The sequence below is a fragment of the Oncorhynchus gorbuscha genome, linkage group LG07 (genome assembly GCF_021184085.1).
Source record: "Oncorhynchus gorbuscha isolate QuinsamMale2020 ecotype Even-year linkage group LG07, OgorEven_v1.0, whole genome shotgun sequence".
NCBI lineage: Eukaryota > Metazoa > Chordata > Actinopteri > Salmoniformes > Salmonidae > Oncorhynchus > Oncorhynchus gorbuscha.
In genome coordinates this window covers 79,803,203-79,944,057 of record NC_060179.1, presented here as the reverse complement: position 1 = coordinate 79,944,057, position 140,855 = coordinate 79,803,203, and the positions used below count along the sequence as shown (strand labels likewise).

The following is a 140,855-nucleotide window of genomic DNA, read 5'->3' as shown; positions in this document are numbered from 1 at the left end:
ACTGTCGATAAATGTTCTGTCCTCACAGGCACCTGAGACTGTCGATAAATGTTCTGTCCTCACAGGCACCTGAGACTGTCGATAAATGTTCTGTCCTCTGAGACGATAAAGTTCTGTCCTCACACCTGAGACTGTCGATAAATGTTCTGTCCTCACAGGCACCTGAGACTGTCGATAAATGTCCTCTGCACCTGAGACTGTCGATAAATGTTCCTCACAGGCACCTGAGACTGTCGATAAATGTTCTGTCCTCACAGGCACCTGAGACTGTCGATAAATGTTCTGTCCTCACAGGCACCTGAGACTGTGTCGATAAATGTTCTGTCCTCACAGGCACCTGAGACTGTCGATAAATGTTCTGTCCTCACAGGCACCTGAGACTGTCGATAAATGTTCTGTCCTCACAGGCACCTGAGACTGTCGATAAATGTTCTGTCCTCACAGGCACCTGAGACTGTCGATAAATGTTCTGTCCTCACAGGCACCTGAGACTGTCGATAAATGTTCTGTCCTCACAGGCACCTGAGACTGTCGATAAATGTTCTGTCCTCACAGGCACCTGAGACTGTCGATAAATGTTCTGTCCTCACAGGCACCTGAGACTGTCGATAAATGTTCTGTCCTCACAGGCACCTGAGACTGTCGATAAATGTTCTGTCCTCACAGGCACCTGAGACTGTCGATAAATGTTCTGTCCTCACAGGCACCTGAGACTGTCGATAAATGTTCTGTCCTCACAGGCACCTGAGACTGTCGATAAATGTTCTGTCCTCACAGGCACCTGAGACTGTCGATAAATGTTCTGTCCTCACAGGCACCTGAGACTGTCGATAAATGTTCTGTCCTCACAGGCACCTGAGACTGTCGATAAAGGCTCCGTCCTCACAGGCACCTGAGACTGTCGATAAAGGCTCCGTCCTCACAGGCACCTGAGACTGTCGATAAATGTTCTGTCCTCACAGGCACCTGAGACTGTCGATAAATGTTCTGTCCTCACAGGCACCAGGTCGATAAATGTTCTGTCCTCACAGGCACCTGAGACTGTCGATAAATGTTCTGTCCTCACAGGCACCTGAGACTGTCGATAAATGTTCTGTCCTCACAGGCACCTGAGACTGTCGATAAATGTTCTGTCCTCACAGGCACCTGAGACTGTGTAGTGATGTGATTTGAACTGTGATGGAACGAGTGGGATGTATATACATGTATATATTTTTTTTATTCCAAAAGAAGCTCAATGTCACATTGTGAAATCATGTGATTTTCCGTAAGGTGATGTAACGTGATAAGCTTTGTCATTCTCATCTTTGATGGGCAGAGAGGATGGTGTTATGACTTCCAACGAAGTCGGTCCCTCTCCTTGTTTCGGGCGGCGTTGGTCGACGTCACTTTCTAGCCACCGCCGATCCACTTTTCATTTTCCATTTGTTTTGTCTTTGTCTTATTCACACCTGGCTTCACTCAACCAATTACTGGTTTATTATTTAACCCTCTGTTCCCCATGTTGTGTTTGTGAGTGATTGTTCTCTGTTACGTGGATGATTGTCAGGCTTTTGTTTTAGACAGTGTTTTTTTGGCACTTGTATGTGTTATGTGCTGTCGTTAGTTAACCGATATTAAAGTGCGCCTGTTTATTATACTCTGCTCTCCTGCACGTGACTTCGCCTCCCATACACACGCCTAACTTGACTTCGCCTCCCATACACACGCCTAACGTGACTTCGCCTCCCATACACACGCCTAACGTGACTTCGCCTCCCATACACACGCCTAACGTGACTTCGCCTCCCATACACACGCCTAACTTGACTTCGCCTCCCATACACACGCCTAACGTGACTTCGCCTCCCATACACACGCCTAACTTGACTTCGCCTCCCATACACACGCCTAACTTGACTTCGCCTCCCATACACACGCCTAACGTGACTTCGCCTCCCATACACACGCCTAACGTGACTTCGCCTCCCATACACACGCCTAACGTGACTTCGCCTCCCATACACACGCCTAACGTGACTTCGCCTCCCATACACACGCCTAACGTGACTTCGCCTCCCATACACACGCCTAACGTGACTTCGCCTCCCATACACACGCCTAACGTGACTTCGCCTCCCATACACACGCCTAACGTGACTTCGCCTCCCATACACACGCCTAACTTGACTTCGCCTCCCATACACACGCCTAACTTGACTTCGCCTCCCATACACACGCCTAACGTGACTTCGCCTCCCATACACACGCCTAACTTGACTTCGCCTCCCATACACACGCCTAACGTGACTTCGCCTCCCATACACACGCCTAACGTGACTTCGCCTCCCATACACACGCCTAACTTGACTTCGCCTCCCATACACACGCCTAACGTGACTTTGCCTCCCATACACACGCCTAACGTGACTTCGCCTCCCATACACATGCCTAACTTGACTTCGCCTCCCATACACACGCCTAACGTGACTTCGCCTCCCATACACACGCCTAACTTGACTTCGCCTCCCATACACACGCCTAACGTGACTTCGCCTCCCATACACACGCCTAACGTGACTTCGCCTCCCATACACACGCCTAACTTGACTTCGCCTCCCATACACACGCCTAACAGATGGACAACCGGATATTTCAAAGAGGCACCAATGTAAGGGTTATAAAAACCCATTATGTGACGTTTGTACAGAAACTTGGTTTTTAACAACAGCTGATATATCATGTAAGAGCAGGGAGGTTAAGTACAGAGATGTGGTTCTTTGTCTCAGCGCCACCCACACATGATGACTCTGTTACACAATGGATGCATCTCAAATGATTCCATATTCACTATAGAGTGGAGTGCACTACATAGGTAATAGAGTTCCATTTGGAACGCTTGTCAGTGCTCTCTTTCTGAGGCCAAGAGGAGTCTCCTACATTGTAAAGAGGAGTCTCCTACATTGTCAAGAGGAGTCTCCTACATATTGTAAAGATTAGTCTCCTACATTGTAAAGAGGAGTCTCCTACATATTGTAAAGATTAGTCTCCTACATTGTCAAGAGGAGTCTCCTACATATTGTAAAGAGGAGTCTCCTACATTGTCAAGAGGAGTCTCCTACATTGTAAAGAGGAGTCTCCTACATTGTCAAGAGGAGTCTCCTACATATTGCCAAGAGGAGTCTTCTACATATTGTAAAGAGGAGTCTTCTACATATTGTAAAGAGGAGTCTTCTACATATTATTGTCAAGAGGAGTCTCCTACATATTGCCAAGAGGAGTCTCCTACATATTGTCAAGAGGAGTTTCCTACATATTGTAAAGAGAAGTCTCCTACATATTGTAAAGAGGAGTCTCCTACATATTGTAAAGAGAAGTCTTCTACATATTGTCAAGAGGAGTCTCCTACATATTGCCAAGAGGAGTCTCCTACATATTGTCAAGAGGAGTCTCCTACATATTGCCAAGAGGAGTCTCCTACATTGTCAAGAGGATTTACGCATTTCTAGTAAAAAATCTACACTTGAGATCAGACCATAAACTCAGAGGAAGAGAGAGGGAACCTTCCGAATCAATGTGAAAAACCCTGTCTGTGAACACAAGGTCACAGGAGCCATATCGATACAGTAGTGTTCCACGTCATTCTGTGGTCAGAGTATTCAGAGAGGCATCTCTACCCTCATTTAATCTGTGTTCTATGTCCATTGAGGTGGCAGAGATGTCACACGATTGTTTGAACCTTCCCAAACAGAGCATTGTTGATTGTATTAACAACATCGTAAAGTGGCAATCAGCAGTTGAAACAATAACAAAGCCCATCTTTCCGTAAAAAGCTGAGGGATGGGGCTGGAGAAAATGTAACCACTCTAAAATTCGTAGATAAAGCTATGGATACAAGGCCTAACCGTCTATGATATTAAAATTATAGTTGTAACCTTGTTGAGGTTATATAGTGTTTGTTTACATTTACTTTGTGTACACACATTGGAGTAAAACATGCATATTTGAAGTTCTAATGGGGTACAACAGTTGAACTAAGCTCATGAGGAGATTGGAGATTCCCATCTCCCTCACTAGCTTTAAGAACCAGCTGTCAGAGCAGCTCACAGATCACTGCACCTGTTCATAGCCCATCTGTATACAGCCCATCTATCTACCTCATCCCCATACTGTATTTATTTATTTTGCTCCTTTTGCACCCCAGTATCTCTACTTGCACATCCATCTTTTGTACATCTACCATTCCAGTGTTTAATTGCCATATTGTAATTACTTCACCACCATGGCCTGTTTATTGCCTTAACTCCCTTATTTGACCTAATTTGCACTCACTGTATATAGACTTTTCGTTTTCTTTTTGTTCTACTGTGTTATTGACTGTATGTTTTGTTCATTCCATGTGTAACTCTGTGTTGTTGTATGTGTCGAACTGCTATGCTTTATCTTGGCCAGGTCGCAGTTGCAAATGAGAACTTGTTCTCAACTAGCCTACCTGGTTAAATAAAGGTGTTCTCAACTAGCCTACCTGGTTAAATAAAGGTGTTCTCAACTAGCCTACCTGGTTAAATAAAGGTGAAATAAAATAAAACAATTCAAATGAGGCATTTCTAAGTTATATTCTTCAAAAATGCATGTAGAAACTGCAGATTGCCCCTTTAAGGCTTACACCTTGAATTGCCCCTTTAAGGCTTTATCAAACACCTTGAACTGCCCCTTTAAGGCTTTGTCAAACGCCTTGAACTGCCCCTTTAAGGCTTTATCAAACACCTTGAACTGCCCCTTTAAGGCTTTATCAAACACCTTGAACTGCCCCTTTAAGGCTTTGTCAATCACCTTGAACTGCCCCTTTAAGACTTTGTCAAACACCTTGAACTGCCCCTTTAAGGCTTTGTCAAACACCTTGAACTGCCCCTTTAAGGCTTTGTCAAACACCTTGAACTGCCCCTTTAAGGCTTTATCAAACACCTTGAACTGCCCCTTTAAGGCTTTGTCAAAAACTTGAACTTGAAGGCTTTGTCAAACACCTTGAACCCCTTTAAGGCTTTGTCAAACACCTTGAACTGCCCCTTGAAGGCTTTATCAAACACCTTGAACTGCCCCTTTAAGGCTTTGTCAAACACCTTGAACTGCCCCTTGAAGGCTTTGTCAAACACCTTGAACTGCCCCTTTAAGGCTTTGTCAAACACCTTGAACTGCTTTGTCAAACACCTTGAACTGCCCCTTTAAGGCTTTGTCAAACACCTTGAATTGCCCCTTTAAGGCTTTGTCAAACACCTTGAACTGCCCCTTTAAGGCTTTGTCAAACACCTTGAATTGCCCCTTTAAGGCTTTGTCAAACACATTGATTGATAGGTGGTATGACTTTGTCTGTGTCCTGCTGACATCTGGGTCTGTGACTGTGTGTATTCTGGTCACTGAAGCCTTAGTATCGCTCGCAAGAACAGAAACAATATGCAAATGTCTGTGTTCCCGTGAAAGGTAAGGTGTCAGTATTACATCACAACTCACTGTACCACATGCAAAGGGATAAATGGCTTGCTAAACAACTTTTGTCTGTGTTAATGATATCCTCATTTGATTTCACAATCACTGGACACCATTTCGGATACCACAGTGGACACCAAATTGAACTCAGACTTTGATTGAAAACATTTGAGAAATGAGCTCAAACACTGGGACACCATATCACACACCACATTGGACACACTGGACAAAAGCAGCCGCAAAATGACTTTAAATATGGTACATTTATTTGTAGCCTAGGCCTACGTGAGAGAGGACATTAGCATTAGCCTCTGCAGAGCTTTACCTGATAAAGGATAAAGGAACATGTTCTCTCTCTGACTGACTGAGATGAGAGTAAGACAGGTACAACACACACACACACACAATCTCTGGCAGTGCAAGACTTCCTATCAAAGGCCCTCTGTCCCAGTGCAATAACAGTCCCTTCCAGGCCAGCCTCCCTTCAGCCAGCCTCAAGCCCACCTCTCGTCCACTGCCACGGGCCTAACGCCAGTGCCGAGGTCCCCTCAGCAAGCAAACTGAGAAACACCAGCAGCCAGGACAAACTCCAGCCATTAATGAGTGTGGTCACATCAGGAGCTAGCTGGCTAACACATTTCTGGAACTTTTTGGACGGACAGAGAGTCCTACCCTGCAACTTCAAACATGGGCATAATGGACTACAAAGATGGTCATAATGTACTACAAAGGTGGTCATAATGGACTACAAAGATGGTCATAATGGACTACAAACATGGGCATAATGGGCTACAAAGATGGTCATAATGGACTACAAACATGGGCATAATGGACTACAAAGATGGTCATAATGGACTACAAACATGGTCATAATGAACTACAAACATCAAATCAAATCAAATTTATTTATATAGCCCTTAGCCTCTTCAACCTTAGGAGGCTGATGAAATTCGGCTTGTCACCAAAAGCACTCACAAACTTCTACAGATGCACAATCGAGAGCATCCTGGCGGGCTGTATCATCGCCTGGTACGGCAACTGCTCCGCCCACAACCGTAAGGCTCTCCAGAGGGTAGTGAGGTCTGCACAACGCATCACCGGGGGCAAACTACCTGCCCTCCAGGACACCTACACCACCCGATGTTACAGGAAGGCCATAAAGATCATCAAGGACATCAACCACCCGAGCCACTGCCTGTTCACCCCGCTATCATCCAGAAGGCGAGGTCAGTACAGGTGCAGCAAAGCCGGGACCGAGAGACTGAAAAACAGCTTCTATCTCAAGGCCATCAGACTGTTAAACAGCCACCACTAACATTGAGTGGCTGCTGCCAACACACTGACACTGACTCAACTCCAGCCACTTTAATAATGGGAATTGATGGGAAATGATGTAAAATATATCACTAGCCACTTTAAACAATGCTACCGAATATAATGTTTACATACCCTACATTATTCATCTCATATGCATATGTATATCTTGTACTCTATATCATCTACTGCATCCTTATGTAATATATGTATCACTAGCCACTTTAACTATGCCACTTTGTTTACTTTGTCTACACACTCATCTCATATGTATATACTGTACTCGATACCATCTACTGTATCTTGCCTATGCTGCTCTGTACCATCACTCATTCATATATCTTTATGTACATATTCTTTATCCCCTTACACTGTGTATAAGACAGTAGTTTTGGAATTGTTAGTTAGATTACTTGTTGGTTATTACTGCATTGTCGGAACTAGAAGCACAAGCATTTCGCTACACTCGCATTAACATCTGCTAACCATGTGTATGTGACAAATAAAATTTGATTTGATTTGATTTCCGTTCACCTTCCCACTCCTGGGCCAGGCTACACTCAATCATATGACCCACTGAAGAGATGAGTCTTCAGTAAAGACTTAAAGGTTGAGGCCGAGTTTGCGTCTCTGACATGGGTAGGCAGACCGTTCCATAAAAATGGAGCTCTATAGGAGAAAGCCCTGCTTCCAGCTGTTTGCTTAGAAATTCTAGGGACAATTAGGAGGCCTTCGTCTTGTGACCGTAGCGTACGTGTAGGTATGTACGGCAGGACCAAATCAGAGAGATAGGTAGGAGCAAGCCCATGTAATGCTTTGTAGGTTAGCAGTAAAACCTTGAAATCAGCCCTTGTTTGACAGGAAGCCAGTGTCGGGAGGCTAGCACTGGAGTAATATGATCACATTTTTTTGGTTCTAGTCAGGATTCTAGCAGCCGTATTTAGCACTAACTGAAGTTTATTTAGTGCTTTATCCGGATAGCCGGAAAGTAGAGCACTGCAGTAGTCTAACCTAGAAGTGACAAAAGCATGGATACATTTTTCTGCATCATTTGTGGACAGAAAGTTTCTGATTTTTGCAATGTTACGTAGATGGAAAAAAGCTGTCCTTGAAATGGTCCTCAATGGTCCTCAAACATGGGCATAATGGACTACAAACATGGGCATGATGGACTACAAACATGGGCATGATGGACTACAAACATGGGCATAATGGACTACAAAGATGGTCATAATGCAGCGTCACTATGCGGTCACCGGTCAGTAGGGTTATACAGTCCATAACAGGAGAAACGTAAGCTGCTTGCCAAATGGCATCATATTCCCTACAGTATGTAGTGCACTATTATTGACCAGAGCCCATTGGCCCATGAGCTACATCATAGGGAATATGGTTTCATTTAGAATACACATTTACAGTGAGTTTTAGCCACTCTCAGTGCAAGTTACTACATCATTATGAGGATCGGTTTAGAATTCAGTTATGACCTAGAGCAGGGGTGGGCATCTCCAGTCCTCAAGGGCCTGATTGGTGTCACACTTTCCCCCCATCCCTAGCAAACACAGCTGATTAACATAATGTCATTATAAACTGAACATCATGTTTAGGTGATTATTGGAGTCAGGTGTGTTGGCTGGGGCTGGGGCAGACCTGTGGCACCAATCAGGCCCTCGAGGACTGGAATTGCCCCCCCCTCTCTCCCCCTGACCTAGAGAGAAGGTGACTCTCTCACTCAGGAATGATTAACCAGCAGTTTGCAAAAAGCTGGGGGCAGATACAACATCTCTTTTTTATTTGACCTTTATTTAACCAGGTAGGCTAGTTGAGAAACAGTTTACATTTACAACTGCGACCTGGCCAAGATAAAGCATAGCAGTGTGAACAGACAACAACACAGAGTTACACATGGAGTAAACAATAAACAAGCCAATAATACAGTAGGAAAAAAAAGAAAAAAGAAAAAGACAGTCTATATACATTGTGTGCAAAAGGCATGAGGAGGTCGGTGAATAATTACAATTTAGCAGGTTAACACTGGAGTGATAAATGATCACATGGTCATGTGCAGGTAGAGATACTGGTGTGCAAAAGAGCAGAAAAGTAAATAAATAAAAACAGTATGGGGAGGAGGTAGGTAAATTGGGTGGGCAATTTACCGATGGACTATGTACAGCTGCAGCGATCGGTTAGCTGCTCAGATAGCAGATGTTTAAAGTTGGTGAGGGAGATAAAAGTCTCCAGCTTCAGTGATTTTTGTAGTTTGTTCCAGTCATTGGCAGCAGAGAACTGGAAGGAAAGGCGGCCAAAGGGGGAGTTGGCATTGGGGGTGACCAGTGAAATATACCTGCTGGAGCACGTGGGTGTTGCTATGGTGACCAGTGAAATATACCTGCTGGAGCGCGTGGGTGTTGCTATGGTGACCAGTGAAATATACCTGCTGGAGCGTGTGGGTGTTGCTATAGTGACCAGTGAGCTGAGATAAGGCGAGGCCTTACCTAGCAATGTCTTATAGATGACCTGGAGTCAGTGGTCAAAGCAAACAGAGACCTGTTGAATAGTGCAGCGGTGTAAGGCACTGCATCTCAGTGCTTGAGGCGTCACTACAGACACCTTGGTTCGATTCCAGGCTGTATCACAACCGGACGTAATTGGGAGTCCCATAGGGCGGCGCAAAATTGGCCCAGCGTTGTCCGCGTTTGGCCGGTGTAGGCAGTCATTGTAATTAAGAATTTGTTCTTAATTGACTTGCCGAGTTAAAATAAAGGTTAAATAAATTTAATTAAATAAAATACAGTACAGACTCGCCTCACAACTACAGTCATTAATGGTCCATATCAGAGCCCTGTTGTATACTGCAAACAAATCTATACGGCTGTGTCTGTGTACATCTACATGGCATTATGTATTGTGTTGATTGTATGGTAGGGTTATGCCAAGGGCACTCCATTCACTGTATCAGTAAACATTAGCACTGTGAGGAACGGTTAATTCCCTGAGGAAACATTAGCAGCAGTCAATTCACCGAGGAAACCATAGCAACATTAGCAGCAGTTCATTCACTGAGGAAACCATAGCAACATTAGCAGCAGTTCATTCACTGAGGAAACCATGGCAACATTAGCAACAGTTAATTCACTGAGGAAACATTAGCAGCAGTCAATTCACTGAGGAAACCATAGCAACATTAGCAGCAGTTCATTCACTGAGGAAACCATGGCAACATTAGCAACAGTTAATTCACTGAGGAAACATTAGCAGCAGTTCATTCACTGAGGAAACCATAGCAACATTAGCAGCAATTCACTGAGGAAAACAACATTAGCAACAGTTAATTCACTGAGGAAACATTAGCAGCAGTCAATTCACTGAGGAAACCATAGCAACATTAGCAGCAGTTCATTCACTGAGGAAACCATGGAAACATTAGCAGCAGTCAATTCACTGAGGAAATCATAGCAACATTAGCAGCAGTCAATTCACTGAGGAACCATAGCAACATTAGCAGCAGTTCATTCACTGAGGAAACCATGGAAACATTAGTCAATCATTAGCAACATTAACAGTTAATTCACTGAGGAAAAACCATAGCAAAGTTAATTCACTGAGGAAACCATAAAAACATTAGCAACAGTTAATTCACTGAGGAAACCATAGCAACATTAGCAACTGTGATACTGATTGAGTAATTCGGTATAGATGACAGTGAAGGCAAATGTTTGACATGAGCAAAAATAGAGAGCAAAAAAACATGGTCTATTTTTCATTCATCTCTGAACCCAGAACCAAATCTCACGTGTGAGACTACTTTTTCCTAAGTGAACTCTTCAATGGCCACCTGATACGTTTCCACATAGATATACTGGGGAACAGAACACCTATCCCTGAGGGTTACTTGGCTCTATACTACCTATCCCTGAGGTTACTTGGCTCTATACACCTATCCCTGAGGGTTACTTGGCTCTATACTACCTATCCCTGAGTGTTACTTGGCTCTATACACCTATCCCTGAGTGTTACTTGGCTCTATACACCTATCCCTGAGGGTTACTTGGCTCTATACTATCTATCCCTGAGGGTTACTTGGCTCTATACACCTATCCCTGAGTGTTACTTGGCTCTATACACCTATCCCTGAGGGTTACTTGGCTCTATACTATCTATCCCTGAGGGTTACTTGGCTCTATACACCTATCCCTGAGGGTTACTTGGCTCTATACTACCTATCCCTGAGGGTTACTTGGCTCTATACTACCTATCCCTGAGGGTTACTTGGCTCTATACTACCTATCCCTGAGGGTTACTTGGCTCTATACTACCTATCCCTGAGTGTTACTTGGCTCTATACTACCTATCCCTGAGGGTTACTTGTCTCTATACTACCTATCCCTGAGGGTTACTTGGCTGTCTACTATCTATCTCTGAGGGTTACTTGGCTCTCTACCACTTAGGGTTGTCTCTCTACTCATGTGTTTAATTGGAGTGTTCTGATGACTCCCTTCTTTGTTTACCTCATCTGCTCTGGGCCCTACCTCCCTGTGGAGAAGGGCATTGTTGTTTCAGGTCATCACCGCACAGTCATTATCATGACAGACAACAGCTTCACACTACTGATATACAACTGTGGGATGATAACCACAGAGTTATACCATATCAACATATCTATGGTCTTGAGGCACGAGAAGAATATAGTCGAAAAATCCAAATAATAATAATAATAATATATGCCATTTAGCAGACGCTTTTATCCAAAGCGACTTACAGTCATGTGTGCATGAAATGGCCGTGATAGATGCAAAAAAATATGTCTTTGATGCACTTATATGAATAAATACGTCCAACTACAATAGGAACAGACATGTTGAGAAAGAACCTCTCGGAACAGGTCTCTGTCCTCCTCTTCCACTAATTCTGTATACCCTCCCTCTGCGTTCTCTTCACACTGTGGCCTGTGGCCATCCGGATTCCTGTCAGGTGAGGAGTCTGGGGTGTCACTAAGATGTCATTTTGGATCCGTAGCGGTGGCTGCTGGACTGCCAGAGGAGATGAACAGTCTGGTCTTTGTGTGTTTAGGACAGAGCTGGTCCTGTGAGAGAGGAGAGTCAGAGGAAGGCAGGGCCAGCAAAGATATTCTACTGTCTGCAGGACCACAACAGCCCCCTGTCCTGAGGACAACCACAGTGTCATCCCCTGAACAGATAATCTCGTAACCCAAAACCTTAGATGTTCAGCTTGTAGGCTACATCCTTTCAAAGCATTGACCAATGCCAATAGAAAAAGTCAGGTGAACTGAAAAGTCAGGTGAACTGAAGAGTCAGGTGATCTGAAGAGTCAGGTGACCTGAAGGTTCAAGTGATCTGAAGAGTCAGGTGATCTGAAGAGTCAGGTGAACTGAAGAGTCAGGTGAACTGAAGAGTCAGGTGATCTGAAGAGTCAGGTGAACTGAAGAGTCAGGTGAACTGAAGAGTCAGGTGAACTGAAGAGTCAGGTGAACTGAAGAGTCAGGTGACCTGAAGGTTCAAGTGATCTGAAGAGTCAGATGAACTGAAGAGTCAGGTGAACTGAAGAGTCAGGTGATCTGAAGAGTCAGGTGAACTGAAGAGTCAGGTGACCTGAAGGTTCAAGTGATCTGAAGAGTCAGATGAACTGAAGAGTCAAGTGAACTGAAGAGTCAGGTGAACTGAAGAGTCAGGTGAACTGAAGAGTCAGGTGATCTGAAGAGTCAAGTGAAGAACACATTTAGAGACATATGGAAAACTCCTTGACAACTACCTTCGAATCACTCATTGTGGTCGTAGCTGTCAAGTTGTTAAAACGTAGGAGTAGGTGGTATGAGTAGGAGTAGGAGTGAGTGGGTAGGTAGGATTGAGTGTGTAGGAGTGGGTGAGTGGATAGGAGTGGGTGGGTAGGAGTGGGTGGGTAGGAGTGGGTGGGTAGGAGTGAGTGGGTAGGATTGAGTGAGAAGGAGTGGGTGGGTAGGAGTGGGTGGGTAGGTATGGGTAGGTAGGTATGGGTATGTGGGTGGGTAGAAGTGAGTGGTTAGGAGTGGGTGGATAGAAGTGAGTGGTAAGGAGTGGGTGGGTAGGAGTGGGTGGGTAGGAGTGGGTGGGTAGGAGTGTTTGGGTAGGTATGGGTATGTGGATGGGTAGGAGTGAGTGGGTAGGAGTGAGTGGGTAGGAGTGGGTGGGTAGGAGGATGGGTAGGAGTGGGTGGGTAGGAGTGGGTGGGTAGGAGTGGTGGGTAGGAGTGGAGTGGGTAGGAGTGAGTGGGTAGGAGTGGGTGGGTAGGAGTGGGTAGGGTGGGTAGGAGTGGGTGGGTAGGAGTAGGGTGGGAGGGTGGGTAGGAGTGAGTGGGAGTGGTGGGTAGGAGGAGTGGGTAGGGTAGGTGGGTGGGTGGGTAGGAGTGGGTGGGTGGGAGTGGGTAGGAGTGGGTGGGTAGGAGTGAGTGGGTAGGTGGGTAGGGAGTGGGTGGGTAGGAGTGAGTGGGTGGGAGTAGGGTGGGTAGGAGTGAGTGGGTAGGAGTGGGTGGGTAGGAGTGAGTGGGTAGGAGTGGGTGGGTAGGAGTGGGTGGGTAGGAGTGGGTGGGTAGGAGTAGGTGGGTAGGAGTGAGTGGGTAGGAGTGGGTGGGTAGGAGTGGGTGGGTAGGAGTAGTGGGTAGGAGGGTGGGTAGGAGTGGGTGGGTAGGAGTGGGTGGGTAGGAGTGGGGGAGTGGGTGGGTAGGAGGAGTAGGAGTGGGTGGGTAGGAGTGAGTGGGTAGGAGTGGGTGGGTAGGAGTGAGTGGGTAGGAGTGGGTGGGTAGGAGTGGGTGGGTAGGAGTGGGTGGGTAGGAGTGAGTGGGTAGGAGTGGGTGGGTAGGTAGGAGTGGGTGGGTGGGGAGTGAGTGGGTAGGAGGAGTGGGTGGGTAGGAGTAGGGGTGGGTAGGGAGTGGGTGGGTGGGTAGGAGGGGTGGGTAGGTGGGTGGGTGGGTGGGTAGGGTGGGTGGGTAGGAGTGGGTGGGTGGGTAGGAGTGGGTGGGTAGGAGTGGGTGGGTAGGAGTGAGTGGGTAGGAGTGGGTGGGTAGGAGTGGGTGGGTAGGAGTGAGTGGGTAGGAGTGGGTGGGTAGGAGTGGGTGGGTAGGAGTGGGTGGGTAGGAGTAGGTGGGTAGAAGTGGGTGGGTAGGAGTGGGTGGGTAGGAGTGCGTGCAAGGGAAATAGCTTGATGAGTCAGTAATACTGTGTTACCCAGTAATGTTTCTCTGACTATCCCCGTTTGAGAGACCAGATGAGACAGATGCAGTGGGCTACCCTCTTCCTTCAGGCACTACACTGTCAGACTGTCATGGGAAGGCTACATCAGAGTAGGTAGAACTACAACTAATGCCATGCCACGCAATTTCATAGAAGTACCACTTGAACCTCTTTTGTCAGTCATAGAGAAAAACAGCGGCTTCGCCAACTGCTGAAGGGGAGGGAAACTGAGATTTTTTCTGCCTCAGTTTAAGACCCTCTATCTTTAGTCACGGCATGCTGTATTGTCACTAGAGCGGGAATGTTTTCCCTTTTAAAGAGGGACAGGGACATTGCAGAACGGCCACCAGGCCAAAAGGAAATTGTCAGAAAGGCTGCCAGCCAGGCCCATTGTGTGACCCACAGTTAGAAGGCTTAAAACACAGGGACAGCTAAAGCTCTTTATCCTGTAACTTGTAGCCACATGTGTAACATGATGGTCATGTGTATTGTAACAGACGTATATATTCTTTATTTAGATAAAGTCCTCTTCTAAATTTTTCTACTCGTGTTACCATGCATATGTCTCGGCCAATCTGACCCACATTCTGAGCGGAGAGCCCTAAGGAAATACCTGCCTGAGGTAAACTGAAGTTCCTTGGTTTCCAAGGGAACAGGTGTGGAGAGAAACTCTATTCAGCTGGGTGGAGGAGGGGGGCTGACTGCCTCAGAGACAAACGCTATGGCAGTGTGAGAGAACGAGTACCCTTCTCCTCCCCCTTTTACTAGAGACATATGTGGCATACTTACAGGGTTTCTCTCTCTCTCTCTCTCTCTCTCTCTCTCTCTCTCTCTCTCTCTCTCTCTCTCTCTCTCTCTCTCTCTCTGGAGTAACTCTCTGGACAGCACTTCACTGGCGTATGTCTGCTCACTTGAAAGTTATGGCTCTTTAAACACAGATATGTCATGGGTTACTCTGTCCCAGAACCTGATCCTTTGTATCCAAATATAAATACTTTCATTACTAAGTTGACAGATTGTGGAAGATGTAGCAATCAAAAGGAAATGTCTACCCCATCTCTGTTGTTGTGCAACAGGTGGAGAGTTGTGGAACGCAGAAGTATTACCTTTCAGGTTGACCAGCCCATGATAAGTAACCTATCCTCACTGTCCAGCCCATGATAAGTAACCTATCCTCACTGTCCAGCCCACGATAAAAAAAACTACATGAGGCGCCACCTCTAACTGATAAACCTAAATGACAGGACCCCACCTGACAACAGATATCTGTCCATACATTCCAGAGTCATTGTGACTGTTCTACACTACTACCAATAACACTAAAGGGTCAGTCCGCAGTCCACTTGTTATCTCCCACAGTCTGACAATTGACTCCATCATGTGTTGACATTGACACTGTTACCATCCCATGATACATTTGAATACCTTTAAACCTGTGGAATGAATCAGGATAGAACATGTGAATCACAGACAGCCTCTCCCTAGATGAGTGGCTCCATCCCATGATACATTTGAATACCTTTAAACCTGTGGAATGAATCAGGATAGAACATGTGAATCACAGACAGCCTCTCCCTAGATGAGTGGCTCCATCCCATGATACATTTTCTTTAAACCTGTGGAATGAATTAGAACCCAGACAGTAGATGAGTGACATTTGAATACCTTTAAACCTGTGGAATGAATCAGGATAGAACATGTGAATCACAGACAGCCTCTCCCTAGATGAGTGGCTCCATCATGTTTCAAAACCTTTCCCAGGTAGGTGACACACCTGTAGGTGACACACCTGTAGGTGTAAGTGACACACCTGTAGGTGACACACCAGTAGGTCACCTGGTATCTCAGTGTTTCCATGCGACAGAGTCTCCATGGAAGTGGCTTGCAAACATTAAGGCCCATAGGGATCCCCCACCCCCCCCACCCCACACACACACACAACACTACTAACATACTTCGTCATGCATCGTCGAAGTGGTCAAGTAGAGTAAGAAAGCATGGGCTGTGGCCACAGGACGGCCTACTCTCACAGAGAATACTCTCACAGAGAATAATCTCACAGAGAATACACTCACAGAGAATAAACACATCAAAGAAACAGATTATCACACATGAACATAATGAAGCCATTTATTAGCGACCAAATCTGAACCAGTAACACTCTAATGCTCTTAATAAAATATATAAGATTAGCCAGTCAGCAAACTCCTCTCAGGGAGTTAAAAAAGAATGACTGACCTTTTTGTGTGTGTGTGAGTGAATGTATATGGTGTGTGTGTGTGTGTGTGTGTGTGTGTGTGTGTGTGTGTGTGTGTGTGTGTGTGTGTGTGTGTGTGTGTGTGTGTGTGTGTGTGTGTGTGTGTGTGTGTGTGTGTGTGTGTGTGTGTGTGTGTGTGTGTGTGTGTGTGTGTGTGTGTGTGTGTGTGTGTGCGTGTGTGTGTTTGAGTGAGAGAAAGTGAGAGAGTTTTAACATCAGTTAAATGTGAGCCTTCAGTCCCATGCAATGGATATGCAGGGTCAGAGGCTTCAATAAGTTTCACGTGACAACATGCCCCGAAATCATGACAAACTCCCCCTGCCCATAGCCGGGGGAAGTAGTTTGGGAGTGTGTGATTTTTTTTCTCCAACAGGGGGCTGGACAAATGTCTTTGTCCACAATGGCCATTAATACAGGACTAGTAAAGGCCCTGTTCACTACTTTTGTGAAAGAAAAAAAAATCACCATTTTTACATTTATTGAATATAAACAATTTTTTTAATCTGATTTTTCAGGGGGTGCTTCAGCACCATCAGGACCCCCTACTTCCTGCGGCAAGGTCACATAATGCAATACTCTTGACCTGGGCCCATTAAGAAAATAGTATTGCATTTGGGATACAACCTATGAGTAGTGAAGAGTCTTGAGATTATGTCAGCAAGCATAGAAGGCTACAGACACTATGAAGACATAACAGACATATCACTTTTGTGCAGAGACCCTGAAAATATTTACTTCAGTCATGTCACACAGAGGTAATACCGGTCTACAGAACCCTTGGCGAAACGAACTGCAACAATCACTGAGGCTGGAGACTCATAATTCCCTCACTAGCTTTAAGCACCAGCTGTCAGAGCAGCTCACAGATCACTGCACCTGTACATAGCCCATCTGTATATAGCCCATCCAACTACCTCATCCCCATACTGTATTTATTTATTTATCTTGCTCCTTTGCACCCCAGTATCTCTACCTGCACATTCATCTTCTGCACATCTACCATTCCAGTGTTTAATTGCTATATTGTAATTACTTCGCCACTATGGCCTATTTATTGCCTTACCTCCCTTATCCTACCTCATTTGCACATGCTGTATATAGAATTTTTCTACTGTATTATTGACTGTATGTTTGTTTATTCCATGTGTAACTCTATTGTTGTATGTGTCGCACTGCTTTGCGTTATCTTGACCATGTCGCATTTGTAAATGAGAACTTGTTCTCAACTAGCCTACCTGGTTAAATAAAGGTGTTCTCTACTAGCCTACCTGGTTAAATAAAGGTGTTCTCAACTAGCCTACCTGGTTAAATAAAGGTGTTCTCTACTAGCCTACCTGGTTAAATAAAGGTGTAGCCTACCTGGTTAAATAAAGGTGTTCTCAACTAGCCTACCTGGTTAAATAAAGGTGTTCTCAACTAGCCTACCTGGTTAAATAAAGGTGTTCTCAACTAGCCTACCTGGTTAAATAAAGGTGTTCTCTACTAGCCTACCTGGTTAAATAAAGGTGTTCTCTACTAGCCTACCTGGTTAAATAAAGGTGTTCTCAACTAGCCTACCTGGTTAAATAAAGGTGTTCTCAACTAGCCTACCTGGTTAAATAAAGGTGTTCTCAACTAGCCTACCTGGTTAAATAAAGGTGTTCTCTACTAGCCTACCTGGTTAAATAAATGTGTTCTCTACTAGCCTACCTGGTTAAATAAAGGTGTTCTCCACTAGCCTACCTGGTTAAATAAAGGTGTTCTCCACTAGCCTACCTGGTTAAATAAAGGTGTTCTCCACTAGCCTACCTGGTTAAATAAAGGTGTTCTCCACTAGCCTACCTGGTTAAATAAAGGTGTTCTCCACTAGCCTACCTGGTTAAATAAAGGTGTTCTCAACTAGCCTACCTGGTTAAATAAAGGTGTTCTCAACTAGCCTACCTGGTTAAATAAAGGTGTTCTCTACTAGCCTACCTGGTTAAATAAAGGTGTTCTCTACTAGCCTACCTGGTTAAATAAAGGTGTTCTCCACTAGCCTACCTGGTTAAATAAAGGTGTTCTCAACTAGCCTACCTGGTTAAATAAAGGTGTTCTCCACTAGCCTACCTGGTTAAATAAAGGTGTTCTCTACTAGCCTACCTGGTTAAATAAAGGTGTTCTCTACTAGCCTACCTGGTTAAATAAAGGTGTTCTCCACTAGCCTACCTGGTTAAATAAAGGTGTTCTCAACTAGCCTACCTGGTTAAATAAAGGTGTTCTCTACTAGCCTACCTGGTTAAATAAAGGTGTTCTCTACTAGCCTACCTGGTTAAATAAAGGTGTTCTCAACTGGCCTACCTGGTTAAATAAAGGTGTTCTCTACTAGCCTACCTGGTTAAATAAAGGTGTTCTCAACTAGCCTACCTGGTTAAATAAAGGTGTTCTCTACTAGCCTACCTGGTTAAATAAAGGTGTTCTCAACTGGCCTACCTGGTTAAATAAAGGTGTTCTCTACTAGCCTACCTGGTTAAATAAAGGTGTAATAAAACTAATAATAATTCAGGTTGTTACTACATACTGTAGTAGGTTAGGCTGTGTGGAGAAATACCTGAACTCATTGTAGTCTTTAGACTGGCTATACAGCCAGAGAGAATCCTGTTGGTGTAATATTGACTTCCATGATTCACGGTCACACACAGAGGTAGGCTAGTACTCTAATGCCAACAGACCTTTGGACAAGATGTACAATTGTGCTGCATGTGTTTGCCAACCATTGTAACGCAGTCAAAGGAAAACATTTTCTTTTGGAGGTGTGAGCAATTGCAAAGGAAGTGAATCAGTGAAGGGCTGGCATCAGGATATTAGTTTGTTGGCATACTTTGGAACAGAGGAGACATGTTGGTTTGCTGCTACAAAATGTAATACTCGAATAACAACATCCTAGTGAGCACGAGACAGAAACATATGCATTTTACTCAGAAATACATATTTTCAATGGCTTTTGCTCAAAGGGATAGCCCTCTACATAAAGCATTATATATGACTCGAACTGAAACTATTTGTTAACAAAGCTGAACCATAGAGCTCCCCTATAATATGATGTTCTAACTATTTTATTCTAACACTCAAAAGTGTAATCAAATGATGTCATGTGTTAAGACTCTTTTCTCGTGCTCTAATGAGAGAATCCTGACAGAGCAGTTGCATAGCTCTTCAACTCTCTAAGCAGGTAGTCCTTGGCAACAAGACGTCCATTGGGTAATACTCACACCCTCCATCCATCCTCAGCTTGATGTAGTAATGATGAAGCAAGAGTCTCTCTTTGTTGGAAATACATATGTATTGATGTAGCCTACAGCAAGCAGGGCATATCATTTTTTTTTTTTTTTAATCTAACATCTTCATTACAAATCTGTTGAAATATCCGTTGTTTATAAATGGACCATTATGTACATTCGTTTGCTCCGTTTTTCTTGACAAATCAGACACTTGAGGGATGTTTTAACTGAAGGCCAAATTCATAGATAATTCTTTAATGACATCTGCTGGACACAAGTTGACAATGCACTCATGGACATCAGCCCGCACTGTGTTTCCTTTCAGCCAATCAGCAACGTTGCTTACAGCCACTGACGGTCAAAGTTCATTCCAACATGGCGGAATTTCACGGCTGGCCTGCGAGCTAGTTAGCCCAGTAGCTGAAACACTTGGGTGTAGGGAAATAGATTTGTGGATTGTACTCTACGTAGGAAATTATGTCTTCAGATATGTAGAAACGTATACGTCAGAAAGATGTTTCGTTTGAGAGGAAATATCATGGGATCATCGTTGTCTTTACAGAAGGTTGGTTATCCACGGTCCCTTGGTCATGACTCTCGGTACCATTACACATGAGTCTGTATGGGGAGTGTTGTTCATTAAGAGCCGCGACGCGCGGTCTGAACAGTAAAACGCATCGCTTGCTGTACGGGGTTGGAACCACGAGGACCCTATCTTTCATATCAGCGAGAAATGATCATAATAAATAACTGTTTAAATTGATACAAACCGTTAACCGGGTTAGTGTTCCCATACGGTCTTATCCCCATGTTACACATCGCTTATTTACGAAAAACCGATGACTACTTTCCCAATCACTCATCTGTATCTATTAACACCTGTACACGGAATAGGTGTTGCTACTGAAAAATACTGCTAAAACGGTTGGAAAAGGTGTAGAGTAAGTGTGCATTTTGTATTTATTTTTGATTTGATATGAAAGTAGAGGACTTGTGTTTTCTAGAACCGTGGCGGAATTGCGAATCTATTCACGTTTAGATGGAGTATTTGGGGGGGAGGGGGGGGGTTGTCCAATGTTGGACTAAAGGTACATAACATTACTCCTTATAGTCCACGGATATTGGCTACGTGTTCTGTTTACGGGCGAATTGGCTCTGGAAGCCAAAACCGCAAAATACTCCATCTAAACGCATGTTGATTCTCCATTGCGATACGGTTCTAGAAACATAAATCCTCTACTTTCATGTCACGTCAAAATAAGAGGCACATGAGCATAACTCCCGAAGGGGGAAGTGGAGTCCCTAGATAAAGCAAGTACACTGTGGGTGTCGGGGATGGAGCGGCAGTATAATCATTAGGAGACATGTACATGGGGAAGCAGAGAAGGAACGGAGGGAAGAAGAGGGTGAGTTTGAGTCGGATAAAAATGGTGGGGAAAAGTGAGACGGTTTGTCAAAGAAGAATGGTAGAAAGTGTACGCAGGGGGAGCTGGATGGGGAGAAATGGAAGTGAATGAGGGAGGAGTATCGGAGGTGGTAGGTGTAGTAAAGTTATCGGAGACCGAAGTATGCACCGAGGATCAGGATAAAGAAGAGTCTGTGACAGTAGGAGCGACGTTTATGGGAAAAGTGGACTCTTGCCATTTGGCCGATCCATTTGTGGTTTCGCTGTGGGTGAAAACAAGAGTTGGGTCATGTGGAATCAGGGAGGGTGGCTAAAAGTGGTCTAGTGATAATTGTTTGCTTCTGTTTGGCAGAGGAATAATGTCCTCGGAATAAAACGAATGGGGGGGGGGGGGGGCAAGTAAAGTGAATTGTTTCGTTCTCAAGAAAAGGGCACCAATGAAAGGAGTGATCACTGGGGAATCAGTAGATCTAAACGTTGACCAAAGATTCCCGGTCTATGTGATGCTCGTCGTTTCATGTGACACAGACAGTGGGGAAACAGAAGAGTCATTCGTTGTCTGTTCTTTTGAGTTGTGAAGTTGTCTTTGGCGGACAAAGTGAATTTAGGATATACACGTTATCCTGTACGAGCATATGTACCGATTACATTAAGATGTTATCAGGGTCAAGCTTATGGGCAGTGTGTCAGCAGTGTGTAGGAGGGAGGGTCCAATGTGTCAGCAGTGTGTAGGAGGGAGGGTCCAATGTGTCAGCAGTGTGTAGGAGGGAGGGTCCAATGTGTCATCAGTGTGTAGGAGGGAGGGTCCAATGTGTCAGCAGTGTGTAGGAGGGAGGGTCCAGTGTGTCAGCAGTGTGTAGGAGGGAGGGTCCAATGTGTCAGCAGTGTGTAGGAGGGAGGGTCCAATGTGTCAGCAGTGTGTAGGAGGGAGGGTCCAATGTGTCAGCAGTGTGTAGGAGGGAGGGTCCAGTGTGTCAGCAGTGTGTAGGAGGGAGGGTCCAATGTGTCAGCAGTGTGTAGGAGGGAGGGTCCAGTGTGTCAGCAGTGTGTAGGAGGGAGGTAGGAGGGAGGGTCCAATGTGTCAGCAGTGTGTAGGAGGGAGGGTCCAGTGTGTCAGCAGTGTGTAGGAGGGAGGGTCCAATGTGTCAGCAGTGTGTAGGAGGGAGGGTCCAGTGTGTCAGCAGTGTGTAGGAGGGAGGGTCCAGTGTGTCAGCAGTGTGTAGGAGGGAGGGTCCAGTGTGTCAGCAGTGTGTAGGAGGGAGGGTCCAGTGTGTCAGCAGTGTGTAGGAGGGAGGGTCCAATGTGTCAGCAGTGTGTAGGAGGGAGGGTCCAATGTGTCAGCAGTGTGTAGGAGGGAGGGTCCAATGTGTCAGCAGTGTGTAGGAGGGAGGGTCCAATGTGTCAGCAGTGTGTAGGAGGGAGGGTCCAATGTGTCAGCAGTGTGTAGGAGGGAGGGTCCAGTGTGTCAGCAGTGTGTAGGAGGGAGGGTCCAATGTGTCAGCAGTGTGTAGGAGGGAGGGTCCAATGTGTCAGCAGTGTGTAGGAGGGAGGGTCCAGTGTGTCAGCAGTGTGTAGGAGGGAGGGTCCAATGTGTCAGCAGTGTGTAGGAGGGAGGGTCCAGTGTGTCAGCAGTGTGTAGGAGGGAGGGTCCAATGTGTCAGCAGTGTGTAGGAGGGAGGGTCCAGTGTGTCAGCAGTGTGTAGGAGGGAGGGTCCAATGTGTCAGCAGTGTGTAGGAGGGAGGGTCCAATGTGTCAGCAGTGTGTAGGAGGGAGGGTCCAGTGTGTCAGCAGTGTGTAGGAGGGAGGGTCCAGTGTGTCAGCAGTGTGTAGGAGGGAGGGTCCAATGTGTCAGCAGTGTGTAGGAGGGAGGGTCCAATGTGTCATCAGTGTGTACGAGGGAGGGTCCAATGTGTCAGCAGTGTGTAGGAGGGAGGGTCCAATGTGTCAGCAGTGTGTAGGAGGGAGGGTCCAATGTGTCAGCAGTGTGTAGGAGGGAGGGTCCAATGTGTCAGCAGTGTGTAGGAGGGAGGGTCCAATGTGTCAGCAGTGTGTAGGAGGGAGGGTCCAATGTGTGAGAAGTGTGCAGAAGGGCATGAGACAAAGGAATGTGTAGTATTGGGGAAAGTAGTGGAATGTGTTAATTGTAGGGGTGCCCATGTAGCTGGGGATCAGAAATGTCACTAGTGAAAGAGAAAGGTTGAGGTTTAGCACAAATAGTCAACTGTCTTCTGTCAGTTTTCCATGAACTCACTGTAACATGGAGGAATGGCCATCTGGCAACACTAACCCCATAAAGGTCTGTATCAATTTAACATTTCACTTTTTTGTACATTTATTTCTTGCTGATATGAAAGATAAGTTCCTTTTGCTTCCAAAACCGTGATGGATGTTTGTTCAGACTGAGTGTCGGGGCTCATAAGAAAACTCCCCCATACAGAAGAGGCCTTCATCCAATGACTCTTATGTGTAATATAAAGGAACTGAGAGTCATGATCAAGGGATAGCTAGCTACTAGCTCTCATTCCCCAAGCCTACACTCCTTAACAGTACATTTTTTAAAACTAGCTAGCTAGCTACCTACCACACCATACTGTTTCTCTCTCACCCTTCTCTTTCATTATCATGATGATGATGATGATGAAATTAGGCAATATGTTTTGTATCTCTAACAGCTGTGTGTCCTGTACCTGGGAGGACGGATCTCTCAACAGTTTCAACTACCGTGGTCAAAACCTTACCTCAGACTAGGAACTGTCCGTAGAGTCACAGCTGGAGTTGGATCAACCACCCCAAGTCCTCCTCCTCTGAATAGCTCAGACAGTAGCCTTGAGTGTAGCTCTGACCCCCCTCCTGCCAAGGCCGTTGGCCCTCCACTCGCCCCCACCCACTGTTGTATGAGCGGTTGCCATAACTGTGTGTGGATCGAACACGCAGAGCAGCTCCTAGCCTACTACCGTGATGGAGGGTTTGGGAAAGAGAGTGCCCTGGCTGCTATTGAGGAGAACGTAGCGGATGAGAACCTGAAAGCCTTCTTGAAGATGGAGATCAGGATGATGGAGAAGAAATAGACTTTTTTTTTTCTCTTTTTTTTGTGTGTCTTTGTGTGGCAGAGAGGGAATGGGGACATTGAGGGTCTTTTGACACTGTATGCACTTTAAAACCACTCCCTCGTATTTGAATACTGGAATGCATTTTATCCTACGTGTCTATCAAACTGTCATTTCACTTAGTCATGGACATTTCAACTAGTTTTTGTCATCGCATAATCTTGCATGTTCTAACCTAATCTATAGTTTTTTCCATGAGTGCGTACATGTATAATTTCTCATTTCATTCATGCATAGATATAGCCTAGTGCCATTCAAACATTCTTTGTTGAGGCATTCAATACGGTATAGGCCTAATGATTCCAATGTTCACATAATCTCAATACATTTGATGTTTAATGTATTTATGCCGTCTGACAGTGTTAGTTTCTGCTATGCTGTGACAAATGAACCGGAAAAATACATTTCCCTCACACTTGAAATAGAATACGCACAATTGTGTTTGGATTTTAAAAAATAAAAAAAGGTTTATGGATTGATTTTATTTTTATATCAGTTGGTGGTGGATGAGTTCTTATTTATTATTTAAATATAAATTGTAAGTGTAGGTTGACGGACAACATTTGTTTTGAAATAAATCTTGTACTTGTATGACTGAATGAACTCTCATTTTCTTTGACCATTATGACTATGATATTGACCACTATAGGGTGGTCTAGTTCAATAGTACAGAGTTATCATCTGTTATGACTATGATATTGACCACTATAGGGTGGTCTAGTTCAATAGTACAGAGTTATCATCTGTTATGACTATGATATTGACCACTATAGGGTGGTCTAGTTCAATAGAACAGAGTTATCATCTGTTATGACTATGATATTGACCACTATAGGGTGGTCTAGTTCAATAGAACAGAGTTATCATCTGTTGAATAACAAATACCTTTTGACACTTCTGACATTAAGTTTTGTTTCCGTGTGAGAATAAATGCACAGGAAAGGGACATTATGACATGTAGCATTGTGACATGGGCACTTAGCAGTAAGGGCATTATGACATGTAGCATTGTGACATGGGCACTTAGCAGTAAGGGGCATTATGACATGTAGCATTGTGACATGGGTACTTAGCAGTAAGGGGCATTATGACATGGGCACTTGGCAGTAAGGGGCATTATGACATGTAGCATTGTGACATGGGCACTTAGCAGTAAGGGCATTATGACATGTAGCATTGTGACATGGGCACTTAGCAGTAAGGGCATTATGACATGTAGCATTGTGACATAGGCACTTAGCAGTAAGGGGCATTATGACATGTAGCATTGTGACATGGGCACTTAGCAGTAAGGGCATTATGACATGTAGCATTGTGACATGGGCACTTAGCAGTAAGGGACATTATGACATGTAGCATTGTGACATGGGCACTTAGCAGTAAGGGGCATTATGACATGTAGCATTGTGACATGGGCACTTGGCAGTAAGGGGCATTGGGGACATGTAGCATTGTGACATGGGCACTTAGCAGTAAGGGCATTATGACATGTAGCATTGTGACATGGGCACTTAGCAGTAAGGGACATTATGACATGTAGCATTGTGACATGGGCACTTAGCAGTAAGGGACATTATGACATGTAGCATTGTGACATGGGCACTTAGCAGTAAGGGGCATTATGACATGTAGCATTGTGACATGGGCACTTAGCAGTAAGGGACATTATGACATGTAGCATTGTGACATGGGCACTTGGCAGTAAGGGACATTATGACATGTAGCATTATGACATGGGCACTTAGCAGTAAGGTACATTATGACATGTAGCATTGTGACATGGGCACTTAGCAGTAAGGGACATTATGACATGTAGCATTGTGACATGGACACTTGGCAGTAAGGGGCATTGGGGACATGTAGCATTGTGACATGGGCACTTAGCAGTAAGGGCATTATGACATGTAGCATTGTGACATGGGCACTTAGCAGTAAGGGACATTATGACATGTAGCATTGTGACATGGGCACTTAGCAGTAAATGACTTAAATGTAAATGTAAGGGACATTATGACATGTAGCATTGTGACATGGGCACTTAGCAGTAAGGGACATTATGACATGTAGCATTGTGACATGGGCACTTAGCAATAAGGGACATTATGACATGTAGCATTGTGACATGGGCACTTAGCAGTAAGGGACATTATGACATGTAGCATTGTGACATGGGCACCTAGCAGTAAGGGACATTGTGACATGTAGCATTGTGACATGGGCACTTAGCAGTAAGGGACATTATGACATGTAGCATTGTGACATGGGCACTTGGCAGTAAGGGGCATTATGACATATAGCATTGTGACATGGGCACTTAGCAGTAAGGGACATTGTGACATGGGCACTTAGCAGTAAGGGACATTATGACATGTAGCATTATGACATGGGCACTTAGGAGTAAGGGACATTATGACATGTAGCATTGTGACATGGGCACTTAGCAGTAAGGGACATTGTGACATGGGCACCTAGCAGTAAGGGACATTACAACCAGCATAATCTTTCATTGTTTCCCATGACATCATAGCCATCTGGCTTGATCACCCTAAAGAATATCGTATAATGTATAATCCCCCCAAATAACCCAGATCAAACAATAACCTTTATCAGAAAAAGCTTTAGAAAGATGCCAGTGTTTCCAACTTGGATGACTGTTCAAAACTATTTCTCTCAGTCGGAGCTCGTTTTTGTTAGTTTCCAGTTTTCTTGATCACACTGAAGTTGGAAACCAGAGATTTCTGATTTTACAGTTGTGAACGTGGCAGCACTCTACACTGCTGGACAACTGCTGATTGACTACAGCTCAGATGAATGAAGTCAATTCAGGATCCTAGTAAAATGCAGGATACCTGGGAGTTTACAAAGGCTATACACTCTGAAATCATGTATCCTTTCCATGTCACATGTCACTTAACCTATGCAAACATAATGTTTAGTCACCTGATGTAATATTCATCTAGTCTATTGTATTTATTTTACAGTAATGGTATTTGCTTCAAAAATAGGATTGTAGTACAATACATGGAATGTGCTATGGACAACATGAAACAACATATCTCAGGTCAGAAAGAACAATAGTCAATGCCATAGGCCTACTATTTTTGGGCTCTGATGAATATCACACGCTGACAAGGTTGTGATGCAGAGGAGACGGTTTTGATGCAGAGGAGACAGTATTGATGCAGAGCCACATGCTATCTATTTGATCTGTCATTCATTTCAAATCTAATGCATGTGAATGATGAGCATAATTGAAAACCGATTGGCCAATAACTACTGAGGTGAAATAATCCCGACCTCACTGTGGGTTTACCCAATGTAATTAATTAACTAGAGAACAGAAGCCAGCCACTATAATCCCCAACTCCAGTCAGAGTAATTGTTTTCTGTTTTTCAGAGTGAGGGAGGGGGGGGGGTTGCAGCCAGTCAACCATCTGAGAGCATGTGGAGTGTCTTTAGAGTGAGTCATCTGGTGAGTAGCCTACCATGAAGACACTCACCGTAGAGGAGTAGCCTACCATGAAGACACTCACCGTAGAGGATTAGCCTACCATGAAGACACTCACCGTAGAGGATTAGCCTACCATGAAGACACTCACCGTAGAGGATTAGCCTACCATGAAGACACTCACCGTAGAGAAGTAGCCTACCATGAAGACACTCACCGTAGAGGATTAGCCTACCATGAAGACACTCACCGTAGAGGAGTAGCCTACCATGAAGACACTCACCGTAGAGGATTAGCCTACCATGAAGACACTCACCGTAGAGGACTAGCCTACCATGAAGACACTCACCGTAGAGGATTAGCCTACCATGAAGACACTCACCGTAGAGGATTAGCCTACGTGGTGCGTTGAGTAATAGATCAGTCAATCTGAGATACTCCTGAGGGATGGGCATTGAGGCTTTGGTGACACCCCTTGGCCAGGACAGCCCAGAGAACCTGGCCCAGCAGATGGATTTATTTTATTTCACCTTTATTTAACCAGGTAGGCTAGTAGAGAACACCTTTATTTAACCAGGTAGGCTAGTTGAGAACACCTTTATTTAACCAGGTAGGCTAGTTGAGAACACCTTTATTTAACCAGGTAGGCTAGTTGAGAACACCTTTATTTAACCAGGTAGGCAAGTTGAGAACACCTTTATTTAACCAGGTAGGCTAGTTGAGAACACCTTTATTTAACCAGGTAGGCTAGTTGAGAACACCTTTATTTAACCAGGTAGGCTAGTTGAGAACACCTTTATTTAACCAGGTAGGCAAGTTGAGAACACCTTTATTTAACCAGGTAGGCTAGTTGAGAACACCTTTATTTAACCAGGTAGGTTAGTTGAGAACACCTTTATTTAACCAGGTAGGTTAGTTGAGAACACCTTTATTTAACCAGGTAGGCTAGTTGAGAACACCTTTATTTAACCAGGTAGGCTAGTTGAGAACACCTTTATTTAACCAGGTAGGCTAGTTGAGAACACCTTTATTTAACCAGGTAGGCAAGTTGAGAACACCTTTATTTAACCAGGTAGGCTAGTTGAGAACACCTTTATTTAACCAGGTAGGCTAGTTGAGAACACCTTTATTTAACCAGGTAGGCAAGTTGAGAACACCTTTATTTAACCAGGTAGGCTAGTTGAGAACACCTTTATTTAACCAGGTAGGCTAGTAGAGAACACCTTTATTTAACCAGGTAGGCAAGTTGAGAACACCTTTATTTAACCAGGTAGGCTAGTTGAGAACACCTTTATTTAACCAGGTAGGCTAGTTGAGAACACCTTTATTTAACCAGGTAGGCAAGTTGAGAACACCTTTATTTAACCAGGTAGGCTAGTTGAGAACACCTTTATTTAACCAGGTAGGCTAGTTGAGAACACCTTTATTTAACCAGGTAGGCTAGTTGAGAACACCTTTATTTAACCAGGTAGGCAAGTTGAGAACACCTTTATTTAACCAGGTAGGCTAGTTGAGAACACCTTTATTTAACCAGGTAGGCTAGTTGAGAACACCTTTATTTAACCAGGTAGGCTAGTTGAGAACACCTTTATTTAACCAGGTAGGCTAGAACACCTTTATTTAACCAGGAGTTGAGAACACCTTTATTTAACCAGGTAGGCTAGTAGAGAACACCTTTATTTAACCAGGTAGGCTAGTTGAGAACACCTTTATTTAACCAGGTAGGCTAGTAGAGAACACCTTTATTTAACCAGGTAGGCTAGTTGAGAACACCTTTATTTAACCAGGTAGGCTAGTAGAGAACACCTTTATTTAACCAGGTAGGCTAGTAGAGAACACCTTTATTTAACCAGGTAGGCTAGTAGAGAACACCTTTATTTAACCAGGTAGGCTAGTAGAGAACACCTTTATTTAACCAGGTAGGCTAGTAGAGAACACCTTTATTTAACCAGGTAGGCTAGTTGAGAACACCTTTATTTAACCAGGTAGGCTAGTAGAGAACACCTTTATTTAACCAGGTAGGCTAGTAGAGAACACCTTTATTTAACCAGGTAGGCTAGTAGAGAACACCTTTATTTAACCAGGTAGGCCAGTAGAGAACACCTTTATTTAACCAGGTAGGCTAGTTGAGAACACCTTTATTTAACCAGGTAGGCCAGTTGAGAACACCTTTATTTAACCAGGTAGGCTAGTAGAGAACACCTTTATTTAACCAGGTAGGCTAGTAGAGAACACCTTTATTTAACCAGGTAGGCTAGTAGAGAACACCTTTATTTAACCAGGTAGGCTAGTTGAGAACACCTTTATTTAACCAGGTAGGCTAGTTGAGAACACCTTTATTTAACCAGGTAGGCTAGTTGAGAACACCTTTATTTAACCAGGTAGGCTAGTAGAGAACACCTTTATTTAACCAGGTAGGCTAGTTGAGAACACCTTTATTTAACCAGGTAGGCTAGTTGAGAACACCTTTATTTAACCAGGTAGGCCAGTTGAGAACACCTTTATTTAACCAGGTAGGCTAGTTGAGAACACCTTTATTTAACCAGGTAGGCTAGTAGAGAACACCTTTATTTAACCAGGTAGGCTTTATTTAACCAGGTTGAGAACACCTTTATTTAACCAGGTAGGCTAGTTGAGAACACCTTTATTTAACCAGGTAGGCTAGTTGAGAACACCTTTATTTAACCAGGTAGGCTAGTAGAGAACACCTTTATTTAACCAGGTAGGCTAGGCTTTATTTAACCAGGTAGTAGAGAACACCTTTATTTAACCAGGTAGGCTAGGTAGAGAACACCTTTATTTAACCAGGAGAACACCTTTATTTAACCAGGTAGGCTAGTAGAGAACACCTTTATTTAACCAGGTAGGCCAGTTGAGAACACCTTTATTTAACCAGGTAGGCTAGTAGAGAACACCTTTATTTAACCAGGTAGGCTAGTAGAGAACACCTTTATTTAACCAGGTAGGCTAGTAGAGAACACCTTTATTTAACCAGGTAGGCCAGTAGAGAACACCTTTATTTAACCAGGTAGGCTAGTTGAGAACACCTTTATTTAACCAGGTAGGCCAGTTGAGAACACCTTTATTTAACCAGGTAGGCTAGTAGAGAACACCTTTATTTAACCAGGTAGGCTAGTAGAGAACACCTTTATTTAACCAGGTAGGCTAGTTAGAGAACACCTTTATTTAACCAGGTAGGCTAGTTGAGAACACCTTTATTTAACCAGGTAGGCTAGTTGAGAACACCTTTATTTAACCAGGTAGGCTAGTAGAGAACACCTTTATTTAACCAGGTAGGCTAGTTGAGAACACCTTTATTTAACCAGGTAGGCTAGTTGAGAACACCTTTATTTAACCAGGTAGGCTAGTTGAGAACACCTTTATTTAACCAGGTAGGCCAGTTGAGAACACCTTTATTTAACCAGGTAGGCTAGTAGAGAACACCTTTATTTAACCAGGTAGGCTAGTAGAGAACACCTTTATTTAACCAGGTAGGCCAGTTGAGAACACCTTTATTTAACCAGGTAGGCTAGTAGAGAACACCTTTATTTAACCAGGTAGGCTAGTAGAGAACACCTTTATTTAACCAGGTAGGCTAGTAGAGAACACCTTTATTTAACCAGGTAGGCCAGTAGAGAACACCTTTATTTAACCAGGTAGGCTAGTTGAGAACACCTTTATTTAACCAGGTAGGCCAGTTGAGAACACCTTTATTTAACCAGGTAGGCTAGTAGAGAACACCTTTATTTAACCAGGTAGGCTAGTAGAGAACACCTTTATTTAACCAGGTAGGCTAGTTGAGAACACCTTTATTTAACCAGGTAGGCTAGTTGAGAACACCTTTATTTAACCAGGTAGGCCAGTTGAGAACACCTTTATTTAACCAGGTAGGCTAGTAGAGAACACCTTTATTTAACCAGGTAGGCTAGTAGAGAACACCTTTATTTAACCAGGTAGGCTAGTTGAGAACACCTTTATTTAACCAGGTAGGCTAGTTGAGAACACCTTTATTTAACCAGGTAGGCCAGTTGAGAACACCTTTATTTAACCAGGTAGGCCAGTTGAGAACACCTTTATTTAACCAGGTAGGCTAGTAGAGAACACCTTTATTTAACCAGGTAGGCTAGTAGAGAACACCTTTATTTAACCAGGTAGGCTAGTTGAGAACACCTTTATTTAACCAGGTAGGCTAGTTGAGAACACCTTTATTTAACCAGGTAGGCTAGTTGAGAACACCTTTATTTAACCAGGTAGGCCAGTTGAGAACACCTTTATTTAACCAGGTAGGCTAGTTGAGAACACCTTTATTTAACCAGGTAGGCTAACCAGGTAGAGAACACCTTTATTTAACCAGGTAGGCTAGTTGAGAACACCTTTATTTAACCAGGTAGGCTAGTAGAGAACACCTTTATTTAACCAGGTAGGCTAGTTGAGAACACCTTTATTTAACCAGGTAGGCTAGTAGAGAACACCTTTATTTAACCAGGTAGGCTAGTAGAGAACACCTTTATTTAACCAGGTAGGCTAGTAGAGAACACCTTTATTTAACCAGGTAGGCTAGTAGAGAACACCTTTATTTAACCAGGTAGGCTAGTTGAGAACACCTTTATTTAACCAGGTAGGCCAGTTGAGAACACCTTTATTTAACCAGGTAGGCTAGTAGAGAACACCTTTATTTAACCAGGTAGGCTAGTAGAGAACACCTTTATTTAACCAGGTAGGCTAGTAGAGAACACCTTTATTTAACCAGGTAGGCTAGTTGAGAACACCTTTATTTAACCAGGTAGGCTAGTTGAGAACACCTTTATTTAACCAGGTAGCCAGTTGAGAACACCTTTATTTAACCAGGTAGGCTAGTAGAGAACACCTTTATTTAACCAGGTAGGCTAGTAGAGAACACCTTTATTTAACCAGGTAGGCTAGGTAGAGAACACCTTTATTTAACCAGGTAGGCTAGTTGAGAACACCTTTATTTAACCAGGTAGGCCTAGTTGAGAACACCTTTATTTAACCAGGTAGGCTAGTAGAGAACACCTTTATTTAACCAGGTAGGCTAGTAGAGAACACCTTTATTTAACCAGGTAGGCTAGTTGAGAACACCTTTATTTAACCAGGTAGGCTAGTTGAGAACACCTTTATTTAACCAGGTAGGCTAGTTGAGAACACCTTTATTTAACCAGGTAGGCTAGTAGAGAACACCTTTATTTAACCAGGTAGGCTAGTAGAGAACACCTTTATTTAACCAGGTAGGCTAGTAGAGAACACCTTTATTTAACCAGGTAGGCTAGTAGAGAACACCTTTATTTTAGAGAACACCTTTATTTAACCAGGTAGGCTAGTAGAGAACACCTTTATTTAACCAGGTAGGCTAGTAGAGAACACCTTTATTTAACCAGGTAGGCTAGTAGAGAACACCTTTATTTAACCAGGTAGGCCAGTAGAGAACACCTTTATTTAACCAGGTAGGCTAGTTGAGAACACCTTTATTTAACCAGGTAGGCCAGTTGAGAACACCTTTATTTAACCAGGTAGGCTAGTAGAGAACACCTTTATTTAACCAGGTAGGCTAGTAGAGAACACCTTTATTTAACCAGGTAGGCTAGTAGAGAACACCTTTATTTAACCAGGTAGGCTAGTTGAGAACACCTTTATTTAACCAGGTAGGCCAGTTGAGAACACCTTTATTTAACCAGGTAGGCTAGTAGAGAACACCTTTATTTAACCAGGTAGGCTAGTAGAGAACACCTTTATTTAACCAGGTAGGCTAGTTGAGAACACCTTTATTTAACCAGGTAGGCTAGTTGAGAACACCTTTATTTAACCAGGTAGGCCAGTTGAGAACACCTTTATTTAACCAGGTAGGCTAGTTGAGAACACCTTTATTTAACCAGGTAGGCAAGTTGAGAACACCTTTATTTAACCAGGTAGGCTAGTAGAGAACACCTTTATTTAACCAGGTAGGCTAGTTGAGAACACCTTTATTTAACCAGGTAGGCTAGTTGAGAACACCTTTATTTAACCAGGTAGGCAAGTTGAGAACACCTTTATTTAACCAGGTAGGCTAGTTGAGAACACCTTTATTTAACCAGGTAGGCAAGTTGAGAACACCTTTATTTAACCAGGTAGGCAAGTTGAGAAGAACACCTTTATTTAACCAGGTAGGCTAGTTGAGAACACCTTTATTTAACCAGGTAGGCCAGTTGAGAACACCTTTATTTAACCAGGTAGGCTAGTTGAGAACACCTTTATTTAACCAGGTAGGCCAGTTGAGAACACCTTTATTTAACCAGGTAGGCTAGTTGAGAACACCTTTATTTAACCAGGTAGGCTAGTTGAGAACACCTTTATTTAACCAGGTAGGCTAGTTGAGAACACCTTTATTTAACCAGGTAGGCTAGTTGAGAACACCTTTATTTAACCAGGTAGGCTAGTTGAGAACACCTTTATTTAACCAGGTAGGCTAGTTGAGAACACCTTTATTTAACCAGGTAGGCTAGTTGAGAACACCTTTATTTAACCAGGTAGGCTAGTTGAGAACACCTTTATTTAACCAGGTAGGCTAGTTGAGAACACCTTTATTTAACCAGGTAGGCCAGTTGAGAACACCTTTATTTAACCAGGTAGGCTAGTTGAGAACACCTTTATTTAACCAGGTAGGCAAATTGAGAACACCTTTATTTAACCAGGTAGGCTAGTTGAGAACACCTTTATTTAACCAGGTAGGCTAGTAGAGAACACCTTTATTTAACCAGGTAGGCTAGTTGAGAACACCTTTATTTAACCAGGTAGGCAAGTTGAGAACACCTTTATTTAACCAGGTAGGCAAGTTGAGAACACCTTTATTTAACCAGGTAGGCTAGTTGAGAACACCTTTATTTAACCAGGTAGGCCAGTTGAGAACACCTTTATTTAACCAGGTAGGCTAGTTGAGAACACCTTTATTTAACCAGGTAGGCCAGTTGAGAACACCTTTATTTAACCAGGTAGGCTAGTTGAGAACACCTTTATTTAACCAGGTAGGCTAGTTGAGAACACCTTTATTTAACCAGGTAGGCCAGTTGAGAACACCTTTATTTAACCAGGTAGGCTAGTTGAGAACACCTTTATTTAACCAGGTAGGCTAGTTGAGAACACCTTTATTTAACCAGGTAGGCTAGTTGAGAACACCTTTATTTAACCAGGTAGGCTAGTTGAGAACACCTTTATTTAACCAGGTAGGCTAGTTGAGAACACCTTTATTTAACCAGGTAGGCCAGTTGAGAACACCTTTATTTAACCAGGTAGGCTAGTTGAGAACACCTTTATTTAACCAGGTAGGCAAGTTGAGAACACCTTTATTTAACCAGGTAGGCTAGTTGAGAACACCTTTATTTAACCAGGTAGGCTAGTAGAGAACACCTTTATTTAACCAGGTAGGCTAGTAGAGAACACCTTTATTTAACCAGGTAGGCTAGTTGAGAACACCTTTATTTAACCAGGTAGGCTAGTTGAGAACACCTTTATTTAACCAGGTAGGCTAGTAGAGAACACCTTTATTTAACCAGGTAGGCTAGTTGAGAACACCTTTATTTAACCAGGTAGGCTAGTTGAGAACACCTTTATTTAACCAGGTAGGCCAGTTGAGAACACCTTTATTTAACCAGGTAGGCTAGTTTATTTAACCAGGTAGGCTAGTAGAGAACACCTTTATTTAACCAGGTAGGCTAGTTAGAGAACACCTTTATTTAACCAGGTAGGCTAGTTGAGAACACCTTTATTTAACCAGGTAGGCCAGTTGAGAACACCTTTATTTAACCAGGTAGGCTAGTAGAGAACACCTTTATTTAACCAGGTAGGCTAGTTGAGAACACCTTTATTTAACCAGGTAGGCCAGTTGAGAACACCTTTATTTAACCAGGTAGGCTAGTAGAGAACACCTTTATTTAACCAGGTAGGCTAGTTGAGAACACCTTTATTTAACCAGGTAGGCTAGTAGAGAACACCTTTATTTAACCAGGTAGGCTAGTAGAGAACACCTTTATTTAACCAGGTAGGCTAGTAGAGAACATCTTTATTTAACCAGGTAGGCTAGTTGAGAACACCTTTATTTAACCAGGTAGGCTAGTTGAGAACACCTTTATTTAACCAGGTAGGCTAGTTGAGAACACCTTTATTTAACCAGGTAGGCTAGTTGAGAACACCTTTATTTAACCAGGTAGGCTAGTTGAGAACAAGTTCTCATTTACAACTGCGACCTGGCCAAGATAAAGCAAAGCAGTGTGACAGATACAACGACACAGAGTTACACATGGAATAAACAAACATACAGTCATTAATACAGTATAAACAAGTCTATATACAATGTGAGCAAATTAGGTGAGAAGGGAGGTAAAGGCAAAAAAGGCCATGGTGGCAGAGTAAATACAATATAGCAAGTAAAACACTGGAATGGTAGTTTTGCAATGGAAGAATGTGCAAAGTAGAAATAAAAATAATGGGGTGCAAAGGAGCTAAATAAAGAAATAAATAAAATACAGTTGGGAAAGAGGTAGTTGTTTGGGCTAAATTATAGGTGGGCTATGTACAGGTGCAGTAATCTGTAAGATGCTCTGACAGTTGGTGCTTAAAGCTAGTGAGGGAGATAAGTGTTTCCAGTTTCAGAGATTTTTGTAGTTCGTTCCAGTCATTGGCAGCAGAGAGGATGGATGGAGAGAGGGTTACGTAACAGGTGGGAGGGCTGGACAGTAAGGCTAGGACTGGAAGGTTCTGGTCAGTAGGGCTAGGACTGGAAGGTTCTGGTCAGTTGGTATAGGACTGGAAGGTTCTGGCCAGTAGGGCTAGGACTGGAAGGTTCTGGCCAGTAGGGCTAGGACTGGAAGGTTCTGGCCAGTAGGTATAGGACTGGAAGGTTCTGGCCAGTAGGTATAAGACTGGAAGGTTCTGGACATATGGAGAATCTTCCTTACCATTCAAGTCAATAATGTATTATTAGCTACATAATTCCTAATCTCTCGTGACAGTTTTCTCATTTGGTTCTGGGTGCCACGAGGACGTCATTCACCCAGTTGATTAATCCACACCTCCATGCAATGTTGTATCCCGTATTATTTCTCCATTTAGTTTGAAGGATTTTGAAGACTGTAGATAAAAGACCATTGAAGGTGTCATCTTGGATTTTATGTATGGAAAACATGCTAGAATACAAGCATCACTACATGCATTCAAGTTATTGCTGCCTTAGCGCTCTAATTAACTTCCATCCATCTCCCTTCACCCCTCTTCTGCTCCCCACCCCTTCACAAGGGTCCCCCTGACTCCCACCCCTGACCCTCACCCCTGACTCTCACCCCCTGACTCCCACCCCTTGACCCTCACCCCCTGACTCCCACCCCCTGACCCTCACCCCCTGACTCCCACCCGCTGACCCTCACCCCCTGACCCCACCCCCTGACTCCCACCCCCTGACCCCCACCCCCTGACCCTCACCCCCTGACTCCCACCCCCTGACCCTCACCCGCTGAACCCCACCTCAGGCCTGAGCCGCGATAACAAGGAGTCAGTGATGGGAGGCGGGACATTCCTAATCTGCAGAGGGGCCATGAGGAATATAAGAAGTCCGGTCAGCCCAGCCTGGCCCTCAGAGCCAACCTAGCATAGAGACCCACACATCTGCTAGAGAGAGCTGCGCTCAGCGCCCACGCCCACTCTTCTGGCTAGCCTTCACCCAAGCAGCAGGTGAGTACACCCACCATCCATTCAGATACATAGCCCGTAATGACAGAGACGTGATGGATTTTGTAACTGTACTGTTGAACCTCGTAGAAAAGAGAGGAGGGGAGAGAAGTTTTTCAAGTAGTAAGAAAATATACTACTTCCTGAATAGTTGGCACTTGAAGAGGGAATGTGTGTGGTTGAAGAAGGAATGTGTGAAGGGAGAACGTTTTGAGCAGTTATATTGATATTGGGAGGTTCTTGAATGGATTTAGAGAGATTTTTCAGTTCGAGATCTGTTTAATGTTTGAAATGTTCCTGATACACGTAGCAGTTTAAATTAGACAGACCCAAAACGATCACATTTCTGAACATTCTTGTATTTTGTACTGTACATCAGTCAATGAGAATGGAAATATGGCTGATTTTCATGTTTCATTTTCTCAACTGCTGCTCAATGCATCATTGTGCATTGAAAATGACCTCCTGTCGATGTAAACATAATGTACAGTTGATCCCAGTAAGAAACATTCTAGAGCCTTGTTTAGCTTTTAGAACACCATTGTATGAGGGGTAGATAATAGGATTGGTTCTTAGAACCTTTCTGCCTGCTCAACATATTCTCTGTGTTGTCCTTGTACTAATAAGATTAGCCCAAGTGTAGATGACTGGCCACTGTCTTGAAATGAGGAAGGAGGATGTGGTTGGGGGTGGGGGGGGGGGGGTGCTTATTTATGTGAACTGGGGATTACATGATGAATAGTTATTCGAGCTAGACATTCATCGGACATTACATGACGAGGGCGATACGATCAGTAAGGGGATTAGGATGAGGTCTACATGTCAGACAAATTTAAGGGCCAGGTACTTGTCTTTTAATTATATTTTATTGTTACGGTGAAATGCTTACTTACGAGCCCTTTCCCAACAATGCAATTAAAAAGTAAAATAATTAACAAATAGATCAAAATACAATAGTAACACAATAGAATAACAATAAGTAGACAGGCTATAAACAAGGAGTACCGGTACTGAGTCAGTGTACTGGGGTATGAAGTAGTTGGGGTGATTGATTGAAGTACTCTGTACATGTAGGTAGGTTTGTGAGAAGCAGAACGTTCAGGTAGCCATTTAATTAACTGTTTAGCTTCTTATTGCTTGGAGGTAGAAACTGTTCAGGAGCCTTTTTGTCCCAGACTTAGAGCTTCGGTACTGTTTGCCGTGCGGTAGCAGAGAAAACAGACTGTGACTTGGGTGGCTGGAGTCTTTGACAATTTTTAAGGCTTTCCCCTGACACCTCCTGGGATAGAGGTCCTGGATGTCAGGGAGATCGGCCCCGGTGATGTACTGGGCCGTACGCACTACCCTCTGTAGCACCTCGTGCTCGGATGACGTACAGTTGAGATACCAAGAGGTGATGCAGCCAGTCAATACTCCAAACGGTCAATACTGAATTGATAAAACACCAAGCTATGACAATGTGAGTTCTATCATGAAGAGTGGGTGTAATACGATCTGTTTCTCTCTCATTTCCCCATTTCCCCAGAAGAGGACTTCAGAGAGGGATTGAACACATAAGCAGCTGCACACATCAACCAGCTAACTAATAACCATGAATCTCGAGGTCCCCAAGTTGGAGATCAAGTCTGCCACCCGTGTCACTGGAGGCCCTGCAACACCACGCAAAGGACCCCCTAAATTCAAGCAGAGGCAGACTCGCCAGTTCAAGAGCAAGCCCCCCAAGAAGGGAATCCAGGGGTAAGGGCCACTTTCATTGGGTTTCTTAGTCTCAAACAGGCATTCGACAAGTGCATAATCACATTTTCATGAGGTCTAATTGTAATAAATGATCTCTGTCTCCTTTACAGCTTTGGCGATGACATCCCTGGAATGGAGGGCTTAGGCACTGGTACGTTTATTATTACAGTTCATCTACTCTACCTGCGCCTTCCCTAAAAAACTGTAGAAAACAATATTGTATAGTTTGCTTGGCCTTCTGACTTTTACTGAACGTAACATGTGTTTCCTCTGCAGACATCACAGTAATCTGCCCCTGGGAGGCCTTCAACCACCTGGAGCTTAGTGAGCTGGCCAAATATGGTATCATCTAAGTCATCCAGACCTTCACCATCCATCCCACAGTCCTCTGCATCCACCTCCATCTACTTCAAGCCATGCATGTGCCTCGAGCACTCTCACTGGGTTTGACTAGAACTTTCAAACATAAACCAAAGAATAAATAAAGAAAGAAAGAAAACGTTACAAAAAAGAACCGTCTAAACTCTTATCTAGAACCTAAAAGGGTTCTACTGCTGTTTCCGTTGTAGAACGCTTTGTAGACCCCTTTTTTGCTACTAGGTAAAAACCCTTTTAGTTCCAGGTAGAAAGAACCCTTTTGGGTTTCATGTAGAACCCTTTCCATAGAGTATTCTACATGGAACCCAAAAGGGTTCTATTTCTACCTGGAACCAAAAAAGTTTCTCTTTGGCTAAAAAACCCTTTTGGAACCCTTTTTTTCTAAGAGTGTATCCATCTTTCACTGGTTTTGTTTCTGCTGCCAACGTTCACATCATACAAAATGTCTGCTCATGATTAGGACTCTGTTCTGGTATCGCTGTCTATTGCAGCAACCGGCAGCCATTTTGCCCTTCTCTCCTCCACCATCTCCACTCGCTTCTCTTCTTCTATCCTCTCCTTTACACGGAACACAACAAACAACACTTACGAAAACAAAGCAGCCTCAACCTTGAGTAAACAAACAAGTGACGTACTCGTGAGATGGGTGGGTTCTCATTTCATGTGCCTCGGCACCTCTGCTGTCATCATAGACGCCTGCCCATCTATGCGGAATATTACACATATAAAACATGACTCCTGTAGAGATGAGACAGCTGCTGGTCATTGCTGAGCTGTAATCTGTAATCTGTCCCTGGAACAATGCGGATGAAGCTACATCATCCTCATCCTCATCCCACTCCCCTTTTCCCCTCCCTCACCTATCCATTAGTGGTACACACACACACACACACACACACACACACACACACACACACACACACACACACACACACACACACACACACACACACACACACACACACACACACACACACACACACACACACACACACACACACACACACACACTCAGACTGGACCCACACACACACACACACACTCAGACTGGACACACACACACACATACACTCAGACTGGACACACACACACACACACACACTCAGACTGGACCCACACACACACACACACACTCAGACTGGACACACACACACACACGCACGCACACACTCAGACTCAGACTGGACCCACACACACACTCAGACTGGACACACACACACACACACACAATTTTAACAGAAGCAGGACTATAACATTCCATCCTGTTTAACAGAAGCAGGACTATAACATTCCATCCTGTTTAACACAGAAGCAGGGCTATAACATTCCATCCTGTTTAACAGAAGCAGGACTATAACATTCCATCCTGTTTAACAGAAGCAGGACTATAACATTCCATCCTGTTTAACAGAAGCAGGACTATAACATTCCATCCTGTTTAACAGAAGCAGGACTATAACATTCCATCCTGTTTAACAGAAGCAGGACTATAACATTCCATCCTGTTTAACAGAAGCAGGACTATAACATTCCATCCTGTTTAACAGAAGCAGGACTATAACATTCCATCCTGTTTAACAGAAGCAGGACTATAACATTCCATCCTGTTTAACAGAAGCAGGACTATAACATTCCATCCTGTTTAACAGAAGCAGGACTATAACATTCCACCCTGTTTAACAGAAGCAGGACTATAACATTCCATCCTGTTTAACAGAAGCAGGACTATAACATTCCATCCTGTTTAACAGAAGCAGGACTATAACATTCCATCCTGTTTAACAGAAGCAGGACTATAACATTCCATCCTGTTTAACAGAAGCAGGACTAAAACATTCCATCCTGTTTAACAGAAGCAGGACTATAACATTCCATCCTGTTTAACACAGAAGCAGGGCTATAACATTCCATCCTGTTTAACAGAAGCAGGACTATAACATTCCATCCTGTTTAACAGAAGCAGGACTATAACATTCCATCCTGTTTAACAGAAGCAGGACTATAACATTCCATCCTGTTTAACAGAAGCAGGACTATAACATTCCATCCTGTTTAACAGAAGCAGGACTATAACATTCCATCCTGTTTAACAGAAGCAGGACTATAACATTCCATCCTGTTTAACAGAAGCAGGACTATAACATTCCATCCTGTTTAACAGAAGCAGGACTATAACATTCCATCCTGTTTAACAGAAGCAGGACTATAACATTCCATCCTGTTTAACAGAAGCAGGACTATAACATTCCATCCTGTTTAACAGAAGCAGGACTATAACATTCCATCCTGTTTAACAGAAGCAGGACTATAACATTCCATCCTGTTTAACAGAAGCAGGACTATAACATTTCATTCCATCCACTGGCACACTCTTTACTTCTCCTTTTCTTATACTGATTTTCTATATATAATTGTTATAATAAATGATTTATGACTATCTTTATTATATATCATATACAGTACCAGTCAAAATGTTTGGACACACTTACTCATTCCAGGGTTTTTCTTTATTTTTTAAAAACTATTTTCTACATTGTAGAATAATAGTGAAGACATCAAAACTAAGAAATAACAAGAGAGTGCAAAGCTGTCATCAAGGCAAAGGGTTGTTATTTTGAAGAATCTGAAATATAAAATACATTTTGATTTCAAATCAAATCAAATCAAATCAAATCAAATCAAATCAAATTTTATTTGTCACATACACATGGTTAGCAGATGTTAATGCGAGTGTAGCGAAATGCTTGTGCTTCTAGTTCCGACAATGCAGTGATAACCAACAAGTAATCTAACTAACAATTCCAAAACTACTGTCTTATACACAGTGTAAGGGGATAAGGAACATGTACATAAGGATATATGAATGAGTGATGGTACAGAGCAGCATACAGTAGATGGTATCGAGTACAGTATATACATATGAGATGAGTATGTAGACAAAGTAAACAAAGTGGCATAGTTAAAGTGGCTAGTGATACATGTGTTACATAAGGATGCAGTCGATGTTGTAGAGTACAGTATATACATATGTATATGAGATGAATAATGTAGGGTAAGTAACATTATATAAGGTAGCATTGTTTAAAGTGGCTAGTGATATATTTACATCATTTCCCATCAATTCCCATTATTAAATGGCTGGAGTTGGGTCAGTGTCAATGACAGTGTGTTGGCAGCAGCCACTCAATGTTAGTGGTGGCTATTTAACAGTCTGATGGCCTTGAGATAGAAGCTGTTTTTCAGTCTCTCGGTCCCAGCTTTGATGCACCTGTACTGACAGGTGCATCAAAGCTTTTTGACCTTTTGTGATTACTTCATGATTCCATATGTGCTATTTCATAGTTTTGATGTCTTCACTATTATTATATAGAAAATAGAAAAAAATAAAGAAAAACCCATAAATGAGTAGGTGTGTCCAAACTTTTGACTGGTACTATATATTCTAACTCAGTATTCTCCGGGATAGAAGCTTGTTTAATGGCTTGGAAAAAACACCTTGTCATTTGGAATTTTGACTTCTGCTGCCTTTAGTTTTATCCCAAGCAGCATGATATACATGGGACAGTGGAGGCTGGTGGGATGAGCTGTAGGAGGACAGGCTCATTGTCATGCCTGGAATGGAATAAATGAAACAGAGTCGAAACATGTGGTTTCCATATGTTTGATGAGGTTGATACCGTTCCATTCATTTACAATGAGCCCATCTTCCTATAGCTCCTCCCGCCAGTCTCCACTGACACGGGTTGGAGATTAATGCAACATTACTACAATGGATGTAGATGGCACTGACAGCCACTGCACAGATTACCCACAAATCTCAGATGTCAAACTCGATTCCAAATGTGATTGTCACCTGATAATCTACCATGCTGTGATTGGGCAGTAGTAGTTGGTGATGTCTCGTGTTGTTGTTGTGCTTCTTTTGTGTAGGTTTTTAATATTCCCCAATGCTCATGTCTCTTTGACATATTATATAGTTGGGCGTGTGATCTCTATTTCATTCATCTCAATCTTTTCATTATCATGCTTACCATCATTTTGTTTTCTTTCGGTTCATTGTAGTTTCATATCAATTTCAATTGTATATTTCATTGAATCATATTTCCAGAGATCAATGTACCCGTATGGCCAGTTCCATTTTAATAGCATATATCATTCATAGATGTAGGTATTATATGATTGCATGTTCTCTGTCTTATACTTTGTCCACCGCATGTTGGCATTTTGTCCTGTGTGTATTGTGTTTATGCTGCATGCTCGTCTTTTCATTATGTTCACTGCAGTTTGTAGTTGTGTACTCATGTAGAAGACAATCTTTCCTCTTCATTATCTCTGCATCATGTCATAATATAAATCATTCGTAGTGGGGAAAAAGGCCAAAAAGATAATCAAGGACAAATCAAATGTATTTATAAAGCCCTTCTTACATCAGCTGATATCTCAAAGTGCTGTACAGAAACCCAGCCTAAAACCCCAAACAGCAAGCAATGCAGGTGTAGAAGTATGGTGCCTAGGAAAAACTCCCTAGAAAGGTCAGAACCTAGGAAGAAACCTAGAGAGGAACCAGACTATGAGGGGTGGCCAGTCCTCTTCTGACAACAACCACCCGAGCCACTGTCTGTTCACCCTGCTATCATCGCACTGCATCTTAGTGCAAGAGGCGTCACTGCAGTACCTGGTTCGAATCCAAGCTGCATCACATCCGGACGTGATTGGGAGTCCCACAGGGCGGCACACTATTGGCCCAGCGTCGTCCGGGTTTGGCCAGGGTAGTCCGTCATTGTAAATAAGAATTTATTAAATAAACATGATCCAGAAAGTGAGGTCAATACAAGTGCATCAAAGCTGGGACAGAGAGACTGAAAAAAAAGCTTTTATTTCAAGGCCATCAAACTGTTAAGTAGTCATCACTAGCACCCTATATACAGTGGGGCAAAAAAGTATTTAGTCAGCCACCAATTGTGCAAGTTCTCCCAATTAAAAAGATCAAATCAAATCAAATGTATTTATATAGCCCTTCGTACATCAGCTGATATCTCAAAGTGCTGTACAGAAACCCAGCCTAAAACCCCAAACAGCAAGCAATGCAGGTGTAGAAGCACGGTGGCTAGGAAAAACTCCCTAGAAAGGCCAAAAACTAGGAAGAAACCTAGAGAGGAACCAGGCCTGTAATTTTCATCATAGGTACACTTCAACTATGACAGACAAAATGAGAAAAAATATCCAGAAAATCACATTGTAGGATTTTTAATGAATTTATTTGCAAATTATGGTGGAAAATAAGTATTTGGTCAATAACAAAAGTTTATCTCAATACTTTGTTATATACCCTTTGTTGGCAATGACAGAGGTCAAATGTTTTCTGTAAGTCTTCACAAGGTTTTCACACTCTGTTGCTGGTATTTTGGCAGATTCCTCCATGCAGAACTCCTCTAGAGCAGTGATGTTTTGGGGCTGTTGCTGGGCAACACGGACTTTCAACTCCCTCCAAAGATTTTCTATGGGGTTGAGATCTGGAGACTGGCTAGGCCACTCCAGGACCTTGAAATACTTCTTACGAAGCCACTCCTTCGTTGCCCGGGCAGTGTGTTTGGGATCATTGTCATGCTGAAAGTCCCAGCCACGTTTCATCTTCAATGCCCTTGCTGATGGTAGGCTTTGTTACTTTGGTCCCAGCTCTCTGCAGGTCATTCACTAGGTCCCCCCGTGTGGTTCTGGGATTTTTGCTCACCGTTCTTGTGATCATTTTGACCCCACGGGGTGAGATCTTGCGTGGAGCCCCAGATCGAGGGAGATTATCAGTGGTCTTGTATGTCTTCCATTTCCTAGTAATTGCTCCCACAGTTGATTTCTTCAAACCATGCTGCTTACCTATTGCAGATTCAGTCTTCCCAGCCTGGTGCAGGTCTACAATTTTGTTTCTGGTGTCCTTTGACAGCTCTTTGGTCTTGGCCATAGTGGAGTTTGGAGTGTGACTGTTTGAGGTTGTGGACAGGTGTCTTTTATACTGATAACAAGTTCAAGTACAGGTAACGAGTGGAGGACAGAGGGGCCTCTTAAAGAAGAAGTTACAGGTCTGTCAGAGCCAGAAATCTTGCTTGTTTGTAGGTGACCAAATACTTATTTTCCACCATAATTTGCAAATAAATTCTTAAAAAATCCTACAATGTGATTTTCTGGATATTTTTTCTAATTTTGTCTGTCATAGTTGAAGTGTACCTATGATGAAAATTACAGTAAAGCAGGCCGAAATGGCTCCTACAAAAAGTTTAGGGCTTGTCAATTTGAACAACAGCCAACAAATTACTGGTATTTTTGTTGTTGTTATCCCTTCATTTCAATTAAATGTGGTTACTTTATCGAGGGCGTAATAACCTGGAAATCTTGCTAAAAAATAAAGCTGCGGAATTATTTTATATTGATTGTTTCACTCGGGCGATTGATGAGGAGGGACACTAGGGTACGGACTTGTTAGCGTGTAACGCCCGGTGTTTGAATTGTGGGATGGAGTTTTGTTGACTCTTGTCCAGTCAGTCAATTTTTTAATCTCTGACATCGGTCTATTTTTGTTAAACAACGAAATACATCGGGAGCACAAAACCCGAACATCAATGGCAGAAAACATGGTGAGTGTGACAACACATTGCAGTTATTGATAAAACATTGTGTATTGTTAGCCGGCTTTAGGTAGCTAACTTCGCTAGCTAACGTTACCGTAGTCTGGTTGTCGGAGTGATGAGGCAGCAGAATTAGCCACTTGCTAGCATCAGTACTAGAATGACAAGGCCTAGATAACTGCTAACTCACTGTTAGCAAGTTTAACTGGTCAGAAATGTTTTGAATTCAAATGTGCCCGTATGTACTGCTGTTTTTTTAGTTAACACTATCTTATTTAATTAACAAGGTCGTAGTATATTAACTTAATAACGTTATCTTTGTAACGTTGTTGGATTTTTAAAAAAAAATGCGTGGACGTTCACTTTGAGAAAGGGCACATTGTTGACTTTGTTAACTAGCTAGTTAGCTACATACAGTACTTGTGGTTAGCAAGCTAACTGGTTTTATCAACATAACCCTGGCCTCCTACTTTTTTTGTTGCAAGAAAGAAGCAACAGTTAGCTACATTTTGAGAAATAAAAGCTAGTCAGTGTTCATAGCTTGTATTCAACTTGTGGCAGAAAAAAATGACTAGCAAACATTAACTTAGTTAGCCACAATATCGGCTAGCTAACTTTAGCTAGTGTTGTTATCTTTAATCATTCGAGGTAAAACAACCACACTAAATTAGCGTAGGACCTGAAAACCAGTCACTGGTATTTTAGCCGGCCCATGGCATGATATAAGCTGCTCATGTCATTTAAAAGTCCCAACTAACTAAACTAGCTACTGTTCATTTAATATCACAACCACGTTATTGCTTGTGAATTATGACCCCGTGTGTCATGATAAAGATGAACGACAATGGTGTCAACGACCCTCCACCCATATTTATGCACTGTCATGGTCCACACACTGAAAGAGACTAGCTGAACAATCTTAACTAGCTACAGCAGTGTCATGTTTTCAGTGGGTTGCCGGTAACCAGCTCATGGTTAATCAAATGAGCTAATGAGTCATGACCAATATGGTTTCCCCAATGGATGTATTTGGTTTGGCAAAGCAATCTAAATTCAAGGAAACAACAATATGATGTGGAGAATGTAATGTTTTTCCTAATTTGCAGATCATCAGGGTTCAGTCCCCGAACGGGATGAAGAAGATCCCTGCCACCAAGAAGGAGACAGCAGCCGCGTTCCTCAATAAGGTATTTAAGTATGGATGCATGATATGAAGACAAACATTGGCTCTCAGTGGTACTCTAGGCTATATGGTTGGGCCGTGTACAACAAACAGCACTTCCCACAAACACATGGGAATCTTGTGGTTCTTTCTGTCATTCTGTTGTCATATTCATAGCACATTCTTTCCAACTGTGCTATTGACCAGCTAGCATCAGAAGATGGACATTTATGTCTATCACCCTGTGCCTAGCCTGTGCTCAACCTCTGTTAATTTATATATGAAGCAGGCAGCTCTGCAGGAAAGCGAAGATTTTTCAGTGTTTACCCCCCCCTTGCTTGTGCAGTTAATGGCATCCACGGTTGATGGATCTGATGCATGGCTCAGCAGAGATCTGTGTCTGTGTAGGGAAAGCTGTGAGTTATGTGGAGAGAGAATGGTGTGCAATGCAATGTTTTTAAACAGCATGCTATCAATAGATTCACCACAGCAGCTGCTTGCTATCCTGCCAGGATAAAACCCCTTGGGAGTACCTAGCTACCTTCCAGTAAGGGTTTTCCATTCCAAATCCACTTCATCTAGCCAGATTGTGTTTGGATGAAATGGATATGAATGTCTAACTGTGGCTTAGCAGCATTTAGATAATGACAGTGAAATATGGGCAACGCCTTGGGCACAAATGGACCTCAGTGACTGCGAGACAGTATTGGGTAGGAAATCTTAAGTGGGAGTCAAATTTCCACATCAAATGGTTGAATCAGGAGTGGCCGGCTGTTAGGTCACCGTGGAGAAGGGTTGCCTGCTGCAGTGCCTTATTAAAAATGCATGTCTTTGAGTTTAAAAAAGAAATGTGTGGCAGATCAGTGAGGGTATTTTTTTTTATTCCCTGGTCTCAGATGTACAGTCACTCAGTCAGTGATGGGGGAGAGATGGAAATGGAGAGTTTCATGAAGAGCTCAGAGAGGCATTAATTAACCCATAAGAGTCTTAAGCTGGGTGGGAAGGGTGTGAGTCTAGGAAGCTATATGGAATTGTGTGAGAAGGTTATACCAAGGATCATTTTGCTATTTGATTTAGAATTTTTAAGACCACTCGAGGTATCTTTTTGTTTGGTATTTTTCTGAACAATTTTTTTTTGGGGGGGGGGCTTTCTGCTATTATTGTGTTGAAAAACATATTCACAGCATGGAACAATAGATGGCCCCCGCCCCCCCCCCGAAGTGTCTGTCCTCTATATCTGAGAGATGTATATGAAAGCTCAGGAAATACACACACAACCGGTCAAAAGTTTTAGAACACCTACTCATTAAAGGGGTTTTATTTATTTTTACTATTTTCTACATTGTATAATGATAGTGAAGACATCAAAACTATGAATTAAAACATATGGAATCATGTATTAACCAAAAAAAGGGTTAAAAAAATCGAAATATATTTGTGATTCTTCAAAGTAGCCACCCTTTGCCTTGACAGATATGTACTCGCTTGACATTCTCTTAACCAGCTTCATGAGGTAGTCACCTGGAATGCATTTGAATTAACCGGTGTGCCTTAAAAGTTCATTTGTGGAATTGCCATAAACTGTTGCCACAAAGTTGGAAGCACAGAATTGTCTAGAATGTTGTAGCATTAAGATTTCCCTTCGCTAGAACTAAGGGGCCTAGCCTGAACCATGAAAAACAGCCCCAAACCAGGATTCCTCCTCCATCAATTCACTGAGCACTTCTCTAAGGCCATTCTACTGCCAATGTTTGTCTATAGCGATGTGTGGGGCTGAAATAACTGAACCACTCATTTTGAAGGGGTGTCCACATACTTTTGTGTGTGCACACTTTGCTCAAATGAAGTTGTTTGAAACCTGCCTTAGTGACACCTTTGCTTTAACCTTCCAGTTTGACAACATGGACATCCTCAGTCATTAATGTTTTTCCTGCTGATCTCTTGGAATTGTGACTTGTCCTTTTGTTGGTGAGATGTGACCAACAGTACAACAGAGTTGACTCTCTTTGCACCACTATAGCATTATGAATTTGATTAAATGCAAGAAAGCCCACTTAGGCTCAGCGGAAGTACTCAGAAGACTTGGATAGATCTTGGATGTCTCTGCGATAATGACCGTAGATCAGGCAACTCTGACAGTCTTACTTTCTCCTCTGTCAGCCTATTGTTTGGTAATCCACTTTGACAGTTTAATGGGTAGTGAAATTAAGTGGAGTGAACACTCTTTGTTAAACACACAGTTGATAGAAGGATTAGCGAGACATGAGCGATCTTCACAACCAGATTTCTTACAATCTTTGTTTTCCCTTTTTTATTTGTTATTTTATGGGCTTTTAATATACAATTAGACACTTTACTTTATACTACACTCATGATGTGCCATGCTCCAGGAGACAAGTGGCCCTACTTTTACCCTCAACAAAAGCTCATCGCTATCTAGTCTCTTCCCACAGCCGTGCCACGAGTCTGGCAAGCGAAACAGGACTAATCGTCATTACTCTGTTTCTACTGTCAGGTGGGCAAAGAGTTTGGATTCCCCTCCAACGGCTTCACCATCTTCCTGAACCGTAACAAGACTGACGAGATCCAGTCCCAGAATAAGACCCTCAGCCTGCTGAAGATCAAGTGAGTTAGGAGCAACATTGAGTTGTTACTATTAGACCTATTACATGCATCACTAGTTGTTAGACTGCTCCATTTAGCTATCTACACATGTTGTCATCAATATCGTCACTTCAGCATTTTATCTTGGATTGTCATTATGCTCATTTGTGTGGGTGAATTTAATGTGTCTAATTCTTCCCTCCCTCTAGACATGGAGACATGCTCTACCTATACCCCTCGGGCTCCCCGGGACCGGCAGGAGAGACCATGGACCTGGCCACGCCTCACTCGTCATCACTACCCTCTACCTCCCATTCGTCCTCTTCTTCATCGTCCATGATGTCACGCTCCCACTCGGCGCCCCAAATCTCTGAGGACGAGATCGATCAGTACCTGGCCAAGCAGGAGGGAAAGATCTACAGGAATAAAGATCCACAGCTGTAAGAGCTTTATATACTTCCTGTATGTTGTATTTAAGCAAAGATCTAGTGGAACAGTGATCCACAGCTGTACGATTTATATACAATACCAGTCACAAGTTTGGACACACCTACTCATTCCAGGGTTTTAAATATTTTCTACATTGTAGAATTATAGTGAAGACTTCACAACTATGAAATAACGCATATGGAATCATGTAGTAACCAAAAAGTGTTAAACAAATCCAAATATATTTGAGATTCTTCAAAGTAGCCACCCTTTGCCTTGATGACAGCTTTGGATAACCAGCTTCATGAGGTAGTCACCTGGAATGCATTTCAATTAACAGGTGTTCCTTGTTCATTTGTGGAATTTCTTTCCTTCCTAATGCGTTATGAGCCAATCAGTTGTGTTGTGACAAGGTAGGGGTGGTATACAGAAGATGGCCCTATTTGGTAAAAGACCAAGTCCATATTATTGCAAGAACAGTCCATCATTACTTTAAAACATGAAGGTCAGTCAATCCGAAAGACGTCAAGAACTTTCAAAGTTTCTTCGAGTGCAGTTTCTTCGAGTGCAGTTTCTTCGAGTGCAGTTTCTTCGAGTGCAGTTTCTTCGAGTGCAGTTTCTTCGAGTGCAGTTTCTTCGAGTGCAGTTTCTTCGAGTGCAGTTTCTTCGAGTGCAGTTTCTTCGAGTGCAGTTTCTTCGAGTGCAGTTGCAAAAACCATCAAGCGTTATGATGACACTCCCCCTCCGTAAGGATTGCCCAGAGTTAACTCTGCTGCAAAGGATACGTTCATTAGAGTTACCAGCCTCAGAAATTGAATGCCAAATAAATGCTTCAGAGTTCAAGTAACAGACACACCTCAACATCTACTGTTCAGAGGAGACTGTGTGAATCAGGCCTTCATGGTCGAATTGCTGCAAAGAAAGCACTAAAGGACACCAATAAGAAGAAGAGACTTGCTTGGGCCAAGAAACTTGAGCAATGGACAATAGACCGGTGGAAATCTGTCCTTTGGTCTGATGAGTCCAAATTAGACATATTTGTTTCTACCGCTGTGACTTTGTGAGACGTAGAGCAGGTGAATGGATGATCTCTGCATCTGTGGTTCCCACTGTGAAGCATGGAGGAGGAGGCCTGATTGTGTGGGGGGGGCTTTGCTTTTATTTTGAATTCAAGGTCACACTTAACCAGCATGGATACCACAGCATTCTGCAGCGATACGTCATCCCATCTGGTTTGCGCTTAGTGGGACTATCATTTGTTTTTTCAACAGGACAATGGCCCAACACACCTCCAGGCTGAGTAATGGCTATTTGACAAGAGAGTGATTGAGTGCTGTATCAGATGACCTGTCCTCCACAATCATCCGACCTCACCCCAATTGAAATGGTTTGGGATGAGTTTGACCGCATAGTGAAGGAAATGCAGCCAACAAGTGCTCAGCATATGTGGGAACTACTTCAAGACTTTTGGAAAAGCATTCCAGGTGAAGTTGGTTAAGAGAATGCCAAGAGTGTGCAATGCTGTCAAAGCCAAGGGTGGCTACTTTGAAGAATCTCAAATATAAAATATAGCAGGTGCTATTTTACGCAACCGGGATTTTAATCCAGGATAGCGGTCTCTGCTCTAACCAAGAAGATCTTGATCTTGACATCTAGCCACTTATCATGAGTTGTATATAATTTAGGTATACGTATAGTTAAAAGCAGAGGCTGTCGGTATTTCAAAATGCCCCGGTATAAGCGGTATGTCGCCCAAGCCTTCCACAGTCATATATAGTAGCATTAGGCATCTGGAATCTGCTTTGGGAGAGTGACATTTTTGACCCGAAGACTACTGTTAATTGACATTGGACTCGAGTGTTAATTGTGTACTGCGGTTTAGGGACTCAAAACAAACAAAAAAAAGATACCTAGCCATGTGATCAGTTATTGTCCTTTTCCCTCCGTTAAGTGTCGCTCACTCATCTTCAATCTGACACTCTTTCTACACACATCCAAGCTCTGCTCCTGCCTAGAGAAATGACTGATGGGATACAACTAACATAATCTGTAGAAGAGCTACATTCCTTGCCAAATAAAGTCCGCTTGATCACACATTCAAAATGGACTGGTTGATTTAAAAGTAGGGAAGTGTGTGTTCCAACCACAAGCTGTCGTTTTGGAGTAATAGATTATTTTTTTTTGCGAACTGCTACAGTGTAGCAGGATAGGTTACACTGCCCCAGGTTCCAGACTGAAATATGCAACAATAACATTGTTATTGTTAGAAGGCAAGTTGCTTATTCATTAGCCAAGGGGCCTAGTTTGGGTTCTTGTTTTAACAAAAGCCTGCCCATCTAGTTTTAAGCTCACTAATCAAACAGGGAAGCAGAAAACGCACCAAATCCGGGATTTTAGGCCTACTGGTTAAAAGGGGAGGCATTTGAGTGTTCTAATGCTGTTAACTGGAGGCACAGCTAGAACAATGACAGATATTTCACCGGATATATAAATGTGAAGCATCCGCCTGGCGTTTCCACTCACTACCAAATATGGTGAATATGAGAAGATAAAAGCAGAGATTTTTAGCTCACATTCTGCTAAAAAAAAAATCTTAGATTTTTAAACACTTGATGTCAATATAGATCTCGCCGGTCTCAATGTCAACAGTGAAGAGGAGACTCCGGGATGCTGGCCTTCTAGGCAGAGTTTCTCTGTCCAGTGTCTGTACTTTTGCCCATCTTTTTATTGGCCAGTCTGAGATATGGCTTTTTCCTTGTAACTCTGCCCAGAAGGCCAGCATCCCGGAGTCACCTCTTCACTGTTGACATTGAGACTGGTGTTTGCAGGGTACTATTTAAAGAAGCTGCCAATTGAGGACATGTTTCTCACTAGACACTCCAATGTACTTGCACTCTTGCTCAGTTGTGCACCGGGGCCTCCCACTCTTTCTATTCTGGTTAGAGACAATTTCTAAGTTCTTTGTTTCTGGCCATTTTGAGTTTTCAGCTGTGCTAACATAATTGTAAAGGGGTTGCACAATGTGTCATTGGAACACAGGACTGATGGTTGCTGATAATGGGCCTCTGTACGACTATGTAGATATTCCATAAAACAATCAGCCGTTTCCAGCTACAGTGGTCATTTAACAATGTCTGCACTGTGTTTCTGATCAATTTGATGTTTTAATGGACCCCAAACTATGTATGTATGTATGTATATATATATGTATATATATATATATATATATATTCTTTTCAACCTAATTTACATTACATAAACTGCAATGAAAATAGGTGGTCAGCTAGCTAGAAGGTGGTCTTTAATTGCAAAACGTACCATTTATTTACGGGGTGTCTGATGTTTGGGGGAAAATTAGCTAGGCCATTGACAATGCCTGCATATCAACTGCAATAATGTCTGTAGACTGGTGTTAGTGATGACGTACATCGCGCTTTATATCCGTGGCCCAAATAATGTGAAAGATGCATCAATTAATTAATCAAATGTATTTATAAAGCTCTTGTTACACCAGCAGGTGTTACAAAGTGCTTATACGGAAACAGTCTAAAACCCCAAACAGCAAGCAATGCAGATGTCGCCTCGGTGGCTGCCCTGTAACGTTGGCACGGCCGCGGTGGCTGCCCTGTAACGTTGGCACGGCCGCGGTGGCTGCCCTGTAACGTTGGCACGGCCGCGGTGGCTGCCCTGTAACGTTGGCACGGCCGAGGTGGCTTATTTGAGGAATGGATTTAGTTTAAACTAATTTAGTTTAAACGTTCACACCCATAACAGGAGCATCGATCCTACAACTAAGATATTTATATACATAAAGATCTATAGGAACAGAGATATTTATATACATAAAGATCTATAGGAGCAGAGATATTTATATACATAAAGATCTATAGGAGCAGAGATATTTATATACATAAAGATCTATAGGAGCAGAGATATTTATATACATAAGAGAGACTGTTGCCAGCTAGATATGTAATTGTATTAAGCCATTCAATTGTATCAGTGTATTGATTCAGTTCTTGTTTCAGGTGTCGGCATGGATCGATGGGAAAGTGCGTGCACTGTGTGCCCCTCGAGGTAAGTGCTCTTTCCTCCTTCATTCGTCCAACAATTATTGACTGTGATGCTTTTAATTTGTTTTACGTGTCAACTTTGCTGTGAATAATAATTGTTTTCTATCTGCCAGCCTTTTGACGAAGAGTACCTGAGTCATCTAGAGCCACCTGTCAAACACATGTCATTCCATGCCTACATCCGCAAGCTGACAGGAGGCGCTGACAAGTGAGTGGCTCTAGCCTGTAGCCTGGTTCTAGATCTGTCTGTATTGTCTTGGCAACATGTTTGCCATGACGATATCAAAATAATATACACTCTGTATTCTCTGCTCTTCTCCAGCAGGAGGATTGGCCACATCCACAAGCTCTTTGTCTTTATTCAAATCTTATTTTCCTCCACAGAGGGAAGTTTGTGGCCCTGGAGAACATCAGCTGTAAGATCAAGTCGGGCTGCGAGGGCCACCCTCCCTGGCCAGAGGGGATCTGCACCAAGTGCCAGCCCAGCGCCATCACCCTCAATAGACAAGTACACCCTATAACTCTCTCCACTTTACTGCCAAGGGTCCATCTCAATACTCCACTTTACTGCCAAGGGCCCATCTCAATACTCCACTTTACTGCCAAGGGCCCATCTCAATACTCCACTTTACTGCCAAGGGCCCATCTCAATACTCCACTTTACTGCCAAGGGCCCATCTCAATACTCCACTTTACTGCCAAGGGCCCATCACAATACTCTACTTTACGGCCAAGGGCCCATCACAATACTCTACTTTACGGCCAAGGGCCCAGCTCAATACTCTACTTTACGGCCAAGGGCCCAGCTCAATACTCTACTTTACGGCCAAGGGCCCATCTCAATACTCTACTTTACGGCCAAGGGCCCAGCTCAATACTCTACTTTACGGCCAAGGGCCCATCTCAATACTCTACTTTACGGCCAAGGGCCCATCTCAATACTCTACTTTACTGCCAAGGGCCCATCTCAATACTCTACTTTACTGCCAAGGGCCCATCTCAATACTCTACTTTACTGCCAAGGGCCCATCTCAATACTCTACTTTACTGCCAAGGGCCCATCTCGGGAAGTCTAAAGCAGGGATTCCCAAACTCGGTCCTGGGGTCCCCCCTGGGCACTTGTTTACATTTTTTAAAATTTGTTTTGCACTAGCACTATACAGCTGATGTTAAAATAACCATTGAGCTTTGATTATTTGAATGCTCTGTGTAGTGCTAGGGTGTAAACCAAAATGTCCATCTAGAGAGGGGGGTGGGGCATGACCAAATTTGGCAAACTCTTTTCTAGAGTAGCTCCTCCTTGTTTTCTTGGCTTCATTTAGTCATTGGGTTTCACAGGATGGGTGATAACAAGGAATTATGGTGGATTGATGCTTACAAGGCTATTTGTTTTCACTCTTTCACCTGTCTACTTCTGTCACATCACTTAAGATTAGAAAAGGGCACAAGGAGAGGAATCCACTGTAACCTATTGAAATGCACCTCCAAAGAGGTTTCTCAACCTCGTCTCATTTCCTAGTGGAGATGCATGATTTAATAACCCGCCTCATCCTCCCCGCCAACAGAAATACAGACATATAGACAACATCATGTTTGAGAACCACACCATCGCAGACCGTTTCCTGGACTTCTGGAGGAAGACGGGCAGCCAGAGGATGGGCTACCTGTACGGCAGGTATACGGAGCACAAAGACATCCCTCTGGCCATCAGAGCAGAGGTCGCTGCCATCTACGAACCCCCGCAGGTGAGTGTTCAGAGCTCTGGACTCAGTCCAATGGTTTGTTAGTGATTTGTAGATGTAGTAAGATTAATTCGCCACAGGGTGGCAGTAGGTTCACTTTCAATGGGTAATGGGTATTGACCAAGTGCTGCTGTTGCAGGAGCAGTATTTATCACAGACTTAAGTATAATCAGATCATTGTATCAAAAATACAAGCGCAACATGTAAACTGTTGGTTTCATGAGCTGAAATAAAAGATTCCAGAAATGTTACACACACACACACCACACACACACACAGCTTCATCGTCTCAAATGTTGTGCACAGGTGTGAGCATTTCTCCTTGGCCAAGATCATCCATCCACCTGACAGGTGTGGCATATCAAGATTAAACAGCATTATCATTACACAGGTGCACCTTCTACTTGGGTACAATAAAAGGCCACTAGAATGTGCAGTTTTGTCACACGACACAATGCCACAGTTGTCTGAAGGTTTAGGAGAGTGTGCAATTGGCATGATTACTGCAGGAATGTCCACGAGAACTGTTGCCAGATAATTGAATGACAATGGCAGTTCTTCCAACCGGCCTCACAACCGCTGACCACGTGTATGGCGGTTAAAGTTGTGAACAGTGTGCCCCTATGGTGGGGTTACGGCGGAGTTGCAATGAAAAAGCCATATATCAGACTGGCCAATCAAAAAATAAAAGATTAAGATGGGCAAAAGAAAAGACACTGGACAGAGGAACTCTGCCTAGAAGGCCAGCATCCCGGAGTCTCCTCTTCGCTGTTGACGTTGAGACTGGTGTTTTACGGGTACTATTTAATGAAGCTGCCAGTTGAGGACTTGAGGCGTCTGATTCTCAAACTAGACACTCTAATGTACTTGTCCTCTTGCTCAGTTGTGCACCGGGGCCTCCCACTCCTCTTTTTATTCTGGTTAGAGCCAGTTTGCGCAGTGAAGGGAGTAGGTCACAGCATTGTACGAGATCTTCAGTTCCTTGGCAATTTCTCGCATGGAATAGCCTTAATTTCTCAGAACAAGAATAGACTGAGTTTAAGAAGAAAGGTCTTTTCTTCTGCCTGTAATTGAACCCACATGCTGACGCTCCAGATACTTAACTAGTCTAAAGATGGCCAGTTTGATTGCTTCTTTAATCAGGACAACAGTTTTCAGTTGTGCTAACATAATTGCAAAAGGGTTTTCTAATGATCAGTTAGCTAATCCAAGTTTATTATTTTAAAAGTCAAACACAACGTGCCATTGGAACACAGGAGTGATGGTTGCTGATAATGGGCCTCTGTACGCCTATGTAGATATTTCCTAAAAACTTTTCCAGCTACAATAGTCATTTACAACATTAACAATGTCTACATTGTATTGGTGATCAATTTGATGTTATTTTAAATGGACAAAAACTGTCCTTGTTTTTGAAAATAAAGCACATTTCTAATTGACCCCACACTTTTGAATGTCATATATATATATATATATTCTTAGGCTATTGGAAACTACTTTAAGCTTGTGTATTTTTGTTTTTAAAGAAATGTTTATCCCAGATGTGTTTGATTTAGTTGGTTGAATTTGAGCTCTTGTGAATTCCTCTGTCCATCAGATTGCCACCCAGAACAGTCTTGAGCTGGTAGAAGACCCTAAAGCTGCAGCCGTGGAGGAGATCGCAGCCAAGCTGGGCCTGCGCAAGGTTAGACGACACCACAAGCTAAAAATATGGACTTTATTTTTTTCCCCATATCCTTTCCCTGATCCAGATTTTGAAACTGCCTATTACCCTCATATCTCTAAACTATTGTGCTCTTCAATATGTGTCCAGCTGACTTAGTGCCATATTAGTATTTTGATGTCACAATGTATCACAGCATTGGAGGGGTAGTATCCTCCTTCATCTGGGTCGTACCCCCTTCACTCACAGGGAACAGGTATAGAAGAACATATGGGTCGTACCCCGTCTCTCAGGGGGAACGGGTGCAGGAGAACAGCTGGGTTGTAATTCCCCTCTCAGAACAGGGGAACGGGTGCAGGAGAACAGCTGGGTTGTAATTCACCATCACTCAGGGGGAACGGGTGTAGGAGAACAGCTGGGTTGTAATTCCCCATCACTCAGGGGGAATGGGTGCAGGAGAACAGCTGGGTTGTAATTCCCCATCACTCAGGGGGAATGGGTGCAGGAGAACAGCTGGGTTGTAATTCCCCATCACTCAGGGGGAACGGGTGCAGGAGAACAGCTGGGTTGTAATTCCCTGTCACTCAGGGGGAACGGGTGTAGGAGAACAGCTGGGTTGTAATTCCCCATCACTCAGGGGGAAACTGGGTGTAATTCCCCATCACTCAGGGGGAACGGGTGGGTTGTAATTCCCGTCCTCCAACGGGTGCAGGAGAACAGCTGGGTTGTAATTCCCTGTCACTCAGGGGGAACGGGTGTAGGAGAACAGCTGGGTTGTAATTCCCTGTCACTCAGGGGAACGGGTGCAGGAGAACAGCTTCTATCTCAAGGCCATCCGACTGCTAAACAGCAATCACCAACTCGGAGGCTGCTGCCTACAAGGAGACCTAATCACTGGCCACTTTAACAAATGGATCACTAGTCACTTTAAACAATGCCACTTTAATCATTTGTACATATCTTACATTACTCATATCATATTTATTTACTGTATTTTATACCATCTATTGCACCATACCTATGCCGCTCGGCCATCGCTCATCCATATATTTATATGTACATATTCTCATTCACCCCCTTTAGATTTGTGTGTATTAGGTAGTTGTTGGGAAATTGTTAGATTACTTGTTAGATATTACTGCACTGTCGTAACCAGAAGCACAAGCATTTCACTACACTGGCATTAACATCTGCTAACCATGTCTGTGACAAATGAAATTTGATTTAAGGACAGCTACTGTCCAGTCTGACTGGCCCATCATTATAGACCCCTGGGGTCATGAGGCACTCATCAATATGGGGCGTTCCCTAGATTCCTCAGTGTTTACAGGATAGGGGCTTTAAACAGCTTCCATATGCCCTCAGGACATAGTGTATGTAATGTGGAGAAAGTTTTTACGCATCCGTCATGGATTTTTAGAAAGATGCCCAATCAGTGCATTCGAGAAGTATTCAGACCCTTTTCCCATGTTTTGTTATTTTTTTATATATATATGTGTGTATGTGTTATTCAAAAAGGGATAAAAAAAATTGATTCCCTCATCAATCTACACACAATACCCCATAATGACAAAGCGAAAATAGGTTTCTAGAAATGTTTGCTGATTTATTAAATGCGTGATACCTTATTTACATAAGTATTCCGACTCTATGAGAGTCAAAATTGAGTTCTGGTGCATTTTAATTATCCTTGATGTTTCAAACAACTTGATTGGTTACCCCTCTGTGGTAAATTAAATTGATTGGACACGATTTGGAAAGGCACACACCTGTCGATATAATGTCCCGCAGTTGACAATCCAAGCCATGAGGTCTTAGGAGTTGTCCGTAGAGCTCTGACACAGGATTTGTGTCGAGACACAGATTTGGGGAAGGGTACCATAACATTTCTGCAGCATTGAAGTTCCGCAATAACACACCTGCCTGGCCAAACTGGGCAATCGTGAGAGAAGGACCTTGGTCAGGGAGGTGACCAAGAACCCGATGGTCACTCTGACAGAACTCCGGAGTTTATCTGTAGAGATGGGAGAACCGTCCAGAACGGCAACCATCTCTGCAGCACTCCACCAATCAGGCCTCTGGTAGTGGCCAGACAGTGGAAGGAAACCTGGCACCATCCCTACGGCGAAGCGTGGTGGTGGCAGCATCATGCTGTGGGCATGTTTTTCAGGGACTGAGAGACTAGTCAGGATCGAGGAAATTATGAACAGAGCAAAGTATAGAGATCCTTGATGAAAACCTGCTCCAGTGCAGGACCTCAGACTGGGGCGAAGGTTCACCTTCCAACAGGACAACAACCCTAAGCACACAGACAAGACAACACAGCAGTGGCTTCGGGACAAGTCTCTGAATGTCCTTGAGTGGTCCAGCCAGAGCCCGGACTTCAACCCGATCGAACATCTCTGTAGAGACGCTGGCAGCGCCTGGCAGCGCTTGAGAGGATCTTCAAAGAATGGGAGAAACTCCCCAAATATAGGTGTGACAAGCTTTTAGTGTCATACCCAAGAAGACTCGAGGCTGTACTTACCAAAGGTGTTTCAACAAAGTACTGAGTAAAGGGGTCTGAATACTTATGTAAATTTGATATTTCTGTTATGTGTTTTATAAATGGGTATAAATTAATAATAAAAAACTTTTGCTTTGTCGTGATGGAGTATTGTCTGTAGATTGAGGGGGGGACAATAAAAATGGGGGTCTAAATGCTTCCTGAATGCAGTGTATGTTACTATAGCTGTCCACACTAACCAACCTTACTCGACAAAAGTATAATATATATTCTTAGTCCAACAATGTGGAGTTTGATGAGCTTGACTTTGCTTACCATAGTTTTCCTATGTGGTCTTTAATGAAGGTGGGGTGGATCTTCACTGACCTTCTCTCTGAGGACACCAGGATAGGCACGGTCAAATACACCAGGAACAAGGACTCGTACTTCCTAAGTGCGGAGGAGTGCATCACGGCTGGACACTTCCAGAACCAACAGTGTAACCCCTGCAGACTCTCACCCGACGGACACTTTGGGTCCAAGTTTATCACTGTGGTGGCCACAGGTACACGGACCTAACAAGGCCATCTTTTATTTGATTTTACCTTTATTTAACCAGGCAAGTCAGTTAAGAACACATTCTTATTTTCAATGACTGCCTAGGAACAGTGGGTTAACTGCCTGTTCAGGGGCAGAACGACCTTGTCAGCTCGGGGATTTGAACTTGCAACCTTCCGGTTACTAGTCCAACACTCTACCCACGAGGCTACCCTGCCGCCCCAAATGACTTCCACAACAGAATCCTACCAGACCAGAAGCAGGTGTAGATGTGTCCTAGTTGTCTGACTCGCTCTAAGCAGTAGGTACAGTTGAAGTCAGAAGTTTAAACACTTAGGTCATTAAAACTCGTTTTTCAACCACGCCAAAAATATAGTTTGTTAACAAGAAATTTGTGGAAAGTGGGTTAGGACATCTACTTTGTGGATAGCACAAGTTATTTTTCCAACGATTGTTTATAGACCGATTTATTTCACTTATAATTCACTGTATCGCAATTCCAGTGGGTCAGAAGTTTACATACACAAAGTTGACTGTGCCTTTAAACAGCTTGGAAAATTCCAGAAAATTATCTCATGGCTTTAGAAGCTTCTGACAGGCTAATTGACATAATTTGAGTCAATTGGAGGTGTACCTGTGGATGTATTTCAAGGCCTACCTTCAAACTCAGTGCCTCTTTGCTTGACATCATGGGAAAATAAAAAAAATGTCAGCCAAGACCTCAGGAAAAAATTTGTAGTCCTCCACAAGTCTGATTCATCCTTGGGAGCAATTTCCAAACGCCTGAAGTTACCACTTTCATCTGTACAAACAATAGTACGCAAGTATGAACACCATGGGACCACGCAGCCATCATACCGCTCAGGAAGGAGATGCGTTCTGTCTCTTAGAGATGAACTTTAGGGCGAAAAGTGCAAATCAATCCCAGAACAACAGCAAAGGACCTTGTGAAGATGCTGGAGGAAATGGGTACAAAAGTATCTATATCCACAGTGAAACGATTCCTATATTGCCATAACCTGAAAGGCCGCTCAGCAAGGAAGAAGCCACTATCCAAATCGCCATTAAAAAAAGCCAGGCTACCGTTTGCAACTGCACATGGGGACAAAGATCATACTTTTTGGTGAAACAAAAATAGAACTGTTTGGCCATAATAACCATTGTTATGTTTGGAGGAAAAAGGGGGAGGCTTGCAAGCTGAAGAACATCATACCAACCATGAAGCACGGGGGTGGCAGCATCATGTTGTGGGCCTGCAGGAGGGACTGGTGCACTTCACAAAATAGATGGCATCATGAGGTAGGAAAATGATATGGATATATTGAAGCAACATCTCAAGACATCAGTCAGGAAGTTAAAGCTTGGTCGCAAATGGGTCTTCCAAATGAACAATAACCCCAAGCATACTTCCAAAGTTGTGGCAGAATGCCTTAAGGACAACAAAGTCAAGGTTTTGGAGTGGCCATCACAAAGCCCTGACCTCAATCCTATAGAAAATGTGTGGGCAGAACTGAAAAAGCGTTTCTGAGCAAGGAGGCCTACAAACCTGACTCAGTTACACCAGCTCTGGAGGAATGGACCAAAATTCATCCATGTTGTAGGAAGCTTGTGGAAGGCTACCTGAAACATTTGACCCAAGTTAAACAATTTAAAGGCAATGCTACCACATACTAATTGAGTGTAATGTAAACTTCTGACCCACTGGGAATGTGATGAAATAAATAAATCATTCTCCTATTATTCTGACATTTCACATTCTTAAAATAAAGTGGTGATTCTAACGGACCTAAGATGGGAAAATTTTACTAGGATTAACTGTCAGGAATTGTGAAACGGAGTTTAAATGTATTTGGGTAAGGTGTAGGGAAACTTCTGACTTCAACTGTACATGGTGGACTTTGCTTTGAGGATAGTAAAACAGCACGTTGTTACAATACTTTACATTTTTCAAAATCTTTTTGTATTTATCTAAGCAAGTCAGTTAAGAACAAATGATTATTCTACAGTGACGGCCTACCCCGCCAACCCTAACCCGGACGACGCTGGGCCAATTGTGCGCCGCCCTATGGGACTTGAACCTGGGTGTTTTAATGACGAGTGTTTGCACCGGCCGACTCATTTCGTTAATGTGTAATAAGAACAAACCTCTAGCCCGCATTCTCCTAACGGCTCACTTCAAGTTTGGGATGTGAATGAAATGTTGTCCCATGGATTAATGAGATGTGGATATTTCACAATGGCCATGATTCTCTGAATATAATGTGGCTATCCCGGGTCTGCACTATTGTATAACGGATCAATCATGCTTGATGATGATGATGATGACTGCCTGTCTTGTGATTTTTCCAGGTGTTCTGTGAGGGTGACTTTGTGCCTCACTTCCTCTCCCTGCAGGTGGTCCTGATAACCAGGTGCACTTTGAGGGTTACCAGGTGTCTAACCAGTGCATGGCCCTGGTCAGAGATGAGTGTCTACTGCCCTGCCGAGACGCCCCTGAGCTGGGCTACGCTAAAGAGTCCAGCACAGAGCAGTACGTACCGGACGTCTTCTACAAGGTACAGTTACAAGGAGACGGTCACTAAAATCTCTCACCACTTCACTAATTTTACTGCTCCTAATGTTTTATTTTTTTGGGGCTAAAATGGCAGGAACAAAATGTTGATTTTAAACAAACAAAAACAAACAAAATGTCTCCCAGTAGATTGAGTTAGCCGAAAGGGAACTCTGTGTGAATAAATGGTGCTAGCTTGGACCTGAGGTAAACCGAATGGATTACTGCTTTATAGAACTAACAAAACATTTTCATCACATCTTTCCAAGAATGTGAGAATGACAGAATGAATGCAACCCAAAGATCTTAATCTCTCTGTTTAGAGCATTTATTTTTTAATTTGACCTTTTCTTTAACTAGGCAAGCCAGTTAATAACATTCTTATTTTCAATTAAGGCCTAGGAACAGTGGGTTAACTGCCTTGTTCAGGGGCAGAACGACAGATTTGTACCTTGTCAGCTTGGGGATTTGAACTTGCAACTTTTTGGTTACTAGACCAACGGAACCAAAATTTTGTGCACAACATTTGCGCGAAATAAGCTTTTGGTGCGTATGGAACATCTTGGTCCCTTTTTTATTTCAGCTCAGGAAACAAACACTTAACATGTTGCTTTCATATTTTTGTTCAGTATATATTCAGAGCCAAATCCCTCAAATGCTTAGAGAAGATCTTTTGTCAAGTGTTATTGAAGTGTTGTGGTTGCAGGTTCACTTGGCACATCTAAATTTAATTATGAGGTGTTACTATAGGCCAAGTGCTAACAGTCAGTATCTAAATAATGTGTGAAATGCTTGATAGTGTATGTGATCTAAACAGAGAGGTATACTTTCTTGGGAACCAGAGAATATTGATTAATCAAACTGTCTGCTCAAGAGGAAGAAGATTCTTTTGTACCTAGTAGATGCAGTGATCTATCTAGGAGAGCCAATGTTCCAAAAGCTGGGCCTAGAATACAAAAGATTCTGCTATGACTCTTGTGTGTGATGTGATTCAATACAAAAGATTCTGCTATGACTCTTGTGTTTGGGGCGGCAGGGTAGCCTAGTGGTTAGAGAGTTGGACTAGGAACCGGAAGGTTGCAAGTTCAAACCCCCGAGCTGACCTACTGCAAATTGAGAAATTATGACTAAACTCAACAAAAATAACTATTATGAAGCCAAGATGAATGATGGGGGAAAAAATCTTAGGAGTACTTTTTAAAATCATGGGCATAAAAACAAATGAATCTTTCATTGATTCATCTATTCCTCACACAACCATTTGGTGTTATTTTGATTCCTTCATTTTGATTCCTTCAATGATTATGATTCCTTCATTGGCGAAGGTGACAAACTTAGGCAGGAAATGCCAACAACTAACAGTGAGCGATCGTATTCATGCATCAAAAAAGAGAAAAGCATTGTAAGTTTTGAATTTTGTTAAGTTAGTGTGGGAGAGGTGAGAATTATTATTGATCAATACTTTTATACCTGGCATTGACGGCTTGGAAAGCTACTGAGGATGGTAGGAGTGGCCATAAAGTCAGCTATCTGTCATATCTTTAATCTGAGTCTAGAGGAAGGTGTTAGTTATCTGGCCTGGAGGGAAGCCAAAGTCATTCCGCTACCCAAGAGTGGCAAAGTGGGTTTTTACCAGTTCTAACAGCAGACCAATCAGCTTGCTGCCAGCAGCCCAGAACAGAGCGGCACATCTTGCTCTTCATTGTAATCAGAAGGCTAATTGAAATAATATCATTTCCAGTCTCTCTTGGTTAAGTGTTGAGAGACTGACTCACTTGTTTTTATGAGAAACAATGTTGTGAAATTCCAAATGGTTTGGGTAGTCTACTTACACACACAGCTCTGACACGTACACACACAGCTCTGACACGTGCACACACACACACAGCTCTGACACGTGCACACACACACACAGCTCTGACACGTGCACACACACACTCAGCTCTGACACGTGCACACACACACTCAGCTCTGACACGTGCACACACACACTCAGCTCTGACACGTGCACACACACACTCAGCTCTGACACGCGCACACACACACTCAGCTCTGACACGCGCACACACACACTCAGCTCTGACACGCGCACACACACACTCAGCTCTGACTCAGCTCTGCACACACACACTCAGCTCTGACACACACACACTCAGCTCTGACGCGCGCACACACACACTCAGCTCTGACGCGCGCACACACACACTCAGCTCTGACACGCGCGCACACACACACTCAGCTCTGACACGCGCGCACACACACACTCAGCTCTGACACGCGCACACACACACTCAGCTCTGACACGCGCACACACACACTCAGCTCTGACACGCGCACACACACACTCAGCTCTGACACGCGCACACACACACTCAGCTCTGACACGCGCACACACACACTCAGCTCTGACACGCACACACACACTCAGCTCTGACACACACACACTCAGCTCTGACACGCGCACACACACACACTCAGCTCTGCACACACACACTCAGCTCTGACACACACACACACTCAGCTCTGACACGCGCACACACACACACTCAGCTCTGACACGCGCACACACACACACTCAGCTCTGACACGCGCACACACACACTCAGCTCTGACACGCGCACACACACACACTCAGCTCTGACACGCGCACACACACACACTCAGCTCTGACACGCGCACACACACACACTCAGCTCTGACACGCGCACACACACACTCAGCTCTGACACGCGCACACACACACTCAGCTCTGACACGCGCACACTTACCCCACCAGACATGCCACCAGGGGTCTTTTCACTGTCCTCATTCAAAACAAATTCAAGGACCCAGTAGGTATTATATAGAGCCATGGAACTCTCTTCTGTCTCCTATTGCTCAAATGAACAGCAAACGTCTCTCCCCTATTTGACCTAGATATTTTGTGTATGTATTGATGTGCCATTGTATGTAGTTCTGTCCTTGTCTATTAATGTTGTGGGTGGTCCTTCTGTAGCTCAGTTGGTAGAGCATGGCGCTTGTAACGGCAGGGTAGTGGGTTCGATCCCCGGGACCACCCATACGTAGAATGTATGCACACATGACTGTAAGTCGCTTTTGATAAAAGCGTCTGCTAAATGGCATATATTATTATATATAATGTTCTGTATTATGTCATGCTTCATGTACGGTGTGGACCACAGAAACGGCTAATGGGCATCCTAATAAAATACCAAAATAACTATTGGAACAGTTACAGCTGTCGTATTTCTCTCCATTGATTGTCATTTTTCTTCATCCCCCTCAACAGGACAAAGATAAATTTGGCAATGACATCACATATTTAGCCCGGCCCCTTCCTGTGGAGTACCTTATCATAGATGTAAGTATGAAAGAATGTGGGTGTGTACATTTGCCATTTTTATGCAGGTTTAAAGAAGGGAATCAACCAATGACATGAGGAGTGGTAGGACAGGTTTTAGAGTTTAGGATACATAGCAGGGCAAGTCAACTTGAGTCAACGCTTCTGACCGTTTTAATATGAGTTCATTAACATTCTCCATCTGACTAGCAAGTGTTTCACATTTCTAGTTGCTGTGTGTGTTTTGCGAACAACTAAATTGTTCAACTGAAGGTTTGCCCGACGCTGTAACGATGTCTTTCTCCTTCCACAATAATGTTGTAAAATATTGGCAGCTCCACGCCATACAGAAATATCCAAATCACCAGAACTCTAACAACCTATCATGAGGTTGTTCTGTCCAATGATGAGCCCAAGAAAATAAACTAGATGGACTCGCCAAATATTTACTGGCACCAGCTGAGAGCATTTAGTTACTTCTCTTGTATTCCTCTGTGTGTCGTCTCGTGTTCCGCTCGTGGTCCTCTGTGTTGTCGTCTCGTGGTCCTCTGTGTTGTCGTCTCGTGGTCCTCTGTGTTGTCGTCTCGTGGTCCTCTGTGTTGTCGTCTCGTGTTCCGCTGTGTTGTCGTCTCGTGTTCCGCTGTGTTGTCGTCTCGTGTTCCGCTGTGTTGTCGTCTCGTGTTCCGCTGTGTTGTCGTCTCGTGTTCCGCTGTGTTGTCGTCTCGTGGTCCTCTGTGTTGTCGTCTCGTGGTCCTCTGTGTTGTCGTCTCGTGGTCCTCTGTGTTGTCGTCTCGTGGTCCTCTGTGTTGTCGTCTCGTGGTCCGCTGTGTTGTCGTCTCGTGGTCCGCTGTGTTGTCGTCTCGTGGTCCGCTGTGTTGTCGTCTCGTGGTCCTCTGTTTTCATATTCAACTGACATCTGTTGTCTTGGCTCTACATCTCATTGATGTCAAAGGGACTCTCCAAGGTGGAACTGTCCTTCCAGTCTGTTAACTCTTCTCTAACTAGCAGACTGCGCTATGGGATTCATTTAAGATATTCTTTGAGTTATGGTTTCGGAAAATGAGCAGAGGGACTCGGCTGTCCTATCTTCAGGGGGAAGCTGGTTCCACCATTGTTGTGCCAGGACAGACGTTTTAACTTGGCTCAGCGGGAGAGGTGGGGAGGGCCAAGAGACGAGAGGTTCCAGTCAGTTAACTTTGTTTGTCTATCCATCTCTATCCAGATAACCACCACCTTCCCCAAGGACCCCCAGTACACCTTCAGCTCCACACCACGCTTTCCCATAGAGAACAGAGACATCCTGGGAGAAACACAGGTACACATTGACACACACACACACACACACACAACAGCTAAATTGGTTGTTCTGATGTGAGGTTTGGTATTTTTGTTTTCTTTCTGTGGTTAAAGAATGACCTACATACAGAAGGCTCCGAAAAGTGTTTTTCTGACTTTTTTTTTACCTACTTTGGCAATAGCCATTATTTCTCTGTTTCGAACTGAACTGATCACATGATTGTCTGCCAATTCATCCTAAGAGTCCCTGGGCTATGGGGATCATAGGAAGTTATCATATTCCATGTTTCCCCTTTCCTGTGTGTGTATGTGACAGGATTTCCACAGTTTAGCTACGTACCTGTCCCAGTGCACCTCGACTGTATTCCTGGACATGGTGTCTGACTTCCACCTGCTCCTCTTCCTGGTCACCAACGAGGTCATGCCTCTCAGAGTAAGTTCTGCACAGACACACTCACATCGTACCCCACACACCCATACTGTCACTCACTCACATACAGACTTGTACACTAGGGTTGGGCGAATTTACAATTGCATTTTATCGACGAGAGAGAACAAAACAATTGCTAAATATACTAATGGAATAGGGAGTTTAAACAAATCATCATTTTATAACACTTAGAAAAAATGAACAATGTTAAACTAATAGGCCTATTAGGATATGCCTTTTACCTATCAAACTGTACAAATCCTAAATATAGACCTACAAGTTACAACATTTTAAGAAATGAGTGTGAACCAGGTAGATAAATAACCTAGAGTTGCGAGTGGAGGGGGGAAGAACACGTTGAAAATAAGTCATGGTTTGACAGAATATTTTAGCCTATCCTATGTATTTGGCCAATTTTTTTATTTTGATTTTACCTTTTTATTTAACTAGGCAAGTCAGTTAAGAACAAATTATTATTTTCAATGACTGCCTTGCCGATGAAGCTTGAACATATGAAGTGTTACTCAGTGATGTTTTGGGGGATTTTTTTCCAAACATTATGTTTTGTATTCAGGACATAAATGTAATTTCTTTGGCACATTTTACTTTATTGCAAACAGGATGCATGTTTTTTGAATATTTATTTTCTGTACAGGCTTCCTTTTCACTTTCATTTAAGTTCGTATTGTTTAGCAACTACAATGTTGATCCATCCTCAGTTTTCTCCAATCACAGCCATTAAACTGTGAATTTTAAAGTCACCATTGGCCTCATGGTGAAACCCCAGAACTGTTTCCTTCCCCTCTGGCAAATGAGTTAGGAAGGACGCCTGTGTCTTTGTAGTGACTTGGTTTATTCATACAGCACCCAAAGTAATAATGTCACCATCCCCAAAGGGATAGCCAATGTGTTTTTGTTTTTACCCATCTACCAATAGGTGCCCTTAACTTGTGATGCATTGGAAAACCTCCCTGGTATTTTTGTGGTGGAATCTTTGTTTTGAAATTCACTGCTCGACTGAGGGACCTTGAAATTGTCTGTATGTGTGGAGTACAGAGATGAGGTAGTCATTCAAAAATGTCACTCACTTACATAGTGAGTCCATGCAATTTGTGACACATTTTTACTCCTGAACTTATTTAGGCTTGCCATAACAAAGGAGTTGAATACTTATTGACTCAATACCCCATAATGTCAAAGTGGAATTAAAAATATAAAATCTTAAAATGTTTTGTGTGTAGGCCAGTGACGCAATCTCAATTTAATCCAAGCTGTAAAACAACAATGTCTCAGGGTGTGAATACTTTCTGAAAACACTGTATGTTCAGGTCATTATCTCCTGAAAAAATGTAATGTAGTTGCTAGTAGAATGTTAAAATATAAATGTCACCTGTAAAATAGTTTGTCGTTTTGCAACTAAACCTCCATTGCACTGCTTTGTAACACATTTTTGCATAGTTGTCGTTATCTGCTCTTAAGTTCATAGTTCACTTCTGGAGCCAGTTTTGTCAACAAGCTTTGGGGCTTGGAGATATGGTGTTTCTGTTAGAAGCCATGCTGTGGGCATGTTCTCCTCTCGCTTGCTTCTCATAAGTGGCTTGCACTGTCAGCTGCATGGGCGCAAGTAGCCTGGCTAGCTATCTACTGCTCCTTTTGAAGATTGAGAGGAGCAAGTCTGTCTAGTAATATGCCAATCTGTATATGACGTGAGACACATTTTGATACCGAAGTGACAAAAATGTGTTCTAGTATTAAAAAAACGACCACAGTTTCAGTATACCGCGAACAACTGTTTTTACAGGAAGATGGGACAATATTTCCTTCCAGACATCGTCCAACCGTATTGCGAGCACACACACCCACACACATCCACACGCCCTCACACACTCTCAAACCAAAAACATTCAAGCACTGTTTTGTTTTGTTGTCACGCTACAAAAGGTTCAGATTATCACCACACGTTTGTTCAATGTGGAAATGATTGTGTATTTGTCAACAGTACTCCTCCCCCCCTTTATCTCTTTGTTAATGGCAACTTGGCTCTAAATCCTTGATTGATGTCATCTATCGTTAACATTCGTTAAACATCTATCGTTAAAAATCACAATGTTTCCCTGCATTTCATTGGGGTTATCTTGGCGTGGCCAGAAAAGAGTTACGTAATGTTTTTTTTTTTTATACCCAAATATGTTCTCATTATTTGTTCCCAGGACAGCATTGGTCTGCTGTTGGACGCTGTGAAGACGAAAGACGAGGAGCTGGCTCAGACCTGGAAGAAGTCTGAGCAGTGGGCCACTATCGAGCAGTTGTGCAGTAAGTACCTGTAGCTCAGTTGGTAGAGCATGGCGCTTGTAACGCCAGGGTAGTGGGTTCGATCCCCGGGACCACCCATACGTAGAATGTATGCACACATGACTGTAAGTCGCTTTGGATAAAAGCGTCTGCTAAATGGCATATATTATTATTATTATATTACCTCTGGCCATCCAGGCAGGGCACTGACATGCCTTCGTTGAAATGATTACATTTCTGTCACTGTTGAAGAGTAATTATTATTATTTTTTTTCTTAATTCCATTATTTTACTTTTAGTTTTGTTTGTATTGTTGTGAATTGTTAGATACTACTGCGCTGTTGGAGTTAGGAACACAAGCATTTCATTACACCCACAATAACATCTGCTAAATATGTGTATGCAACCAATAAAACTTGATTTTGGGTCTGATTTTAAAGTGATTGAGTTAAACTTGTCTTTCATTCAATTCAGTAGAACTTTATTGACCACAAAGATACATTTGGTTGGAGCTCCTTTCATGTATCATCCCTACATATAAAAAGGAAATCTGAAAAGTCCTTCCTGGTAAGAGTCCCTGACCCCTCTCTCCCTCCTCTCCTCAGGCACGGTGGGTGGGCAGTCATCGGGCCCTCAGGAGTACGGGGCCATGGGCGGGGGCCCCTCTACCCCAGCATCCTCCTCGGCGATGTGGTCTTGTCTCCACTGCACCTTTATGAACCAACCAGGCACAGAGCTCTGTGAGATGTGCAGCCTGCCGAGGGGTTAATAAAACCCCTGCCCTGGCCCCCATGGTTCCTGAACACCTCTACCCACCCGCTTCCCTTATCCACCAACTACTTCGCACCGGGATTGGATACTGCAAACAGCTGCGTGATTGGATGTCTCCTCTTGCCCCCCCCCCCTTGTCCATTCAATCTCAGACTGCTGTGGGGTAGACAAGCGCAAAACGATGGCATTTGTTTACACCAAATCAAATGATTTAACAAATAATGACTGTGCTCATCTCTCTCACGCGCTCTCTGCCGTGGCCCCTGACTGAGACTGGCTGGGACATGTTTAGCTGAAAGCACTTAGGCAACAAGGCTTCTTCCCTCTTCCTCCCCATGGTTCCTCACGTTCCTCCATGACCTGGCGCCAATAAATGTTGCTGTGCTTCAGGGACAACAGCAAAGGAAAGACTCAATCATTTTAAGTTATATGTCACTCACACCGACCGGTGCACCCTCTCGCTCTCGCGACTTATTCTGGAAAGTCTGTGTAAATAATATACATTCCTTGAGGAAGGATTGATTGCTGTTTTATTTAATTGCACATGAAGCGTTTTGTTTTCCTGATTGTAGCTACAGTAGATATCGGGTGTGTTTTTCTCATTTCTCCCAAGAGTTATCAGACACCGACGGTCCATCCAGAAGATCTCTTGATTGGCCCAAACCTCTTCACAGAGTTATACAATTAACCTATCAGGCACTGTCATAAACCTAGCTGTTTTACTTGAGTGTTTTGTATTGCAGTAGTGATGTGTTCTCGGTTGCTCAGGCACTTCCCCCCTAAGTTGATGCCCTGCCCTCAGGAGTGAGTTTGGAGTGATGGTCCTAGCATTTAATGAAACCATTCAATTTTGGGTTATTTGGTAAGTTTGATAAAGTTTTGAAGCTTTATAGTACGCCATGTTTGTTTTGTTGACAGCTTTGAGATGCTTGCTTACTGGGTTAGCTACCAACACGGCATCCCTCTCTTTCTCTCCTTCCCTGTCTTGCATCGGTTCTCCTCTTTCGACTGGCGCCCGTCTAGGAGGGGCCAGAGAGGTATGGAATGCTTTTTATTCCTCCGACGTTCCCTATGGATCTCTATCACTCTGCTTTCAAAGACACTATAGGTCACAGGTCAACATAGCGGAGAGAGAAAGATGCCTTAATGGTCCCATGCCTCTTAGCAGGCCAATGTGCTGTGCACCTGGGATGGAGAGAGGAAGAAAGATGGCAAGGGAAGCAGGGGGAGGGGGAAAAAAGAGGGATTGTGTGAAAGAACTGGGAAAGGTGGTGGCCAGGCAGGGCTAAAGAGCTCATGGTGTGTTTGCTTCTGTTACGGAGAACCAATATTTTCTCTCCACACTAAAAAGCTGTAAAACTGAACTCATTCCAACAGTAATTATTTGACGTCAAATGACTTATGTCCACAGCACAATCATTTCAGTAGGGAATGTTTTCTCTTCTCATGTCCCCTTTTTAGATCTAGGTACACCATTAATGTCTGAGAATATGAATGGGTTAGTGGTTAGCATGAACAAGTACCTATTCCACAGTGTCTCTTGGTCAGCACAGGGGAGGTGTCTGTGTTATTTCACACAGAACGCTGATTGAATTAATTCAGCTTTATATTCTCATAAAGTGGCCAAACCTTGACCCTGCTATTTTGATGGCATTCAATGAAGTCTTCGGTTTGAATTTTTTTATTTTTTTTTGTTAGATATTTACTCCCTAATTTGACACTGTAGCAGTCAGATTTAGTCTTACAGATACCTCAACTTTTTCCAGCCTTCAGGTATTTCCTGGACAGGGATATATGTAGCGAGCACATGTCCAAGCGGTTGATCCTGTCGTCACTTGAGGTTTTCCTCCATTTTGGAGCTGATATCAGTAAATGATCCTTATCAGTTGAATGGAGAAGAGGGGTCATGGGTTTCAAATTATACTTTCTTTTATCCCAGATTAGTTTTTTTTTTGTGTAAGTGCTCTGGAGTCATTTCCATTGAAAAAGTTGAGTTTTTTTATTTTGTTTTTATTTGAGAATGGTTTAAGGTTATTTTGCCCATTTTATATCCACTTCCCCCTGTGTGAGTTGTTGAGAACGATTATCTTAAAATGCATAAAATAAGTCCCCGATCTGATCCAGGGAGTTGCGTGTGGGGCTTGTTGATGCTGAGTTTCAGCCATACGCAACGCCTTGGACCAGAGCTACATAAATCCTAACTTCCCACTCTGAGCTGAAGAACTGGACCCTGAAAGAAAGTTGTATGATGCTGTAGACCTGGATTTTAATTTAATATCAGAAATACCAGTAAAACAATAAACAATTCCTATCAATGAAGCACCGTGTTTGTTTTGTACTTTTAGGCTGATTTTTGTCTTCTTAAAACCTGTTAAGGCTAGGGGTTCCGCCTCGACAACATCCGCTGACATGGCAGAGCGCGAAATACATTTTTTGTTGTTGTTTGAAATATTTAACTTTCATACATTGGCAAGTGCAATACACCAAATTAAAGCTTCACTTCTTGTTAATCTACCCATCGTGTTCGATTTCAAAAAGGCTTTACAGCAAAAGCACACCATACGACTGTTAGGTCCGCACCTAGTCACAGAAAAACATACAGCCATTTTCCAGCCGAAGAGGAGTCACAAAAAGCAGGAATAGAGAGATAATATTAACCACTAACCTTTGATCTTCTTCAGATGGCACTCATAGGACTTCATGTTACATGTATTGTGTATGTTTTGTTTGATAAAGGTCATAATTATATCCAAAAATCTCAGTTTACTTTGGCGCGTTATGTTCAGTAATGTTGTGCCTCAAACATCTGGCGAATTTGCAGAGAGCCCCATCAATTTACAGAAATACTCATCATAAACTTTGATAAAAGATACAAGTGTTATGCACAGAATTAAATATATAATTCTCCTTAATGCAACCGCTGTGTCAGATTTCAAAAAAGATTTACGGAAAAAGCACACCATGCAATCTGAGTACAGCGCTCAGACACAAAAACAAGCCATACAGATACCCGCCATGTTGTGGAGTCAGTAAAAGTCAGAAATAGCGTTATAAATATTCACTTACCTTTGATCCTCATCAGAATGCACTCCCAGGAATCCCAGTTCCACAAATGTTCGCTAAAGTTCATCTTTATGTCCAAATACCTCCTTTTTGTTAGTGCAATTTGTTCACCAATTGAAATTCACAAGGCATGGGCAAGTCCAGACGAAAGGTCAAAACAGTTCTATTACAGTTAATAGAAACATGTCAAACAATGTAAAGAATCAATCTAAAGGATGTTTTTATCATAAATCTTCAATAATGTTTCAACCGGACAATTCCTTTGTCTTTAGAAATGAAAAGGAACGCAGCTACCTCTCACGGCCACGCGCATGATTTAGCTCATGGCTTTCTGCCAGACCTCTTAGTCAAGCAGCTCTCATTCGCTCCCCCTTCATAGTAGAAGCCTGAAACAAGGTTCTAAAGACTGTTGACATCTAGTGGAAGCCGTAGGAAGTGCAATATGACCCCATTTACACTGTATATTAGGAAGGCAATGAGTTGAAAAACTACAAACCTCAGATTTCTCACTTCCTGGTTGGATTTTTTCTCAGGTTTCCACCTGCCATATGAGTTCTGTTATACTCACAGACATCATTCAAAACGTTTTAGAAACTTAACTTAACTTGCGTCGAGCCATCCGGGATCGTGAATACAGCCTCAAGCTCATTACCATAACGCAACGTTAACTATTCATGAAAATCGCAAATGAAATGAAATGAATCTATTTGCTCTCAAGCTTAGCCTTTTGTTAACAACACTGCATCTCAGATTTTCAAAATATGCTTCTCAACCATTGCAAAACAAGCATTTGTGTAACAGTATTGGTAGCCTAGCATAGGATTATGCCTCTTATTTCAGCATGCAACATTTTCCACAAAAACCAGAAAAGAATTCAAAGAAAATCATTTACCTTTGAAGAACTTCAGATGTTTTCAATGAGTAGACTCTGTTAGAAAGCAAATGTTCCGTTTTTACAAAAAAATATTATTTGTGTCGACTAATCGCTCCGTTTTGTTAATCACGTTTGGGTAAGGAGAAAAAGAAAAGAAATATTAAGACATTAAAACGCAAACTTTTTTCCAAATTAACTCCATAATATCGACAGAAACATGGCAAACCGATGTTTAGAATCAATCCTCAAGGTGTTTTTCACATATCTATTGACGATAAAATCCATTGTGGCAGTTGACTTTCTCTTCTGAAGAAATGGAACGCGCATGGACCTACAGATTACGCAATAATTTCGATACAGGACACCGGGCGGGACACCAGGTAAATGTAGTCTCTTATGGTCAATCTTCCAATGATATGCCTACAAACACGTCACAATGCTGCAGACACCTTGGGGAATAGACAGAAAGCGCAGGCTCATTCCTGGCGCATTCACAGCCATATATAAGGAGACATTGGAACACAGCGCCTTCAGAATCTGGGGCATTTCCTGTATGAAACTTCATCTTGGTTTCGCCTGTAGCATTAGTTCTGGGGCACTCACAGATAATATCTTTGCAGTTTTGGAAACGTCAGAGTTTTGTCTTGCCAAGGCTGTCAATTCCATGCATAGTCGAGCATCTTTTCGTGACAAAATATCTTGTTTAAAACGGGAACGTTTTTTATCCAAAAATTAAAAGAGCGCCCCCTATCTCGAAGAGGTTTGAGTGTTTTCTATCCAAATATACTATTAATATGCATATATTAGCATCTGGGTCTGAGTAGCAGGCAGTTTACTCTGGGTGCGCTTTTCATCCGAATGTGAAAATACTGCCCCCTATCCCAAACAGGTTAACGGAGTAGTTAGTCTGGCCTCTAACCGCGGGCAGGTAGCCTAGCGGTTAGGAGTGTTGGCGCAGTAACTGAAAGGTTGCTTGTTCAAATCCCCAAGCTGACTAGGTGAAATATGTCTGTGCCCTTGAGCGAGGCACTTAACCCTAATTGTTCCTGTAAGTCACTCTGGATAAGCGCATCTGCTAAATAACTCAAATTGCATGTGTACTCTGAATTTTCAACCACTGGGTCCTTTTTGAAGCAACACCAACACAAAGTATTTCCCTTCATTTAGTTTTGAAGCTCTTTTACAGATTATCTGAGTCATTTTTCTTTTCTCTCCATGCGCTTGACCAGACCCAGTATTACGTGTTTTAACTTTGATGCTAGCATATCTGATTAGTTATCACTATTTTGAACACTTATTAAAATGTCAATTTACAGTGCCTAGAGAAAGTATTCATACCACATTTTGTTGTTACAGCCTGAATTCAAAACATATTAAATGGTCTCTCTCACCCATCTACACATGAAACCCCATAATGACAAAGTGAAAACATGTTTTGAAATTTTGATTTTGGGCCAATCAATGTATTCAAAATAAAATACAGATCTAATTTACCTAAGTATTTACACCCGAGTCAATACTTTGTAGAAGTACCTTTGGCAGTGATTTGCCAAATTGTCCTTTGCAGATTTTCTCAAGCTCTTAAATTAGAAGGGGAGCAGCAGTCAACAGCAATTTTCAAGTCTGGGCTTTGGCTAAGCTAGTCAAGGACTTTCACATTCTTGTTATGAAACAATTACAGAGTAGCTTTGGCTAAGCTACTCAAGGACTTTCACATTCTTGTTATGAAACAATTACAGAGTAGCTTTGGCTAAGCTACTCAAGGACTTTCACATTCTTGTTATGAAACAATTACAGAGTAGCTTTGGCTAAGCTACTCAAGGACTTTCACATTCTTGTTATGGAACAATTACAGAGTAGCTTTGGCTAAGCTACTCAAGGACTTTCACATTCTAGTTATGAAACAATTACAGAGTAGCTTTGGCTAAGCTACTCAAGGACTTCTACATTCTTGTTATGAAACAATTACAGAGTAGCTTTGGCTAAGTACTCAAGGACTTTCACATTCTTGTTATGAAACAATTACAGAGTAGCTTTGGCTAAGCTACTCAAGGACTTTCACATTCTTGTTATGAAACAATTTTTGGCTGCATGCTTGGGGTCATTGTCCTGTTGGAACGTAAGTATTTGTCCCCCAGTTTAAGGTCATTTGCACTCTGAAGGTCATCTGAAGCAGGTTATTATAAAGGATTTGTTTGTGTTTAGCTCCAGTCATTGTTACCTGTTCCTGCCGCACGGTGTTAGACTGGTGATGAGCTGTGCCTGCTTTTCTCCAGACTTGGCACTTTTTTAAAGCCCTTTTTTTCTCCCCAATTTTGTTGTATCCAATTGGTAGTTAGTCTTGTCTCATCGCTGCAACTCCTGCATGGACTTGGGAAGAGGCGAAGGTCAAGAGCAGCGAGTCCACCGAAACACAACCCAACCAAGCTGCACTGCTTCTTGACACAAAGCCCACTTAACCCGGAAACCAGCCGCACCAATGTGTCAGAGGGAACACTGTGCACCTGGCAACCATGTCAGCGTGCACTGCGCCCGGCAACCATGTCAGCGTACACTGCGCCCGGCAACCATGTCAGCGTACACTGCGCCCGGCAACCATGTCAGCGTACACTGCGCCTGGCAACCGTGTCAGCGTACACTGCGCCTGGCGACCGTGTCAGCGTACACTGCGCCTGGCGACCGTGTCAGCGTACACTGCGCCTGGCGACCGTGTCAGCGTGCACTGCGCCCGGCCCACCACAGGAGTTGCTAGAGCACCATGGGACAAGGACTTCCTGCCGGCTAAACCCTGACCCGGACGACGCTGGGCTAAACCCTCCCCTCACCCGGACGACGCTGGGCTAAACCCTCCCCTCACCCGGACGACGCTGGGCCACAGCCTGAGCTCAAACCCGTGACACGAACCTACCAGACGAGCTAAATTAATTAACTTCTATGCTTGCTCCGAGGCAAGTAACACTAAAACATGCATGAGAGCACCAGCTATTCCGGACGACTGTGTGATCACGCTCTACGTAGCCGATGTAAGACCTTTAAGCAGGTCAACATTCACAAGGCCGCAGGGCCAGACGGATTACCAGGACGTGTACAACGAGCATGTGCTGACCAACTAGCAAGTGTCTTCACTGACATTTTCAACCAGTCCCTGACTGAGTCTTTAATACCAACATATGTGTCCCTGTACTCCCTGTGCCCAAGAACACAAAGGTACACTAAGGTAACCTGCCTAAATGACTACCGACCCGTAGCACTCACGTCTGTAGCCATGAAGTGCTTTGAAAGGCTAGTCATGGCTCACATCAACACCATTATCCCAGAAACCCTAGACCCACTCCAATTTGCATCCCGCCCCAACAGATCCACAGACGATGCAAGGGTGGGGGGGGGGTCGGCAAGGGTAGGGAACAACACATCTGCCATGCAGATCCTCAACACGGGGGCCCCTCAGGTGTGCTTGCTCAGCCCCCTCCTGTACTCCCTGTTCACTCATGACTGCATGGCCAGGCACGACTCCAATGCCATCATCAAGTTTGCCGAGGACACAACAGTGGTAGGCCTGATCACCGACAACGATGAGACAGCCTGTAGGGAGGTCAGAGACCTGGCCATGTGGTGCCGGGACAATTACCTCTCCCTCAATGGGATCAAGACAAAGGAGATGATTGTGGACTACAGAAAAAGGAGGACCGAGCAGGAGCAGGTTGAGAGCTTCAAGTTCCTTGCTGTCCACATCACCAACAAACTAACATGGTCCAAGCACACCAAGAGTTGTGAAGAAGGCATAACAAAACCTATTCCCCTACAGGAGACTGAAAAGATATGGCATTGGTCCTCAGATCCTCAAAAGGTTCTTCAACTGCACCATCGAGAGCATCCTGACTGGTTGCATCACTGCCTGATATGGCAACTCCTCGGCCTCCAACCGCAAGGTACTACAGAGGGTATTGCGTACGGCCCAGTACATCACTGGGGCCAAGCTTCCTGCCATCCAGGACCTCTATACCAGGCGGTGTCAGAGGAAAATTGTCATACTCCAACCACCGTAGCCATAGACTGTTCTCTCTGCTACTCCATGGCAAGCGGTACCGGAGCGCGAAGTCCAGGTCCAAGAGGCTTCTAAACAGCTTCTACCTCCAAGACATAACACTCCTGAACATCTAATCAAATGACCCAGACACCTTTTTTACGCTGCTGCTACTCTCAGTTTATAATCTATGTCACTTTAACTCTACCTAAATGAACAGTATTACCCCAAATACCTTGACTAACCGGTACCCCCTCACATTGACTCTGTACCGGTACCCCCGCACATTGACTCTGTACCGGTACCCCCGCACATTGACTCTGTAACGGTACCCCCGCACATTGACTCTGTACCGGTACCCCCGCACATTGACTCTGTACCGGTACCCCCGCACATTGACTCTGTACCGGTACCCCCGCACATTGACTCTGTACCGGTTCCCCGCACATTGACTTTGACCCCTGCACATTGACTCTGGTATTGACTCCCCTCTGTACATTGACTCTGTACCGGACATTGACTCTGTACCGGTACTCTTTACCCGCACATTGACTCTGTACCGGTACTCCCCCGCACATTGACTCTGTACCGGTACCCCCGCACATTGACTCTGTGACTCTGTACCCCTCACATTGACTCTGTACCGGTACCCCCTCACATTGACTCTGTACCGGTACCCCCGCACATTGACTCTGTACCGGTACCCCCTCACATTGACTCTGTACCGGTACCCCCGCACATTGACTCTGTACCGGTACCCCCTCACATTGACTCTGTACCGGTACCCCCTCACATTGACTCTGTACCGGTACCCCCTCACATTGACTCTGTACCGGTACCCCCTCACATTGACTCTGTACCGGTACCCCTCACATTGACTCATTGACTCTGTACCGGTACCCCCTCACATTGACTCTGTACCGGTACCCCCTCACATTGACTCTGTACCGGTACCCCCTCACATTGACTCTGTACCGGTACCCCCTCACATTGACTCTGTACCGTTACCCCACTTGTTATTTTACTGCGGCTATTTAATTATTTACTTTTCTTTTTTACTTAACACTTTATATATATATAATGTTTTACTTCTTAAAGCATTGTTGGAAAAAAGCAGACTTGTAAGTAAGCATTTCACTGTAAGGTCTATCTATACCTGTTGTTTTTGGCACATTTATCAAATCAAATTTGATTTGTAAAAGCCCAGACTGGTGAAGTGCTGTAAAGACTGTTGTCCTTCTGGCAGGTTCTCCCAACTCAGCCATGGAACTCTAGTTTGTCATTGGGTTCTTGGTTATCTCTCTGACCAAGGTCCTTCTTGCCCGGTTGATCAGTTTGGTGGCCAGCTCTAGGCTGTCTGGGTATTTTTATTTTGTTACCATTTCCCAATGACGGAGACCACTGTGCTCTAGGAAGTGTTTGCATACCCTTCCCAGATGCCTCATCACAGTTCTATCTCTGAGATCTACAGACACTTCCTTGGACTTCAAGGTATAATTTATTCTCTGTCAACTGTTGTACCTTTTTAATTGAAAGGTGTGTTTATTTCTAAAATCATGTCCAAACAATTGAGTTGGCCACATGTTGTCTTCAATCAAGTTGCAGTGACGTCTCAAGGATGATCAAAAGATGCACCTGAGCTCCATTTGGAGAGTCATAGCAAAGGGGTGTGAATACTTACGTCAATTCGAGATTTTCTATTTCATTTTCAATACATTTGTAAAAATGTCACAAACTAAAAAAAAAGTGTGTTCATTTAGTCATTATGGGGGTATTGTGTCTAGAGAGATGTCTGAGAATGTTATTATATCAATTTTGAATTCAGGCTATGAATAAGTGGAATAAGTTAAGGGGTATGAATACTTTCTGAATGCACTAGCAGCTGTTTCTACTATGCATGGAACCCAACCTGGAGCACATTATGGTTACGTGCTTTGCCTAAGGACAGATTGTTTTACCTTGTTGGCTTGGGTATTTGAACCAACAACGGGTTACTAGCCAAACGCTCCTAACCAGTAGGCTACCTGCTGCCCTATTATGAGCAATGGACAATGAAAAATAACGTGGGTGGCCCTGTGCAAGTTGTTTATCTTAGTGGGTGGAGACATGGAGGACACACCCTTCTCAGTGTGATGTCATAGTGACTGTGTGTCGGGACACTCTACACCGTTGCACTACGGTGGGATTATCAAACACACTGAGGAACTGTACAGGATCTTTTGAGTGCGAGCAGGTACGTATGCCTACTTAAGTTTACCACCACATGTATTCTCAGCAAACACAGCGAAAAAGTCATTGGTGAACAACACTGAGAAAAGAATCAGGTTATTAGACATTCCTTATAATAGAATGGATGTCTGCAGAGCAAATCAAACTGCTATGATTATATCATGTGACTTCAGGTATAATGTTTAGTATAAATTGCGTGGCTCCAGCCCTGAATGCTGATTGGCTGACAGCCACGGGTATGACAAAACATTTATTTTTACTGCTCTAATTACTTTAGTAACCAGTTTATAATATCAATAAGACACAAGGGGGCGTGGTATATAGCCAATATACCACGGCTAAGGGCTGTATCCAGGCACTCTGCGATGCGTCGTGCCTAAGCTAAGCCCTTAGCCATGGTATATTGGCCATATACCACACCCCCTTGTGCCTTATTGCTTAAGTATAACATATTTGTTCTGACTTCAGGATGATGACTGCGGTGGCTCTGCTGTGCCTGGCTGCTCTGTGTGCAGTGCGGAAGAGGAAGAGAACAGAACTCAGAATGGGACTACAGAAGGGAGGGTGAGTAGCTGCCCTGGGCTGTTTTCATTTCAGAATTACATTTATCACAAAGTACATTTTCATGTAGGTAAACTCTGATTGCGGTTCACGGTGAATAAAGTAATGCTCCTTGTTCAACATTTTTAAAAAGGTGCAAAAACTGCGTTGTGCGTGTGTGTGTGCGCGTGTGTGTGAGCGTGTGTGTGAGCGTGGCTTAGTTGGTAGAGCATGGCACTTGCAAAGCCAGGGTTGTGGGTTGATTCCCACAGGGCAGCAGTACAAACTAATATGAAAATGTATCAAATCACTACTCTAAGTCGCTCTGGGGAAGATTGTCTTCTAAAATGTAAAACTTTTTTTTTTAAATGGGCTTGTTTACCCTCCATGACATCACTGGGAATCATCTTCAGTCAGGATGTGCTCTTGCATTCCTGAGGTGTTCTTTAGACTTGAACAAGGTTGACAGAAATCAGCATAGGGCTGGTGCTGGAAAGAGAAGTACAGCTTGTGATGCCAAACACGATCCATGCAACTTTGACTAAATGACCCCCCCCCCATGACTGTAAGTTTCTTTGGATTCTAAATGGCATATATTGACTAAATGAACCCCCTCTTCTGTTCATGGCTCTGCAGCAGAGAAGGTGAACACTAGAGGCTGCGTCAACCTCACCCTGGTGTTGGACAACCTAGAGGTTTTACTATCATGAACCAAGTCAAAGACCTGCTCCTCAATGACCACAGCTCTGTGCTGTCTGACTACGGGAGGTGGGTAGATCCTGTTCAGATGGTAGTGTATGATTGGATACATAGAAAAAGCAGATATTTCACTGTGTTACACTATTATACCTTTAGTTTTAGTTAGTTCCCAAGAAGACTTTATTATAACGTAGCTTGTTGTTGCACTGTAATGGACTGTACTTGTCTCCTCCACCAGGATCCCTCCTCCACCAGGATCCCTCCTCCACCAGGATCCCTCCTCCACCAGGATCCCTCCTCCACCAGGATCCCTCCTCCATCAGGATCCCTCCTCCACCAGGATCCCTCCTCCATCAGGATCCCTCCTCTATCAGGATCCCTCCTCTATCAGGATCCCTCCTCTACCAGGATCCCTCCTCCACCAGGATCCCTCCTCCACCAGGATCCCTCCTCCACCAGGATCCCTCCTCCACCAGGATCCCTCCTCTATCAGGATCCCTCCTCCATCAGGATCCCTCCTCCACCAGGATCCCTCCTCTATCAGTATCCCTCCTCTATCAGGATCCCTCCTCTATCAGGATCCCTCCTCTATCAGGATCCCTCCTCTACCAGGATCCCTCCTCCACCAGGATCTCTATAAGGAGTTTAATGCTCTGAAGGAGCGTCTGGGGGAGCTGACCACCATGTTTGAGGGCGTCGAGAGCTCTGTGGATGACATGAGGGCAGGAAGAAGCCCCTCCCAGAGCAGAGCCCCGCCCACACACACCAGAGGAAGAGAACCAGAACACCACACACACTGACCGGAACCGGAGAGGGAACCAGTACCAGACCACAGGGACGCAGGAACCGGGTGGTGGTCCGGAGAGTCAAGATACCTGCTAATGGTGCCCAGGTCTAAGAGGTTGGACTGTGTCCACAACCGTCCATACTGTCTCTATCTAAAACTCAGTGGTGACAATGACAATATCATTCCCTCTAAGCACTCAAGACTAGAAGTACATTGCAGGTCCTTCAATTAGTTGTAAAAGCAACATACAGTAGACATGTATGGCTTTGCCCTTTCCTTCAATGGACTCGAATCACATTTTATTTCAAAACACATATTGTGGAAGACTAGTTGTAAATATTGTTTCGCTATTCCAAATGTTTTACACAATGTTTTATGAGCGTGTGAACCTGTGGAAGAATCTGATAACCTCGTTGTCAATAGGTGGCGCCACATGTTTGTGGGTTGCTCCTTTAGTTCCCTGTGAGGATTTGATTGAGTATTTGAAATTTTACAATGTAATTTTTGTCATTTGTCATGTGATGTTTATCTAATTATCGGCATCACAGTTATTACAACACATGAACAATACCCCCCCCCCCTACCCCACAATACTTTTATTTAGAAAAACGAGTCAGCAGATTCATTGAGGGATTTTTATTTTGAAAAGGCCTCTGTTGGAACATGAGTCACTTCCCCTGATAACTGACTGCTTCGTTCTCACGTTGTTGTCACCAATGATGTATATAAACCCTGGATTGTTGATGCTATGTAGCAGGCCTTTGCCGCCACCGGTCGGCCATATTGGTACTCCCCAGGAGAAGCAGTCCTCCATAGGAATGAATGGAATTCTACAGTATTTCAATTAAATGTTTCAAGGAAAAATTACATATTATATTAGGATTATATATTATTAGATTATTATATAAGATTATTATATATTATTAGATTATTATATAAGGATTTTGTTGTGGTGAGGCAAGTAACATTAGTAATCTAAGAAAATTATATTTTAAGGAAAATATTTGTATATATTTTTTCAGTTTTTGTGTTAAACTCACATTTATATCAGGAGTATAATAGAATAAATTGTGGCATTTAATATACCGGTATATATTGTTTTTACATTAATACATTCATCTATTGCCTAAAAAATATTTTGGGAAACCCAAGTGGGTCCCGGTTCAAAATTCTGACTTGTCTCAGATCTGATATACAGTTGAAGTCAGAAGTTTACATACACTTAAGTTGGAGTCATTAAAAAAAAACATTCAACCACTCCACAAATTTCTTGTTAACAAACTATGGTTTGGCAAGTCGGTTAGGACATCTACTTTGTGCATGACACAAGTCATTTTTCCAACAATTGTTTACCAACAGATTATTTCACTTATAATTCACTGTATCACAATTCCAATGAGTCGGAAGTTTACATACACTAAGTTGACTGTGCCTTTAAACAGCTTGGAAGATTCCAGAAAATTATGTAATGGCTTTAGAAGCTTCTGATAGGCTAATTGACATAATTTGAGTCAATTGGAAGTGTACCTGTGGATGTATTTCAAGGCCTACCTTCAAGCTCAGTGCCTCTTTGCTTGACATCATGTGAAAATAAAAGAAACTCCACAAGTCTGGTTCTTCTTTGGGAGCAATTTCCAAATGTCTGAAGGTACCACGTTCATCTGTAAAGGACCTTGTGAAGATGCTGGAGAAAACAGGTACAAAAGTATCTATATCCACAGTAAAACAAGTCCTATATCGACATAACCTGAAAGGCCGCTCAGCAAGGAAGTAGCCTCTGCTCCAAAACTGCCATAAAAATGCCAAAGTACGGTTTGCAAATGCACACGGGGACAAAGATCATACTTTTTGGTGAAACGTCCTCTGTTCTGATGAAACAAAAATAGAACTGTTTAACCATAATGACCATTGTTATGTTTGGAGGAATAATGGAGAGGCTTGTAAGCTGAAGAACACCATCCCAACCTTGAAGCACGGGGGTGGAAGCATCATGTTGTGGGGCTGCAGGAGGGACTGGTGCACTTCACAAAATAGAGGGCATCTTGAGGAAAGAAAAGTATGTAAATATATTGAAGCAACATCTCAAGACATCAGTCAGGAAGTTAAAGCTTGGTCGCAAATGGGTCTTCCAAATGGACAATGACCCCAAGCCATACTTCCAAAGTTGTGGCAAAATGGGTTAAGGACAACAAAGTCAAGGTATTTGAGTGGCCATCACAAAGCCCTGACCTCAATCCCATTGAAAATTTGTGGGCAGAACTGAAAAAACGTGTGCGAGCAAGGAGGACTACAAACCTGACTCAGTTACACCATTTCACACATTAAAACAAGGTGGTGATCCTAACTGACCTAAGACAGGGAATTTTTTACTAGGATTGATTGTCAGGAATTGTGAAAAACTGAGTTGAAATGTATTTGGCTAAAGGTGTATGTAAACCTCTGACTTCAACTGTAACTGCCACAGGTCTCAGGGATGTTTAGTTAAACTGTATTCACCAACTTTACCTGTCCTCTGTTAATTTAGTATTTGTGTGATGAGACCCACGCAAGCTTGCTATCACCGTGTAAGCCAAATGAAATTCATTGAAACATATATAGTTTATATCTAGCTGAAGCTGGTTCTGGCTGCTCACCTCAAGTGCTCCTGCTTCTGACGAGAGAGAGAATAGTATAAACCGCCTTAAATTGAATTGAGAGCGTTAGCTGTACAGTTCTGGACCAAGGCTACTGTTGAGTGCAAAGGCTACTGTTGAGTGCAAAGGTTACTGTTGAGTGCAAAGGTTACTGTTGAGTGCAAAGGCTACTGTTGAGTGCAAAGGCTACTGTTGAGTGCAAAGGTTACTGTTGAGTGCAAAGGTTACTGTTGAGTGCAAAGGTTACTGTTGAGTGCAAAGGTTACTCTTGAGTGCAAAGGCTACTGTTGAGTGCCAAGGCTACTGTTGAGTGCCAAAGGCTACTGTTGAGTGCCAAAGGCTACTGTTGAGTGCCAAAGGCTACTGTTGAGTGCAAAGGCTACTGTTGAGTGCAAAGGCTACTGTTGAGTGCAAAGGCTACTGTTGAGTGCAAAGGCTACTGTTGAGTGGCAAAGGTGGAGTCCTTTTTAATTGATGTAAAACTCAAGTTAGAAGAGAGTAAAAGAAGCTGACAAAGGAATGTCCTCAGGGACGTTTTAACATCGTAGTGGACCAAGGTGAGAAGAGCGTTGGTGGCCACATGGACTGTGTGCACCTCCCTATCCAGGTTTGACGCCATTTTCTACCTTTCATTTATTTATTTTTGTATTTAAAAAAAATCATTTGTTTAGTCATTAGGCCTATTTAATAATCTAAACCAGCTATTTAAATAGCATATGAAGTGTTTTTAATTTTGTGGAGACAACTTAATTTAGCCAATGAAAATTAAATGTATTTAATTTTGTGCTCTGTGTTTAGTTGAAGGTTTAAATGTAGGCCTGTTGTGAAAATACATTTCCTAGCATTAGCCTATTGCTGTCATTTGTTGGGAAGGGCTATAAGGTTGGCAATCGCCTCTGTTGGTAATTCATTTAACGCCGCAATATCATAACCTGTTCATATTTTACCTGTAAACATGGACTTGACCATGATTGATATTACATTAATAGAGTGAAGCAACTTTTGTGAAGGTTTGGTATGGTAGGGATTTTATTAGGTTTAGCTACAGTACAAAGCAGAACTTGAGGTGAGGAAGAATGTTTTAGGCCCATCAGAGTTACGAGTTACGAGTTTTAATATAACAATATAATGCGTATCTTTATAAAATATATTCTGATTACAAAAAATAACGATTGACTCTCATGGTACTCTCTGCATTGTCTTTGGAAAATGTATTCTGATTGACTCTCTGTATAGCAGTAGGTGAAGAAATCCCTGTTGGTAACATGGTACTCTCTGCATTGTCTTTGGAAAATGTATTCTGCTTGACTCTCATTGTACTCTCTGCATTGTCTTTGGAAAATGTATTCTGATTGACTCTCATGGTACTCTCTGCATTGTCTTTGGAAAATGTATTCTGAGTGACTCTCATGGTACTCTCTGCATTGTCTTTGGAAAATGTATGATTGAAAATTGTCTTTGGAAAATGTATGATTGACTCTCTGTATTTTCCCTGTTGGTAACATGGTACTCTCTGCATTGTCTTTGGAAAATGTATTCAGACACCTTGAATTTCTCCACATTTTGTTACCTTAGCCTTATTATAAAATGTATTATATAGTTTTTCCCCCTCATCAATCTGCCTCTCATAATGACAAAGTAATTATTTTTTTTTTGCTAATTTACACAAAAAATTAAGCTAAAATATTACATTTACATTTTACTAAGTACTTTGTTGAAGCACCTTTGGCAGGGAATACAGCATTGATTATTCTTGGGTATGACGCTACAAGCTTGGCACACCTGTATTTGGGGATTTTCTCCCATTCTTCTATGCAGATCCTCTCAAGCTCTGTCAGGTTGGATGGGGAGCATCGACAACACAGCTATTTTCAGGTCTCTCCAGAGATGTTTGAGTGGGTTCAAGTACGGGCTCTGGCTGGGGCACTCAAGGACATTCAAAAACTTGTTCTGAAGCCACTGTGTTGTCTTGGCTCTGTGCTTATTGTCGTTGTCCTGTTGGAAGATGAACCTTCGCCCCAGTCTGAGGACCTGACCACTCTGGAGCAGGTTTTTATCAAGGATCTCTCTCTACTTTGCTCAGTTCAGCTTTGTCTCGATCCTGACTGGTCACCCAGTCCCTGTCACTGAAAAACATCCCCACAGCATGATGCTGCCGCCACCATGCTTCACCGTGGCGATGGTGCCAGGTTTCCTCCAGATGTGACGCTTGGCATTCAGGCCCCAGAGTTTAATCTTGGTTTCATCAGACTAGAGAATGTTGTTTCTCATGGTCTGAGAGTCTCTAGATGCCTTTTGGCAAACTCCAAGCGGGCTGTCATGTGCCTTTGACTGAGGAGTGGCATTTCTAAAAAGCTTTATATACTTTGTCATTATGAGGTATTGTGTGTAGATAGATGAGGGGAAAAAACAATGTAATACATTTTAGAATAAGGCTGTAACGTAACAATATGTGGAAAAAGTCAAAGGGTCTGATACTCTCCGAATGCACTGTAGGTTTTACATGATGTCATGATCTTTTTGTAATGAGTATAGAGGAGAGGAGGCTCTCAGTACCTCATTCCTTTAATTCAACCGGTTTAGCAGGTTTAACTTCTAAAGCCATTTAGAAGGAAACAGTGGGAAAATAACGCAGTTAAAATATCAGACAAAACATTTGAGGTTATATTGTTAAATTTACTGCATGGAAAGTGTTTGATCATTTCCTATTGTAACTTTTTTTTAAAGGGAGTATACATAAAACTATTAAAATGAGATGTGTCGACAACCCAATTGTTATTCTGAAAATATCTATCACAGTAGGCCGAGTGCTACTTGATTTCCAGAGTTACCTTAAAGGGATACGTCGGGATTTTGGCAATAAGGTCCTTTATCTACTTTCCCCAGAGTCAGATGAACTCACTTTTTATTATTTTCTGTGTCCAATATGAAGGAAGTTAGAGGTAGCTTTGAGAGACAATGCTAACGTGCTTTAACGCAATGACTGGCAGCCTTCCAGTCATTGCGTTAGCGCTAGTTGGCTAGCGCTAACGTTAACCAGTCATTGCGTTAGCGCTACTAGCTAGCGCTAGTGGCTAACTAGGGCTAGCTATAGCGCTAGTTAGCCACTAGTAAGCCACAAAATGGTATACACGAGTTAAACTGACTCTGGGGTAATACATTAAAGGCCTCATTGCCAAAATCCCGACGTATCCCTTTAAGGCCTATATTTTGGTCAGAGTTTATTCAATCTGATATTTTCAGATTCAATGTGTTGTTTTTAAAACAACAGCACGCAGTGAATGTGTTGACCCCAGTATGTACTCCTCTATCTGTTATCACCTCTCTCAGGGCAGCTCTGCAGCAGCATGCAGTGAATGCGTTGACCCCCCAGTATGTACTCCTCTATCTGTTATCACCTCTCTCAGGGCAGCTCTGCAGCAGCATGCAGAGATCAGGGCGTGGCGGATGTAACTCCTTCTTCCTAGAAGTGGTGTCCCTCTTCTGCCTGTCTGACGGGGAGAGTCCCAGAGAGGTAGTGTCCCTCTTCTGCCTGTCTGACGAGGAGAGCCCCAGAGAAATAGTGTCCCTCTTCTGCCTGTCTGACGAGGAGAGCCCCAGAGAGGTAGTGTACCTCTTCTGCCTGTCTGACAGGGAGAGCCCCAGAGAGGTAGTGTCCCTCTTCTGCCTGCCTGACAGGGAGAGCCCCAGAGAGGTAGTGTCCCTCTTCTGCCTGTCTGTCAGGGAGAGCCCCAGAGAGGTAGTGTCCCTCTTCTGCCTGTCTGTCAGGGAGAGCCCCAGAGAAGTAGTGTAGAGCTGCTCTTCTCCCTACACATCTCTGCACAGGGTGAGCCCCAGAGAGGGCATCGTAGAGCTGCTCTTCTCCCAACACATCTCTGCACAGGGTGAGCCCCAGAGAGGGCATCGTAGAGCTGCTCTTCTCCCAACACATCTCTGCACAGGGTGAGCCCCAGAGAGGGCATCGTAGAGCTGCTCTTCTCCCAACACATCTCTGCACAGGGTGAGCCCCAGAGAGGGCATCGTAGAGCTGCTCTTCTCCCAACACATCTCTGCACAGGGTGAGCCCCAGAGAGGGCATCGTAGAGCTGCTCTTCTCCCAACACATCTCTGCACAGGGTGAGTGCACTGGAGGAGATGGGAGGCCATTTTGAGTGGTACCGTGGCCACAATGTAGCAGCTGGAGCCAATTGACATATTAAAGCACACATTAAATCTACATGTTGTCATTTTGTAGCCTGCAAGTTTCAGAGTTATTGAAGAGAATGTGTACAGGACCAGAGAGCTCACTCCCTGACTGACGACAGTCCTGACGTCCGCTCTGTGCTACCTAAACTCCTGCTGCAATCGATGCATAGGCACTTTACAGTGTACATACTACACACACATGTACAGTATACATACTACACACACATGTACAGTAGACATACAACACACACATGTACAGTATACATACTACACACACATGTACAGTAGACATACTACACACACATGTACAGTAGACATACTACACACACATTTACAGTATACATACTCCACACACACACACATCTCTCACTTTGTCTTTCAAAGAGCTGGTCTTAGTCTAATTATATACGGTGCCTTCGGGAAAGTATTCAGACCCCTTGACTTTTTCCACATTTTGTTACATTACAGCCTTGTTCTACAATGGATGAAGTTGTCCCCCCCCATAAATCTACACGCAATACCCCATAATGACAAGCAAAAACAGTTAAAAAAAAAAATGTTATCAAAAACAATTATGAAATATCACATTTACCTAAGTATTCAGACTCTTTACTCAATACTTTGTTGAAGCTGCTTTGGCAGCTTAGGGTCTTTAGGGTCTGAATACTTATGTAAATAAGGTATTTCTGTTTTTTAAAATGTATATTACATTTCTAAAAGCCTGTTTTTGTTTTGTCCTTATGGGGTATTGTGTGTAGATTGATGAGGAATTTGTTATTTTTAATCCATTTTAGAATAAGGCCGTAACGTAACAACATTTGTAAATGTCAAGGGGTCTGAATACTTTTCCGAATGCTCTGTATTTTTACGTCCCCGGCCTTACGTGTAAATACTAGGTTTCTGATCGCTTAATAAAAGCGCTGATGTTGTTCCACTTGTCTGAACAATCCCACAAGGGTGTGCATCACCATGTCGTAGACTAGGAGTGGGATGCTATTCACCAAAAGTGTTTCTCAATATTTTTCGCATCATTTATTACACCAACAACAAAAAAGGATCCACCTGTCACATGTCTTTTGTGTTTACAGTTCACAGACTAAATGGTGTTTACTTCACACCCGGTGGGATTTCTGTTTCGCTGTTGCATAACAAATGGTTGGATGGATACCTGGATGGTGACAATCTATCAACATGGCATTAAATCCTCTCCTCTCCGGGTGACTTCTGTCACATTCAGAAGCTGTGATTAGAGGTAACGCTGAAGCTGTGATTAGAGGTAACGCTGAAGCTGTGATTAGAGGTAACGCTGAAGCTGTGATTAGAGGTAAGCGCTGAAGCTGTGATTAGAGGTAACGCTGAAGCTGTGATTAGAGGTAACGCTGAAGCGCTGAAGCTGTGATTAGGTAACGCTGAAGCTGTGAACGCTGAAGCTGTGATTAGAGGTAACTGAAGCTGTGATTAGAGGTGAAGCTGTGATTAGAGGTGAAGCTGTGATTAGAGGTGAAGCTGTGATTAGAGGTGAAGCTGTGATTAGAGGTGAAGCTGTGATTAGAAGTGAAGCTGTGATTAGAGGTGAAGCTGTGATTAGAGGTGAAGCTGTGATTAGAGGTGAAGCTGTGATTAGAGGTAACGCTGAAGCTGTGATTAGAGGTAACGCTGAAGCTGTGATTAGAGTTAACGCTGAAGCTGTGATTAGAGGTAACGCTGAAGCTGTGATTAGAGGTAACGCTGAAGCTGTGATTAGAGGTAACGCTGTGATTGAAGCTGTGATTGATTAGCTGTGATTAGGTAACGCTGAAGCTGTGAAGCTGTGATTAGAGGTAACGCTGAAGCTGTGATTAGAGGTAACGCTGAAGCTGTGATTAGAGCTGAAGCTGTGATTAGAGGTAACGCTGAAGCTGTGATTAGAGGTGAAGCTGTGATTAGAGGTAACGCTGAAGCTGTGATTAGAGGTAACGCTGAAGCTGTGATTAGAGGTAACGCTGAAGCTGTGATTAGAGGTAACGCTGAAGCTGTGATTAGAGGTAACGCTGAAGCTGTGATTAGAGGTAACGCTGAAGCTGTGATTAGAGGTAACGCTGAAGCTGTGATTAGAGGTCACGCTGAAGCTGTGATTAGAGGTAACGCTGAAGCTGTGATTAGAGGTAACGCTGAAGCTGTGATTAGAGGTAACGCTGAAGCTGTGATTGAAGCTGTGATTTAGCTGAAGCTGTGATTAGAGGTAACGCTGAAGCTGTGATTAGAGGTAACGCTGAAGCTGTGATTAGAGGTAACGCTGAAGCTGTGATTAGAGGTAACGCTGAGTAAATACCTCAACGTCAAGTCAGATTCGCATTCAGTCCCTGAACAAATGATAGGAAACCGGTAGGTCTGCATACCAACGAAACAAAATATGTTCTCATGCTTTGAATTGTTCTACCTGCGTTGCTTAATTTATTTATTTTGATTTATTTTTGCAACAGTATAATACATATGTAATATTTGTTTTGTGGAGAAATGACCAGGCAGGAGAAAGGGGGGTACAGTTAGTTTTCGTTTAGTCAAAAACCCCTTGTGCTCTACAGTTCCCGGCACCCCAGTGCACATGTGCATTTCCTATTAGGTGTCGTAACGTAACACTGCCTTTAATGCCTTACTGCTTCGCAACAGTAACTAATATAAACAGATGTAGGTCCCAGATTCCTTGGAGGGCCAAGTGTCTGCAGGTTTCAGTTTTTATTGTTCAACTAAGCCATAGACAACCAGGTGTGGGGAGTTCCTTACTGATTAGTGGACCTTAATTCATCAATCAAGTACAAGGAAGGAGCAAAAACTGGCAGCAACTCGGCCCTCCGTTGTCTGTGTTTGACACCTGTGGCCTATAGAGTCCATAACCTGAATCACTAGACACCCAAGAGACTATTGCATGTACACATAGTGTGATCGTTTGGGGATGCTTTTCTGCCTCAGGACCTGGACGACTGGCCTTAATAGAAGGAACCATGAATTCTGCTCTGTATCAGAGAATTGTACAGGAGAATGTCAGTGAGCTGAAGCGCAGCTGAGTCATGAAGCAAGACAATGATCCAAAACACACAAGACTACATGAAAATGGCTCAAAAGCAACAAATGTGAAGTTTTGGAATGACCTCGTCGAAGTCCAGACCCTAATTCCAATTCAGATGTTGTGGCAGGACTTTAAACAAGCAGTTCATTCTTGAAAACCCACAAATGTTGCTGGAAGAGTGGCCTAAAATTCCTCCACAGCGACGTGAGAGACTGATCAACAACTACAGGAAGTGTTTGGTTTAAGTCATTGCAGCTAAAAAAGTGTTTGACACCCCTCCTATACGAGATTTAAATTATGGTACCGTTGTCGTGGGAACAAGTGGTGCTACACGCAACCTTGTTGTTATCCCACACAGTCTCTCAGAGGTTCATAATGAATGTCCCTTCTGCCTATTTTTAAATAATGAAATACCAAGAAAATAATATATATATATTTGTCAGATTCCTTAAATGTACTGAGAATGTTCCAAAGCCAAGCAACTATCCTGCACTGTACCTATAACGTTGTGGGAAGGTTGTATGCGAAATAACCACAGGACACCCACGTTCTCGCCAAGCTCTAAGAAACAAATAGTTCTCAGAACATTAGGTGCTTGCTGGGACGACATTATGAACTTTATCCAGTACCAGGACATTTTAGACAAAAACCTGGTTGACTCTGCCATGAGGCTGAATCTTGGCCGCAAGTGGATCTTTCAGCAAGACAATAACCCCAAGCACACATCAAAATACACAATATACAATTGTTAATGGCCACAAAATATACATTTTGCAATGGCTCTCAGTCTCCAGACTTGAAACTGTCAGGACCCAGTTACGAACCCGGGTCTCCGGAGTGAGAAACAGTCACTTAACCAACTGAGCCACGAATAGTCGGCAGAACTCAGAAGATGAGGCAGACACAGCAGTACTTGAGACGGTGTATTTAATGAAGTAAAAAGTGAAGTTCTTCAGGAAAACATGTAACTCCACAACCTCAAAAGGAATTCCACAAGAACAAAGGTAATCCTACAAGACAAAAAGGTAAATCCACAAGGTGGAAGGAATAGCACAAAAAACCTCAAAAGATACTCAAAAAGCTATCAAGCATTTAAACATTCGCCATGCTAGCTAACTAGCCTATGTGTACCCAGTGTAACCACGGGGAAATGGTTGGCTAGTTCGCAATGCTAGCTAACTAGCCTATGTGTACCCAGTGTAACCACGGGGAAATGGCTGGCTAGTTCGCGATGCTAGCTAACTAGAATTTGTGTACCCAGTGTAACCACTGGGAAATGGTTGGCTAGTTCGCGGTGCAAGCTAGTAGTGTTTCAATCGGTAACATCACTCGATCTGAGACATTTTGAATTCGTTGTTTCCCTTCCCACTTTTGTGGAGAGATGGGTAATGATGATCCGTGGGTGACTGTTGTCGATGTGTTCAGCGGGTGCCAGGTTTGAGCCCAGGCTGGAACAAGGAAGCAATGCTGTTACATATGTAGCTTGATAGCTACGGATACATCACTGTCTAATTAATTTGTTTGGGCCAGGGCTGTTCAATGTCGATCATGTAGGGTCAAAACCCTTCTGGTTTTCCATTTAATCAGGGACTCAAACCTGGGACACCGTTTGAGTGCAACTAACTGAACAGCTCTGGTTTATGCTATACACAACTCTGTTCATATGACCACAAGAGACAATTACTTTCCACTTCTCCATTTACTCCAATAAATTATCTCCTGGTGCCGGTGATGTCAAACCCGGCAAAAACATCCGTCTCGAAGACAATTACTTGAATCATTCAATGGATATTTTGGGGACAAAAATGATAACGAAAGTCTCTTAGTTGGAATTTTAAAATTTGACTTCTCTCCATCTATGAGAATTGTCTTTCTGGGCCAGACTTTAGATAAACTGTAATACTAAAGCTGTCCTCTCCAGTCGAAAGCACACTTCCAGACCGGAACCCTGGGGCCTTGCCTGGTAGAGGTGTAGAATGATTGGGAGTGAATGCGGGGCTTTGCTGCTTAGACTTCCCCTCCTGAATCATGCTAGGTACTCAGCATTTTGCTTTGCTGCTTAGACTTCCCCTCCTGAATCATGCTAGGTACTCAGCATTTTGCTTTGCTGCTTAGACTTCCCCTCCTGAATCATGCTAGGTACTCAGCATTTTCCCGTGTGAGGTAAGGTGAAACTTCACATTTAAGACTTGTGTTTATAAGCAGTGCACAAATTCTTGTGTCAATGCACATCCTGATCGTATAACCCGGGTATTAAAGACGAGCATGTTTTAATGTGGTGAGTCCAGAACATACAGTCACATTCACACAGACGTCATCGATCATCAGTCAGTTATCCAGGGTAGCTGTATTTCTGGTTCGGTGAGGTATTGCATGTCAAGGTGATGTCCTAGGTTGATCGTTATCAAGATGCATAACAAGCGTCTGTAGGTTCTGAGCACACAGTCACTTCAATTAGATGGAACTTTTAAAGTACATCTTTTTTTAACAAAACGTGTGCATTGAAACTATGCTTTCAGTAAATCTAAACTTACCAGTTGTTATGTGTGTGCTGAGAGATCAATTCGACAAAAAACAAACAATGGGTGTATGACTTGTGAAATTGAATTGAAACTAGGCTTTAATTTGATCTTTACATTCCATTAAATACTCTTTGGATATTATTTGTTTTTATTTTGTGAATTAAACATTTAAACATGTTCCCCTAAAACAAGACAACGTTCAAACCTAGTTAATGACGAGGTGTTTGGAATTGTACATAACTATTGTTTTTCAGCTTGCTGTTGCCCTTATTAAGTCTACCTATGTCTTTTGCATGCTGGCTACTGTGTGAAGCGTTCTCTTGTCTCTATCACCCGTGGATGGCTATTGTGAGTTTAGGGCTTTAAATTAAGCTGTATTTAGAAGGGGAAAAATGCATTTGTTAAAGGTGCAATGCAAATACAATTTGATATATTTTTATATTAGTTGCTAGACGATTAATCAGGTGTGCGTGATTTCAATGTATCCTTATAGAGACAACGTCTTTTTACGGTTGTTTTATTTCTTTACTTTACACACACACACACACACACACACACACACACACACACACACACACACACACACACACACACACACACACACACACACACACACACACACACACACACACACACACACACACTCACACACACACACACACTCTCCCATGTTTTTCTCACACTATTGGTTAGAGCCTGTAAGTAAGCATTTGACTGTATTTGGCGCACGTGACAAATACACTTTGATTTGACAACGTTGGAGCTTTACTGTACATTTTCTTTTGATAGCTAAATCTTAAAAATGCTCCAGGGAGGAGGGGGGGGGGGGTGTTAAGTTACTAGCAAGGTAGGCTACAGCCTCATGATGAGCCAATCTTCTGGTTTCATTTCTCAGGGGAATTTAACCTATGTATACATCAGCATTGGTCACGCATCATGTACCGCCCAATCCATTGTTCTTTCTTTTGTCAATGCTGTCATCCAAGAAGATCAAGATTCTTAACACGAACAAAACAATGTATTGTTTGTCATCGTAGCTACATTTCCACCTTATCTACCTGGCTGTAGTAATGTACATACGGTTTCAGAGATGATTTGTGATGTGCATAGGATACAGATAGTGTAAAACCTTAGCTCTATCCCTTCCATGTAGTACAGTGCCAGTACCATAGATACCATGTGCAGGGAGACTGGAGTGCCTGAACCGTATGTACAGTTGAAGTCGGAAGTTTACATACACCTTAGCCAAATACATTTAAACTCAGTTTTCACAATCTGTCACATGTAATCCAAGTAAAAACTCCCTTTCTTAGGTCAGTTATGATCACCACTTTATTTTAATGTGAAATGTCAGAATAATAGTAGTGAGAATGATCTATTTCAGCTTTTATTTCTTTCATCACATTCCCAGTGGGTCAGAAGTTTACATACACTCAATTAGTATTTAGCAGCATTGCCTTTAAATGGTTTAACTTGGGTAAAACGTTTAGGGTAGCCTTCCACAAGCTTCCCACAATAAGTTGGGTGAATTTTGGCCCGTTCCTCCTTACAGAGCTAGTGTAACTGAGTCAGGTTTGTAGGCCTCCTTGCTCACACATGCTTCTTCAGTTCTGCCCACAAATTTTCAAAAAGATTGAGGTCAGGGCTTTGTAATGGCCACTCCAATACCATGACTTTGTTGTCCTTAAGCCATTTTGCCACAACTTTGGAAGTATGCTTGGGGTCATTGTCCATTTGGAAGACCCATTTGCGACCAAGCTTTAACTTCCTGACTGATGTCTTGAGATGTTGCTTCAATATATCCACATAATTTTCCTACCTCACGATGCCATCTATTTTGTGAAGTGCACCAGACCCTCCTGCAGCAAAGCACCCCCACAACATGATGCTGCCACCACCGTGCTTCATGGTTGGGATGGTGTTCATCTGCTTGCAAGCATCCCCCTTTTCCTCCAAACATAACGATGGGAAGGCTACCCGAAACGTTTGTCCCAAGTTAAACAATTTAAAGGCAATGCTTCCAAATACTAATTGAGTGCAATCAGAAAGAAGGAGACGACTCCTGAACAGCTAAACAATGACTGCCCACCCTCACCCACAGACTATATGCACTGTCTATCTGCATGGACTCTATGCACATTCACAGGTGTCTACCCACACATTCACAGGTGTCTTCCCACACATTCACAGGTGTCAACCCACACATTCACAGGTGTCTACCCACACATTCACAGGTGTCTACCCACACATTCACAGGTGTCATTCACAGGTGTCTACCCACACATTCACAGGTGTCTACCCACACATTCACAGGTGTCAACCCACACATTCACAGGTGTCTACCCACACATTCACAGGTGTCTTTCCCATTCACAGGTGTCAACACATTCACAGGTGTCTTCCCCCATTCACATTCACAGGTGTCTTCCCACACATTCAACCCACACATTCACAGGTGTCTACCCACACATTCACAGGTGTCTACCCACACATTCACAGGTGTCAACCCACACATTCACAGGTGTCTTCCCACACATTCACATGTGTCAACCCACACATTCACAGGTGTCAACCCACACATTCACAGGTGTCTACCCACACATTCACATGTGTCAACCCACACATTCACAGGTGTCTACCCACACATTCACACTCACCTACATAGACACTCTTAAACACACACACTTACTGACGCCAACATACAGTTGAAGTCGGAAGTTTACATACATCATACACCTCACGTTTTCACAATTCCTGACATTTAATCCTCGTAAAAATTCCCTGTCTTAGGCCAGTTAGGATAACCACTATATTTGAAATGTCAGAATAAGAGTAGAGAGAATGATTTATTTCATATTTTATTTCTTTCATCACATTCCCAGTGGGTCAGACGTTTTCATAGGGTTGGCATCCAATTGTTAAGGTCCAACCCTTTATATAGCACTCTTTTGTTATCAGTTACTAGGTAGTATTGTTTGTTTCTATATCATACACGGCTCTTGTTTTGTGTTGTTCCTGTTTCATTGTTATTAAACTCACTAACTGCACCTGCTTCCTGACTCCCTGAGTTAAAAATAATGACAAAGCAAAAACAGGTTTGACTTTTTTTGCATATGTATTTAAAAAAAATAAAAACGGAAATTTCACATAAATAAGTTGTATGGAGTACATCTAGCTGAAATGACTACATTAAAGCCTGCAAAACCACTACAATGAATACTATAGTATTTTTATAGTATGCTATAGTATTTTTTATAGTATGCTATAGTATTTTTTAAATGGTATGCTATAGTATTTTTTAAATAGTATGCTATAGTATGTTTTTAATAGTATGCTATAGTATGTTTTATAGTATGCTATAGTATTTTTTATAGTATGCTATAGTATTTTTTAAATAGTATGCTATAGTATGTTTTAAATAGTATGCTGTAGTATGTTTTATAGTATGCTATAGTATTTTTTATAGTATGCTATAGTATTTTTTATAGTATGCTATTATCTTTTTTATAGTATGCTATAGTATTTTTTATAGTATGCTATAGTATTTTTTATAGTATGCTATTATCTTTTTTATAGTATGCTATAGTATTTTATTAAAGTATGCTATAGTATTTTATTATAGTATGCTATAGTATTTTATTAAAGTATGCTATAGTATTTTATTATAGTATGCTATAGTATTTTATTAAAGTATGCTATAGTATTTTATTAAAGTATGCTATAGTATTTTATTAAAGTATGCTATAGTATTTTATTAAAGTATGCTATAGTATTTTTCATGTGGTTTGTTTGGGGAAACGTGTCTCGTTCTCGAATCAAACTAAGAAACCACTTGGTGTCTAATCTCCATCCATTAATCTCACCGTAGTCCCCATGTCGTTTTGTCCCATAAGCAGTAGACACGTAGAGTGAAATGTGGAGCTTTATAGTTATGTGATGACAACACGTTGCCAGCATACTGTTTCAGTATGACATGTTAGATAAAAGAATAAAGACAGACAACAATGTCAAGTTCAATAGCCTTGTTCAAGCATTGTACAAGTGCCTACACACGGAGTCCTGGGAACAGCCCAGCTAGTCGATTTACCTATCAACTAGACTCGGTAACACATACCTTCAAAAATAGTAAACAATTATCATTTATTTGAACAACGCCGTTTCCCATCACCATTTTTCACAAAGTTGACGAAAGAGAAATTCACCATGTCCAACAGATCAATCGTTTTTTTTGTCGAACTTTAGTACATTTCTCCGAGATCTGACATTTCCACGACATTATGTCGCATTCATTCTTAGTGACATTGCTTTTATCAAATGAACCTGGGTCAATGGGAACCTGCCTACTGACTTCTGAATGTCGTAGCTCAGCCTCTGAATGGCAAAGCGACAAATGAAAATGCATCAGGATCGAGCCTTTCTTGTTTATTTTGATGTTCATTCTTAGCCTTTTAAAGCGTAACAAATAAAATAAAAATTGTATGTCACATGCACCGAATACAACAGGTTTAAACCTTACAGTGAAATGCCTACTTTTACAAGCCCTTTAACCAACAATGATTTTTAAAGAAAAATAAGAGTTAAAAAAAATATTTACTAAATAAACTAAAGTAAACAATACAAGAGCAACAATAACATAATAATAAGGAGGCTATACAGGGGTACCGATTCAATGTGCGGGGGTACAGATTGGCAAGATTCTTAACATGAACAAACAATGAATAAAGTATATATACATGTAAAGTGGGTAAAACATTACGTAGAAATGTTTAAGTGACCGTGTTCAATGACTAGAATACAGTATACACATACTGTATATGACCAAGAACAATATAGTACAGAAAATTATATGTACTACAGCCAGGCAAATAAGGTGTAAATGTAGCTACGATGACTAAGAAGATATTGTTTAAGAATCTTGACATTCATGGATGACAACTATGACAAAAAATAATAATGATGGATTTCACTGCATTGTTGAAGACAGTTATGCAAGAAAACATTTCCCTCTGCCTTGTGCACCTGACCAATAAACTTTGATTTGCTATACACTCAACACCATATGTATTTGTATAGTGAAGCTATGATGTTTCATTTGCTTCTATACTCCAGCATTTTTTATTTGATTTAAGAACACATGTTTTATATGAAGCGACCGTAGAGAATGTAAGCTTTTCTTTTAGTGTATTTTCAATGCACCAACATTGATATTCTTATGATATTGAAAGCCACCCTTTGCCTTGATGACAGCTTTGCACACTCTTGGCATTCTCTCAACCAGCTTCGTGAGTTAGTCACCTGGAATACATTTCAATTAACAGGTGTGCCTTGTTCAAAGTTAATTTGTGGAATTTCTTTCCTTCCTAATGCGTTTTAGCCAATCAGTTGGGTTGTGACAAGGTAAGGGTGGTATACAGAAGACAGCCCTATTTGGTAAAAGATCAAGTCCATATTATGGAAAGAACAGCTCAAATAGGCAAAGAGAAATGACAGTCCATCATTACTTTAAGACATGAAGGTCAGTCAAGAACTTTGAACTTTGCAAAAACCATCAGGGGCTATAATGAAACTGCCTCTCATGAGGACCGCCACAGGAAAGAAAGACCCAGAGTTACCTCTGCTGCAAAAGACAAGTTCATTAGAGTTAACTGCATCTCAGATTTCAGCCCAAATAAATGCTTCACAGTTTCCAAGTAACAGACACATCTCAACATCAACTGTTCAGAGGTCGAATTGCTACAAAAACACAACAACAATAAGAAGAGACTTGCTTGGGCCAAGAAACAAGAGCAATGGACATTAGACTGGTGGAAATCTGTCCTTTGGTCTGATGAGTCCAAATTTGAGATTTTTGGTTCCAACTACCGTGTCTTTGTGAGACAGAGTAGGTGAACAGATAATCTCCGCATGTGTGGTTCCCACCGTGAAGCATGGAGGAGGAGGGGTGATGGTGTGGGGATGCTTTGATGGTGACACTGTCTGGGATTTATTTAGAATTTCAAGGCACACTTAGCCAGCATGTCTACCTCAGCATTCACTTAGTGGGGAAAATCATTTGTTTTTCAACAGGACAATGACCCAACACAGCTCCAGGCTGTGTAAGGGCTATTTGACCAAGAAGGAGAGTGATGGAGTACTGCATCAGATGACCTGACCTCCACAATCCCCCAACCTCAACCCATTTGAGATGGTTTGGGATGAGTTGGACTGCAGAGTGAAGCTAAAGCATCCAACAAGTGCTCAGCAATTTGTGGGAACTCCTTCAAGACTGTTGGAAAAGCATTCCAGGTGAAGCTGGTTGAGAGAATGCCAAGAGTATCAAAGCTGTCATCAAGGCAACGGTTGGCTAGTTTGAAGAATCTAAAATACTTTTTGATTTGTTTAACACCTTTTTGGTCACTACACGATTCCATATGTGTTATTTCATATGCCTTCACTATTATTCTACAATGTAGAAAATATAAAAAAATGAAGAAAAACCTTTGAGTAAGTAGGTGTGTCCAAACGTTTGACTGGTACTGTATATGAGCAAGACATTTCAAGATTTTGATTTGTTCTTCCAGTTAATCTACACTATTCTGCATTTAAAAATGCATTACATTACTGCATGTACAAAATGTTCTCACAGACCCTTAACTTAGCATACACTCTTCAGGGAAAAAAGGTGTGATCTAGAATCTAAACGTGTTCTTCAGCTGTCCCCATAGGAGAACTCTTTGAAGAATCCTTTTGGGTTCCAGGAAGAACCCTTTTGGGTTCCATGTAGAACCCTTTCTGCAGAGGACTCTACAGGTAACTAAAAAATGGTTCTATCTGGAACCAAAAAGGGTTGTACCTAGACCCCAAAAAGTGTTCTCCTATGGGGACAGTCGAAGAACCATTTTGGAACCCTTTTTTTCTAAAGAGTGTACCTAATTGCCCTGCTGATGACCCATCAACAGTGGAAAATGTATTCAAACCGGTTTGGTAGGTATTTGCTAGCAGAACATTCAGAGACTTACTGTATGCCTAATTCCAACTGACTTGATAAAGGAAAGAACCAGACAATCAGGTTAGCTATTCATGTGAGTGCACTTGTCACAACGACACTAGATGTCCTTGAGATTATTCATAGATGTCATTGATTCAGCCCCCATTGTCTACAGTATATAAGAGTATATCGCCAACCCAACAGAAATACACAGAACAAAGGGTGAATGCACAGAAACAGGTGAGCTCGTCTAACATATTTGTGAATGAAGCCGGTTTTGAAGAAGGGGATAATGATATTCGTGGGTATGACAATAATGATAATCGTGTTTGCTCCTAGATTTGAGCAGAAAAGGAGCTTCTGACAATGGAGAGTCAAAGAATGCTTTCCGCGTTGCTTCTGTTGACGATGGGTAAGTACTTTATCCACTTTGTTTGATCATGATTGTGCTACTATTTTACAAGTGAATTTCATTTGGCTGACCTTGATCCCACCCTATTGTTTCTCAAGGTATGGTGACCACTGCTCTTGCTGGTGAGTTTACATTGTGTCCAATTCCACTTGAACTCTGACCGAATTATAGAAGACTTGAAACCCTCATGTGATACTTACAGATAACAGGAAACAAGCAGAGATCAGATCACTTCGTAGTGAATGAACTAGCACAGATACATCTATTTACTTCTTTATTCTACAGAAAGATTGCATGGGAATGCACACTTAAATTAAATTAATATTGCCAAAATATCACTCAAGATTATCTGTGACTTGGAATGAAAGATTTTAAAACACAACTGTTTTCATAGTGTTTTAGTGTAATTTCTATACACACATTCCATGCATTGTTTAATTTAGTAAATTAGCTAATAATTATCTACTTAGTTGTTGGTTAAAACCACATGATGCACCTTAGATGATGTCAAGTGTTTGAATCGCTCTAGAAGTATTGTCTTCAGTAAATACAATATTTAGGTCCTGAGTAGCCATGATTGCAGACATTAGCTAGCCCTAGTCAGATGTCGTATAAACAGTGGTGGAAAAAGTACCCAAATCATCATACTTGAGTAAAAGTAAAGATACCTTAATAATAGACAATGACTAAAGTACAAGTGAAAGTGAAACCCAGTAAAATACTACTTGAGCAAAAGTCTAACAGTATTTGGTTTTAAATATACTTAAGTATCAAAAGTAAATGTAATTGCTAAAATATACTTAAGAGTCAAAAGTATCATGAATCATTGTCTGATATTATATTAAATCCTCTTAAGGATCCTCGCCTTTTTATACATTTTCGCCTAAAATTGTTATGCAGGTGAGTGAGGACCCAAAAGCGATATAACAGAAACAGAGTCTTTTAATGTCCAAACAGGGAAAACATAAATCCTCAATCTTAACAGGAGAGTCCCCCTTATAGTAGTTGAGGAGAATTGCAGGGCTAGCGGCAACAGACTGCAGGTCCCTTCGGGTAGGCGCGGGCCGTAGAGGATAGAGACACCTGCTCACACGCTGTAACTGATGAAGAGGCAGTATACAACAGGACGGAACAAAAGCAAAGCAAACAAGAATCCGACAAGGACAGAAGCAGAAACAGAGAGAGAAAAAGAGACTTAATCAGAGGGCAAAAGAGGGAACAGGTGTGAGAGAGTAAACGAGGTCGTTAGGAGAATGAGGAACAGCTGGGGGCAGGAACGGAACGATAGAGAGAGAAAGAGATAGAGAGAGAAAGTAACCTAATACGACCAGCAGGGGGAAACGAAGAGAAGAGAAAGCACAGGGACAAGACATGACAAAAATGACATCCAAATCTAACTGAAGCAGGGATATGCATTTTCTTGATACCATTTGAAAGGAAACACTTTGAAGTTTGTGGAAATGAGAACTGAATGTAGCAGAATTTAACACACAAGATCTGGTAAAAGATAATACAAAGAAAAATACAACCGTTCTTTTGTACCATCATCTTTGAAATGCAAGAGAAAGGCCGGGTGCAATTTAGATTATGGCCACTAGATGGCAGCAGTGTATGTGCAAAGTTTTAGACTCAGCCAAATAGCCATTGCATTTATGTTTAAAAATGTTGTATCAAGACTGCCCTAATGTGCCTAATTTGTTTATTAACCTCCTGGCTAGATGATGAATTTCGAGTGGACCACGAGCAGAATGGTTTTGGGGGTGCTTAGCACTTCCTCATTCAAACAACTAGCAAAAGTCTAAATGCTGAAACCCTGTTTTGTTATTATGTAGCAGTCATAGTTTCTGTCTGGTTTATAATTACTATTAAAATGTACATCTACCAGTGGTTGTAACATGGTACAACGCAACACATTACTCTTAAAATGTCACAAAATAACTTTAAAATCAACTGGTGGTTGCAACATGGTACAACGTAACAAACAAGCGTTTAAATAAAAAAGGAAATCTCACATTTTGGGGCTACAGGGCTTTACAGGAAGTGTTCGTGCTTGGTTTTCAACCTCTTTGTCTATTCCTTCCAGCAACTACTACTATTGCAGACATCACTTCAACGGTTGGCTCTTCATCAGCCACTGGTGAGTTTACATCAATCCTCTCTGCCTGACTGAATTGTAACCATCTCTCATCTTAATCATATAGTATGTTATATACACTACCATTCAGAGTTTTGGGTCAATTAGAAATGTCCTTGTTTTTGAAAGAAAAGCACATTTTTTGTCCATTAAAATAACATCAAATTGATCAGAGATACAGTGTAGACATTGTTAATGTTGTAAATTACTATTCTAGCTGGAAACGGCAGATCTTTTAAATGGAATATCTACATAGGCGTACAGAGGCCCATTATCAGCAAACAACACCCCTGTGTTCCAATGGCACGTTGTGTTCGCTAATCCAAGTTAATCATTTTAAAAGGCTATCTGATCATTAGAAAACACTTTTGCTATTATGTTAGCAGAGCTGAAATCTGTTGTTCTGGTTAAATAAGCAAAAAAACCTGTCCTTCTTTAGACTATTTGAGTATTTGGAGCATCAGAATTTGTGGGTTCAATTACAGGCTCAAAATGGCCAGAAACAAAGAACTTTCTTCTGAAACTCATCAGTCTATTTTTGTTCTGAGAAATGAAGGCTATTTATTCCATGTGAGAATTTGCGTCCCTCTGCAACTTTTCTTCGAAATCCTGACACGTCACCCCTAGGTGGTAAGGGGAGGTAACAACACATCTGCCACGCTGACCGTCAACACGGGGGCCCCTCAGGGGTGCATGCTTAGTCCCCTCATGTACTCCCAGTTCAGTGCATGGCCGCGCCCGACACCAGCACCATCATCAAGTTTGCTGATGACACGACTGTGCTAGGCCTGATCCCTGACAACGATGAGACAGCCTATAGGGAGGAGGTCAGTGACAGGGCACTGTGGTGCCATGACAACATCCTCTCCCTCAACGTCAGCCAGAGAAAGGAGCTGATCGTGGTCTACAGGTAATTAAGGGCCGAGCCCCCTGGGCTCTAGTGGAGCGGGTCGAGAGCTTCAAGTTCCTCGGTGTCCCCGTCACTAAGGATTTAACATGGTCCAGACACACCAAGACAGTCATGAAGAGGGCGCGACAACAACTTTTCCTCTCCAGGAGACTGAAAATATTTGGCATGTGTCCCCCCCAGATCCTCAAAAATTTCCACAGCTGCACCATTGAGAGCATCTTGACCGGTTGCATCACCGCCTGGTATGGCTAATGCTTGGCATCTGACCGTAAGGCCCTACAGAGGATAGTGCATACGGCTCAGCACATCACTGGGGCCAAGCTTCCTGCCATCCAGGACCTAAATACTAGGCGTGTCCGAGGAAGGCCCTAAAACATTGGCAAAGACTCCAGCCACCCAAGTCATAGACCGTTCTCTCTGCTACCGCACGGCAAGCGATACAGGAGTGCCAAGTCATAGACCGTTCTCTCTGCTACCGCACGGCAAGCGGTACAGGAGTGCCAAGTCATAGACCGTTCTCACTGCTACCGCACGGCAAGCGGTACAGGAGTGCCAAGTCATAGACCGTTCTCTCTGCTACCGCACGGCAAGCGATACAGGAGTGCCAAGTCATAGACCGTTCTCTCTGCTACTGCACGGCAAGCGATACAGGAGTGCCAAGTCATCGACCGTTCTCTCTGCTACCGCACGGCAAGCGGTACAGGAGTGCCAAGTCATAGACCGTTCTCTCTGCTACCGCACGGCAAGCGGTACAGGAGTGCCAAGTCATAGACCGTTCTCTCTGCTACCGCACGGCAAGCGATACAGGAGTGCCAAGTCATAGACCGTTCTCTCTGCTACCGCACGGCAAGCGGTACAGGAGTGCCAAGTCATAGACCGTTCTCTCTGCTACCTCACGGCAAGCGGTACAGGAGTGCCAAGTCATAGACCGTTCTCTCTGCTACCGCACGGCAAGCGATACAGGAGTGCCAAGTCATAGACCGTTCTCTCTGCTACCGCACGGCAAGCGATACAGGAGTGCCAAGTCATAGACCGTTCTCTCTGCTACCGCACGGCAAGCGGTACAGGAGTGCCAAGTCATAGACCGTTCTCTCTGCTACCGCACGGCAAGCGGTACAGGAGTGCCAAGTCATAGACCGTTCTCTCTGCTACCTCACGGCAAGCGGTACAGGAGTGCCAAGTCATAGACCGTTCTCTCTGCTACCGCACGGCAAGCGATACAGGAGTGCCAAGTCATAGACCGTTCTCTCTGCTACAGCACGGCAAGCGATACAGGAGTGCCAAGTCATAGACCGTTCTCTCTGCTACAGCACGGCAAGCGATACAGGAGTGCCAAGTCCAGGTCCAAAAGGTTCCTTAACAGCTTCTACCCCCTTGATAAAAGACTCCTGAACAATTAATGAAATGGGCACCTGGACTATTTACATTTTACACTGCTGCTACTCGCTGTTTATTATCTATACATAGTCACTTTATACCTACCTACATGTACAAATTACCTTTATTCTGACCTTGAGTTGCGTTCCCATGCAAAACTAGACAGATAGCTAACAACTAAGTCTTCAATAAAACTCCCAAGGCGTGACTTTTCTTGAATGAATATATTGAAAACATTTATGTTGTGAAACTGCAAAATACAGAAAAGAATATACTTTAGCGTTCAATTCACACCGACATACTGTAGATGTACATTAAACATTTGAAGTTGCATAAATACAAAGCACGCGCTAAGGTACCATGCATCTGGCATGATGCCAAACCATATAGCTAATTGTTAACCATATGGTAATTGCTCCTTTCATTACTCTAATAATGTATAACCATCTATGTAGAATAACAAAGCATATTACACTAAAAACAGTAACAAAACTACAGTATTGTATATTTTACAATTCGTTTGCATGACACATGAGCAAAGTAATACAGCTAACAACATACACAAAAGGCATTAAATTTGTGAGTAAATGCAACCAACATTGATATGTAAGAAACTCTATCAATAACAAGATTATCATCATTAGCTAAATGCTTGAATCGAACTTACAAACAAATATTTTTCCAAGGCTGAAGTGTGACAAGAAATAACTACATTGAAAGACTTGCACCGTAGCGTTGTTTGTAGCTGCTTCTATGCGTGCAAAACAAATTCTGAACTTCCCGTTTGCGTTGACTTTCTAAGTACCAGAAAGCGCCACTAGGGGGCAAATAACACCATTGAACACAATGAAAATCCAATTTAACCATTGTAATAAAATAATCTGTTACCTTCTAACAGGATGGCAGCACAACCTTGGCTAACCTGTACCCAGTACAGTGACTCGGTACCGGTACCCCCTGTATATTGTCTCGTTATTGTTCATTTAATGTGTTATTTTTGTATTTTTTAATTTTTTATTTTAAACTTTAGTTTATTTAGAAATATTTTCTTAACTCTATTTAGTGAATGGCATTGTTGGTTAAAGGCCTTGTAAGTAAGCAGGTAGCCTAGTGGTTAGAGCGTTGGGTCAGTAACCGAAAGGTTGCTGGATTGAATCCCTGAGCTGACAAGGTAAAAATCTGTCGTTCTGCCCCTGAACAAGGCAGTTAACCCACTGTTCCCTGGTAGGCCGTCATGGTAAATAAGAATTTGTTCTTCACTGACTTGCTGGTTAAATAAATGCTGAAACCCTGTTTTGTTATTATGTAGCAGTCATAGTTTCTGTCTGGTTTATAATTACTATCAAAATGTCCCAAGATAATATACATCTACCAGTGGTTGTAGCATGGTACAACGCAACACATTACTCTTAAAATGTCACAAAATAACTTTAAAAATCAACTGGTGGTTGCAACATGGTACAACGTAACAAACAAGCGTTTAAATAAAAAAGGAAATCTCACATTTTGGGGCTACAGGGCTTTACAGGAAGTGTTCGTGCTTGGTTTTCAACCTCTTTGTCTATTCCTTCCAGCAACTACTACTATTGCAGACATCACTTCAACGGTTGGCTCTTCATCAGCCACTGGTGAGTTTACATCAATCCTCTCTGCCTGACTGAATTGTAACCATCTCTCATCTTAATCATATAGTATGTTATATACACTACCATTCAGAGTTTTGGGTCAATTAGAAATGTCCTTGTTTTTGAAAGAAAAGCACATTTTTTGTCCATTAAAATAACATCAAATTGATCAGAGATACAGTGTAGACATTGTTAATGTTGTAAATTACTATTCTAGCTGGAAACGGCAGATTTTTTAAATGGAATATCTACATAGGCGTACAGAGGCCCATTATCAGCAAACAACACCCCTGTGTTCCAATGGCACGTTGTGTTCGCTAATCCAAGTTAATCATTTTAAAAGGTTATCTGATCATTAGAAAACACTTTTGCTATTATGTTAGCAGAGCTGAAAACTGTTGTTCTGGTTAAAGAAGCAAAACATCTGTCCTTCTTTAGACTATTTGAGTATTTGGAGCATCAGAATTTGTGGGTTCAATTACAGGCTCAAAATGGCCAGAAACAAAGAACTTTCTTCTGAAACTCATCAGTCTATTTTTGTTCTGAGAAATGAAGGCTATTCCATGTGAGAATTTGCGTCCCTCTGCAACTGGATCTTCGACATCCTGACACGTCACCCCTAGGTGGTAAGGGTAGGTAACAACACATCTGCCACGCTGACCGTCAACACGGGGGCCCCTCAGGGGTGCATGCTTAGTCCCCTCATCTACTCCCAGTTCACTGCATGGCCGCGCCCGACACCAGCACCATCATCAAGTTTGCTGATGACACGACTGTGCTAGGCCTGATCCCTGACAACGATGAGACAGCCTATAGGGAGGAGGTCAGTGACAGGGCACTGTGGTGCCATGACAACATCCTCTCCCTCAACGTCAGCCAGAGAAAGGAGCTGATCGTGGTCTACAGGTAATTAAGGGCCGAGCCCCCTGGGCTCTAGTTGAGCGGGTCGAGAGCTTCAAGTTCCTCGGTGTCCCCGTCACTAAGGATTTAACATGGTCCAGACACACCAAGACAGTCATGAAGAGGGCACGACAACAACTTTTCCTCCCCAGGGGACTGAAAATATTTGGCATGTGTCCCCCCCAGATCCTCAATAAGTTCCACAGCTGCAGCATTGAGAGCATCTTGACCGGTTGCATCACCGCCTGGTATATGCTAATGCTCGGTATCTGACCGTAAGGCCCTACAGAGGGTAGTGCATACGGCTCAGCACATCACTGGGGCCAAGCTTCCTGCCATCCAGGACCTAAATACTAGGCGTGTCCGGGGAAGGCCCTAAAACATTGGCAAAGACTCCAGCCACCCAAGACATAGACCGTTCTCTCTGCTACTGCACGGCAAGCGATACAGGAGTGCCAAGTCCACGTCCAAAAGGTTCCTTAACAGCTTCTACCCCCTTGATAAAAGACTCCTGAACAATTAATGAAATGGGCACCCGGACTATTTACATTTTACACTGCTGCTACTCGCTGTTTATTGTCTATACATAGTCACTTTATACCTACCTACATGTACAAATGACCTCGGCTAACCTGTACCCAGCACATTGACTCGGTACCGGTACCTCTGTGTATTTTATTTTACCTTTATTTAACTAAGCAAGTCAGTTAAGAACAAATACTTATTTTCGACATCCTGACGGGATAGTCTCGTTATTGTTTTTACTCTATACATACTCTATATACCACTATCCCCAAACACCATAGTGGGTTCGGGAACATACTCTATATACCACTATCCCCAAACACCATAGTGGGTTCGGGAACATACTCTATATACCACTATCCCCAAACACCATAGTGGGTTCGGGAACATACTCTATATACCACTATCCCCAAACACCATAGTGGGTTCGGGAACATACTCTATATACCACTATCCCCAAACACCATAGTGGGTTCGGGGTTACACTATATACCACTATCCCCAAACACCATAGTGGATTCGGGAACATACTCTATATATCACTATCCCCAAACACCATAGTATCGGGAACATACTCTATATATCACTATCCCCAAAACACCATAGTGGGTTTGGGAACATACTCTATATACCACTATCCCCAAACACCATAGTGGGTTCGGGAACATACTCTATATACCACTATCCCCAAACACCATAGTGGGTTCGGGAACATACTCTATATACCACTATCCCCAAACACCATAGTGGGTTCGGGAACATACTCTATATACCACTATCCCCAAACACCATAGTCGGTTCGGGAACATACTCTATATACCACTATCCCCAAACACCATAGTGGGTTCGGGAACATACTCTATATACCACTATCCCCAAACACCATAGTGGGTTCGGAACATACTCTATATATCACTATCCCCAAACACCATAGTGGGTTCGGGAACATACTCTATATATCACTATCCCCAAACACCGTAGTGGGTTCGGAACATACTCTATATACCACTATCCCCAAACACCATAGTGGGTTCGGGAACATACTCTATATATCACTATCCCCAAACACCATAGTGGGTTCGGAACATACTCTATATACCACTATCCCCAAACACCATAGTGGGTTCGGAACATACTCTATATACCACTATCCCCAAACACCATAGTGGGTTCGGAACATACTCTATATACCACTATCCCCAAACACCATAGTGGGTTCGGAACATACTCTATATACCACTATCCTCAAACACCATAGTGGGTTGGGAACATACTCTATATACCACTATCCCCAAACACCATAGTGGGTTCGGAACATACTCTATATATCACTATCCCCAAACACCATAGTGGGTTCGGAACATACTCTATATACCACTATCCTCAAACACCCTAGTGGGTTGGGAACATACTCTATATACCACTATCCCCAAACACCATAGTGGGTTCGGAACATACTCTATATATCACTATCCCCAAACACCACAGTGGGTTCGGAACATACTCTATATACCACTATCCCCAAACACCATAGTGGGTTCGGAACATACTCTATATACCACTATCCCCAAACACCATAGTGGGTTCGGAACATACTCTATATACCACTATCCCCAAACACCATAGTGGGTTCGGAACATACTCTATATATCACTATCCCCAAACACCACAGTGGGTTCGGAACATACTCTATATACCACTATCCCCAAACACCATAGTGGGTTCGGAACATACTCTATATACCACTATCCTCAAACACCATAGTGGGTTGGGAACATACTCTATATATCACTATCCCCAAACACCACAGTGGGTTCGGAACATACTCTATATACCACTATCCCCAAACACCATAGTGGGTTCGGAACATACTCTATATACCACTATCCCCAAACACCATAGTGGGTTCGGAAAACATAAGCAGGACACCGCTTTGGTCCCTGAGTCTTGAAATGCCGTATGAAAAGCACAAAAAGTTCACCTCTGGATACTCTGATCGAATTGACAGAACACAACTACTTCTTCACCACAAATGGATCGGCCAAAAAGGCATGGATCCACGTTCTCCACGAATCATACTCACTTTTGTCAGGATCAATTTCAAATTCACTATCCGTCATCTGCTCCGGGTTTTCAGACGCGTAACATGCATTTTTCTCTCCTTTACTTGACTCAAAGGAGAAAGTATATATTTCACAGTCTGTTTGCATATTGCGCCCCACTTTCTGGCTCACCTGAGCCCCGGACAAGAATTCCATCTGTGTGTGGGAATTCGCCAAACTCAGTAATGAGCCGCCCACTGTTGACATGCTTCCACAATGACAAGCCCAGGCTGCGTGCCAGGTCGCCTCTTCCTGTGGTTTTCTGGCCTTAGGTCACATTTATAACATGTAATTGCATAACACAACAGATTAGATAAACTGGCATGACACACTCACTCACACATTCACAAAACCAGCTGTGAGCAAACCACTCCCCAAAATATTCTAATGAGCCACCGCCCCTTCAAAAGAGGAAATAATAATTTTCTGCAAAGTGCAAAGAACCTTTGAAAGGCTCAAAGGGTTCTTTGGATCAGTATGGTTCCACATAGAACCATCACCCTTCCTACAGAACCCTTGTGGAAACCCTCCAAATGATAACCATGAGTTTCTGACATTGTATTTTCATCTAAAATCAGTTTGTCTGAAATCCCGGTGCAGATACCACACTATAGATTTCCAATGTAAATTGTTGATCTTAATACCAATGGCAAATGTGGAGTATTTAATTCCAATAATCTCTATTGTTATGTTAGTGTGTGGCACCCCTCCACTCAACAACAAAATAGTGGGAGGAGAAAATGCCCCTGCAGGAAGTTGGCCCTGGCAGGCAAGTCTCCAAACGTTTGACAGACATGTTTGTGGTGGGTCCCTCATCAACAAGGTGTGGGTGATGTCTGCAGCCCACTGCTTCTCTAGGTGAGTTAGTGTGAGATACAGGGGACATAAAAGTTGTATTACGAATAAATAATTATGCCAGTTATTTGTGATGCAGCTGAGCGCAACTCTTGAAATAACTTTTCAAAAATGTAACTGTGTATTAATTCCATGTTAATCTTATATTTCATCACTTTGATCCATCTTAATTTAATTACATTTTTTGTTCCAACAAAGCTCAGACCCAAATGGTTGGAACATTAACCTTGGTCAACAGACCCTGGAGGGGATTAACCCCAACAAAGTGTCCAGAACTGTGGCTGAGATCATTATACATCCAGATTACAACGATTTAACAAACGACAACGACATCGCTCTGCTCAAACTCTCCTCACCAGTCAACTTCACAAACTACATCCGACCCGTCTGTCTGGCAGCAAGTGATAGTGTTTTCAACAATGGTACTGATAGCTGGGTGACCGGCTGGGGCAACATCAATGAAGGAGGTGAGGACACATTCATGTAGGAGATGTTGATGAGATGATGTGTTATGGGATACAGTGCCCCCCAGTGGTCACAATGCAGGTGCACATGATTTTTTTCTTCTTCTTCTTATTCTGATGAAAACTGTCATAAAGTTGTTACCTCCCATTTTTAATCTCCCATGACTTGTCTTCCTTTATTTCCTTCAGTTCCCCTCCCATCCCCCCAGGATCTGCAAGAAGTGGAGGTTTCAGTTGTGGGGAACAGACAGTGTGACTGCCTCAATGGGGCCGGCTCAATCACAGACAACATGCTCTGTGCTGGTGATCTGACAGGGGGCAAGGACTCATGTCAGGTAAAGTTCACGCGAACTCGTCTTGTTCTACGACAGTGCCCAGTTTTTCAAAAGTTATCGATTCGGATTTCGGCAAGCGGACAGGATTAAATGCATAGAAATAGAATGAATAGAACGGGCATCCCCATTCAGGTCAATGATACGCCTGTTCTACTCATTCTATTTCAATGCTTTTAATCCGATCAGATTGCAGAAATCTGATCTGATACATTTGGAAAAACTGGGCCCCGTTCCATTTAATTTCCTAGATCCTTCTTTTAATGACCTTGCTCCATCTTCTCAGGGTGACTCAGGAGGGCCAATGGTGAACCAACAGAACTCTGTCTGGGTCCAGTCTGGGATTGTTAGTTGGGGTCAAGGCTGCGCTCGGCCCAATCTCCCTGGGATCTACACCAGAGTGTCCCGTTACCAGTCCTGGATCGACTCCCATATCAGGACCGACAAGCCAGGCTTTGTCCAATTTACCTCCAGTGGGGTAGATGCTGACAGCTATTACATCTGTTCTGATGGCCCAACAACTACTGTCGACGCCTACCCTTACCCCTACCCTTACCCCTACCCTTACCCCTACCCTTACCCTTACCCCTACCCTTGCGATTCCATTTTTGATCATGGGCACAGTTTGTTCAGCTCCCTTTATTTGCTGAGCACCTTGTTCATTCTGATGTTTCTTACCATTTAAATTCTTTCCGTGATGCAGTCAAGGGCAAAGGTTTAATTGGCAGTCTGAGTGCTATTCGTTCGGGAGATGTATCTTTTAAAGTAATGGCTGGCGTGCTCTGGAAGAACGAGAGTTGGGAAGGAGATAGGATATGAGTTGGGAAGGAGATAGGATATGAGTTGGGAAGGAGATAGGATATGAGTTGGGAAGGAGATAGGATATGAGTTGGGAAGGAGATAGGATATGAGTTGGGAAGGAGATAGGATATGAGTTGGGAAGGAGATAGGATATGAGTTGGGAAGGAGATAGGATATGAGTTGGGAAGGAGATAGGATATGAGTTGGGAAGGAGATAGGATATGAGTTGGGAAGGAGATAGGATATGAGTTGGGAAGGAGATAGGATATGAGTTGGGAAGGAGATAGGATATGAGTTGGGAAGGAGATAGAATATGAGTTGGGAAGGAGATAGCCTATTGCTGCATATCCTATCTAGTATATTGTGTGTTCACTTTTCCCTGGATAGCCTATTGCTGAGTGAGTGTTGTTTTCAATGGGCCTTACTGTTGTCTTGATTTATTTGTGAAGATGGATAACCTGAAATGTATTTACTTATTAAAGGGGCAATATGGGATTCAAACAAACAGTGACCCTGACATTGTTTTTGTAAAAAGCTTAGGGATAGAGGCTAAAGAAATGTATCTCTTAAAAAGCTTAGGGATAGAGGCTAAAGAAATGTATCTCTTAAAAAGCTTAGGGATAGAGGCTAAAGAAATGTATCTCTTAAATTCATAGACAGCGGTTTGATAGCTTTAACCAAGTTTTGTAAGCTTTACAATGTTTTTTTTTACAATTACATTGTTTATAAAAAATATATTAAAACAAGCTTATATTTTGGCTTGTGGTGAAGTAGGACAGCACTAAGCTCATGAGACATTTTAAGTTACATTCTTCAAGAATTAATGGCTATATATCATTAAAGATGCACTTTAGTCTCATTTTCATCTCATTTATCACGTTATTTATTTAACAGAAGGCACATCTCAATAGGTGGTTCAAGTAAGTCATGACATGTCTTGAAGTGGGATGAAGTGGGAGGGGCTTTCCCCCTTCTGTTATCTATTGGTCCTCTAACCACTAATCTGCACAAAACATATATGTTAAACCCTTAAGTGGGTGTACATTAATTGGGATAGATATTGTTTCAACAAGAAACATTTATTTTTTAAATCTTTTTTTTTAGCTGGAGTGTGTCTAATTTATAAGTAAAAAAATGGGTGTACTATTCCCAGATTGCCCTTTTAATATTTGAGAAATGACAAATCCTTTTGCTATGAAAGTTGTATAAGAATGAAAAATCAAATGTCTTTCTGGAGCGGCCTGCAGTGGTCTTGTGGTTTAGTGCCACAGCCCGACTGGATAAGAGCATCTGCTAAATGACTGCCATGTGAAACTTCTCCTGTCTTTCTCGTCTCTTCTTCTATCTTTCCTATCAATTAAAAGCATGGTTAACACTATGCTTTAAATACACATATTAACCTTTCCTAAAGAAGGCACTGCATTGTGAAACTTTTGTTGAGGTTTATTCATTAAAATGTTGTGAACACATATAGAGTGTGCGACTTTATTTTTTATACAAGGTTCACATATTAGCCACTATTAAGTAGTTTATAAGTGTGTGTATATATATATATTTATATATATATATAAAGTAGTAAATAAGGCCTTTATTATGCCGTATATCAATATATTCGACCTGAATTAAGGGTTCAATTATTAACAAATAATTAATGTGTTACTGACCAGTCCTCAATAACATAATTCTAATTAGTATTATTGTTAGGCAGTAAATCAATATTATCCGGAGAATATAGATAATATTGATTTCAGCTTTTATATATAAATATATATATATATATACACAGTTGAAGTCAGAAGTTTATATACACCTTAGCCAAATATATTTAAACTCAGTTGTCACAATTCCTGACATTTAATCCTGGTAAAAAGTCCCTGTCTTAGGTCAGTTAGGATCAACACTTTAGTTTAAGAATGTAAAATTTCAGAATAATAGTAGAAAGAATGATGTATTTCAGCTTTTATTTCTTTCATCACATTCCCAGTGGGTCAGAAGTTTACATACACACAATTAGTATTTGGTACCATTGCCCTTTAAATTGTTTAACTTGGGTCAAACGTTTCGGGTTGCCCTCCACACGACGAGAGTGAGAGGTGCAGTGATATCCGCCGAGAAGGAGCTGAGTGTAGAGGGAAGCTGTGCTGTAGGAAGGAGCTGAGTGAAGAGGGAAGCTGTGCTGTAGGAAGGAGCTGAGTGAAGAGGGAAGCTGTGCTGTGAGGAAGGAGCTGAGTGAAGAGGGAAGCTGTGCTGTGAGGAAGGAGCTGAGTGAAGAGGGAAGCTGTGCTGTAGGAAGGAGCTGAGTGAAGAGGGAAGCTGTGCTGTAGGAAGGAGCTGAGTGAAGAGGGAAGCTGTGCTGTGAGGTTGGAGCTGAGTGAAGAGGGAAGCTGTGCTGTAGGAAGGAGCTGAGTGAAGAGGGAAGCTGTGCTGTAGGAAGGAGCTGAGTGAAGAGGGAAGCTGTGCTGTAGGAAGGAGCTGAGTGAAGAGGGAAGCTGTGCTGTGAGGAAGGAGCTGAGTGTAGAGGGAAGCTGTGCTGTAGGAAGGAGCTGAGTGAAGAGGGAAGCTGTGCTGTGAGGTTGGAGCTGAGTGAAGAGGGAAGCTGTGCTGTAGGAAGGAGCTGAGTGAAGAGGGAAGCTGTGCTGTAGGAAGGAGCTGAGTGAAGAGGGAAGCTGTGCTGTAGGAAGGAGCTGAGAGTAGAGGGAAGCTGTGCTGTGAAGAAGGAGCTGAGAGTAGAGGGAAGCTGTGCTGTGAAGAAGGAGCTGAGTGAAGAGGGAAGCTGTGCTGTGAGGAAGGAGTTGCGTGAAGAGGGAGCTCAGGAGAGAGGGGGAGTGTGGTGGGGGTACCTGTACCAGACAGGGGGAGACAGGCCAGTGAGAGAAGGGGGAGTGTGGTGGGGGTACCTGTACCAGAAAGGGTGGACAGGCAAGGGAGAGAGGGGGAGTGTGGTGGGGGTACCTGTACCAGACAGGGGGAGACAGGCCAGTGAGAGAAGGGGGAGTGTGGTGGGGGTACCTGTACCAGACAGGGGAGACAGGCCAGTGAGAGAAGGGGGAGTGTGGTGGGGGTACCTGTACCAGACAGGGGGAGACAGGCCAGGAGACAGGCCAGGGAGAGAGGGGGGAGTGTGGTGGAGGTACCTGTACCAGAAAGGGTGGACAGGCAAGGGAGAGAGGGGGGAGTGTGGTGGAGGTACCTGTACCCGACAGAGGGAGACAGGCCAGGACAGACGGGGAACGTGAATACGTTTTCGCTGAATGTGTAGCTGAACTACAGGGATAGGGGATATTCATTCAACTGACATGTATCTTCCATATTTCACATCAAATCAATTCAAATATTATTAGTCACACGCGCCGAATATAAAAGATATAGTAGACCTTACAGTGAAATGTTTACTTATGAGCCCCCAACCAACGATGCAGTTAAAAAAAATATGGATGAGAATAAGAGATAAAAGTAAATTAAAGTGGAGACTATATGTACAGAAGTACCAGTACAATCAATGTGGAGACTACAGAGTCAATGTAAAGATCAGCAGTAAAACAACAATAGCAAGACTATATACAGGGGGGTACCGGTACAGAATCAATGTGGAGACTATATACAGGGGGTACCCATACAGAGTCAATGTGGGGGCTATATACAGGGGGGTACCCGTACAGAGTCAATGTGGAGGCTATATACAGGGGGGTACCCATACAGAGTCAATGTGGAGGCTATATACAGGGGGGTACCCATACAGAGTCAATGTGTGGGGGCACCGGTTAGTTGAGGTGGTATGTACATGTAGGTAGAGTTATTGAAGTGACTATGCATAGATGACAATAAGAGAGAGTAGCAGCAGTGTAAAAGAGGAGGGGGACAACAACAATGCAAATAGTCTGGGTAGTCATTTGATTAGATGTTCAGGAGTCTTATGGCTTGTGAGGGAGAAGTTGTTTAGAAGCCTCTTGGACCTAGACTTCATACTGCTTTCCGTGCGGTAGCAGAGAGAAGTCTTTGACTAGGGTGGCAGGAGTCTTTGACAATTTTCAAGGAACTTGAAGCTCTCAACCTGCTTCACTGCAGCCCCGTCGATGAGAATGGGTGAGTGCTCGGTCCTCTTTTTCCTGTAGTCCACAATCATCTCCTTTGTCTTAACCCAACCCCTCTGAATCAGAGAGGTGAGGAGGGCTGCTTTAGCCATCGAGAAGTTGTTGTTCTTGTAGGGCGTTAACTTCCTTGCTCAATGGCAGAACGGCATATTTTTCCACTTGGGGATTCGAACCAGCGACCTTTCGGTTCCAGGCCCAACGCTAGGCTACCCGCCGAACGATAGCTGAACTTTCTACAGTAAATATCTCTTAATTCTACGTGAGTCATGACACAGTCTCTATGTTGTCTCTAACCTCTGACCTCTCTGACATCTGACCTCTCTGACCTCTGACCTCTGTCCTCTCTGTCACTTTTTTTTCTTCAAACCCAAATGTTCCCCCAGTTCCAACAGATGCTGCTCCTAAGTTTTATTTTGTATCCACTTTTTTCCAGGGTTTCCCTCCTCAACAAATGCCAACGGCATTACTACCACCAAGCCAAATGCTTTTGTCAGGTGACTTGCCTTTCGTGGACCAACACTCACACTTGACTTGTCCCCTCCCTTTCTAGCTCTGACTTTAGTGATAACTACTGTAGAAAAGGCCCATGGAGTTGGTGGAATAATCCTTTAATTCATTGCCATTTACTCAGCTGGGCCAGGGGCGCTTTAATTAGGTCAGGTGGAAATGACCGACAGATCTCATCCCCATAAAAGGAGGAAAACGCCATCGCTTGATCTCGCTGCTTTCTCTTCCTTAACTCTGTGCGTCCATGAATCCGCGTAAGTCCACCGACTCTGTTATCGTTCATCTGAACGATCTGTTGCGATCGGAAGAGTGGGCCATCAGTTATTGTTTATAGTTATTACCGCGGAGCGCGGCTTGGAGCGCACACTTCAAACATATTGTGTCATGTGTCAATGATCACGGCCCTACGGATCCTCAGGCCAATTATGCAATCGATATGGTTAATATGTAATGAAATGAATTACATGTACACATGAAGACAATTGAAAGGGTGAAATGAGAAACCTCATTGTTTACTAACTGATCGACTTTGATACCAAACTAATGGGGGTTATAGATTAAATAACCACTGTTTGTATTCTTTCATGATTTATGATTAGTTACGAGCCTAAATGACTCACGGATGATTACTATTGACTTCTTAATGAACTGAATTGTTGACTTCCCTAATTATGTTAATCATGAATGCTTGTTATGATTTGATCTTTGTGATTATGAATTTGATTGGATACCTGTTATTTTGTTTCCTTTGTGATGCAGCACAGACTACTCAGTAAATATACCACTTTATGGTTAAAGGAATTCCTGTCTCAGTCTCATCCATTCCTCTGTCACCTGACACGTGACCACCTGTTCACCTTCACTGTCAGTCATCCTACCTGTCCAGCTACCCACACAGATTCTACTAATATTTAAACTACTTTATTGAGGGAAAACGTACTTGCTACAACTGTGATTTGTTGTTGTCACACCAAGCTCTCTCTTTTTTTTTGCATTTTCCAATTAAGAACATTCAAAGCAAAAGTGAAAAGATATTAGACAACGATAGGACAAAGTGACAGTAACACACGAGCGTAACAAAAATAATTATATAAATAAACATACAATAAGAAAAATAAAATAAAATAACGAGACATTGGATCACCTGCCGTAGGCTACATATTATACGTTACGTGTGAAACATTATGTGAGGATTATAATTATATATAGATTCAATCAATGAGATGTGGGGGGAGATTCTCCATATAGACAAAAGGTTGCCAAATTCTGTAAAATGTCTTTAACTTATTCCTCAAGCAGTAAGTGATTTTCTCCAAAGGGATACAACTATTAACTTCCGATAGCCACATTGCAACTGGCAAGGAGGAATCCAATTTCCATTTCAAGGCAATACATTTCTTGGCAATCGCTAGCAATATTTCTGTTAGCTTTATAGTATGGCTTTGCCTAAGATTGGTGTTAGTAAAGTTACCCAGTAGACAGACCTCCGGGTCTAAAGGGAATGCAACCCCGTGAATTGAGGATATGGTATCGCATACCCCCTGCCAGAAACCGTGTAGTTTTGAACACTGCCAAGTGGAATGGAGGAATGTTCCTTCATCTGAGCCACATCTAAAACATAGGGAGGAGATATCTGGGTTGAACTTGTGCAGTCTTGATGGGGTGATATAGAGCTGATGGAGGAAATTAAACTGGATCAGTCTGTATCTGGAGTTCAATGTGGATGTAACCCCATCCCTGCATAGGTCACTCCATAGATCCTCATCAAGATCAATACCCAGATCTTTCTCCCATCTAAGTCGGGGTTTATCTAGCCCAGGCAGTGTTAGTCCTGACATAAGAGCATTGTAAACACGGGACATGGTCTTGAACAGTGGTTGGTCTGTGTGGCAGAGTTGTTCAATAGGTGACATCTTAGGTAGGTTCCATTGTCCCTTGAGAGTCACCCTAATAAAGTTTCGTAGTTGTAGGTAGCTAAAGAAGTCCCTGTTAGGTAAGTGGTATTTCTGTTTCAGCTGATCAAAAGCCATAAGAACTCCCTCCTCGTAACAATGTTCCAGAAGAGTGATCCCCTTATCAGACCATGGTCTAAAGTTACTATTCTGGAAAAACATAGGGATCAATCTATTGTTCCATAAAGGGGTTTTAGCGGAAAGGAATCCCCCTCGTCTGAACAGCTCATGAGGTTTGCACCATGCCAGGACAGAATGTATGATTAAAGGGTTGTCTGTGATGGTTTTTAGAGATTTTCTGTCCCATTTGTAAAGAAAATCTTCCCAAGGGTCATCATTTACCTCAAGCTTTTCAATGTTCAACCATGAGGGAGAGGGACCATTGTCAAACCTCTGAGCCAGAAACCTAGACTGTGCAGCCCAGTAGTACATTCTAAAATTGGGGAGGTTTAAGCCCCCTTGACTGGAATCAAGGGTCAGTTTATCCAGGCCAACCCTAGGGGTTTTGCCATGCCAGATAAACCAGATAAACCGAGAGAGGAAAAAAATGCTGCGGGAACAGGGATAGGGAGAGATTGAAACAGATATAGAAACCTGGGCAGGACATTCATTTTAATTACATTGATTCTACCCAGTAGAGTGAGAGGTAAGTCCATCCATTTACAAAGGTCAACCTCCACCTTTTGCAACAAACTGGCCAGATTGAGTTTATAGAGGTTGTTCAGATTACCATCCACCATTATGCCCAAATATGTGAAGCCCATAGGCGACCATCTAAAAGGGAACTTGTGCTTGATGGTATGATGGTCAAAGACAGACAACGGTAAGATTTCACTTTTATCAAAATTGACTTTATATCCAGAGAAAGAACTATAACACTGTAGTAGGATCTGCAAGTGAGAGAGGGAGTGTTCTGGGTTTGTTAGAAATAAGACAAGGTCGTCCGCAAAGAGTGATAATTTATGGGTATGGGGGCCCACCTCAAAGCCATGTATGTCAGGGCATGTTCTAATAGCCTCAGCCAACGGTTCGATGGCGAGGGCAAAGAGGTGGGGGCTAATTGGGCAACCTTGTCTGTTCCCCCTATAAAGAGGGAAAGAGGAGGAAGTAATCCCATTGGTAGCAATCCTTGCTTTAGGAGATTTGTAGAGTGATTTTATCAAATATACAAACATGGTACCTAAACCCAACTTTTCCAAGACGCGAAAGAGGTATGGCCATTCAACCCTATCTAAGGCCTTTTCAGCGTCGAGGGAGACTGCGACACCAGGTATTTTGTTTTTGTTAGCAAGGTGAATTATATCAAAGAACCTTCTGAGATTATTGGAGGACAATCTATTAATTATGAAGCCAGTCTGATCTGGGTTGACCAACAGGGGAAGACATGACTCCAGTCTCTTAGATAGCATCTTGGTGACCAGTTTACAGTCTGTGTTAAGGAGAGAGACTGGTCTATAGGAGGCGCACTTTAGCGGGTTTTTCCCTTTCTTGTGGATTACAGTAATCACTGCTTGAGAGAAGGACTCTGGAAAGCAGTTGTCTTCTCTGGCTTTTTTAAGTACCTCCATAAGGTAGGGGACCAACAGCTCCCTAAATTCTTTATAGAACTGTGGAGGGAAGCCATCTTCCCCGGGAGATTTATTAGAAGGTAAGGATTTAATGGCCTCCAACAATTCAGGAACAGAGAAGTGTTCACTCAGGCGCCACACCTAGCTATCTTATTAAGATGAATGCACTAACTGCTCTGGATAAGAGCATCTTCTAAACTGTTCAAATGTAAGTGTAGATTACACAAACAGACAGGCTATTTCCCACTCCCCAAGATAATCTTCCCCTCCCCAAATCCTAACCTTAACCATTAGTGGAGGAAAATGCTAAACTGACCCAAGATCAGCGTCTAGGGTTCAACTACACCCAAGTTCCCCCCCGTCTCGCTCTGCGTGGTCCTGCGTGCCTAATGTAGCCCCCTCCCAATATGCTGTAGGAGCTGCTGCAGAGGTACAGACCTCGGCCCAGGAGGAGATGGAAACCCTGAGATCCCACAGCACCAAGGTGGGCCGCAAGAAACCCCCCAAGACCCCCCCAGTAACCAGAGACCCACCCCCTCCCCCCGGTAACCAGAGACCCACCTCCCCCTGCAACAGGAACCTCATCTTCCCCACTGACTCTGACGCCAAGAACACAGGTCAATCTCTCCGAAGGGCTCTCATGACAACTTAGCCCATCAGTCATTCACGGGCGTAATGTAAATGAGTGTGAAGCAGATAAACTGTAGCTGGGTTCCCCAGTTCCTTTCTCCATTGCCAGTTAACATATCCTGACCCCTAAACACATATAGTTGTGTATAGACATTGCGCTCATGTTGTCCTCTTATTTGTCCACAGGCTTGAACAATGTGAACGTTGCGACTGACGTGGATGACGTCACGAACCTGAGAGCGCTGTCGCCTGCACTGTCCAATCGCAGAGATTCTCAATGCTCACAGGTAACAAACCAAGGATTTGTTGATGATTCTAGCTCTATATACATTTAACAGCTCATGCATGAGACCTGATCTTTGGAATAATGCCCATGTCTATTCAATGTCTCATTCTCAACAACTGTCTTACTGATCTGTATATTGTCTACAATTATATCCATATGGTTGTAATGTTATCAAAAAAATGTATTCTCTGTATAACAGGACATTGTGCAGCAGTCCGTGAGTGTGGAGGACCAGTAACGGGGGCGCTGTTGAGAAGAGCCCAGTCTATGATCACCCTGAACGACCTGACAGGGGAGGGCAACTCCAGTCCTCGAGGGCCTGACTGGTGTCACACTTTCCCACCATCCCTAGCAAACACAGCTGATTAACATAATGTCATTATAAACTGAACATCATGTTTAGGTGATTATTGGAGTCAGGTGTGTTGGCTGGAGCTGAGGAAGACCTGTGGCACCAATCAGGCTCTCGAGGACTGGAAACCCCCCTCTGTATTATGGACATGCTGAACCTGCTAGAGGAGGGACCAGAGGCTGTCTGAACCCAAGAGCTACCGCAAGAAGTACTTCTGGATAGATGAGGTGAGGTTGCCCTACTGTCAGTTCCCCAACTGACAGCCCCCCCCCTCCCCCTCTGTATTATAGACATGCTGAACCTGCTAGAGGAGGAACCAGAGGCTGTCTGAACCCAAGAGCTACCGCAAGAAGTACTTCTGGATAGATGAGGTGAGGTTGCCCTACTGTCAGTTCCCCAACTGACAGCCCCCCCCACACACACACAGTATTCTGAGGAAAATATATACATTTATTCATTTGTTGTTGTACATAAAACACCAGGAAATCAGCTCCAAGTGATTTTAATTTTTAATTAATTTTAATTTAATCTGTTTCCAAGTATTTCCACACATAATAGAAAGATCGTAATCAAAAATGGAAACAAGGTTTGAAATTATATATATTTTTTCATAAAATATTATATCTGTTTCAAATGATTTGTAATTATGTTCCTGCTCGGCCCGAGGCTGAATCCAGTTGATAATCCCTGCACTAAAGTTGTACCCTTCCCTCTGTCCGTAGCAGATCTAAAGCTACTTGGAATTGTAAGCAATTTTTCTGTCAGGTTTCTCTCCATATCATTTTCATCTATCCAGTCCTGTTTCACCACTGTATTCACCTCTTGTTAATAATGCCTTATAATCCAATAGAGTTGAACTACTTGATGTCTACCTTCAACCTTTTAGCGTAATGAGCTAACAAAGTCTTGTTACGCCAGGAGATTCCTTGTTCAAAGCCCCTTCGGTCACACACACACACACACACACACACACACACACACACACACACACACACACACACACACACACACACACACACACGTGTGTATGATCTCTTCCTTCAGCACCGATACTCCCTGACCACTGATAACCTGGAGCGCCATGGCCAGCTCATCCATACACCTGCCAGATGGGGGCGCTCTAACATTCAAATCAAACTTCACACACGAATACAACAAGTGTAGACTTTATGAAATCTTCTTCCTTCAGCACCGATACTCCCTGACCACTGATAACACTGATAACCTCTGAGGTAATTTGGAGGTGGGGGTGAAGTGACATGCATAGATTACAGTGGGTAGGTTACAAATGGAGGGGGGCATTTTATTAGTTGTTCAGCAGCTTTATGGCTTAGGGGTAGAAGCAAAGCTTTTTGGTCCTAGGGTGACCGCTTGCCGTGTGGTAGGGAAACATCATGAGCTTCCAACCTCAGGTTGTCCCTATCCAGATATTAACTTGAGAATACTGCTATTAAAATAGTACTGGGCTCGCCTCCATTTCTGAACTAGACCAACAACGAGGGGTTTCTATACTGAACAAAGATATAACACATGTAAAATGTTGGTCCCATGTTTCATGATCTGAAATAAAATATACCTGAAATGTTCCATACACACAAAAACCTTGAAATGTTGAGCACAAATTTGTTTACATCCCTGTTAGTGAGCATTTCTCTTTTGACAAGATAATCCAGTCACCTGACAGGTGTGGCATATCAAGAAGCTGATTAAACCGCATGATCTGAGGAGTATTTCTGTCTGAAATGGAGCCCTTTTGTGGGGATAAACCAGTGGGTGTGCCTGGTTCCAAAGTGGGTGTGCCTGGTTCCAAAGTGGGTGGGTCTATGTCATTCTCATTAAAAGTCTAAGAACCGTTAGCTCTCTTCTATGTGCTCTATTTCTATGCTTCCCGTGCTTTATTTTCGGTTTTGTTACACCAGCTTCAAACAGCTGAAAATACAATATTTTTGGTTATGTAAAATATTTTTCACAGCGGTTTAGATGGTACAATGATTCTCTACAATAGACTTGCTTGTTTTGTCACAAACTGAAATTAGGCTACTAGAATTTTAGTAACCAGGAAATGTCAGAGCAATTTCTGCATATTGCACTTTTGATAGTTACCCAGAAATGATTTGGTATTGAGATAAAAAGGGCTGCATTGTACCTTGTAAACATATATCGTTACCTCTCAACCTATAATCACAATTTTAAAAAAAAAAAAAAGATCAATAACAATTTTTTTTCAACCTTGGGGGGCCAAATTAAATTGGTCTGCTGCCCAAGCTGTCCTCTTTTCATCCCTCTTTCCTTCCCTTCTCCCTCTCCTCTCAGCAGAGGGCGCTAACAGTGAGACATGTGAAGGAGACAGAGAAGGAGCTGAGCAGGAACTTCACTGTAGAAGGAGAAGTACGAGGTCACTATCCAGAGAGACTTCACCTTTATAGAGCAGGTGTACACACACACACACACACACACACACACACACACACACACACACACACACACACACACACACACACACACACACACACACACACACACACACACACACACACACACACACACACACACACACACACACACACACACACACACACACACACACACACACACACACATATAGTTTACAGAACTGCCATCCTCTGTCAAGGCCACTAGGTGGCAGACTTGATCCACAACAAGAGCTGTAAAGGAGTCAGATGAGATTAGGGCCATGTTCTGTACCAAAAAATGTTTTGAATTGTTGCAGATAGAAATGCTATGAATAGAAATGGCGTAATTCATTATTCTACATAACATATTTCTACCGGAACGTAACAAAACGTTGCGTCCCTGTTTTGTCTACTCATGTACACGGGACCACCCAGGTATGATCTGTCTGTCAGTAGACTTTGTTATGACAGTTGATTAAACCCCTGTCCTAGCCAGCTGACTAACCCCACACTGTTCTCTCAGCCCTTGTCTGTCTGCGGTTCGTTCTTACCCCCATTAAAACACAATCACTATTCTTTCATAACCTTTTCCCTCTTGTGCAGTGTTGCCACACAAACCATTCACATGTACATATCACTTCCAACGTACATAAATAATTAATATGAATATATGTCTGTCTGATAACTGCTCTCTCCATCTATTATTGTTAACATGAGACATAGACTGATAATATTATGCCATTGAGCCTGAAGCCTGTATCCAAAACTGACATACATGCTTGTATACATTGAATAAAACAATGTACATACGGGTGGTCCCAAACACATACGGGTGGTCCCAAACACATACGGGTGGTCCCAAACACATACGGGTGGTCCCAAACACATACGGGTGGTCCCAAACACATGCGGGTGGTCCCGTGTACATATGGGTGGTCCCAAACACATGCGGGTGGTCCCGTGTACATACGGGTGGTCCCAAACACATGCGGGTGGTCCCGTGTACATACGGGTGGTCCCAAACACATGCGGGTGGTCCCGTGTACATGCGGGTGGTCCCAAACACATGCGGGTGGTCCTGTGTACATGCGGGTGGTCCCGTGTACATGCGGGTGGTCCCGTGTACATACGGGTGGTCCCAAACACATGCGGGTGGTCCCGTGTACATACGGGTGGTCCCAAACACATGCGGGTGGTCCCGTGTACATGCGGGTGGTCCCAAACACATGCGGGTGGTCCTGTGTACATGCGGGTGGTCCCGTGTACATGCGGGTGGTCCCGTGTACATGCGGGTGGTCCCAAACACATGTGGGTGGTCCCGTGTACATACGGATGGTCCCAAACACATGTGGGTGGTCCCGTGTACATACGGGTGGTCCCAAACACATGCGGTGGTCCCGTGTACATACGGGTGGTCCCAAACACATGCGGGTGGTCCTGTGTACATGCGGGTGGTCCCATGTACATGCGGGTGGTCCCGTGTACATGCGGGTGGTCCCAAACACATGTGGGTGGTCCCAAACACATACGGGTGGTCCCAAACACATACGGGTGGTCCCAAACACATGCGGGTGGTCCCGTGTACATACGGGTGGTCCCAAACACATGCGGGTGGTCCCGTGTACATACGGGTGGTCCCAAACACATGCGGGTGGTCCCGTGTACATACGGGTGGTCCCAAACACATGCGGGTGGTCCTGTGTACATGCGGGTGGTCCCGTGTACATGCGGGTGGTCCCGTGTACATGCGGGTGGTCCCAAACACATGTGGGTGGTCCCGTGTAAATACGGATGGTCCCAAACACATGTGGGTGGTCCCGTGTATATACGGGTGGTCCCAAACACATGTGGGTGGTCCCGTGTACATACAGGTGGTCCCAAACACATGTGGGTGGTCCCGTGTACATAAGGGTGGTCCCAAACACATGTGGGTTGTCCCGTGTACATACGGGTGGTCCCGTGTACATATGTGTGGTCCCAAACACATACGGGTGGTCTCGTGTACATACGGGTGGTTCCATGTACATACGGGTAGTCCCATACACATACGCGTGGTCTTGTGTACATACGGGTGGTCCCATACACATGTGGGTGGTCCCGTGTACATACGGGTGGTCCCAAACACATGTGGGTGGTCCCGTGTACATACGGGTGGTCCCAAACACATGTGGGTGGTCCCGTGTACATACGGGTGGTCCCGTGTACATACAGGTGGTCCCAAACACATGTGGGTGGTCCCGTGTACATACGGGTGGTCCCAAACACATACAGGTGGTCTCGTGTACATACGGGTGGTTCCATGTACATACGGGTAGTCCCATACACATACGGGTGGTCTCGTGTACATACGGGTGGTTCCATGCACATACGGGTGGTCCCATACACATACGGGTGGTACCATACACATACGGGTGGTCCTGTGTACATACGGGCAGTCCCGGGAATTTAATCCACTAACCTGGTGTAACAGTATAACTTTAGACCGTCCCTTCGCCCATAACCGGGCACGAACCAGGGACCCTCTGCACACATCAACAACAGTCACCCACGAATCATCGTTACCCATCGCTCCACAAAAGCCGCGGAGCAAGGGGAACCACTACTTCAAGGTCTAAGAGCAAGTGACATCACCGATTGAAACGCTATTTAGCGCGCACCACCGCTAACTAAGCTAGCTATTTCACATCCGTTACATTGGTATTGCGAGAGCCATGTTCTTCCAAATGAGCTACAGAGGACTAATCTGTGGCCAACTGAATGTACTCTGGATGTTTCTTTCAGACACCTTTGTCATGGAAGACGTCACAGAGATGGTGTCGCCACCAAGAGATTAAGAAGCTCAAAGAGGTAACGAGCGCCACGGAAAAGGTCCGTAGGGAGAAGTGGATCCATGAGAAGATCAGAGATCACTGAAAGGTGAGAGAGGGGGGCTTCAGTTGAAGTTGGAACTAGGAACTACTTATCCTACACTAACCTCCACTAAATCCTACTTGGGAGGAAAATATCTGAAACTGTGACAGTGTCAAGGGGCAACTTAATTAGTGTAACTTGCGAAAGCAGTCACACTTTAATGTACAACTTATTTCAGACTTTTTAGCATTTAGTGGTACTTTTATTATTTAGTGGGTCTTATATAGTGATACTTTTATTATTTAGTGGGTCTTATTTAGTGGGACTTATTTAGTGGGACTTATTTAGTGGGACTTATTTAGTGGGACTTTTATTATTTAGTGAGACTTATTTAGTGGGACTTTTATTATTTAGTGAGACTTATTTAGTGGGACTTATTTAGTAGGACTTATTTAGTGGGACGTGGAACAGCAAAAGTCCTAAATTAAATATAAAAAAGTATTATTCTTTAGAACGTTATTGTTGGTGCAGAATTGTTTTGATAATATTTATTATATTAAACCCTAAACCTGTCCTCCCTCCCCAAAAAAACCTCATCCACTTTCATTGGATTTCTTCAACTTTATAAAGGTCCCATTGTTAAACTCCCAGATGTCCAACATTCTTTTCACAGTAAACAGTCTAGCTTTAAAAATCTTAAGGCTCGCCACACATCACATTGAATGTGGATCTAGCGTTCATCTGTCTATCATTCAGCAAGCTGTGTTTTAGGGATCATCCGCTGTAGACGCTGACAGCCGTCATGTTTTACACGATTCTACATGCTAAATTAGTTCGCAAATTTACCTTCGTAGGTGCTAAGTACTCTCAGCCAGCAAACACTATGAGTGTGTCTATGGCCTTAGTCTACTTCTCTGCTGTTCAAATCTGAAATCAGAACGGAAATATATTCTACCAATCAAGCTATTGTCACGGTGCTGACTTTTGCCCAATGCCTGCAGCAAAAGCCTCTACCCCGTCCTCTGGCTGGGCAGAGTACTTTGGGACTTTAGTTACTTCGGTGTAACAAGGGCCTTGCCGTGCGGCCCTACCAACCCTTCCCTTTATTCGTAATGGCCCTTCGCGTGAGTTGGGTTTGTTCCTTCGTTCACGTTGTCACTCCCTTATTGTCCGGTCTAGTATGAGGCCTTGGATAGATATACTCCTATTTAAATATTATTAAGCGTTATGGATTCCTCCTATATTTCTTTACCCTCAAGTTACCTTTACCTATGTATATATCAATACCTAATAACAACCCCTAGTAGTTATTATGCTCGTCAGCTAGTAGTCACTCGGAAACTAGTATTGGTATATGTTTTGACTTCCTTAAAAATATATTATTGTCCACACAATGAAATATTCTTTAGTGCAATCACTTTAACCTATAACCAGGGTCACTTTCTGTTCAGTGAGAGTGTCAAAGGCGTTTGCTCTCCAGATCGTTAATCTGGCCTAGTTGTCAAAGTTTCAAGCTTTTATTAAGTCACTCTGTTTTTTGTCTTATACACATCATTACAATTCAATGGTTATACAGTTTATCAATACAACAATAATGCTCAATCAATCCTTAATGCTTTAAGCTATGCCAGATAATATTGCAAAACTTTAAATGCGTTAACACTTCTAACAATATTGACTAAATAGCGAAACTAGTTAAATTACCTTAAATGCTCAGCCCCTTGGTCACTTTCCCGTAATCGGTATTCTTACGGCTATGACGCTAGATTCCGAATTCCAGTATCTCTATACACTTCCAACTCTGTGTATGGACTCAATATATTGTAACTGGTATTTTGCTGTTTCCTTGTATTGCCAATCGAATCTGTACCTGATGTCTCACTGAGTGACCGCCACTTTGTCTGTATTCAAGAGGTGGTTAGACCTCTGTTTTTCTTAGACTCAGTCTCGGGGTCACTAAGTTCAACCAAGTATATTCAGATCGTGATCCAATAAGTACATAGACAAAATAATCAAATTTTCTAATATTGTTATAGTCTAACAAAAAGCGTATAGTGCAATAGTAAATTTACCTGTGATGATCCTCCATATGAAGTCTGTCTCACATGTTAACGAGGATCATACTGTCTTATGATCTCTGTTCTCTTTATATATCTTTTTAAAGGGGAAGTTCCCACTGGGGCTGTAGACCTACGTAATCTTAGGCCTGTGTGTTAAACGGAAGCTTCCTATTATTACCCTTTAAGGTCATGCACTACTGACTCTCATATTGCTGCTTCCGTGTTACTGTTGGCTGATTCTACTCAATCATACCAGCTGGTTGTTTCTACCACTGGAGGTGGCGTAGGAGGTATGTCAAGCGTCAGCTGGGAGAAGTCTATGATAGGTATCTCCTATGCTTCCCCCCGTTGTCCAGTTTCTGCAGGCGCGGTCCGTGGTTCCATGAGGTCCCGTGAATGTCCTGTGTTGTGGTCCCCATTGCTTGATGGAGTGGGCAGATTCTTTTCATCTCTTGTCACACTATACAGATGTTTTAGTGTAACGCTCTGGGTGTCGTGGGTGTGGAGTCAGACGCAGGAAACAGAGAGTGCAATGCTGTGCTCTTTAATGCACAAACGCACCACAGGGTGCTCACAACCAAACTGTCCCAAACACGGGGGACGAAAATTGTACAACCGAAATACACGACCAGGAACAAACACGTTCCTCTACTACAGAACCGAAGGTCACAATAATTAATCCCGCACAAAGAAACAGGCGGGTGTCTAATAAAGGCCAACTAATCATTCACTAACAGGTGCTACCAATAAACATACAAGGAGGGGGAGGAAAGGCAATCAGTGGCAGCTAATAGGCCGGTGACGACGACCGCCGAGCGCCACCCGCCCGGGAAGGGAAACCACCCTCGGTTGGAGTCGTGACATTTAGTAACATCATCAATTATGTTTTCTCTGACATTTTGACCACTTAGTCTATTTCTCTGCTTTACAAACCAGAAATCAGAATACAAATATCTTTCTACCGATCAGGAAAGGCCTTTTGGGGTGTTCAGTAAGATCTTAGTATTGCCCCGCCTCCACCTCGCGGGCTAAATATTTTAGTGGCCCCCACTCTTCACGGTGGAAATAAATAGTTTTAAAGTAAATTCATGCAATTCCAGACATCTTTTCATGGAGAGTAGAGGAAATGTTGCAGTTTTGAAGCAAGCTTTCTGCAATTCTAAACATTTTGCCATGAGGCAGAGAGAAGTTTAGTAATTTTATAACACATTTCATGAAATCCAGGTCTGGAGCCAGAGGTCCAAAAGCTGATCTGTAAACACAAGCGGAAGATGAAAAAGCTGCATGTCCTTCACGAGGCTGAGCTGCTGCAATCAATCAAATGTACTTCTTCAGCTGATGTCACAAAGTGCTGTACAGAAACCCAGCCTAAAACCACCAAACAGCAAGCATTGCAGGTGTAGAGGCACGGTGGCTAGGAAAAACTCCCTAGAAAGGCCAGAACCTAGGAAGAAACCTAGAGAGGAACCGGGCTATGAGGGGTGTCCAGTCTTCTTCTGGCTGTGCCAAGATGTTCAAATGTTCATAGATGACCAGCAGGAGATTATAACTGAACATGACCAAGATGTTCAAATGTTCATAGATGACCAACATGGTCAAATGATAATAATCACAGTAGTTGTCAAGTGTGCAACAAGTCAGCACCTCAGGAGTAAATGTCAGTTGGCTTTTCATAGCTTATCATTGAGAGTATCTCTACCGCTCCTGCTGTCTCTAGAGAGTTGAAAACAGCAGGTCTGGGATAGGCTGCACGTCCGGTTAACAGGTCAGGGTTCCATAGCCGCAGGCAGAACAGTTGAAACTGGAGCAGCAGCACGGCCAGGTGGACTGGGTACAGCAAGGAGTCATCAGGCCAGGTAGTCCTGAGACATGGTCCTAGGGCTCAGGTGCTCTGAGAGAGAGAGAAAGAAAGAAAGAAAAAGAAAGAGAGAGAGAAAGAGATAGCATACTTAAATTCACACAGGACACTGGATAAGATGGGAGAAATAACAGACTTACCCTAGCCCCGTGACACATAAACTACTGCAGCTTAAATACTGGAGGCTGAGACAGGAGGGGTCTGCAAGCAGACGAGAGAGCAACCCAACGCTACATACGCCAGAGTGAAGAACTCGGGACGTGCACTGTCAGCGAAAGAGGGAGTTGGCCAAGCAGAGGTATATACACACAGACGCACACACACAGACACATTACGGTAACACTGTGACAGTATATAGGCAAGACAGGAAACCCAACAGAATGGACAGAAACTAGCTTAAAACCTCTCTGGGATATGTGGGACGCTAGCGGCACCCCTGCAACAGCCTGTGAAAGTGCAGGACGCCAAATTCAAAGCAGACAAGTATTTTACACCATTTTAAAAGGTACAATTCTCGCTAATCCAGCCACAGTGTCTGATTTCAAAAAGGACTTACAGCGAAAGAACCACAAACGATTGTTAGGTCACCACCAAGTCACAGAAAAACGGCCATTTTTCCAGCCAAAGAGAGGAGTCACAAAAAGCAGAAATATAGATCAAATGAATCACTAACCTTTGATGATCTTCATCAGACGACAGTCATTGGACTTCATGTTACACAACATGTATTTTTTGTTCGATAAAGTGCATATTTATATCCAAAAATCTCATTTTACATTGGCGTGTTATATTCAGTAGTTCCAAAACATGCGGTGATTTTGCAGAGCCACATCAATTCACAGAAATACTCATAATAAACATTGATAAAAGATACAACTATTATACATGGAACTTTAGATAAACTTCTCCTTAATGCAACCGCTGTATCAGATTTTAAAAAAGCTTTACAGAAAAAGCACACCAAGCAATTATCTGAGTACGGCTCTCAAAAACCAAAACAGCCAAAGAGATATCCGCCATGTTGTATAGTCAACATTAGTCAGAAATAGCATTATGAATATTAACTTACCTTTGATGATCTTCATCAGAATGCACTCCCAGGAATCTCAGGTCCACAATAAATGTTTGATTTGTTCGATAAAGTTCATAATTTATGTCCAAATACCTTCCTTTGTTAGGGCGTTTGGTAAACAAATCCAAACGCGTGTGCAAGTCCAGCCGAAAAGTCCAAAAAGTTCCGTTACAGTCAGTAGAAACATGTCAAACTAAGTATAGAATCAATCTTTAGGATGTTTTTAACATAAATCTTCAATAATGTTCCAACCGGAGAATTCCTTTGTCTGTAGAAAAGCAATGCAACACAAGCTACCTCTCACATGACCGCGCTTCACGAGCTCAAAGCATTCTGCCAGACCTCTTGACTCATTCCCCTCTCATTTGCCCCCACCTCACAGTAGAAGCATCAAACATAGTTCTAAAGACTGTTGGCATCTAGTGGAAGCCTTAGGAAGTGCAACATGACCAATATCCCACTGTATCTTCAATAAGGAATGAGTTGAAAATCGACCAACCTCAGATTTCCCACTTCCTGGTTGGATTTTTTTCTCAGGTTTTTGCCTGCCATATGAGTTCTGTTATACTCACAGACATCATTCAAACCGTTTTAGAGACTTCAGAGTGTTTTCTATCCAAATCAACCAACACTTGTTCGTCACCAAACCATCCCTTTACTGTAACTCACTTTAACCTCTGTTATTTTACAATGTGAGTGCATTAATGTGAGTGGTGTAGAGATGGCCTTCCCGTTGTGTAGAGATGGCCTTCCTGTTGTGTAGAGATGGACTTCCCGTTGTGTAGAGATGGCCTTCCCGTTGTGTAGAGATGGCCTTCCCGTTGTGTAGAGATGGCCTTCCTGTTGTGTAGAGATGGCCTTCCTGTTGTGTAGAGATGGCCTTCCTGTTGTGTAGAGATGGCCTTCCCGTTGTGTAGAGATGGCCTTCCCGTTGTGTAGAGATGGCCTTCCCGTTGTGTAGAGATGGCCTTCCTGTTGTGTAGAGATGGCCTTCCCGTTGTGTAGAGATGGCCTTCCTGTTGTGTAGAGATGGCCTTCCCGTTGTGTAGAGATGGCCTTCCTGTTGTGTAGAGATTGCCTTCCCATTGTGTAGAGATGGCCTTCCCGTTGTGTAGAGATGGCCTTCCCGTTGTGTAGAGATGGCCTTCCCATTGTGTAGAGATGGCCTTCCCGTTGTGTAGAGATGGCCTTCCCGTTGTGTAGAGATGGCCTTCCCGTTGTGTGTGAGTGGTGTAGAGATGGCCTTCCCGTTGTGTAGAGATGGCCTTCCCGTTGTGTGTGAGTGGTGTAGAGATGGCCTTCCCGTTGTGTAGAGATGGCCTTCCCATTGTGTAGAGATGGCCTTCCCGTTGTGTAGAGATGGCCTTCCCGTTGTGTAGAGATGGCCTTCCCGTTGTGTAGAGATGGCCTTCCCGTTGTGTGTGAGTGGTGTAGAGATGGCCTTCCCGTTGTGTAGAGATGGCCTTCCCGTTGTGTGTGAGTGGTGTAGAGATGGCCTTCCCGTTGTGTAGAGATGGCCTTCCCGTTGTGTAGAGATGGCCTTCCCGTTGTGTGTGAGTGGTGTAGAGATGGCCTTCCCGTTGTGTAGAGATGGCCTTCCCGTTGTGTAAAGATGGCCTTCCCGTTGTGTGTGAGTGGTCTAGAGATGGCCTTCCCGTTGTGTAGAGATGGCCTTCCCGTTGTGTAGAGATGGCCTTCCCGTTGTGTGTGAGTGGTGTAGAGATGGCCTTTCCGTTGTGTAGAGATGTCCTTCCCATTGTGTAGAGATGGCCTTCCCGTTGTGTAGAGATGGCCTTCCCGTTGTGTAGAGATGTTCCCGTTGTGTAGAGATGGCCTTCCCGTTGTGTAGAGATGGCCTTCCCGTTGTGTGTGAGTGGTGTAGAGATGGCCTTCCCGTTGTGTAGAGATGGCCTTCCCGTTGTGTAGAGATGGCCTTCCCGTTGTGTGTGAGTGGTGTAGAGATGGCCTTCCCGTTGTGTAGAGATGGCCTTCCCGTTGTGTAGAGATGGCCTTCCCGTTGTGTGTGAGTGGTGTAGAGATGGCCTTCCCGTTGTGTAGAGATGTCCTTCCCGTTGTGTGTGAGTGGTGTAGAGATGGCCTTCCCGTTGTGTAGAGATGGCCTTCCTGTTGTGTAGAGATTGCCTTCCCGTTGTGTAGAGATGGCCTTCCCGTTGTGTAGAGATGGCCTTCCCGTTGTGTAGAGATGGCCTTCCCGTTGTGTGTGAGTGGTGTAGAGATGGCCTTCCCGTTGTGTAGAGATGGCCTTCCCGTTGTGTAGAGATGGCCTTCCCATTGTGTAGAGATGGCCTTCCCGTTGTGTGTGAGTGGTGTAGAGATGGCCTTCCCGTTGTGTAGAGATGGCCTTCCCGTTGTGTAGAGATGGCCTTCCCGTTGTGTGTGAGTGGTGTAGAGATGGCCTTCCCGTTGTGTAGAGATGGCCTTCCCGTTGTGTAGAGATGGCCTTCCCGTTGTGTGTGAGTGGTGTAGAGATGGCCTTCCCGTTGTGTAGAGATGGCCTTCCCATTGTGTAGAGATGGCCTTCCCGTTGTGTAGAGATGGCCTTCCCGTTGTGTAGAGATGGCCTTCCCGTTGTGTAGAGATGGCCTTCCCGTTGTGTAGAGATGGCCTTCCCGTTGTGTGTGAGTGGTGTAGAGATGGCCTTCCCGTTGTGTAGAGATGGCCTTCCCATTGTGTGTGAGTGGTGTAGAGATGGCCTTCCTGTTGTGTAGAGATGGCCTTCCCGTTGTGTAGAGATGGCCTTCCCGTTGTGTGTGAGTGGTGTAGAGATGGCCTTCCTTTTGTGTAGAGATGGCCTTCCCGTTGTGTAGAGATGGCCTTCCCGTTGTGTGTGAGTGGTGTAGACATGGCCTTCCCGTTGTGTGTGAGTGGTGTAGAGATGGCCTTCCCGTTGTGTAGAGATGGCCTTCCCGTTGTGTGTGAGTGGTGTAGAGATGGCCTTCCCGTTGTGTAGAGATGGCCTTCCCGTTGTGTAGAGATGGCCTTCCCGTTGTGTGTGAGTGGTGTAGAGATGGCCTTCCCGTTGTGTAGAGATGGCCTTCCCGTTGTGTAGAGATGGCCTTCCCGTTGTGTAGAGATGGCCTTCCCGTTGTGTAGAGATGGCCTTCCCGTTGTGTAGAGATGGCCTTCCTGTTGTGTAGAGATGGCCTTCCCGTTGTGTAGAGATGGCCTTCCCGTTGTGTAGAGATGGCCTTCTCGTTGTGTGTGAGTGGTGTAGAGATGGCCTTCCCATTGTGTGCGAGTGGTGTAGACATGGCCTTCCTGTTGTGTAGAGATGGCCTTCCCATTGTGTGTGAGTGGTGTAGAGATGGCCTTCCGGTTGTGTAGAGATGGCCTTCCTGTTGTGTAGAGATGGCCTTCCTGTTGTGTAGAGATGGCCTTCCCGTTGTGTGTGAGTGGTGTAGAGATGTCCTTCCTGTTCTGTAGAGATGGCCTTCCCGTTGTGTAGAGATGGCCTTCCCGTTGTGTAGAGATGGCCTTCCTGTTGTGTAGAGATGGCCTTCCTGTTCTGTAGAGATGGCCTTCCCGTTGTGTAGAGATGGCCTTCCTGTTGTGTAGAGATGGCCTTCCCGTTGTGTAGAGATGGCCTTCCCGTTGTGTAGAGATGGCCTTCCCGTTGTGTAGAGATGGCCTTCCCGTTGTGTAGAGATGGCCTTCCCGTTGTGTAGAGATGGCCTTCCCGTTGTGTAGTGATGGCCTTCCTGTTGTGTAGAGATGACCTTCCCGTTGTGTAGAGATGGCCTTCCCGTTGTGTAGAGATGGCCTTCCTGTTGTGTAGAGATGGCCTTCCTGTTGTGTAGACATGGCCTTCCTGTTGTGTAGAGATGGCCTTCCCGTTGTGTGTGAGTGGTGTAGAGATGTCCTTCCTGTTCTGTAGAGATGGCCTTCCCGTTGTGTAGAGATGGCCTTCCCGTTGTGTAGAGATGGCCTTCCTGTTGTGTAGAGATGACCTTCCCGTTGTGTGTGAGTGGTGTAGAGATGGCCTTCCTGTTGTGTAGAGATGACCTTCCCGTTGTGTGTGAGTGGTGTAGACATGGCCTTCCTGTTGTGTGTGAGTGGTGTAGAGATGGCCTTCCTGTTGTGTAGAGATGGCCTTCCCGTTGTGTAGAGATGGCCTTCCCGTTGTGTGTGAGTGGTGTAGACATGGCCTTCCCATTGTGTGCGAGTGGTGTAGACATGGCCTTCCTGTTGTGTAGAGATGGCCTTCCCGTTGTGTGTGAGTGGTGTAGAGATGGCCTTCCTGTTGTGTAGAGATGGCCTTCCCGTTGTGTAGAGATGGCCTTCCCGTTGTGTAGAGATGGCCTTCCCGTTGTGTGTGTGTGTGGTGTAGAGATGGCCTTGTTTCCACTAGTCCGTTCTATCCTACACATTGTCTGGTGTCTATCACACTGCCTGATCAGTAGTGATAAGACACAGCCTCAGAATAAGAACAAAGGATCCCGGAAAACCAGGCTCATTTGCGTCCCAAATGGCACATTATTCCCTATATAGTGCACTACTTTTCACCAGGGCCCTATGGGCTCTGATCAACAGTAATACCCTGTGTAGGGTATAGGGTGCTGTTTAGAACACAGCCCAGTGACTGATGGGTAAAGTATAGCCTCTGGCACTGAGCTATATCCTCTTCACGTGTACTATCTGACAGGGAACCTGTTGCCAACATCTTTAAACTCTTGTGTTGTCTTAACTTCCTGTATATTCCACTTGTCCTAACGGTAAAAAATGACCCGCCTTCAATGAACCCTTAAAATAAACCAGCTTAATTGAATTTTAAAATGCCAAATCTATTTTGTATGAAGAAACAACCTGTCATTCATCATTTCCCTCTTCACAATACAGAAAGACTGCATTTAAATCAGTGGACACCACTCGTTTTGATTACAACACACTTGTCATAATTGTTTTCTTCACTAAAGTAGAGGTTTATTATTATATTTGCTAAAGGTACTTAGGTGTAAACCAATTGTTTAGCAAGAGAGCACTTTGCCTAAGAAAGTAGCAGAAATGTGCAGAAAGTAGTTTTAAAACATGTTTTATTGAAGGGAAACATGATATATTCTTATATACTGTACAATGAGGAATTCAATTACAAAATACTAATCTTCTCCCATTTGTTGAACCATTGCCCCCACCCACAAGGTGTATAATCAACAACAACAATAAATAATAATAAAATAAGATAATAGATACAAAACAAAAACGTGAAGAGCATAAACCAATCAACTAGCACATGTAGGACAGTAAGCACATGTAGGACAGTAAGCACATGTAGGACAGTAAGCACATGTAGGACAGTAAGCAAGTGCGTGTGCATGGATCTTTCAGATGCATTTCTCACATGTGCAGCACATAGTATTTGTTTTACAGTACTTTGGGAGGAGGGGGGAGGGGGTAGAATTGGCATATCCTCCTCTTGCCTGCCCCAGCTGCAGCCTCAGGTGGATCAGGACAAAATTCAGCCCCCTGAACAGTTTTCACAAGCACTGCAGAGGCTGCTGTGCAGGGGAGGCGCTCCCTTCTTTGAATCTGTGGGGATACAAGTGTTATACAAGTGTTCGTTCTGTAGTTATTATCTGAATCCTTCTGACATCGGACCATAGTACTAATGTACCTGGAAAAGCAAGTTATTCGCCCTTTTAACGCAGAGGCTGCAGTCCTCGCATACTCGGAACAGGAAGTTATATTTTAATAAAGGGCTTATATAGTGGAGGGAGAGAAGGGTGTGTTTCACAGTTTATAACCCATGTCTCTTCACATGGGCAGGCCACTGAGTGAGCACAGCTGTAACCTTATGAAAACCCAATTCTCTCATTTGGAAGCTAAATTTAATTTAATCTTTTCACGAATAGTTTCATATTTAAACATTTAAATTGCACAACAATTCAATGTGAATTTGATA

At 43.2% G+C, this 140,855-nt stretch overlaps 5 protein-coding genes and 1 long non-coding RNA gene across 9 annotated transcripts in view; all 6 read left to right on the top strand.

Moving 5' to 3' along the window:
* Positions 1 to 2,654, top strand: part of LOC124039054 (repetitive proline-rich cell wall protein 2-like) — a 3,114-nt gene extending 460 nt beyond the window's left edge. Inside the window, exon 2 of the mRNA XM_046354934.1 lies at positions 1,623 to 2,654. Coding sequence (XP_046210890.1) covers positions 1,623 to 2,654 — 1,032 coding nt within the window. The remainder of the gene's footprint in view (positions 1 to 1,622) is intronic.
* A 17,207-nt stretch (positions 2,655 to 19,861) lies between these two features.
* oxld1 (oxidoreductase-like domain containing 1) lies at positions 19,862 to 24,604 on the top strand. Its single transcript, XM_046355342.1, has 2 exons — positions 19,862 to 20,057; positions 23,571 to 24,604. The coding sequence occupies exons 1-2, from the start codon at positions 20,007 to 20,009 to the stop codon at positions 23,964 to 23,966; spliced, it is 447 nt and encodes a 148-aa protein (XP_046211298.1). The 5' UTR covers positions 19,862 to 20,006; the 3' UTR covers positions 23,967 to 24,604.
* A 12,405-nt stretch (positions 24,605 to 37,009) lies between these two features.
* LOC124039378 (retinal rod rhodopsin-sensitive cGMP 3',5'-cyclic phosphodiesterase subunit gamma) lies at positions 37,010 to 39,735 on the top strand. 2 transcript variants are annotated; one of them, XM_046355340.1, is made up of 4 exons: positions 37,010 to 37,167; positions 38,690 to 38,901; positions 39,012 to 39,052; positions 39,178 to 39,735. In XM_046355340.1, exons 2-4 carry the CDS (start codon positions 38,756 to 38,758, stop codon positions 39,252 to 39,254), a joined length of 264 nt encoding a protein of 87 aa, XP_046211296.1. In that variant the 5' UTR covers positions 37,010 to 37,167; positions 38,690 to 38,755; the 3' UTR covers positions 39,255 to 39,735. The 2 variants fall into 2 exon arrangements, with proteins under 2 accessions (XP_046211296.1, XP_046211297.1); XM_046355341.1 differs by having other exon boundaries at positions 37,018 to 37,167; positions 38,693 to 38,901.
* A 5,975-nt stretch (positions 39,736 to 45,710) lies between these two features.
* nploc4 (NPL4 homolog, ubiquitin recognition factor) lies at positions 45,711 to 73,611 on the top strand. Its single transcript, XM_046357582.1, has 16 exons — positions 45,711 to 45,905; positions 47,003 to 47,083; positions 49,574 to 49,683; positions 49,872 to 50,102; positions 54,120 to 54,168; positions 54,278 to 54,372; positions 54,549 to 54,672; positions 55,730 to 55,909; positions 57,504 to 57,590; positions 60,421 to 60,619; positions 63,007 to 63,167; positions 66,453 to 66,524; positions 67,726 to 67,818; positions 68,116 to 68,232; positions 70,440 to 70,542; positions 71,127 to 73,611. The coding sequence occupies exons 1-16, from the start codon at positions 45,891 to 45,893 to the stop codon at positions 71,288 to 71,290; spliced, it is 1,881 nt and encodes a 626-aa protein (XP_046213538.1). The 5' UTR covers positions 45,711 to 45,890; the 3' UTR covers positions 71,291 to 73,611.
* A 7,831-nt stretch (positions 73,612 to 81,442) lies between these two features.
* On the top strand, positions 81,443 to 83,019 carry LOC124039415. The gene is made up of 4 exons (XR_006839568.1): positions 81,443 to 81,486; positions 81,951 to 82,046; positions 82,659 to 82,790; positions 82,960 to 83,019. It is a non-coding gene; the product is annotated as an uncharacterized LOC124039415 (long non-coding RNA).
* Positions 83,020 to 91,535: 8,516 nt separating this feature from the next.
* On the top strand, positions 91,536 to 116,769 carry LOC124040411 (tryptase-like). 3 transcript variants are annotated; one of them, XM_046357579.1, is made up of 9 exons: positions 91,536 to 91,578; positions 103,201 to 103,273; positions 103,372 to 103,395; positions 105,357 to 105,410; positions 109,269 to 109,322; positions 113,542 to 113,704; positions 113,900 to 114,168; positions 114,355 to 114,500; positions 114,784 to 116,769. In XM_046357579.1, the coding sequence occupies exons 2-9, from the start codon at positions 103,228 to 103,230 to the stop codon at positions 115,180 to 115,182; spliced, it is 1,155 nt and encodes a 384-aa protein (XP_046213535.1). In that variant the 5' UTR covers positions 91,536 to 91,578; positions 103,201 to 103,227; the 3' UTR covers positions 115,183 to 116,769. The 3 variants fall into 3 exon arrangements, with proteins under 3 accessions (XP_046213535.1, XP_046213537.1, XP_046213534.1); XM_046357578.1 differs by lacking the exon at positions 91,536 to 91,578 and adding an exon at positions 102,948 to 103,101; XM_046357581.1 differs by lacking the exons at positions 91,536 to 91,578; positions 109,269 to 109,322 and adding an exon at positions 102,946 to 103,101.
* The last annotated feature ends 24,086 nt before the right edge of the window (positions 116,770 to 140,855 follow it).

Coding starts and splice junctions, on each gene's coding strand:
- LOC124039378 (XM_046355340.1), top strand. CDS start 38,756: ATGAATCTCGAGGTCCCCAAGTTGGAGATCAAGTCTGCCACCCGTGTC. Junction 38,902..39,011: donor CCCAAGAAGGGAATCCAGGG/GTAAGGGCCACT, acceptor TCTCCTTTACAG/CTTTGGCGATGACATCCCTG. Junction 39,053..39,177: donor AATGGAGGGCTTAGGCACTG/GTACGTTTATTA, acceptor TTTCCTCTGCAG/ACATCACAGTAATCTGCCCC.
- oxld1 (XM_046355342.1), top strand. CDS start 20,007: ATGTTTCGTTTGAGAGGAAATATCATGGGATCATCGTTGTCTTTACAG. Junction 20,058..23,570: donor CATCGTTGTCTTTACAGAAG/GTTGGTTATCCA, acceptor TATCTCTAACAG/CTGTGTGTCCTGTACCTGGG.
- nploc4 (XM_046357582.1), top strand. Junction 54,169..54,277: donor TGCACTGTGTGCCCCTCGAG/GTAAGTGCTCTT, acceptor TCTATCTGCCAG/CCTTTTGACGAAGAGTACCT. Junction 54,373..54,548: donor CTGACAGGAGGCGCTGACAA/GTGAGTGGCTCT, acceptor TTTCCTCCACAG/AGGGAAGTTTGTGGCCCTGG.
- LOC124040411 (XM_046357579.1), top strand. CDS start 103,228: ATGGAGAGTCAAAGAATGCTTTCCGCGTTGCTTCTGTTGACGATGG. Junction 103,274..103,371: donor GTTGCTTCTGTTGACGATGG/GTAAGTACTTTA, acceptor TTGTTTCTCAAG/GTATGGTGACCACTGCTCTT. Junction 114,501..114,783: donor GGGGCAAGGACTCATGTCAG/GTAAAGTTCACG, acceptor CCATCTTCTCAG/GGTGACTCAGGAGGGCCAAT.